General features: G+C 37.5%; 3 protein-coding genes and 2 long non-coding RNA genes across 5 annotated transcripts; 1 reads left to right on the top strand and 4 right to left on the bottom strand.

Annotated features, from left to right (window-relative positions):
• Positions 1–8,998: 8,998 nt before the first annotated feature.
• LOC117314893 lies at positions 8,999–11,671 on the bottom strand. The gene is made up of 2 exons (XR_004529628.1): positions 9,933–11,671; positions 8,999–9,714 (listed from the first exon to the last, which is right to left on the bottom strand). It is a non-coding gene; the product is annotated as an uncharacterized LOC117314893 (long non-coding RNA).
• Positions 11,672–29,678: 18,007 nt separating this feature from the next.
• LOC117315899 lies at positions 29,679–33,058 on the bottom strand. Its single transcript, XR_004529781.1, has 3 exons — positions 32,062–33,058; positions 30,101–30,200; positions 29,679–30,032 (listed from the first exon to the last, which is right to left on the bottom strand). It is a non-coding gene; the product is annotated as an uncharacterized LOC117315899 (long non-coding RNA).
• A 2,233-nt stretch (positions 33,059–35,291) lies between these two features.
• On the bottom strand, positions 35,292–67,414 carry LOC117315755 (thioredoxin domain-containing protein-like). Its single transcript, XM_033870107.1, has 9 exons — positions 67,265–67,414; positions 54,773–54,859; positions 53,272–53,379; positions 52,882–53,035; positions 45,799–45,852; positions 45,106–45,201; positions 39,451–39,585; positions 37,699–37,735; positions 35,292–37,105 (listed from the first exon to the last, which is right to left on the bottom strand). Exons 1-9 carry the CDS (start codon positions 67,371–67,373, stop codon positions 36,974–36,976), a joined length of 912 nt encoding a protein of 303 aa, XP_033725998.1. The 5' UTR covers positions 67,374–67,414; the 3' UTR covers positions 35,292–36,973.
• Positions 67,415–67,659: 245 nt separating this feature from the next.
• LOC117315480 (CDC42 small effector protein 2-like) lies at positions 67,660–138,689 on the top strand. The gene is made up of 5 exons (XM_033869684.1): positions 67,660–68,006; positions 114,415–114,486; positions 129,660–129,773; positions 130,168–130,270; positions 137,601–138,689. The coding sequence occupies exons 2-5, from the start codon at positions 114,433–114,435 to the stop codon at positions 137,618–137,620; spliced, it is 291 nt and encodes a 96-aa protein (XP_033725575.1). The 5' UTR covers positions 67,660–68,006; positions 114,415–114,432; the 3' UTR covers positions 137,621–138,689.
• On the bottom strand, positions 69,139–71,597 carry LOC117315479. The gene is made up of 4 exons (XM_033869683.1): positions 71,385–71,597; positions 70,874–71,100; positions 69,553–70,040; positions 69,139–69,386 (listed from the first exon to the last, which is right to left on the bottom strand). The coding sequence occupies exons 1-4, from the start codon at positions 71,429–71,431 to the stop codon at positions 69,168–69,170; spliced, it is 981 nt and encodes a 326-aa protein (XP_033725574.1). The 5' UTR covers positions 71,432–71,597; the 3' UTR covers positions 69,139–69,167.
• Positions 138,690–144,179: the final 5,490 nt, after the last annotated feature.

Here is a 144,179-nt window from a genome sequence, read left to right as displayed (position 1 = left end):
TTACATCTATTTTCCCATTAGGCCTCGCCCCTTTGGCCCCTTGGGCGTCAGAGTCACCATTTATGCAAAATCTGTTCCCCTTCCCCAAATGATGTTTCAGACCAAATTGGGTTCAAATCCTTTCATAACTTTATGACTAGTAGCGATTTAAAGAAATTACCTCTATTTCCCCTATGGTCCCCGTCCCTTTGGCCCCTCGGGGATCAGAGTAATCATTTATGCAAAATCTGTTCCCCTTCACATAAGAATGTTTCTGACCAAATTAAGTTCAAATCCATTGATAACTTTATGACTAGTAGCGATGTGAAGGAATTACCTCTATTTCCCCATTAGGCCCCGCCCATTTGGCCCCTCGAAGGTCAGAGCCAACATTTATGCAAAATCTGTTCCCCTTCCCCTAAGGATGTTTCTGACCAAATTGGGTTCAAATCCATTCATAACTTTATGACAACTGGCGATTTAAAGGAATTACCTCTATTTCCCCTATTGGGCCCCGCCCCTTTAACCCCTTTGGGGTCAGAGTCACCATTTATGCAAAATCTGTTTCCCTTCTGCCAAAGATATTTCTGGCCAAATTTGGGCAAAATCCAATAAGAAATTTTTGACTAGTAGCGATTTGAAGCAAATGTTGACGGACGGACGGACGGACGCTGCGCCATGACATAAGCTTCGGTCCAGGTGAGCTAAAACTGATTCAAACTGATATAATTTTGTTATCCGTGCTGAAACGCACAAGTTCATTTTTTTTCACCAGCAGTTTTACATTATAACCACCAGCATAACACTATGCCGTTTATCTTTTTAAAAATTATTTCTTGTTTATATTTGTTATCATATAACACAGCATAGATCAGTTACTGCAGAACTATTGTAATATTCTTGTAAAGTTGTATCTGTTTCATGTTTAATTAGAACATGTTTTCTTCATATAGCTATACATATACATGTATTGTTTTTTTTTCCAGATTTGTTTAGATCATCATATACTTACTTTTATATATTATTTTTATAGATCAATTCTGGCGGAACTATCTTCTTGTGTGTATCTGTTTCAGGTTTCTTTAATAGAAATATTTTTTGTTTATCATACAAGGAATGGCGAATGCACATGTCAACGTTAACTTCATCATCAACAGATATTGTCATTATTAATAGTTAACATCTAAAATTAGTGCTTTGAATTTAGAAAACAATTTCTTATTTTATTGATTTTTTATTTGTATATTTATTCTGATATACAATAGCAAAATATATATAGTTAGGCATGGTGCTTTGAAAATTTGACTTGTATTCATTTTATATATATTTATTTATATAATATTATCATTTCATTGTTACTATTAAAATTTTCTATATGATAGTGCTTTGAATTTAGAAAACTATTTCTAATTCATATACCTGAGCTGACTCTATTTATTTTTACCTGATTTGGTATTTCATATTGAAACAGACTAGAACTAAAAATTAAAAAAAAACTTCAAAGACCTTCCTATAGAAACACCTTCCTTTGTCTTTACCAGAGTTGGTGTTCAGGGAATGTTTCCTTGTTAACTACCAAACTCTAGTACGAAGGGTTCTGACTATCACAATGAATGTACATATTTATACATGATGAGGAGAAAACAGCGGAATCAATGGGTTCCTTTAGTGACATTGATGCTACCTAATTATCCTATTCATTTAATATATACAATTACATACTAGTACAAACGAATGTAATTTACCCCATGCTTGTGAGTTTGAATAACGGCTAATGTCATTCATTTGTACAAACTTCGTAGCCCTTCAGCCCAGCATACTACTGGCCCAGCATAATGTTCCTATACAACATTTGATTATAGAGAAGTTGTTTAAAAATAAATGCCGGACGACTGAACAAAAGGCAACAAATGCTGACCACATACAAGGCCAAACAATATTAACCTTCTTATATTAAGTATGACAAAAGACACATGTTTATTACATTTTTACCAGTGAAATATCAAAACAAAAATTATTCATTCTATAAAAGTGATATTTTCACTAGTGACAAATATCATATTTTTCACCAGTGAAAAATATCACTTTTGCTGATTTGACCAATCAAATTAATGATTAGAAAATACCAAAATAATTGACCAATCAGAACGCTCGACATATATGTCAGCACCTGGACAGGGGAAACTACTTTTTTTGTTTACAAATTATCGCTGTTGGCCTAGTTAGCATACGGGGTAGGTTTTTCGTTGATAAAAAATGTAATAAACAGAATATCTAACAGTGTCTTCAGTAATACCAAATATATTTCACTCGTGTGGCTAATATTTTGATATTTTTCACTCGTGCTGCGCACTCGTGAAAAATATCAAAGTATTAGCCCCACTCGTGAAATATACTGGACAAAATAAGTTAAGGATCATGAAATATTATCATATGTTTTGAGATGTTAAGAATATGTTCCCCTTAAGTACACCCGTAGTTTCGCCTATGTATGCCCACGTTGGTTTCAGTGTTGTATGCACGTGCATCATGAGGGTATGCTGTTCTGGTCTGGTGAACAGTGCTGGTGTCTAAAACGAACTGAACAGCCACTACAGGTGAATGTGTTAAGCTTAGTTTGCGATACTTTTTAACTTAAATTGGGGGATATCTTTACGTAATCGATCGAGTTTATACGCATACTTAACTAATCAATCATGCGTAGACATTTAAATGATATGGAAGCCGCGCGAGGAATAGGACTCCTTCAAGCAGGTCAAAATCAGAGAAATGTGGCTGTCCAGCTTAATGTTTTACAAAGTGTGATAAGTAGGCTATGGAATCGGTATCAACAGACCAATAGTGTCCAACAACGACCCAGATCTGGACGGACACGCAGTACAACAGTTCGGCAGGACAGGTTCATCTGCAATATGGCAAGACGTCAGAGGTTCGTGACTGCTCCTGTCTTAAATAGGCAATTTCAAATGGCTACAAACCAGAGGATCTCTTCTCAGACAATAAGAAACAGACTGCATGCCTCTAATTTACGAGCCAGAAGACCCGCCGTGCGACCAATTTTGACACGAGTCCATCGACAAATGAGACATCAATGGGCCTCTCAACATTTGAACTGGCAGTTGCGGCACTGGAGATCTGTTCTTTTCACAGACGAGTCTAGATTTTGTGTAGACTTTCATGACGGCAGGAGGAGGGTATGGAGGTCGCAGGGTGAGCGCTATGCAGACTGCTGCGTTACCCAACATGACCGCTTTGGAGGTGGATCAGTAATGGTTTGGGCTTGAATAAGTATTGACTACCATACCGACCTCTGTGTGGTCGATAATGGATCTTTGACAGCAATTCGTTACAGGGACGCAATTCTACATCCTATAGTAAGACCTATTGCAGGAGTTGTCGGCCATGACTTCATTCTGATGGACGACAATGCTCGTCCTCACCGTGCTCGTGTTGTAAACGACTATCTTCAAAGGGAGACAATTGTTCGCATGGACTGGCCAAGTCGTTCTCCCGACCTGAATCCTATTGAACACTCTTGGGACATCCTGCAACGCCAGCTTTCAGCTCGACCTAATCCGCCACAGAACCGACAAGAGCTCATGACAGCTTTGCAAGAGGAATGGCAACGTATCCCACAGATCAACCATCGACGACTAGTTAGGAGCATGCGCAGACGTTGCAGGGCAGTTATGAATGTCAACGGAGGTCATACTGTCTATTAAGACTTCGATGACAGTTCACGGACTTTTTTTCGATGAAGTGTTTGACATGCTCCATTTGTTCTCACACTTTAATTTAGAGGGTGCTGGTCCTTAGAGTTATCTGTTCTTGACGCTTATGAATAAACACGATTTTTTTTTTGTGTAATCATTGACTCCACTGATTTTTCTGTCTTGATAATACAAAACATTATTAAATTCATTTATATTTCTAAAACTGTGTTGATTGAATTTCATGATCCTTAACTTATTTTGTCCAGTATATATTTGGTATTACTGAAGACACTGTTAGATATCCTCTATATATACCGCATAGCATTTATTATCAAAATGAATTGATCGGAGAATGTATAGATATAAAATTTGTTTACAATTTATCTATACAAATATAGTTTGATACAAATTTGATATACATGTATGCAGCTAGACACATGTTAGGGTACAGACCAGCATCATGCACCATTTATATTGAAAACAAATGCCTTAAAAATCATTTAAGAAACAAGTGAAATGGTTAAAAGTTAAACAACTTGCATTATGAAGATAACATTGTTGAAGTGCATAACATTTTTATAATGTACATATATCAATATAAGAAAAGGTGACCATAACCCTGAAGGAAAGTATTATTAAAATTATCGGGTCATAGTGATAGATAGAAACAATATATTAAGGGCTGTCTTTAAGCAGTTATATGAAAATGTCCAATTTTGCAATGCAAATCCATAAATCCATATAGATAAACGTTACCAGCGAAAATTCGAAAGTTTTGGTAAGGGATAGCATAGGACCTGTTATACATTGATAACCTTATAGAATTTATTTATCAGTTGACAGACAAATTTCTTGTAGGTGAGAACAAGATGTAATCTTGTTAAAACCAGAATGTTGTTTTTATGTCCATGTACACAGATGTATACAAAAGAAAATGAAGCCTGAATGCTACTAAAGAATAAAAATAGATATAAAGTCCTGCACTACAATTATACTGAAGACATATGACATGAAAGTAAATACACGCAAAACCATGAAAACCCACTGATTCTGAGTTAAATGGACCAAATTAACGTGCATAAGACGAGAAAGCTGAAAAAAAGATCTTGTTTGAAATAAAACACAAAATGATTTGTATGACTACAACCGTACTACTTGTTGTAATTTGTTACAATATATGTCTTGAATATGTGCAGCTTTATGTATTACATATCATATACCAGCAACTTTGCACTGTTAGCAACACATGGATTACCTTATTCGTTAAAATATTGGAGATATTATGTTTATTGTTATGATTCAATTAAATGGTTATTAAAAGCTAGTGGTAACAGAAAGTTATAGTAAACAACTTATTGTGCTTAGAAATATCACCAGAATTGATATTGTTAAGAAGATCCTATTGTGATACATATGTTGAGTACATTAACAATTAGAGTGTTAAGAGACACTCTTGGTGTATTGAATAGCATTATTGCAAGAATCATAGAACAAAATTTCTTTACACAGAAACACAAATTCAGAAATGGTAACATTGCATATACAAACGTAGCAAATTCCTGTCTATGATAGGTTTAATTATTAGCAGAAAGATGTTATGCCACTTATTTAAGAGCCATAAAAACTTGTTTTAAAATCGCGGAAATAAACATGCACCCCTGCCTAACACCCATACCAATCTTCAAAATCACCCAAGTGTGACTAGAGACCTATGCACTTCCGGCGCGGTAAAAACATCAAAAACCGTGCCTGTACAAACATATGCGTTCTTTTTTCATTCAAACCAGTATCAATTCATCACTAACATTGAGCCACATCATCGCCAATACTTTTGCAAACAATAATTCCTTTTACAATTATGCCACGGTTATCAAAGGTTGATAGAGGACGTGCTATAGCGATGCTTCTGGCAGGGAACACGCAACTTCACGTCGCTCGACAATTCAGAGTTCACAAATCGACTATTAGTCGATTAGTTTCACGTCTTAACGCAACAGGAAGAGTCGATGACCAGCCGAGATCAGGACGTCCACGCGTAACGTCGCGACGTCAAGACCGGGTTCTTAGGTTGGCACACCTGCGTAACAGGAGATTAACGGCCGCTGAAACGGCAAGGAATACGATTGGTAATCATAACCGTCGAATTCATCCCCAAACAGTGATCAACAGACTGCGTGAGGCTAATTTGCGTGCAAGGCGACAGTACGTTGGTTTACCACTAACACCGCAACGTCGAGCACGTCGTATGCAATGGGCAACGGCACATATGCCCAGACGTTTTCCTATGAGACGTTGGAGGTCTATGCTCTTCACCGATGAATCTCGATTCACGTTATTTCGAGCAGATGGCCGTCAACGTGTGTACCGGCGTCGAGGCGAACGTTTTGCTGACGCCTGTGTTTTGGAACACGACCGATTTGGGGGTGGATCAGTTATGGTTTGGGCGGGAATCTCCCATGGTTTGAAGACGCCTTTGGTGATAGTCAATGGGAATTTAACGGCCGTACGCTATCGGGATGAGATCCTTAGGCCCCATGTTGTGCCGTTTGTTAGGCAGCATCATCTAACCTTTCAGCAAGATAACGCGAGACCACACGTTGCAAGAGTCTGTAGAGACTTTCTTGCGACACAGAACATTGTTCCTATAGATTGGCCTCCATATAGCCCCGACCTGTCCCCAATCGAGCATTTGTGGGATGAATTAGACAGAAGAATTCGAAATCGCCGTAGCCCCCCAAATACCCTCCCTCAGTTAGCAAATGCACTCGTCCAAGAATGGAATAACATTCCAATACGGAAAGTCAATGCCCTGATGAACTCAATGCAACAAAGAATTAGAGATGTGATAACTGTTCGAGGAGGACACACACGATATTAGGGCACGGTTTCAAAACTGCTGCCATTTCAACTTGGATTCACGTAGGGTACTACCAATCATGACCTTCTAGCAAAGTGACCTGTTCTTAAAAATCTCTAAACATTTAAAGGATGTTACATCAATATTCAATATTAACTATTACATATGAAATTTAAACATAATGCTCACAAGTATTATTTTATTAAACCTACAATTTGAAGTTGCGTTTCTTTTTCGTTTCAGTATATTAAGGGCTGTCTTTAAGCAGTTATATGAAAATGTCCAATTTTGCAATGCAAATCCATAAATCCATATAGATAAACGTTACCAGCGAAAATTCGAAAGTTTTGGTAAGGGATAGCATAGGACCTGTTATACATTGATAACCTTATAGAATTTATTTATCAGTTGACAGACAAATTTCTTGTAGGTGAGAACAAGATGTAATCTTGTTAAAACCAGAATGTTGTTTTTATGTCCATGTACACAGATGTATACAAAAGAAAATGAAGCCTGAATGCTACTAAAGAATAAAAATAGATATAAAGTCCTGCACTACAATTATACTGAAGACATATGACATGAAAGTAAATACACGCAAAACCATGAAAACCCACTGATTCTGAGTTAAATGGACCAAATTAACGTGCATAAGACGAGAAAGCTGAAAAAAAGATCTTGTTTGAAATAAAACACAAAATGATTTGTATGACTACAACCGTACTACTTGTTGTAATTTGTTACAATATATGTCTTGAATATGTGCAGCTTTATGTATTACATATCATATACCTAGAATACCTTTGCACTGTTTAAGCAACACAGTGATTAACTTATTCGTTAAAAATATTGGAGATATTATGTTATTTTGTTATGATTCATATAAAATGGTTATTAAAAGCTTCAGTGTTAACAGAAAGTTATAGTAAAACAACTTATTGCTTGCTTAAGAAATTATCACCAGGAAATTGATATTGTTTAACTGATTAGATACCTAGTATTGTATTACTATGATTGATGTACATTTAAACAATTGTAGAGTGTTAAGAGAACACTCATTGGTGTATTGAATAGCATATTATTTGCAAGAAATTCATAAGAACAAAATTACTTTACTACAGAAACATACAAATTTCAGAAATGGTAACATTTGCATATACAAAACGTAGCAAATTTCCCTTGTTCTTATGATAGGTTTTAATTATTACAGAAAGATGTAAATGCACACTTAATTCTAAGAGCCATAAAAACTTGTTTTATGAGGTTTTGTTATAATAGTTGTCAACATGAGTTATTTAATGGGGATAGATAATTTGCATGGAACACATTTACCCATGCCAATACATATAGCTTGTAGTAACTTGGTTGAAATGTCTATTTACTTCATGTCCACATGTTCAAATTTGAAATTCAATTCATAAGTAGAGGGCGAGTTTACGAGCGTTTATAGCTGCGGCAGTGACGTCCCCTCTACATCATACTTACCTCACATTAGCTACGGAATGAAGCTTACATGGATAGCTTGTTGAAATATTGTCAAAGTTAGTACTTTGATAGACAGGTATTATTTCTCTGCTGCTGCTATTTAAATTCAAGCAGCTTTATCATTTGTGACATAGAGACAAAGTGTACTCTGCAATATTTCTGGCATACATTATATTTACAAAATCAATTCCTCCATATTTAACTTTTAGGACTCTTGATATCTTGTGTGCATTGAAAAACTAAATGAAGAAGGATGGATTTCCAAAGATTATAAATATGAGAATATAACAATGAAAATCATATGACTACATTTTGTATGCATTTTTACCAATCACAATAAAAATAGTTTGTATTAACTTATACTATATATATTTTTAAAAACTGCATTTCAGAATAATGAATCAGTATTTAATTCTTCTATGCGATCATCACAGTTAACGAAATTAATTTAAAGTGCATTGCTTTTCAAATCCAAAATGTTAGACATGTTCTTCGAGGGTAAACAAGAGCAATGTATTTTAAAAACTAAATATATATACACGTAACGACATTTTTTTTCTTTTGATCTTGGTTAAATAAGAACCTTTATCCATTCATTTATTCAATTCATCAGAAGAAGGCAAGTTTACAAGTGTTTATAGCTGCAGCAGTGACATTCCCTCTACATCATACTGACCACACATTACTTATGAAATTAACTGCACATGGATAACTTGCTTAATTAGTATTGTAGTTCAAAGTTAGTACTTCAATATGCTGGTATTATTTTCCTGCTGTTGCTTCTAAAATCTAAGCAGCTTAGCATTTGCGACATACAGACAATTAAGACTATAATAAATACATATACATTTGCAAAAATTAATTCATCCATGAATTTGATTACATCAAACCTTTCAGGACTCTTGATGTCTTGTGTGCATTGGAAAAGTAAATGGGGAAAATACATATGACTAGGATTCTATCGAAAACGTTACATTACGTTTAATTACGTTTAGACAAATTCAACATTTCATTGGTTAATAAAAATAGTTATTACACAATGTTAGGTAATTTATCACTGTAAATTCAACTGATCAGTTGACCAGCAATTGTAATATACCGAAATGTTAACATAGGAACGCTAACCAGACCGAAGAAAAAGATACAGATATATACAGAAAGGTAAATTATTATTTGAGGATTAAAAAAAATCACTAGATTTGCAATTGAATAATTAATATATAATATATATACATAAGTATGAATATAGTGTACATGGATTCTCGTTTTTCAATGATATATATATATATACATATTACATAAAGGAGTGTCCCTATATCAACACATCATCACTTTAGTGCTCTTCCCTTGGAATAACATCAAGGATACCTAAAATATACCAGAATAATGAAAAAAAAAAAGGAATTGCTTACCAATTTAATTATCAAAAACCTTTATATAATATTTAAATCCTGATATTATCCTTAAGAGACACATTCCGAAATTAATTCCTTTAAACAAATCGAAACACACATTCAGGTATCCTTGATGTATTTCCAGAAAGAAGCGCACTAAATAAGTTTCTCCACGAAAATTAGTTACTCCATCACATCATTGATGGAGGACTGTATCTCTCTTATCTCCTCCTGGAGCTCCCGAATCCTGTCCATGAGAACCATCCTTTGGTTCAGCCAAACGATTCTGTAATTAAGAAATTTAAAAAAAAATCAATAAAAAGGAAAAAGACTTAAAACAATGTAATACCGCAGAATGTTGTTTTAGTTGCATTATAAAATCAAATATGGTAATTCAATTACATTTTTTAAACATTTGATGCCTAAATAAACAAACACCAGTTAATATGTATTCTAAGTTATAATACATGTTACTGTCCTTAACATGGAACAGGTGATACGTACAAGAAAAGAAGGTTTTTAGTTGTTCAAAGTCACGGTAACGTTTTATTTTCCTGTTGAAAAAAAAGAATATTTATTAATTTGAATACGTTTTATTAAGAATATGTCTTTGAAATATACCATTTAATATTTCATAAATTCCGATTAATCCTGCGAGGATTTTTTTTAATCACTGGATGAAGCCCCACGTCGTTTGAAGACACCGATGTCAAGGACTAAAATTACATATAAAGATATGTTAAAATATAGATATTATATCAATATTACAGAAAAAGAGTTTTATACCCGTTTTTTTTATCTCTATATTTTCCTTCAATCTACTCTTCTGTGAAAACTTTGAGTCACGGATATGGACACTCCTTTATTTAATATATATATTACAAGATATTTCCCTCTTTCATAGTTAGGCGAATGAATCATTCATTTTGTTTTTAAGTAATAACACAGAACAAATGCACTCAAATCTGTTTTCTCTCTGACAGACTATGGCGGAGGCTGGGTTTAGATGCCGATGCTGTAATTTCGTTAGCAATGATTTGGATGACTTGTTTGTGCATGAATCGCTTCACGACGACAGCGACTTCCAGCATCCTCCGATGGACCTATCTCTGAGAAAAAGGCCAAAGAGGGATGTGAATATGAAATGACTTTTTCTGACGAATTCTTGGAGAGTCTTTTGAATTATCAATTACCGAATGACGACATATTAGGAGAAATATCAGACTTTCCCACTCTTTCTTTCGAGGATGTATTTCTTCCGGACTCCGATTTTCTGAATTCTCTGCAAGATGTCAATATCATGTCCGTACCTACAGAGAGGCACGACACTGCGTCCCCCGTACCAGGTCCTAGCAGCGGTTGTTTATATTATAGAAACGATAGTGAAGCTACAAAAAAGACCCCAATGACGCAATCTGGAGGGGTGAATCAGATCGAAGCAATGATACGGGAATTTCAGACACGGATGACCTAGGGTCGCCTACATCTAAACCCTTGGCATATCGCTTAAGCAAGAAGAATGAGAGGGCGTTCCGGAATACAGCCATAGACCGTCATTACGAAGTGACATTGGACGTAAATCCCGACACAGAAGGTCAGGATTTGTCCAAGTTTTATCATGAAATAGAAAACATGTTTGATGACATAATACAAAGAGGTTCAGAGGGCCTGCAAAGTTCTGACCTAGGACGCATCATCATACATCATGGGGATCTCGTAAATCCCATATGTGTCACTCAGACCCTTGAGAGATTTGACCGGAAGATCCGTTACAGATCATTTGCAAAGCGTGTTGAATAGTCACGAACATTTACCGTTAGATCAAAGTTTTCGCATCGATGTCGGTACGATACAGTTACCAAAAGGTGGTACGAGAGCCATATTAATCAATAATTTAGAGGGTTCGGATAACTCTCTTCACAAGAAAATATCTATCATTGAGATAAAGAACAAAGACAAAATGTGTTTAGCACGAGCCATTATCATGGGATTCGTCCGTGCTAATAAAGTTAGTAGAGATACATGGTTGAGACTTACAGAACACGAGACTGCCAGGGACGTCATTGATCTCGTATTGAAATATAGACAATGTCCAGACTAGTTATATAAGAAACTGACAGGAACAAATGAAAAGAGCCTGACGTCATTTGTCAAAGTCCTGTGTGACAGGTCGTGCGTCCCCACGGAAAGAATGTTGACCCTCACAGACATCCGTGCCTTCGAGGATTTTCTAAATGTCGATGTTATTGTAGTCTCGGCGAGAATGGGTAATGGATTTATTAACCCCCCCCCCCCCCCCCCCCCCCCCCCCCCCGGAAGGTAGTAACAGACAGAGACTTGTACTTGGTGGGAGCACACGAGAATGGCCATTTTCACACTATCACAAACATTTGTGGTTTTTTCGGACAGTCTAAATTTTGTCACTTGTTTGAAACCTTACCAAAAAAAACACCAGTGTACAACTTCTTGTTTTTCATGTAAGTCACAGAGCTGTATATTGAAAGACTCTCAGGTTAGCTGTCGAGACTGTCACGTGACGTGTAGATCAGAGGACTGCTTTAGACGTCACAAACTCCCAAGTAGTAGGAAGGATGGCCTAGATCGTTCTGAATGCGAAATTTTCTGGAAATGTACTACATGTAAAGCCGTAATTGACAGGAGAAAGCGCCAACCCGAAGACCACCGGTGTAACGAGTGGCGTTGCAAGTCCTGTGACAAGTATGTAGAGGGTCAACATTTGTACTACGTAAGAGCACTTGATCCAACAAAACCAAAGCAAAATACATTTTCTTTGATTTTGAATGTACTCAGGAAGATTAGATGTTGACATGCAAAGAAGGAAATGTAACGCAGAGAAATTCGAGTTGTCTTTCCTGTCATGAAAGTGACGTTCCGTGCCAAGAATGTTGTCTTTGCATCAACTGTGGTCAGAGTTGGTGCGGTAAGTACAAACATGTCTCTAATTTAGTGATAGCACAAACGGTGTGTGATCATTGTATTGACTCCAAGGAATATACGTGTGGCCATTGCGGACAACGATGTTCAGAGTGTAACAAATACGAAAAGAGTGAGAAAACGTATATAGACCTCCCCTGTGAGGATAATTGTGGAGCTAGGGAAGTCATCTTTAAAGGTTCCGAAACGTCCACAGAATTCGGACGGTGGCTGTTTAATGAAAGACACCAGGATTTCACGCCCATTGCCCACAATATGAAAGGCTACGACGGGTACTTTTTATTGGAATACCTGATAAATCAGTCTATCAAACCTGACCGTATGATCTATGCGGGATCAAAGATTATGCACATGCAGGTAGCGAGAGGTCTCAATATTAGAGTACTCGATTCCTTGAATTTCATGCCAATGAGATTAGCACAATTACCAGAGGCGTTCTGTTTGGAGGAACTGAAAAAGGGATACTTTCCACACTTTTTTTTTAACAAAGCCGAAAATCAAAGCTACGTTGGACCATTTCCGGCACCACATTTTTACGGCTACGATTCCATGACGGTCAAGCAGAGGACGGCGTTTGGAAAATGGCACGAGGATAAAATAAATAACGATGAACTATTTGATTTCGAAAAAGAGATGATAGATTACTGTAGGAGTGACGTAGACATCCTGAAACAGGCGTGTCTCACCTTTCGCAAAATGTTGATGAAAATCACTGGAAAGTTTGATTTAGAATTATACGAAGAAGGACAGATGAATGAAACACTCACCGAGGGTTTGGACCCCTTTAATGACACCACGATTGCAGGTGTGTGTACCAAAGTCTTTAGAACGAAATTTCTCGAATGAACATGGAAAGTAAAACTGCGCCAAGGTGACCAACTCACCGATTGGATAGAGGCATCAAAATTGAATGGTAATCTACGAGTATTCCAAGACGGCGAATGGCAGAGCGGTAAACAATTACAAGAGAGAGACTATGTCATAGAGGAGTCCCGATTCGTCATGTCTAAAATAGCACAGATTCCGTCTAATGGCTACAACTGTGTAGACCAATACAGTAAAATATCGATACAGTGGATGGAATGGCTCATGGAAAAGAAGATACGTCAGGGGGAACATTGTCATATAAGACATGCCCTCAATGGAGGAGAAGTACAACTAAAGGGAACAAAGTATAGGTTGGATGGTTATGAAGCTCCCAGCGAGGCCCATCCTGGAGGGACAGCATACGAATTTTTGGGGTACGCAGGAATGATATAAGATACTAATGCAAAAAGAGGGTTATGAATGATAAATGTTTTTGGGAGATCATTTAATATGTATTTAGTTCAAAGTTAACGTAAAATAATTATGATTGAGTGTTAAAAGCAAAAAAAAAAAGTGTCAATATAACACAAAAGTAGGTAGATTTTGTCTTAAGAATCATATACTGAAACGAAAAAGAAACGCAACATGGAAAATTGTGATTAATTTTGTATTAAATATACATATCTGTATAAAAATCGCGGAAATAAACATGCACCCTGCCTAACACCCATACCAATCTTCAAAATCACCCAAGTGTGACTAGAGACCTATGCACTTCCGGCGCGGTAAAAACATCAAAAACCGTGCCTGTACAAACATATGCGTTCTTTTTTCATTCAAACCAGTATCAATTCATCACTAACATTGAGCCACATCATCGCCAATACTTTTGCAAACAATAATTCCTTTTACAATTATGCCACGGTTATCAAAGGTTGATAGAGGACGTGCTATAGCGATGCTTCTGGCAGGGAACACGCAACTTCACGTCGCTCGACAATTCAGAGTTCACAAATCGACTATTAGTCGATTAGTTTCACGTCTTAACGCAACAGGAAGAGTCGATGACCAGCCGAGATCAGGACGTCCACGCGTAACGTCGCGACGTCAAGACCGGGTTCTTAGGTTGGCACACCTGCGTAACAGGAGATTAACGGCCGCTGAAACGGCAAGGAATACGATTGGTAATCATAACCGTCGAATTCATCCCCAAACAGTGATCAACAGACTGCGTGAGGCTAATTTGCGTGCAAGGCGACAGTACGTTGGTTTACCACTAACACCGCAACGTCGAGCACGTCGTATGCAATGGGCAACGGCACATATGCCCAGACGTTTTCCTATGAGACGTTGGAGGTCTATGCTCTTCACCGATGAATCTCGATTCACGTTATTTCGAGCAGATGGCCGTCAACGTGTGTACCGGCGTCGAGGCGAACGTTTTGCTGACGCCTGTGTTTTGGAACACGACCGATTTGGGGGTGGATCAGTTATGGTTTGGGCGGGAATCTCCCATGGTTTGAAGACGCCTTTGGTGATAGTCAATGGGAATTTAACGGCCGTACGCTATCGGGATGAGATCCTTAGGCCCCATGTTGTGCCGTTTGTTAGGCAGCATCATCTAACCTTTCAGCAAGATAACGCGAGACCACACGTTGCAAGAGTCTGTAGAGACTTTCTTGCGACACAGAACATTGTTCCTATAGATTGGCCTCCATATAGCCCCGACCTGTCCCCAATCGAGCATTTGTGGGATGAATTAGACAGAAGAATTCGAAATCGCCGTAACCCCCCAAATACCCTCCCTCAGTTAGCAAATGCACTCGTCCAAGAATGGAATAACATTCCAATACGGAAAGTCAATGCCCTGATGAACTCAATGCAACAAAGAATTAGAGATGTGATAACTGTTCGAGGAGGACACACACGATATTAGGGCACGGTTTCAAAACTGCTGCCATTTCAACTTGGATTCACGTAGGGTACTACCAATCATGACCTTCTAGCAAAGTGACCTGTTCTTAAAAATCTCTAAACATTTAAAGGATGTTACATCAATATTCAATATTAACTATTACATATGAAATTTAAACATAATGCTCACAAGTATTATTTTATTAAACCTACAATTTGAAGTTGCGTTTCTTTTTCGTTTCAGTATATATGTATCATAAATGCATGTAAATAGGAGAGTTTCGATAGGATACGTAATACAGGAAATAGGAAGAAGTTACTTAATGTTGGCGGTTTTAACATTTACAGATGTTTATGGCACGGGTGTCCACAGTGTTATCCCAATAGGAGTCTACAAATGCCTAGAACTCGACAGTCTGTGAATCAGCTCTACGAACAGACAGCCAAAAAAGAAGGTTTATATGCTCACAAGGAATGAGGTATGTGGCAATCTGGGAACATCAGTTCACAAAGCTACTCAGAGTGAATAGCGAATCCTCTACATTTGTGGAAAACTTGGACATACAGGGAAGATTAGATCATCGTGATGCTTTCTTTGGAGGAAGAACAAATGCAATTAAACTCAAACACTCTGTTGCCCCAGGTGAAAAAATCCATTACGTAGACTTTACGTCATTGTACCCTTTTGTCAACAAGTATACAAAGTACCCCGTCGGTCACCCACGCATCATAACGAACGATTTCAAATACATGACGGAGTATTTTGGAATAGCAAAGGTGAACGTTTTAGCTCCAAGACATTTATTTCACCCTGTGCTTCCTCAGAGAATAGGAGCCAAACTGACACTTACCCTTTGTCGCACATGCGCAGAAACGCAATATCAAAAAACGTTGCCAATGTGACGATAACCGAAGGGCCATCATTGGGACGTGGTTTACTCCGGAACTTATGAAAGCAATCGAACACGGTTATGTGATATTGAAAGTATATGAGGTGTACCACTGGGACGAAAAATCTCAGTACGATCCTAAAACAATGGAGGGAGATAAGATGGTCAAACCTGAGGAAGACATGCAAAGGTATATCGAGGACTACTTTTGCCACGAAGGCATACGATTGGATAGAGATAACATCAAACAAAACAAAGCATTGAGATCACTGGCAAAACTGTTATTGAACTCGTTCTGGGGGAAATTCGGTCAACGGTTAAACATGCCACAGACTTCCTTCTTTCACGATTCTGAGGCAGACAAGTTCTTTCAATGTCTGTCAGACGCTCAGAAGAGCGTGAAAGATTTCCACATAATCAGCGACGACATGATTCAGCTAACTTGGGAAAACGATAACAATATGGTGCCAGAAAATATGCAGACAAACGTGTGTATTGCATGTTTCACAACCTGTAACGCTCGCATGCACTTGTACAACGAATGTCTAGAAAAACTAGAAGAGAGAGTTTTGTATATGGACACTGACAGTGTTATTTATCGACAACAATTCGGGGATTACGAATTACCCCTTGGTGCTTTTCTAGGGGAGCTCACGAATGAGCTTGACGATGACGACTACATAACAGATTTCGTGTCGGGAGGTCCAAAACAGTATGCTTACAAGACATTCAAGGGGAAGAATTCTTGCAAATTTCGTGGATTCACTCTCAACTACACCAACAGCAAGTTAATTAACTTTGATTCTTTAAAGGATCTGTTGGATGCACGGCATGACAAAAGTTCATCTTCGTCAAAAGAGAACACGTGCAACAGAAAAAGGAAATTTGCATCTACCATCCCACTCGTCAATTCTCGAAAAATCTTCAGAGAAAAAACATAGCGGAGCATATATAATAGAGTAGAAGAAAAAAAAGTACCGAATCGTGTACACCAAAAGAGCAATACAAGGAGACACATATGACACGCTTCCTTATGGTTATTAGAAAAGACAGTAGGTAAATGATGAAAATAAGGATAAGTTTCAAATAAACATTTATTAGAAAACAGAATAGATACAATGATACAATAAGTAAAGTATATCAATGAGTTTAAATATTATACTTCCCTTAATCGATGAATTATTCATATACACATTTCAAATAGTTTTTTGTAAGTTAAGCTTTTTTTTTAACATCTTACGATTATTTTAAAACAATTACAGTGCATTTTATACAACGTATTAAAATTGTATCTTTCTTTAGATTAAAATGTGATCCATTTAATGTTCTTGTTCTTTTTTCTTCGTTTATATCCTGGTGGCGCCCCGCTTGTTTTTTGACTCACGGTATATCCTTTACCCACTTAAACGTCTCGAATTAGTAATGAGTTGACATTAGTGACATGTCTACCAGAAGGTAACCATAAGGGACAGACGTTGCCTTATCGTAAGCGTCCTTGAAATAGTTGATCCTTTTGGGAAATACTTGACTTCCAAATGTGATGATTTGTCTGGAATCTCTTACATTTCTGAATAAGACCACGTAATGACAATTTACCGAGATAGTCCTGGCATATTTTCCGGGCATGAATATATTTTGTGTCAATAAAATGACTGTTACAGCTCGATGGTGGGCCGTAACACAGAAAAGAAACAAAGAATCCTCACTTTTTGTTACTTGGGCCATCATATCATCCAGGATGAGTACTGTGTGATCGGAATCATTGGTCCATTCGTTAATCTCCTCTTTTGTAGGTAACCCCTCGTGTAGAATCAAACCCTGAATGTTTTGTTCCATTCCATCGTGAAGAGACTGTGCTTGTCCGTAGGCAAATACAATTTTTATCTGGCCTTTTTTCAAACATGTCACAACTATATTTTAGGACACTGTGTAGTGACGCATGGGCATTTAACCATTTGTCGCCCGACATGTTGTCACATCTGATGTGAATCAACGAATGACCGTCTCAACCGATATTTGTACTTATGAATGAAAAATACAAATAAAAAAACGTCAGTTCTATGATGCTCTTCAACTTTAATGTTTTACACCAACACACGTAAATACAAGTATTAAAACAATCGAAATAACGTTTTACAAAATCATAAACATATGCATCTGGTGATTTACATTGTTTCAATATATCAATTACGCGTTTCATGGATATCTTTTGACATTTTTGTATAAGGTAAAACAGTACATGGTATCCACAACTGTTGGACGTCTTTGCCTGTACAGGTACATTGTTATATTCAAAGAACTGTGGTGTTTTCCAAAATTGTCACAAAGTCCTTGGAGTGGTTATCTGGTAAGAGTCCAAAACTGTCGAAGAATTCTGCCTTTGATGGTGAATGTAACGAAAAGACCACCCAGTGTTTGCCTGGTGAATCCGAGGGATCCGTGTTGCATACGTAAGCCGATGGGTAACTGCTCACATAACGATGAAGTTTATCAGAAGGTATCACTCCTTTTACGAATTGTGACAGGCACTGATCCTCCTTCAGGGCGCAGGACAGTTCCTCACTGTTCATATTTGAGTGTATTTTACGTCTCTGGTCAGATCTATTTCTAACAAGGCTGGAAACTCGCTATATGCAATGCAATTCAGGACTTCAGCTGTATTCGAACCGAACTTAACTTCCAATCTAACACTTCCCTGTCGTACCAGGTTTAAGTACTCCTCTCCAAGGTCGGTAGGTGCAATGTTAAAGGCATAAATGGCAACACCTGTTCCGAAATTGGTTCTATCTATGAAAAGTCCTGCATCTTTGTTCCATTTCTCTGCAGCTTTGAATAAGTTAACAAACGGTGTGACGTAACCTCTATTGTCACCTAAATCAATTTTCATTGGTCGGGCAGGAATACTTTCTCCATTGATGTACAAAGCAACTTCATAAGCCAGATTTACGAAATTGGAAGGGTTTTTGGTGTAATCGCCGTTCACTGCGTTCTGTTTGACGAACACAGCTTTGGTGGGGAGATTATTTGACCACGTTTTGCCAGATAAAACTTCCACTTCCGCTCGGACATGTTGACATCTTAACTTCTGTTCTTGACAAGGGGTACTTTGCAGTCGTGTCTTTCAAAATTTCTGCATGATTGATTAAGATACCACTGTCCACTTTGATCATGCATGTCTTGAATGCAACGTCCAGGAGTTTGAGTTTGTAGTCGGGAGATGCTTCGTCACTCATCAGAACAAATGGATTCCGACTCTTGAACAACTTCAAGTGGATGTCCACACCATTGACAAGATATTTGTCCATTCTAAATATATCTTCATACAGTGGTCATTCTAACTCCAATATCTTGCTTTTTTCGGTGTAAGAATTTCTCATCTTTAGTCCTCCATTTGTTCCGGTCACTGTGGGATCTGCATCATCTAGATCTAAGTCATCTAATTCAAACAATTGCGACTGTAACTGTGAATTTAGCGCATCAGAACCACTCGACAGTAATACTTTTAGGTAGGCTTTCCAGGGATAATAGTTGGTATTGAGTGACACCAATTTTCCGTTCATCGATAGCAATCGATCTGCGACCACATTGACTGTAATGGTAGGTTGACGATCCCTGTCTTTTCATTGGCTGTTAGAGGTGTGTCGTCAGCCTTTGTTATTTTTACTTTGGCATAAAGTCTGCTACGTCGTAAGTCTATGTACTGATTTCCCTGTCCTGGTATACTGATTTCAACAGGTCCATCTTCTTGTTGAAAGGAAGACACAGGTCTGCATTCCGAAAAATAAATCTTCTCGATAGCGACCTGGTTCGGAGGCACCGTAAATAACGATAATTCAGCAGGTATGCCAATGTCTTTAATCTTGTCACTTAAATAAGACATCACTGACGTTTGTTCTTTCTATTGAAAATATTCCGATCTTCAAACGAATTTATTTTATTTGCTGGAGACTTCCCACTGCCTCTCGATCGTTTTTTCTTCTGTGAACGATTCCTAGATTTCGATGCTACACTTATGCGTGTTCCACTGGAACTGATCGATCTTTTTCGTTTTCTTCCTTTTATAGAGACCGGTACATGAGGTGTTTTTTCCTTAAGGGCATCTTTCATTTCGGTCTTTGCCCTGTCCTCTACTGCGGCCACAGGAGTCACGTGATTTCCTACAATAATTTTGGTGCCTTGTTCGTGAGATAAGTGAGTATTAACGGGTATCATGTAAGGTTTTTTCGAGTACCTTCCCGCAATACCTCCACCAGTTTGGTTTCCTCTATATCTTGCAGGATCGAATTTTCTATTTATCATGTTTTCTTATAAAATGAACTCCATACTCCAGAATCTGATACGTATCGTGAACCCATCATGATTATCTAGTGAAATGGTAGCTTCCTCAGTAGTAACGATACCGTCACTTCACCCTTTAAGAATGATGCTGGTTTGTTGTTGGCGTCCCTTATATACACGTGCACATCATGGAATTGCCCAATTCTCAATGGTACTTCGTAAGGCACTTTATAAATAATATTTCCATCTATTTCGTGATACACCCTTCTGAGAAGGGTAATTTCCCTTCCTCCAACAACAGATTCGTCACATAAATCAGAACAAACGTACAGTTCTGTAGGGTTCGTAATTTTACTGTCATGGATCGTTATTTCCATCAGGGACACAACCCAGTAGCCCTGAAGACATAGAGGTATCGGCAGTAATACCCTAAAATCGTAGGTTTTGTTGTCGCCGTGCAATTTGGCCCTGTCACTTGACCTTAGAACCAATCTGACCATCATCTCAAATCAAAGTGAATAGAACCTTACTCAGCATTCCTATTTATACGTCTTGCATGTCTTTTTTCCTTACCCAAGAATTGAATTTCTTGGGCCAGTGTAACCAGGAAACAAAAACTTCCGTTTCACCGTTTCGTTTCCGATCTTTTAGTATCTTGTCAATCTTCCAAGTTGTGTTTTCGTCAGCATTTACCTTCTGTAATTCTTGACTGTAAAATGTGCCAAGTACGCGTTTTCCACTGAAATCCTCTATTCTGTACAGAGGTAAATCCTGTCTCTTAAAACGACTCCTAACGATAAACACCTCGCCCGTCCACTTTTGACTATATTCTCTCTGGAAGACGTGCCTCAAATGAGTTATTCTTACACGATCTCCCACTTTAAACTTAAAAAATGGCTTCGTATACTTCTTCCTTTTGACGCCGACTTCTTTTTTCTTCGGTTGTTTGTTTTCCTTCCCTTTCAATTTTGTTCGAGTTCGTGCTAAATATGAGTTCAAACGTACTTCTTCGTTGTCTTTTTTTCACAGCAGAAGGTGCTATGTTGTCGAGGGGTCTTGAGGGTGTGTCATTGATGCTTTTTGTGAGAGATTTCAACTGTGTCAGATACTCGTAGCTCTGTTTGTCCGAAAACATTCTGTACATCCTGTTCTTTATATTCTGAATTGTTCTAAGTGATTTGGATTATGAAATTAACATCGGCACCAAATGTGAACTACAGGGTTTGTAGTCACTTGTAGAGTTGTTGTTTGTATGTAGATGAATTGATGAATGATGCTGTAGTCTTCTTCTTCGTGTTTATTAAGTACACATTAAATATTTTACGTGTCAGGTATTTTTACAATGTATGTCCAGTGAGAGAGAGTTGTAAGGTGTATCTCCGCCCGGCCTACTGGCCGGGACTGTCCCGAGGACCAGTCGACTATGGTCCTTAGGCTGTCTCTCTCTCTCTTGTCTCACTGCTTCTTTATATGCTAGGGACGATGTTAATTACATAATCCAAATCACTTAATACTTAGGTAAATATACTGAAACGAAAAAGAAACGCAACATGGAAAATTGTGATTAATTTTGTATTAAATATACATATCTGTATAAAAATCGCGGAAATAAACATGCACCCTGCCTAACACCCATACCAATCTTCAAAATCACCCAAGTGTGACTAGAGACCTATGCACTTCCGGCGCGGTAAAAACATCAAAAACCGTGCCTGTACAAACATATGCGTTCTTTTTTCATTCAAACCAGTATCAATTCATCACTAACATTGAGCCACATCATCGCCAATACTTTTGCAAACAATAATTCCTTTTACAATTATGCCACGGTTATCAAAGGTTGATAGAGGACGTGCTATAGCGATGCTTCTGGCAGGGAACACGCAACTTCACGTCGCTCGACAATTCAGAGTTCACAAATCGACTATTAGTCGATTAGTTTCACGTCTTAACGCAACAGGAAGAGTCGATGACCAGCCGAGATCAGGACGTCCACGCGTAACGTCGCGACGTCAAGACCGGGTTCTTAGGTTGGCACACCTGCGTAACAGGAGATTAACGGCCGCTGAAACGGCAAGGAATACGATTGGTAATCATAACCGTCGAATTCATCCCCAAACAGTGATCAACAGACTGCGTGAGGCTAATTTGCGTGCAAGGCGACAGTACGTTGGTTTACCACTAACACCGCAACGTCGAGCACGTCGTATGCAATGGGCAACGGCACATATGCCCAGACGTTTTCCTATGAGACGTTGGAGGTCTATGCTCTTCACCGATGAATCTCGATTCACGTTATTTCGAGCAGATGGACGTCAACGTGTGTACCGGCGTCGAGGCGAACGTTTTGCTGACGCCTGTGTTTTGGAACACGACCGATTTGGGGGTGGATCAGTTATGGTTTGGGCGGGAATCTCCCATGGTTTGAAGACGCCTTTGGTGATAGTCAATGGGAATTTAACGGCCGTACGCTATCGGGATGAGATCCTTAGGCCCCATGTTGTGCCGTTTGTTAGGCAGCATCATCTAACCTTTCAGCAAGATAACGCGAGACCACACGTTGCAAGAGTCTGAAGAGACTTTCTTGCGACACAGAACATTGTTCCTATAGATTGGCCTCCATATAGCCCCGACCTGTCCCCAATCGAGCATTTGTAGGATGAATTAGACAGAAGAATTCGAAATCGCCGTAACCCCCCAAATACCCTCCCTCAGTTAGCAAATGCACTCGTCCAAGAATGGAATAACATTCAAATACGGAAAGTCAATGCCCTGATGAACTCAATGCAACAAAGAATTAGAGATGTGATAACTGTTCGAGGAGGACACACACGATATTAGGGCACGGTTTCAAAACTGCTGCCATTTCAACTTGGATTCACGTAGGGTACTACCAATCATGACCTTCTAGCAAAGTGACCTGTTCTTAAAAATCTCTAAACATTTAAAGGATGTTACATCAATATTCAATATTAACTATTACATATGAAATTTAAACATAATGCTCACAAGTATTATTTTATTAAACCTACAATTTGAAGTTGCGTTTCTTTTTCGTTTCAGTATATATAACGTGTGTCCAAATAGACAGAGTTCTTATGTAAATGGCATTGTCTACCCAGGGGCAGTGTCCGTGTCAACAGGTAGTAGCCACGTCTACACATATACTGCCCTTTGGACATACCGTGCCCTCTGAATATAAATTTCCGTATCATAATTTTGATACATTTTAAAATAAAACATTATACTTCATAACAGCTTAAAAAGTGCTAAAAAATTGCAAAACATTATGATATTTGACCCACAATGACACAATTCTCTACACAATTTTTTTTCTGAAACCTATTTAAAATTAAATATCTCTATCTTGTGGCGACCATCTTCGATTTCTGACTGTCCCGAAAAATAACAACACCTGGTCAGGATCATATCAAGAACATTTCAGGCAAGTTTCAGCTCAACTCCACCAGTGGAACTTGAGAAAAAGTTTAAAATGTGTTTTCAAAATGGCGGTTGTGGTGGCCATCTTGAATTTCACAGTGACCCAAAAGATAACAACACTTGGTCAGGACCATCCCAGGATCACTTCAGGCAAGTTTCTACTCAATCCCATCAGTTGAACTTTAGAAGTTAAAAATGTGTTTTCAAAATGGCGGCTGTTGCGGCCATCTTGAATTTAACAGTGACCCAAAAAATGACAGCACTTTGTCAGGACCATCCCAGCATCACTTCAGGCAAATTTCAGTTGAATCCCATCGGTTGAACTTTAGAAGAAGTTTAAAATATGTTTTTTAAGATGGCGGCTGGGGCGGCCATCTTCGATTTCTGACCGTCCCGAAAAATAACAACACTTGGTCAGGACCATTGCAGGATTATTTCAGGCAAGTTTCAGCTCAATCCTACCAGTGTATCTTGAGAAGAAGTTTCAAATGTGTTTTCAAAATGGCGGTTGTGGTGGCCATCTTGGATTTCAGACTGACCCGAAAAATAACAACACTTGGTCAGGACCATCCCAGCATCACTTCAGGCAAGTTTCAGCTCAATCCCACTGGTGGAACTTGAGAAGAAGTTTGAGGGTCAGATGACCTAATAAAAGACTATATTTACATTCTGTGTTGCATTTGTCTATATGTCGTTAGTAAACCAAATTGTATTCATGAGACTGTATACTACAATTTACAGTGATTCTGTCAGTGTAGGAATACAGCTCCAGGTGCTGTAGGTTAAACAATGGCCGCCAGTTACTTTCGGTCTAGAGAGCTTTGGAATGCTAGCATTTATTTACAGAAGACATAACGAAAAAAAAGCAACGTCACAAGTTATGAGAATATCATTTTATAATCAGAAAAATGTAGTCAACGCGAAATTACTATAACTGCCATTCTTGATCTATACAAAATATGATCAAATGCCAATGTCGTCACACTCATAGTGTATGTGTAGGCCTACTGGGTTTTAGTTTTGTGGTTATTCACTGATGTCAAAGGCCTACCTTACAAAATCGAGCCCCCGTGAAGTTGAAAATCGTCTGCTAAGTTAGCGACACTGAGTTGGCCGGTTAGACTGCAATCTGTTTCGAGCGAAATATCCTTGGAATCGTTCCCCCCTACTGTCAAGACGACTTTCATTTATAATTTAAGAGCTGATATTCTTCTTAAAATAACGTAAATCTAGTCGATAAAAACAAAAGTGTTTCCGAGGAATCGAGTCTGTCCTGGGCAATGCCCGTTCAACGCCGCATCACTTCTAAATGTTAACTGTATATCCTTGCGTAGAAAAACGGTTTCGATTTTAAACAATCAGAAATTGTGCAATTGTGAACAATTTGACGATACCTACAAACGTATATGAAATAAAAAATGAAGCCAAATTTGTACAAAAACGATCATATGTGCTTGCTATTATAGGGAACAACCAACCAATTGAAAACATATATTTTTGAAACAGTCCCTGTGTATAGAACGTTGAGCCAAGGATAAAATGTCTGGTAGCCACTGATTGGCCAGTATGTTATGAAGTGAGAAAATAGATATGTAGCCTGATAGGTAACTATCAATAAGAAATGTTGATATAAATTTCGTAAGTCTGATTGATTTTTTTCCCAAAAGTTCAGGTAATAATAATAAACTTGTAAACATTTAAGATTTTTGAGAATTTTTACTGCGAAATTCACCTATTTTCAAAATGGCTACCCTGGAGAAAATTTGAGCTGAAGGACCCAACTTTTTTTTTTGATTAGGTGTTATATCAGACCCTAAACTTTTGTTATAAACCATAATTGTCATATTGAATTCAAGAATTTGAATGAAATAATCCAAAACGTTAACACTAAGGTCTATGGGAAAACAATTGGTTGGTTGGTCTCTTAATGTATCTCACACTTATTCAAAAGTATGGCACCTTGGAAGTAAATATTGATAAAACCAAGGTGCCCAGTAGTGATTTTCGGTAGAGGGGCAGTTTTTAAGATATACGTTTCACCTATAAAAGTGATAATATGGAAATTGTGAAAAGTTTCTTCGGGTTTAATTCATCCGTTATGGTTTCAAGTAATTATATGAAAAAGGATCTTAAAGCCATGTATGGTGCTATAGTAAAATGTAGAAATCAAAATCTTTCTACTGACTGTAAAAAAGATAAACCTGTCATATTATTATATGCCTGGGATGTTTGGTGTTTTTGTGATACAAAACTTTTAGAACGTCTTTCGTTAGAAAGTTTTGTAAGCTTATTCTAAGTTGAAAACATCCACACTCAACTTTATGGTATATGGGCAACTGGTGAGATTGCCATTGAGTGTAGACATAAAAGTGCATATGATCGGACTCTGGGGGAAATGATATAGAATCAGCTGATAACAAGCTGTATCAGATAACTAGACATTATTATACACTTTGGTCAAACTACATCAAAAGTCTCATAGACGCATGTCATTTATCATATGTTTTTGAAAATCAAGAGTTTTCTAGTATCGATAGTTATACATATATATAACTTAACAACACAAATGACGAAGGAAGACAACTTTTTGACTCGTGCCCTGACCGGGCCTCGAACTCACGATCTACGGCACCCAATCGCCTAGCCAGAAATACCCGCAGCCTATACCATTGCGCCACATCGGCGTTCTTAAAAAAGAACGTTTCAATGGCGCAGTGATGGTCCTTTCCGTATATCATTTTATGATTTGTTAACTAATACTGAATTTAACTCCACTTCACAGATCGTATCAGAGCTATTCCAACCAAATATGGCACATAGTTACATTGTAGAACAAGGATGGATATTTCCAAACTGAATGAATTTTTGTTTTATTTCCTGTGTGTTAACGGTATTAAAATCTCAGGTTTTGATACTGTTTTTGCATGGAATACAAAATAAAGAATTCATTGCACTGTACAGGACTTAAGTTACTTATCATACAACAAAACCATATTTGAATATTAATTTGTATTTGAAAAAAAACATGTCATAAAACTATGGACTGTATATAAAATATCCGTTGTTTTTAGTAACTTATAAGAGTTATTAGTTAATTGAAAATTTGATGATCAAACGGAGTCATGTAGAGATACAGTGAACGTCAAATCTTAAATTCTAATGGTATCTACGAATAGATAGTGAGTATAGCATGTTCCCTACGTCTATCTGACACTGAAACTGAATATCATTTTTTTGCATGATAACAAAAACATTTTGTTACAAAGTTTGCGATACTTTCATTATCCATTCAAAGGTTGTTTTTGTTACATAGAGTTAGCGATACTCTAACTATCTATACCAAGTATGTTTTTTGTAACATAGAGTTAGCGATACTCTAACAACACAAAATATGGTTTGTTACAAATACAGTAAGCGATACATTAACTATCGATATTAAGTATGTTTTTGTTACATTTACAGTTAGCGATACTCTTACTACTCTTACAAAATATGATTTTCCTACAGAAAGCGATACTCTAACTAATAATACATAGATCAAAGAGAGAAAATAATAGTTCATATGCATATATCAAATATGGTTTTATATGATTTAATATAAGAAAAGTTGTAGTGACTATACAAACTTTAAATGTACGGAAAATATTGGATTTACATTGGCTGTATGTTCTTATTGTCTATATTTGATAAATGTGGCCGTAACAAATTAAATATAATGAACTTACCGTCACAGAATCTAAACAAAGATCTATTCTGTTTTTTATCAGGTTCCTTGTTACCGTCCTGTCTGGATAAATACTGCTGTACCGAACAACAGCTGATTGATATGTCAATATCACGTGACTACCTCTATCTAGAATTAATGAGTATTCTCTAGTTTTACGCAATGTTTTGTAAGCAGATGCTAGGGAACACGCAGTTGATCTTACTGATTTGGTTTAGCATGCGTCCGATCATTATATATATCATATCATACTGACAACGGGCAAAACATGTGTCCAATTCCTTAATTAAATGATGAAGCGCGAAGTAGGAGAAGAAAGCTACCATTTTCATAGGGTATGGCTCGGCCAGGGGTCAGAACCAAAACCTTTTCTAACAAGGCTAAGGGAAACAGCATGTACAATAACATCACCCTACTTGGGCACAGCCGGTACAATTCTTACGCCCTACCTGGGAACAGCAGGTAGAATTTTCCCTTCCCACAAGATACAATATACTTTATTTTACGTCAAATACATATATACAAAGAACATTAGTTCATGCGAGCTATTATTGCGACAAACATAAGTATGATAACAAAAATTAGACAAAACAAATATTATATATCATGGTAAATAAACAAAATAATAAAGTTCCTCATAAATGACATGATTTAGAATAAACACGTAAATATATCACAAGTATCATTTCAGACTAAAGTTTATACAGTATAAATAAGAGCATTACCGGTAATATAAAATAATATCATTTTTCCACATAAAAGGCATTAAAAGTTATCATGAGAGTTTTTAAAAGAGTTAATCTCTGATAAATTAAATTGTAAAATTAATAACAAAGACAGCATGTGATTGGGAATCCCCAATCTACCAAACTCACTGGCTTCTACACACTTTAAATCAAAGCTAATTAATAGCTCAGAGAGTAGGTGATTGGGAATCCCCTACCTACTGTACTGTACATGTAGAGAGTAAAAATGTTAAAAAAATAAAATGCCTATAGACATGGCTAGAGGAAACAACCGGAAGACTCAGCATTTGCAAATATTGTACAAACAGATGGGACCATCCCAGGAGTTGACCAGTCTCCTGAATACCCTTAAGTTTTTCATTTGGGGAGACTGTTCCACACCCGAGCGGCCTCAAAAGCAAATGACTTTTGACCATACCTCACAGTGTTTACCCCATACCTCACAGTGTTTACCCCATTCCTCACAGTGTTTACCCATACCTCACAGTGTTTACCGACTTTTGACCATACCTCACAGTGTTTACCCCATACCTCAGTGTTTACCCCATACCCCACAGTGTTTACCCCATACCTCACAGTGTTTACCGACTTTTGACCATACCTCACAGTGTTTACCCCATACCTCACAGTGTTTACCCCATACCTCACAGTGTTTACCCCATACCCCACAGTGTTTACCCTATACCTCACAGTGTTTACCCCATACCTCAGTGTTTACCGACTTTTGACCATACCTCAGTGTTTACCCCATACCTCAGTGTTTACCGACTTTTGGCCATACCTCAGTGTTTACCCCATACCTCAGTGCTTACCGACTTTTGGCCATACCTCAGTGTTTACCCTATACCTCACAGTGTTTACCCCATACCTCACAGTGTTTACCCCATACCTCACAGTGTTTACCCCATACCTCACAGTGTTTACCCCATACCTCACAGTGTTTACCCCATACCTCAGTGTTTACCGACTTTTGGCCATACCTCAGTGTTTACCCCATACCTCACAGTGTTTACCCCATACCCCACAGTGTTTACCCCATACCTCACAGTGTTTACCCCATACCTCACAGTGTTTACCCCATACCTCACAGTGTTTACCCCATACCTCACAGTGTTTACCGACTTTTGACCATACCTCACAGTGTTTACCCCATACCTCAGTGTTTACCGACTTTTGGCCATACCTCAGTGTTTACCCCATACCTCACAGTGTTTACCCCATACCTCACAGTGTTTACCCCATACCTCACAGTGTTTACCCCATACCTCACAGTGTTTACCGACTTTTGACCATACCTCACAGTGTTTACCCCATACCTCCGTGTTTACCGACTTTTGGCCATACCTCAGTGTTTACCCCATACCTCACAGTGTTTACCCCATACCCCAAAGTGTTTACCCCATACCTCACAGTGTTTACCCCATACCTCACAGTGTTTACCGACTTTTGACCATACCTCGCAGTATTTACCCCATACCTCACAGTGTTTACCGACTTTTGACCTACCTCACAGTGTTTACCCCATACCTCAGTGTTTACCGACTTTTGACCATACCTCAGTGTTTACCCCATACCTCACAGTGTTTACCCCATACCTCACAGTGTTTACCCCATACCTCACAGTGTTTACCCCATACCTCACAGTGTTTACCCCATACCTCACAGTGTTTACCGACTTTTGACCATACCTCACAGTGTTTACCCCATACCTCAGTGTTTACCGACTTTTGGCCATACCTCAGTGTTTACCCCATACCTCACAGTGTTTACCCCATACCTCACAGTGTTTACCCCATACCTCACAGTGTTTACCCCATACCTCACAGTGTTTACCGACTTTTGACCATACCTCACAGTGTTTACCCCATACCTCCGTGTTTACCGACTTTTGACCATACCTCAGTGTTTACCCCATACCTCACAGTGTTTACCGACTTTTGGCCATACCTCACAGTGTTTACCCCAGTGTTTACCGACTTTTGACCATACCTCAGTGTTTACCGACTTCTGACCATACCTCAGTGTTTACCGACTTTTGACCATATCTCACAGTGTTTACCCCAAACCTCACAATGTTTACCGACTTTTGACCATACCTCATAGTGTTTACCGACTTTTGACCATACCTCACAGTGTTTACCGACTTTTGACCATACCTCACAATGTTTACCCCATACCTCACAGTGTTTACCGACTTTTGACCATACCTCACAGTGTTTACCCCATACCTCAGTGCTTACCGACTTTTGGCCATACCTCAGTGTTTACCCCATACCTCACAGTGTTTACCCCATACCTCACAGTGTTTACCCCATACCTCACAGTGTTTACCCCATACCTCACAGTGTTTACCCCATACCTCACAGTGTTTACCCCATACCTCAGTGTTTACCGACTTTTGGCCATACCTCAGTGTTTACCCCATACCTCACAGTGTTTACCCCATACCCCACAGTGTTTACCCCATACCTCACAGTGTTTACCCCATACCTCACAGTGTTTACCCCATACCTCACAGTGTTTACCCCATACCTCACAGTGTTTACCCCATACCTCACAGTGTTTACCGACTTTTGACCATACCTCACAGTGTTTACCCCATACCTCAGTGTTTACCGACTTTTGGCCATACCTCAGTGTTTACCCCATACCTCACAGTGTTTACCCCATACCTCACAGTGTTTACCCCATACCTCACAGTGTTTACCCCATACCTCACAGTGTTTACCCCATACCTCACAGTGTTTACCGACTTTTGACCATACCTCACAGTGTTTACCCCATACCTCCGTGTTTACCGACTTTTGGCCATACCTCAGTGTTTACCCCATACCTCACAGTGTTTACCCCATACCCCAAAGTGTTTACCCCATACCTCACAGTGTTTACCCCATACCTCACAGTGTTTACCGACTTTTGACCATACCTCGCAGTGTTTACCCCATACCTCACAGTGTTTACCGACTTTTGACCTACCTCACAGTGTTTACCCCATACCTCAGTGTTTACCGACTTTTGACCATACCTCAGTGTTTACCCCATACCTCACAGTGTTTACCCCATACCTCACAGTGTTTACCCCATACCTCACAGTGTTTACCCCATACCTCACAGTGTTTACCGACTTTTGACCATACCTCACAGTGTTTACCCCATACCTCAGTGTTTACCGACTTTTGGCCATACCTCAGTGTTTACCCCATACCTCACAGTGTTTACCCCATACCTCACAGTGTTTACCCCATACCTCACAGTGTTTACCCCATACCTCACAGTGTTTACCCCATACCTCACAGTGTTTACCGACTTTTGACCATACCTCACAGTGTTTACCCCATACCTCCGTGTTTACCGACTTTTGGCCATACCTCAGTGTTTACCCCATACCTCACAGTGTTTACCCCATACCCCAAAGTGTTTACCCCATACCTCACAGTGTTTACCCCATACCTCACAGTGTTTACCGACTTTTGACCATACCTCGCAGTGTTTACCCCATACCTCACAGTGTTTACCGACTTTTGACCTACCTCACAGTGTTTACCCCATACCTCAGTGTTTACCGACTTTTGACCATACCTCAGTGTTTACCCCATACCTCACAGTGTTTACCGACTTTTGGCCATACCTCACAGTGTTTACCGACTTTTGACCATACCTCACAGTGTTTACCCCATACCTCAGTGTTTACCGACTTTTGACCATACCTCACAGTGTTTACCCCATACCTCACAGTGTTTACCCCATACCTCACAGTGTTTACCGACTTTTGACCATACCTCGCAGTGTTTACCCCATACCTCACAGTGTTTACCGACTTTTGACCTACCTCACAGTGTTTACCCCATACCTCAGTGTTTACCGACTTTTGACCATACCTCAGTGTTTACCCCATACCTCACAGTGTTTACCGACTTTTGGCCATACCTCACAGCGTTTACCGACTTTTGACCATACCTCACAGTGTTTACCCCATACCTCAGTGTTTACCGACTTTTGACCATACCTCAGTGTTTACCCCATACCTCACAGTGTTTACCGACTTTTGGCCATACATCAGTGTTTACCCCAGTGTTTACCGACTTTTGACCATACCTCAGTGTTTACCGACTTCTGACCATACCTCAGTGTTTACCGACTTTTGACCATATCTCACAGTGTTTACCCCAAACCTCACAATGTTTACCGACTTTTGACCATACCTCATAGTGTTTACCGACTTTTGACCATACCTCACAGTGTTTACCGACTTTTGACCATACCTCACAATGTTTACCGACTTTTGACCATACCTCACAATGTTTACCGACTTTTGCCCATACCTCACAGTGTTTACCGACTTTTGACCATACCTCACAATGTTTACCGACTTTTGACCATACCTTACAATGTGTTTACCGACTTTTGACCATACCTCACAATGTTTACCGACTTTTGACCATACCTCCCAATGTTTTCCCTGGGCACCTCAGCCATATACTCATTCCTGAGGTCTTAGTTGGATTTCTTAATGTCAATAAAGTTTTGAATATATACAAGTGATATCTGTTTGACTATTTAAAAAAAAACTTCACAACCCTTATCTTTCAGGCGCCTTACATGCAATTTATCACAATTGGTTAAATAAGTAACAGGCTAAAAGACGAGTTGTGATCATTATGGATAAAACGCTGGGCTCTTTCTTGTATCTTTTGCCGCTTTCTGCTACTTTTCATGGACCAGTAAATTACAAGTCTACCTTGTTAAGTTAAAAAGCTTCAATACATTTCAGTTGTCGTGAGACTTTCCTACAGATTTCAGAAATATGTCTCTCAAAATTAACAAGAGATCCCAGAGGGATCTTGGCCACCACCATTGAATGATCTTTATAGGTTCCATGTCAGATTGATCTTTTCTCTACTTTTCCCTTCCTCCAAGTCTTACTAATCTGTGTAAATTCAGAAACAGCCCTCTAGTACTTTTCAAACAAGGGGAACCTATATATAAAATTTAAGATTTAGCGATAATGGCTGTCTGTTGTTTTCGGATTGGTCCCAAAATGCAACACCAGGGACCAAGGGGAACCGACATATGAAATTTGAGAAAGATCCCTTCAGTACCTTCTATAAAATAGCGATAACAAACTTCAATTGTCAAAATCTAAGATGGCTGCCTATCGGCCATGTTGTTTTCCTATTGGTCCCAAGATGCAATATGCAGAACTACAGACCAAGGGGAACTTACAAAAATGTTTGAGAAAGATCCCTTCAGTACTTTCTTAGAAATAGCGATAACAAACTTCAATTGTCAAAATTCAAGATGGCTGCCTGTCGGCCATATTGTTTTACGATTAGTCTCAAAATGCAATATGCATAACTAGGCACTAAGGGGAGCCTACATATGAAATTTGAGAAAGATCCCTTCAGTACTTTCTCAGAAATAGCGATAACAAACTTCAATTGTCAAAATCCAAGATGGCTGCCTGTCGGCCATGTTGTTTTCCGATTGGTCTCAAAATGCAATATGCATAACTAGGCACCAAGGGGAACCTACATATGAAATTTGAGAAAGATCCCTTTAGTACTTTCTCAGAAATAGCGATAACAAACTTCAATTATCAAAATCCAAGATGGCTGCCTGTCGGCCATGTTGTTTTCCGATTGGTCTCAAAATGCAATATGCATAACTAGGCACCAAGGGGAGCCTACATATGAAATTTGAGAAAGATCCCTTCAGTGCTTTCTCAGAAATAGTGATAACAAACTTCAATTGTCAAAATCCAAGATGGCTGCCTGTCGGCCATGTTGTTTTCCGATTGGTCTCAAAATGCAATATGCATAACTAGGCACCAAGGGAAACCCACATATGAAATTTGAGAAAGATCCCTTCAGTACTTGCTGAGGATTAGCGATAACAAGAATTGTTTACGGACGGACGGACGGACCACGGACCACGGACGCAGGGCGATTTGAATAGCCCACCATCTGATGATGGTGGGCTAAAAAAGAGTCAATATTATCACCAAGGAGATTAACCACACTCTTAGGGGTAATATTTGCCTCGCCAACTTTAAAAGACTCTATAGCATCTACTGTATGATATCATTAGAAGAAACAAAATTCTTAATCAAATAATTAAATGAAACAAGGGGAACCTACATATGAAATTTCAGAAAGATCCCTTCAATACTTTCTCAGAAATAGCGATAACAAACTTCAATTGTCAAAATCCAAGATGGCTGCCTGTCGGCCATGTTGTTTTCCGATTGGTCTCAAAAAGCAATATGCATAACTAGGCACCAAGGGGAACCTACATATGAAATTTAAGAAAGATCCCTTCAGTACTTTCTCAGAAATAGCGATAACAAACTTCAATTGTCAAAATCCAAGATGGCTGCCTGTCGGCCATGTTGTTTTCAGATAGGTCTCAAAAAGCAATATGCATAACTAGGCACCAAGGGGAACCTACATATGAAATTTCAGAAAGATCCCTTCAGTACTTTCTCAGAAATAGCGATAACAAACTTCAAATGTCAAAATCCAAGATGGCTGCCTGTCGGCCATGTTGTTTTCCGATTGGTCTCAAAATGCAATATGCATAACTAGGCACCAAGGGGAACCTATATATGAAATTGCAGAAAGATCCCTTCAGTACTTTCTCAGAAATAGTGATAACAAACTTCAATTGTCAAAATCCAAGATGGCTGCCTGTTGGCCATGTTGTTTTCCGATTGGTCTCAAAACACAATATGCATAACTAGGCACCAAGGGGAACCTACATATGAAATTTGAGAAAGATCCCTTCAGTACTTTCTCAGAAATAGCGATAACAAACTTCAATTGTCAAAATCCAAGATGGCTGCCTGTCGGCCATGTTGTTTTCCGATTGGTCTCAAAATGCAATATGCATAACTAGGCACCAAGGGGAACCTACATATGAAATTGGAGAAAGATCCCTTAGGTACTTTTTGAGGATTAGCGATAACAAGAATTGTTTACGGACGGAGGGACGGACGGAGGGACGGACGGACGGACGGACGACGGACCACGGACGCAGGGCGATTTGAATAGCCCACCATCTGATGATGGTGGGCTAAAAAGAAAAAGAAAAGATTCTTGACAAAATGAGGTGGACTTTTTTCTTTGTTTATTCCCGTCTTTGATTGTCAGAACACCTCCAGCATTTTGATTTGAATAAGGTCCACTGTCAGTGAAACTGTGGGACTAAAGGTCTCTCTCCGTCCGTCTTGTACGTAACCCCAAAGTTTGTCAGTGCTCTAGCGGCTTCATTCTTGGAGGGATTTTGATCAAACTTTGCAATGGCTTGTATTGTGCAAAGATATTCTAGTTGTTTGTTGAGCCTTTGTAGCTACCGGGATTTGAAACCTGCCAGATTATTATTTATTTAAAGAGTTTTTTTACGTCCACTATTACGGCCTCCTGGCCGTTCGGCTGACGAGCACATTTCGTAGCTGGCTATTTATGTGTCGGGCTATTCGGCGAGCCAGTAGTACCATTCATTTGCATATTGCACATTTTGCTCTATCTAAAACCGTATATCATCTTTATATATAGAAATATATTTATATGGTATATTATCTTTCTTATCAATAAAGATATATCTAGGAATCATTTTCAATTGAGAAAATTCGACCATTAATTAGTAATCGTCTGATAATCAATAAGATAAAACAGCACTTAACAATTGTATGTAAAAGGGAGATAACTCCAACAGAAAACCAATTTTCCTTACATCACCCCATCCTTAAGGTCATGTGCCCCTCATGATATAATCTACTATTACTATTTAACATAAGGCTTCTCAATCGCTCCCTGTATCCAGAGAGGCATCTAGTCGTTTTCTCTACAACTTTGTTTCTGTTTCAATGGCTTGTACTGTGCAAAGATATCCTAGTTATTTGTTGAGCCTTTGTAGCTACCGGGATTTATTGAAACCTGCCAGTTTCAGTCAGAATCACGCCCATTTTTCAGCAGGACAATCTGCCTCAAGCATATTATTTATTTATGTAAAGAGTTTTTTTTACGTCCACTATTACGGCCTCCCGGCCATTCGGCTGACGAGCACATTTCGTAGCTGGCTATTTATGTGTCGGGCTATTCGGCGCCAGTAGTACCATTCACATGCATATTGCACATTTTGCTCTATCTAAAACCGTGTATCATCTTTATATAGGAATATATTTATATGGTATATTATCTTTCTTATCAATAAAGATATATCTAGGAATCATTTTCAATTGATACCATCCGACCATTAATTAGTAATCGTCTGATAATCAATAAGATAAAACAACACTTAACAATTGTATGTAAAAGGGAGATAACTTCAACAGAAAACCAATTGTCAATTGATACAATCCGACCATTTATCCAAGCATGCTACTGGCCTAATATCAGTACCCTGGGATTTCTGGTTACTGAGAAGAAGTTGTTTGAATGAAAAGTTTATGCACGATGCCAGATGAAGCATGATGACTATAGGTCATCCAAGCATGCTACAATATTATGACCCTGGACCTCTTTGTTACTGAGAAGTATGTCAAGGTTATGCGTTTGAACAAACTTGCAAGTATAGCCCTTCACACCAACAGGCTACCATCCCAATACCATAATTCTGGACCTATTTGTTCATACACGACAACAGATGACTGCCATGGGCGAAAAACATTCAGTGACTGAAGATATATTTTGGTCTGTCTAGTGAAAATTTGTTCAGCCATTTCACAGAAGTTGAAAAAACAGGATTCAATCACAGATGTTTCAATTAAATAATAATTTAGAAATCAATTTATTATTCTAATTTAACTTCCTTCCTCCGACAGGGACATGTGGCCGCAACAATAGCTAAGACAAGGGAGACAATCCCCAGAATGAAGCCAAGTCCTAGCAGAAACTTTCCCCTGTTTGGACCATGCATCAAGTCCTGAAACAGTCGATCAGTAAGTTTTTAATTCATAAACACAATAATTCTCTAATCAGTATCTTATTTTTAGAGGTGGATTCAATTTTCAATAACCTTACACTGAAGGTTTCATTTTGAACATTAGCTCCAGTATTGTAGGATATAATGGATAATGACCTGGAGATTTAACATGAGCTGATAATATTGTAGGTTAAGATATCTGGGTCGTTATCTGTTATACAAGTACACTATAAATAAAATTGCTGTAACAGTAATGCTCATTAAAATATTTGAGAATACCAACTTAAGATAAATCTGAAACTGTAACTTAAAATGAACAAAATGTGGGCAAAATACAAACAAAATAATAAAGGTTTTACTTGGAGACGCTTCAAAACATGAAAGAAGAATAAGAGCATGTACTCCAGTAGAAGTATCTCAGATTCATCAACGACACCGACATGGTCAAATCCTTATTCATTATAATCAAGGGACAAGAAAACTCCCAAAATTTCATGTGAATCCGTTACATATCACTAATTAATCTACACATAAAATTAAAGTTACTTAGAATTCATTGAGAAAATTGATAGAGGCGAAAGAAGTTCACTCACCTTTAAATAATCAGCTATACCTTCTGTAAGTGCATCACTACAACAAACAGTAAAGGGAATAACACTGATTATAAAATACCATGTTACCATAGAAATACTGTATGTTACCATAAACTACATTTTACCATAGAAATACTGTATGTTGCCATATACTGCATGTTGTCGTAGAAATACTGTATGTTACCATATACTGCATGTTACCGTAGAAATACTGTATGTTACCATATACTGCATGTTGTCGTAGAAATACTGTATGTTACCATATACTGCATGTTGTCGTAGAAATACTGTATGTTACCATATACTGCATGTTGTGTAGAAATACTGTATGTTACCATATACTGCATGTTGTCGTAAGATACTGTATGTTACCATATACTGCATGTTACCGTAGAAATACTGTATGTTACCATATACTGCATGTTGTCGTAGAAATACTGTATGTTACCATATACTGCATGCTACCGTTGAAATACTGTATGTTACCATATACTTCATGTTTCCATAGAACTACTGTATGTTACCATATAATACATGTTACCATAGAAATACTGTATGTTACCATATACTGCATGTTACCATATTACTGCATGTTACCATATACTGCATGTTACCATAGAAATACTGTATGTTACCATATACTGCATGTTACCATAGAAATACTGCAAATGACCATTGAAAAAATATGTTTAATTACCAAAGAAATATTGTATTACCAAAAACCTACTGTATATTACCATGCAAAAACTGAATGTACTGTAACCATAGAAATACTGTATGTTACCATAGAAATACTACATGTTACCATAGAAATACTACATGTCACCAGAGATACTGTTTGTTACCATAGAAATACTGTATATTATAAAAAATACTGTACGCTACTACAGAGATACTGTACGTGTTACCATAGAAAAACTGTATGCCATAGAAATACTGTGTGTTATAGAAAAACTGTATGTTTATCAAAACAGAAAAGGTTTATGTTACCAAGAAAATCTGTATGCTACCAACGATTTACTGTATACTACAAGAACAGATGCAAGAGGGATCTAATTGGCGCCCACCATTGAATAGTCCATATCAGTCACATGAAAGACTGATCTTTTCTCTTCTTTCAAAACATTGAATAACTTATAATGAAGACTATTTAGTGGAAGCAACCTGCAATTGCCAAAATCCTGCAATTGTCAAAATCCTGCAATTGTCAAAATCCTGCAATTGTCAAAATCCAAGATAGCTATACCCTTTGTCGTACATTTAGTTCTTTCAATCAGATTTGCATGCACAACTTGAGACAAATGGGAATCTCTACATTCAAATTTGAGAAAGACCCATAATAGCGATTTAGTATTTTAAGAAACGAAGATTCAATTGTCAAGATCCAAGATGGCTGCCTGTTGGCCATGTTGTCTTCTGATCAGTCTCATTATGCACTATGTATAACTAAAGACCAAGTGGAACTTGCCTATGAAATATGAGAAAGATCCCTTAAGTACTTTTTGAGAAATAATGATAACAAACTTCAAATGTCAAAAAAATTGTCAGATGGTGACCTGTGCGCCATGTTGTTTTTCAATTGGTCCCAAAATGCAACATGCATAACAAAGGACCAAGGGGAACTTACATTGGAAATTTGAAAAAGATCCCTTTAGCACTTTCTTGGTAATGAAATTTGTTATATCAGTTCCGTGTATACAACATTTTTACTTACAAAGCTGTCGGCTCTATGTTGACAACATTTTTACTTACAAAGCTGTCGGCTCTATAGGTACACTCTCTGCCTTGACATTTTTGTACCAGGTAGAAACAAAACTAATGAGTTGGTGCACACGATACTGATCGGGATCCTCTGAGAAATAGTGGTACATGCGTCCAAGTCGGAAACTGGAAACAGAGTGATGATAATAAATAATTGTTAATACAAGAGGCCCATGGGCCTTAACGGTCACCTGATTTTTGAAATATTGCAGTAAATTTGATTGACACTTTTTGGCCTGACCCATCAGTCTAAGGGATCAGTCAGGGCTGACATGTGTATACCATTAAGCAGTCATCCCATGCTGATAATGTTAACAGATTTAGAATGAATTTCAAAACAAATAAACAAATGATAGTCAAAAATGTGATTTCCCTATAACTATAGTAAAGTTTATCCCCTCCCATGGGGCAAACGTGAGACACCAGGGCTAGGAAATTCACAATTATGGTAAAGCACATTAAGATCCTTCCATCTGTGAAGAGTATTTAATTCTACCTTATTTAGGTTGTAAGAAGAAGATTTTTAAAATTTCAGTTAATTTGACTCATTTTGGCCTCGCCCATCAGCCTCTGTGGGTCAATCAGGGCCAACATGTACATACCATCAAACTGTTATCCCAAGCTGATAATTTGAACCAAGTTAGAATGAATTCCAATAGAAATCCAACAAATAATAGTCAAAAATGTGATTTCCCTATATAAACTATAGTAAAGTTTACCCCCTCCCCAGGGGGAAACATGAGACCCCAGGGTCATGAAATGCACAATTTTGGTAAAGCACCTTAAGACCTAGCTGCGATAACGTAGCTCTGGACGACGGACGGACAATTTCTGACAGATGGTCGTCGTCAGAGCTACGATTCCCTCCCATTGCTCGTAATGTAGCAAAACAGTGAACCTCGAAAATGCTTCAAATAGCGGATATCGTTTAACTTTGGAGTAATAGTTCGTATAATTAAACATTTCTAATACAATTTTGCAATGTATTAGCCTACCGTCTAATCTAGAAATCTTTAATTCGCATATTCTGATATCATACTGCTCGGAGTTGTCTCTGTGATCCGCCATGATACTTCTCGAAGAACTCTCGCGAGGATTCTAACCCAAATATGGAACCCGTGATCCATATATGGATGAAGCTACTACGATAAATAAATACATGATCAGAGATATTTAACCACTCTTTTGTAACTCTTGTGAAGAAAGCGAATCTTACTTTGCGTAATTAAATAATTTCAGAATGAATTGACCTTCCTTACCGAGATATATTACTCCGAATCTGTTTTTCTGTTGAAATCTCGCGGGAAACCTCATTAGCATCAATTTATTTTGATTTCCTTATAAGGAAATTGACCTTTACACTTGTATCAAAGATGGCGGTATGTTTGAACCGATATCTCCGTGTGTCTTGCTCGTTTTGGATTTTACTATTTATTGTCAAACATTTGAAGTAATGTGCAGGTTTGTTGCTTGAATATTCATAATAGATACCAGAATCATCAATTTACATGTGTATTTTTATCCGAGAAAATTTTTACCACTGCTAATACTGCCCGATGTGAATCACATCGGGGCTTGCTACACTATCGGCAATGGGAGGGACTTCATACCCTGCCGGAGAGCAGTGTAGGCAGGGTATGAATATTCGTTCTACTTAAGACCCATCTATGAAGAGAATTTGATTCTACCATATCTGAGAGTAGAGAAGACGATTTTTGAAATTTCAGTCAATTTGACCCTTTTTGACCCTGCCCACCAGCCCCTGGGTGTCAACCAGGGCCAACATGTACATACCATCAAACTGCCATCCCATGCTGATAATGTTAACATATTTAGAATGAATTTCAAAACAAATAAAACAAATGATAGTCAAAAATGTGATTTCCCTATAACTATAGTAAAGTTTATCCCCTCCCATGGGGCAAATGTGAGACGCCAGGGCTAGGAAATTCACATTTTTGGTAAAGCACATTAAGACCCTTCCATCTATGAAGACTATTTAATTCTACCATATTATCTGAGAGAAGAAAAGAAGATTTTTGAAATTTCAGTTAATTTGGCCTATTTTGGCCCCGCCCCTCAGCCCTTGGGGGTCAACCTGGGCCAAAATATACATACCATCAAACTGTCATCCCATGCTGATAATTTGAACCAAGTTAGAATGAATTCCAATACAATTTACAAATCCAACAATTAATAGTCAAAAATGTGATTTCCCTATATAAACTATAGTAAAGTTTACCCCCTCCCAAGGGGCAAACGTGAGACCCCAGGGTCATGAAATTCACAATTTTGGTAAAGCACCTTAAGACCCTTTCATCTATGAAGAGTGTTTGATTCCACCTTATCTGAGAGTAGGAAGAAGATTTTTGAAGTTTTAGTCAATTTGACCCTTTTTGGCCCTGCCCCTCAGGCCCCTGGGGATGGGGACCATATAATTCACAATTTTAGTTGACCTCTAGCCATAGAGGCTCCCTGCCAAATTTCACTGAATTTGGTTCAGTGGTTTTGGAGAAGAAGTTGAAAATGTAAATTGTTTACGGATGGACGAAGGCGATTAGAATAGGTCACTTGAGACTTTGTCTCAGGTGACCTAATAATCTAAGATACCTCTACTATTTACTCTATTTATTGGTAACTGATTTTTGTTCCTTGACTTTGCTTAGCTGTGTTTTAGCCCTGTATGTGTTAGTCCGAGAATTAAGCACTATGCTGAACTAAAACACACCTGCCAATCAAGCTAGAGTAAGGTGGAGCTTATTTCAGAACACACCGTCAGTTGCCAAGTGATACAAGAGGTGGACAGATCTTGTTACGAAACTTGCAGTCAACTGCCAAATGAAGTGGGAGGTGGATAGAGCTTGTATAGAAGGCACCTTCTTTGTACTGATGACAGCTTTACTGTTTTAGATAAAGGTGGTCAAAACAACTTTGAACAAAATTTAAGTTAAAATTCAGAATGAAGAAGGATATGGTTAACAAAAACATTCTATTCAGACAAGAAACCAGGGTACCCCAAGAGAAAAATCATTTGCCAAGTCAAATTCGAGCCCATTTAGTTTGTCACCATTTTTAACAAACTTGGTCAACATAGCCTGTACGTTTCAATTGGCACTCTCAGATATGACTCCATTGTCATCATATTGACAGAACACAGCTATACCGCCTTTCTTTTACAAGTTGTTTTTTAGAGTTGAATGATCTCCCCAGTCTATCTTGGTATGATAAAACAGTTACAGTATGGGGTTGAGGGATATGCAGTAAGTTTCTGATTTCTCTAGACCATACCTATTTACCATGGCTTTGCTTCACTTGCTATATTCCTCAATCCCATTTTTAACTGTGAAGTAAATAACATAAGATGTTTGAACAGAAAGGGGGGGGGGGGGGGGATAATTCTTAATTTGAAGGGAGATAATCATTCAATCATAAGCATGTTGTAGGACATTCCTTAAAGTGTACCCGGAACAAAAAAAGTATTCAAATATGTTATTATTCTATGTAAACACAAAAGAAGAATGACACAAACCGCATCCAAATCTGTTGGCCGAGTGCCAAGATAATCGCACATCGAACTACGCATTTTGAACCGGTCGGTCAACTGCTAATCAGCATATAGGTCAGTCACGCTGATCTAGAACTCTTCAGTCTATGACGTCACAGGTTTTACGGAGTAACTGAAATGGTGGTCAGCAGTATAGACGACAGTGTGAACAGACATGTCTGAATACGATCTGGACGTGAGATTTGAGGTTGATGACTTTGGTGAATATTGCCGACAAGAAGTCGGATTCCAACGATATAAGTTTGAAATTTTGAGAAAATTAAATTCTAGTGAAAATGTCCGCTTGGATAACAGTCAGACTGATGTGTTATACAAGAGACATACAGATGGATGCTATACATGATCCAATAATCAGTCACCAATTAATGTATATTAGTTATGTGTTTACCATTTCTTATTCATTACTACAAGAGGCCCAATGGGCCTGTATCGCTCACCTGGCTCTACAGCAACTTTGAAGTTGATTGAGGTCATTTCTGAAGATACTATGTTGATTACCTCTTTATTCAAATATCATTGTAAGCTAGTTTTATTCATATTGAAAATTTTCTAGTCCTTCATTCCAGCATTCTATTGGCCTAATATCAGGTCTTGGAGGCTCTTGGCTAACGCAAAAAATATTGTTTACAGATTTAAGCCGATTTCACCCCTGTGACCTTGAATGTAGGTCAAGGTCATTTATTGAACAAAATTGGTAGCCCTTCACCCCAGCATGCTACATGCCCAATATCAAGTCACTGGGCCTCTTGGTTAATGAGAAGAAGTTGTTTAAAGATTTTAGCCTTTTTGACCCCTGTGACCTTGAATGAAGGTCAAGGTCATTTATTTGAACAAACTTTGTAGCCTTTCACCCCAGCATGCTACAGGCTTAATATCAAGTCCCTGGGCCTCTTGGTTATTGAGAAGAAGTCGTTTGAAGATTATAGCCTATTTGACTCATATGACCTTGAATGAAGGTCAAGGTCATTTATTTGAACAAACTTTGTTGCCCTTCACCCCAGCATGCTACAGGCCAAATATCAAGTCCCTGGGCCTCTTGGTTATTGAGAAGAGGTCGTTTGAAGATTATAGCCTATTTGACCCATGTGACCTTGAATGAAGGTCAAGGTCATTTATTTGAACAAACTTGGTAGCCCTTCACCCCAGCATGCTACAGGCCCAATATCAAGTCACTCGGCCTCTTGGTTATTGAGAAGAAGTCGTTTGAAGATTATAGCCTATTTGACCCATGTGACCTTGAATGAAGGTCAAGGTCATTTATTTGAACAAACTTTGTAGCCCTTCACCCCAGCATGCTACAGGCCCAATATCAAGTCCCTGGGCCTCTTGGTTATTGAGAAGTCGTTTGAAGATTATAGCCTATTTGACCCATGTGACCTTGAATGAAGGTCAAGTCATTTTGTTTAACAATCTTGATAGCCCTTCTACCCAGCATGCTACAGGCCCAATATCAAGTCCCTGGGCCTCTTGGTTATTGAGAAGTTGTTTGAAGATTATAGCATATTTGACCCATGTGACCTTGGATGAAGGTCGAGGTCATTTATTTGAACAAACTTGGTAGCCCATCACCCCAGCATGCTACAGGCCCAATATCAAGTCCCTGGGCCTCTTGGTTATTGAGAAGAAGTCGTTTGAAGATTATAGCTCACGTTAGTTTCTATATATTTCCTATATGGTGGCTCTGACCCGTTAAACCTGTGACGTCACAGGTCAGAGGTCATCGAAACGAGGTCAACGGCTTTGGGCTTCAGGTGTGTTTTCGAGAAAAATCGCAATTACTCTAAAACAAATATAGCAAATCTTTCCAGGTACACTTTAAATGCATAATAGCCCTTGATTTAAATAGGAAATAATGCTTAAATTAGAAGTACATTGTTGGACAGCCCATAATTTTGAAGAGGAGATAATCCTTTATTTATAAGTATGTTGTAGGACAATCCTTGATATTGAAAGAGAGATCACCCTTTAACCGTAAGGGCATTGTAGGACATTCCTTAATTTTGAAGGGGAGATAATCCTTGAACTACAAGAACATTCTTGGACACTCCTTAATTTTGAAGGGGAAATAATTCTTTACTTACAAATACGTTGTAGGACAGTCCTTAATTTTGAAACGTTTTTCGAGACGAGGACTCCCATCAAGATTTATTTTTGCAACATTCATTTTGTGTCTCAACCTGAAACAGATCAAGGTAATTCAATTTTCACCTGATTTTATTGAAATGCAGACATTTTTCAAAATGTGTTAGTTTTTGCTGTCTGCATTCAAACAGTAAAATCACATCTAAGAGGAATGAATAATTACATTGTATTTCTATTCAATTTAGATAAATATACTTCTTCAATATGGATAGTGTTTATGTTATTTAAAAGTTTGGGCATCAAACTTGGATTTTATGTTTCAAATAGGTAACTTTCCCGAAGGTTTTTCATAATTTCAGTAACATTGATGTTAGATTGAGATTGAAAGGCCATAGCGCCCTTAGATCAAAGTTTAAACACTTAATTATCATTCTACTGAGAAATGTATAACTACACAAACTGTCATATATCCGTCAAGTGTTCAAAGTAATAAGTCCCTGAGATGAAATCAAAGTTAACAATGAATTGATGGACAATGTGATAATATTTTCTGTCAAAATTTTAAGAGTGTATAACAGTGAATAGAGGAACCAGAGATAATCAAACATATTTAATGTTATAAACAAACATTTTTAGCTGAACAACCTCAATTGTCAATCTAATAGTATACATTTATTTTGAAATATACTTACTTAATGCCTGCCCCTTCAACTGCAGAAAGATGGCTATCACAAGATGGTCGGTAACTAAAAAGACAAAAGTGTAAAAAAAAAAAACATCTCTTATTCAATCTTTTTTTTTTAAATGGTAATACTGTGTAGAAAGATTTTATGAATGATATCCTAGTAAAATAATTGAGATGATCACCTCAGTATCTAACCAAAATATGTCCTGTAATTCTATGTACAGCACCTGATACAGATGGAATGTCCCTAGTACTTGGATATACTGCCCTTTGGGATAATCACTTCCCTACAACGCCTTGGTATTAAAGCTGTTATACAGCTTCTAAACATACATTAAAAGTACATTTCCCTAGATACATCACAGTTCAGACTTAAGAAGTTATTGCTTTAAAGCATTTTTATGAGAAACCAAGTATTTTCCATTGGACTTTGGTCAGGACTCTCTGTGCTGGCCATTGTAACACAGCTGGTAGACTGTTATCAGTCCTCCAGGTTTCAATCAATTGTGATTTGTGACAGGGAGCATTGTCACTGAAATTTTTCACAATCACATTCCATAAATTATTTTCAAGAACCTCAATGTACTTCTCAAAGTTTATGTTTCCATCGACAAATTCGAGTGTTCCCACCCCACCATGGGTATTACGGCCCCAGACCATTACTGACCGGGCCCTCTGTGGACCAACACCATTGTGGTCTCCATTTTTCGGCGCCTTTTCTTCACACCTTAATTTTTTAAGTTTCGAAATCACGACCATTTCAACAGGAAAGATCATTCTTTTCCAATAGTCATCCACAGTTTTGATGCAAAGAGCCAAACACTGCGCAAGAATTCATTTAAATTTATCTGAACTGTTCCCCTGGATACTTTTTGGGGAGCATGATTATTAAACTTTTTTTGTGATATTGTCCAAAAGCGACTGTCTATCATTCTTCATTAACCTTTAAAGCTTTTTTTGGTTGCGATCATCAAACATTTCTTCTGAAACATTGTAAACGGCACCCACCCCCCCCATGTTGTCTAATCATATCTTTACAATTTCTGATTGATACAAGAGGCCCAATGGACCTGTATCGCTCACCTGGCTCTACAGCAACAAGTTAATTTAGGTTGTTTAAAAGAAATAAAATTGATAAAGGGGATGATGCTGCGAGATGTCTTTTGTATGCATAGGCTGGTTCACAGAAGTTATTTTGGGTATTCGGAATTCAGAGGGATCAGAAGTTTTTTGTTACTACAGTGGAACCTCTATAAACCAAACATGCATGGGACATGGATATTTGTTCGGTTTACAGAGGGTTCGGTTGGAGAAGTTTTATCGAAAAATGACTGGTCGAATTCGGGATATAATAGGTTGGAACAATGTTTTGTTAGAAAGTACCCGATTACAAACCTGCACGTACGTACGTAGACAATTGGTTTGTCTGAATAATATCATATAATAATCATATAAGAAAAACAAATAACTATAATTGTAGTTTTAAACAGTATTTTTACATGTACAACTGCACTTTATGATCGACCTACATTTTGTTACATCCGGTGAAGCTTCGTCATGTGGATGTGGCCTATACAGAATATTTTACACATCAAATAATATGAAAGGGCGTGAAGAGTTTTTGTTTCAATATTGATTATCATTGATCAGTTGATATTGGTCATATTTCCGACATCGGTATTGTCTAAAAAACATCAAGGGCTTCATTTAGGACCATGCAAAAATCAAAGGGCCAAAGGCCCTGAGAAACGTCAGGGTCCGAGATAATACAAGAGACACAATGGGCCTGTATCGCTCACCTGGCTCTACAGCAAATTTGCAGTTGATTGAGGTCATTTTTATAGATACTATGCTGATAACCACTTTATTCAAATATCAGAGTAAGCTAGGTTTATTCATGTCAATATATTTTCTAGTCCTTTATTCCAGCATACTATTGGCCTAAGATCGGGTCTTGTTGACTCTTGGCTCTTAGCATGCTACAGGCCCAATATCAAGTCCTTGGGCCTCTTGGTGTTTGAGAAGAAGTCTTTTAAAGATTTTAGCCATTTGACCCATGTGACCTTGAATGTAGGTCAAGGTCATATATTTGAACAAACTTGGTAGCCCTTCACCCCAGCATGCTACAGGCCCAATATCAAGTCCCTGGGCCTTTTGGTTATTGAGAAGAAGTCGTTTGAAGATTATAGCCTATTTGACCCATGTGACCTTGAATGAAGGTCAAGTCATTTTGTTTAACAATCTTGATAGCCCTTCTACCCAGCATGCTACAGGCCCAATATCAAGTCCCTGGGCCTCTTGGTTATTGAGAAGTTGTTTGAAGATTATAGCATATTTGACCCATGTGACCTTGGATGAAGGTTGAGGTCATTTATTTGAACAAACTTGGTAGCCCATCACCCCAGCATGCTACAGGCCCAACATCAAGTCCCTGGGCCTTTTGGTTATAGAGAAGAAGTTGTGTGAAGATTATAGCCTATTTGACCAATGTGACCTTGGATGAAGGTCAAGGTTATTTATTTGAACAAACTTGGTAGCCCTTCACCCCAGCATGATACAGGCCCAATATTAAGTCCCTGTGCCTCTTGGTTATTGAGAAGAAGTCGTCTGAAGTTAATAGCCTATTTGACCCATGTGACCTTGAATGAAGGTCAAGGTCATTTATTTGCAAAAAACTTGGTTGCCCTTCACCTTGGCATGCTACAGGCCCAATATCAAGTTGCTGGGCCTCTTGGTTATTGAGAAGAAGTCATTTGAATATTATAGCCTATTTGACCCATGTGACCTTGAATGAAGGTCAAGGTCATTTATTTGAACAAACTTGGTAGCCCTTCACCCCAGCATGCGACAGGCCCAATATCAAGTCCCTGGGCCTCTTGGTTATTGAAAAGAAGTCGTTTGAAGATTATAGCCTATTTGACCCATGTGACCTTGAATGAAGGTCAAGGACATTTATTTGAACAAACTTTGTAGCCCTTCACTCCAGCATGCTACAGACCCAATACCAAGTCCCTATGCTTCTTGGTTATTGAGAAGAAGCCGTTTGAATATTATAGCCTATTTGACCCATGTGACCTTGGATGAAGATCGAGGTCATTTATTTGAACAAACTTTGTAGCCCTTCACTCCAGCATGCTACAGACCCAATACCAAGTCCCTATGCTTCTTGGTTATTGAGAAGAAGCCGTTTGAATATTATAGCCTATTTGACCCATGTGACCTTGGATGAAGATCGAGGTCATTTATTTGAACAAACTTGGTAGCGCTTCTCCCCAGCATGCTACAGGCCCAATATCAAGACTCTGGGCCTCTTGGTTATTGAGAAGATGTCGTTTGAAGATTATAGCCTATTTGACCCATGTGACCTTGAATGAAGGCCAAGGTCATTTATTTCACCAAAATTGGTAGCCCTTCACCCCAGCATGCTACAGGCCCTATATCAAGTCCCTGGGCCTTTTGGTTATTGAGAAGAAGTCGTTTGAAGATTATAGCCTATTTGACCCATGTGACCTTGAATGAAGGTCAAGGTCATTTATTTGAACAAACTTAGTAGCCCTTCACCCCAGCATGATACAGGCCCAATATCAAGTCCCTGGGCCTCTTGGTTATTAAGAAGAAGTTGTTTAAATGAAAAAGTTGACGCCAGACGGCCGCACCTGGCATAAGCTCACTTGCCCTTCGGGCAGGTGAGCTAAAAATAAGGAAATTTTACAGTCAGACAGCTACATTTGTATCAAATGAAATGTCTTAATCTGCTTATTCCTATTCTATATATATATTCAAGAAAACATGTATAACATTTATCTGCTGAAAACTTTCCAAAAGCTGAGTATAGTTCTTTCCCTGACCATTTTCTTTAACGTTTGTGGAAGATTATTGATATACTTCGATTTAATTCTGAATCAGTAAAGCTGCTTGCAAACTTTGAAAAAAAATCAACTTAAGGACAAATCGGTCTATTTACAACATGCTGAGATAAAATCCAAGATGTACATAGCATAAGGTTTTTAAAATTTATATTATAAGATGTTAATTAGGCCTAGCAAACATCTATTTTATGACCCCTAGTAACATCAAAAATGCAAATATTTTACATCCGATAGAAAACTGGTCACGCTGTCCGACGAGACATATATAAGCCTACAGTTTTGACAAACAAGACGCCAGTGCATCAGTCACGGAACATAATCGTTATATTCTTTTCAAACAAGAGGCCCAGAGGGCCTGTATCGCTCACCTGGTTTCATGAGAAATGAAACAAGAATGATGCTGAAGTATATTTGTCGCTGGTATTGCTATGTCAATATATATCATAAGCATTTTATATGGGTACATGTACATTGGTTTTATTTCAATACTGAAAATTCGAAAAAGTGCATTAATCCGCGACCTCAGAGGGATGCTACCAAACAAATGTGAGTGATATCCATTGGTTAGTTTCAGAGAAGAACTTGTTTAGACCAATTGACCCCTTTTGACCCTGACCTCTACCCCCTTGGGGGTCAGCTCCTTCCTTTATGCAATTTTGAATCCCTACCCTAATAGGATGCTACCAGTCAAACCATTGCTTAGTTTCAGAGAATAAGTTGTTTAAATCAATTTAGCCAAATTGACCCCTTTTGGCCCCATCCCTAAGCCCCCTGGCAGCCCACCATTTGTACAATTTTGAATCCCCATCCCATAGGGATGCTACCCGGGTAATATGAGCAAAATCCATTGCTCAGTTTCAGAGCAGAACTCGTTTATTTCAATTTTGTAAAACTGACCCCTTTTGGCCCCGCACCTCAGCCCACAGGGGGGTCAGCCACATCATTCGTACAATTTCAAATTCCTACCCCATAATGATGCTACCAGGCAAATACGAGCGATAGCCATTGCTCAGTTTCAGAGAAGAAGTCGTTTATATCAATATAGCCGGATTTACCACATTTGGCCCCGCCCCTCAGGCCCCTGGGGGGTCAGCCCCATCAATTGTACAATTTTGAATCCCCACCCCATAATGATGCTACCGGGCAAATATGAGCAATAGCCATTGCTTGGTTTCAGAGAAGAAGTTGTTTATATCAATATAGCCAAATTGACCACATTCGGCCCCGCCCCTCAGGCCCCTGGGGGGTCAGCCCCATCATTTGTACAATTTTGAATCCCCATCCCATAATGATACTACCAGGCAAATACTAGCGATAGCCATTGCTTGGGTTCAGAGAAGAAGTCCTTTTTATCAATAGAGCCGGATTTACCAACTGTCCCGCCCCTCAGGCCCCTGGAGGGTCAGCCCCTTCATTTGTACAATTTTGAATCCCCACCCCATAGTGATGCTACCTGGCAAATATGAGCGATAGCCATTGCTTTGTTTCAGAGAAGAAGTCGTTTATATCAATATAGTCGAATTGACCCCTTTTGGCCCCGCCCCAGAGGCCCCCAGGGGGTCAGCTCCATCATTTGTACAATTTTGAGTCCCCTACCCATAGGGATGCTTCTGACCAAATTTGTTCAAATTCTGATCAGCGGTTATGAAGAAGAAGTCAAATAAGTCAATTGTTGACGAACGGACGGACGACGGACGCCACGGTATGGCATAAGCTCACCTTGGTCCTTTGGACCAGGTGAGCTAATAAACAAATAATAATCTTATTTAATACTACGTAAACACGGTTGGTTTTAGCGCATGTTAATTTCCACGACGATCAAACTGATTTTTTTTACTTTCGTTTTCAAGGCAGGATTGAGACAGAACTACGTAATCCTACGCCAACAAAACTCCATATACTGATGAAGAAAATGTCTATATTTAAAATCTATAATAGTATAGAACACCAAACATTCATACTCTATTTTTAATAATTGCAGTAAACACGGGAACCATCGTGTCAATAATTGCTGTTAAATTGGAACTATATTAGGCTGCGGATGTATATCATTTGTATTACAGAAAAGAGAAGTTGTTAGCCGGAAACAAAAGTGTCACTAACAAAATTTACCCACCACGACTAAAACGGCAGGTGCCAAAGGCATCCTGACGTTAATAACCCCCTTGGGCCTCATTTAAATTAGATGCGAAACTCGTGATTGGGCTTCTAGTTCTACTTCCATTGAGAAGATAAACAAACCTACGTGCTTCAATGAAGTGTGGCATTGTTTCATAATTGTCGTGTTGATTATACACTAGGCCTACAATCATAATGCCCCATTGGGGTATATATTGGATACCTGTACAAATCACCTACATGTATACGTAGGTCCCCGAGACAATTAGGCTTCACACAATACCCGTCTCAGGTATTGTTTCACGGTTGACTGACCTGACCTCGTGTCATAATCGCTCAGGTAAGGCCGGTTTTCAGAAGTAATTTTTGGCATATTTTAACAGGATCAGTCCGGTGTTCGGAATTCAGAAGAATCAGTATTTGGAAGTTTTTTAATACTATAATAAAGAAGGACCAATTCCGCACAATGACAATTCGTTCGGTATTCAGAGGTGTTTGGTTTTTTGAAGATTCGGTTTTAGGAAGTTGCACTGTATAATAAAGAAGGATTGATTCCGTACTTTACCATTTCTATTGGTATCAAGAGGTGATTTTGAAAAGGATCTATTGGTGTCCCCCATTGCATGATCAGCCAGTTCCCCGTGGTGTCCCCCATTACGTACAATATGATCAGCCAGTTCCCTGTGGTGTCCCCCATTACGTACAATATGATCAGCCAGTTCCCTGTGGTGTCCCCCATTACATGATCAGCCAGTCCCCTGTGGTGTTCACCATTACATGATCAGCCAGTTCCCCGTGGTGTCCCCCATTACATGATCAGCCAGTTTCCTGTGGTGTCCCCCATTACATGATCAGCCAATTCCCTGTGGTGTCCCCCATTACATGATCAGCCAGTTCCCTGTGGTGTCCCCCATTACGTACAATATGATCAGCCAGTTCCCCGTGGTGTCCCCCATTACATGATCAGCCAGTTTCCTGTGGTGTCCCCCATTACATGATCAGCCAGTTTCCTGTGGTGTCCCCCATTACATGATCAGCCAGTTCCCTGTGGTGTCCCCCATTACATGATCAGCCAGTTCCCTGTGGTGTCCCCCATTACATACAATATGATCAGCCAGTCCCCTGTGGTTGCCCCTGTTGCGGCCTGTGTCAGGTGCTCAAAGCTGTCATCATCGAGTGTCTTTATTGCTACCTGCTGAGCCTCCTCCACAAAAATCTCCACATCCATTGTCCGGATCTCTCGAGCATTTTGAGGAACTGTAAATAAGGTAATTATTGTTGTAACAGGTAAAAGATAGAAAGAATTAACATGCAATTGCCTGAAAGTATATCCATTTTTACTGTTGTTTTTCATTTCCTTTTACAAAAAATTTAAAGATAAATATATGTTTGCAGATATATAATATTTCAACCAAAGTTTGTTTCAATACAATTTGACAACACACTGTAACCAGACTGAAAAGGGTACAATCGTATAACCCCTGTAATGTTACCCTCAAAAAGAGCTGGCACCCCGTCTCTGAAGTAGACCACCTGAGGTACTGTTGTTACGCCATATTTTACAGCTGTCCCTGGATCCTCACACTTGATGATCAGAATAGCTACAGAACAGAAAAATACTATGGTCAGTATCAAGGCTACAGAACAGAAAAATACTATGGTCAGTATCAAGGCTACAGAACAGAAAAATACTATGGTCAGTATCAAGGCTACAGAACAGAAAAATACTATGGTCAGTATCAAGGCTACAGAACAGAAAAATACTATGGTCAGTATAAAGGCTACAGAACAGAAAAATACTATGGTCAGTATCAAGGCTACAGAACAGAAAAATACTATGGTCAGTATAAAGGCTACAGAACAGAAAAATACTATGGTCAGTATCAAGGCTACAGAACAGAAAAATACTATGGTCAGTATCAAGGCTACAGAACAGAAAAATACTGTGGTCAGTATCAAGGCTACAGTACACGAGTGGTCAGTATGAAGGGGATGCAGGCAGTCAAATATGAGAGATATTGATTGCTTAGTTTCAGAGAAGAAGTTGTTTACATGTATATTAATTCTGCCAAACTGACCCCTTCTGGCTCTGCCCCTCTTTGTACAATTTTGAATCCCTACCCCAAGGAGGTACTTACCAGGAAAATATGAGCGATATCCATTGCTAAGTTTCAGAGAAGAAGTTGTTTATTTTAAGCCAAATTGACCTCTTTTGGCCCCACCCATCAGCATACCGGGGGGCTATTTTGAATCCTAACCACTGTCATTTGTACAATTTTGAATCCCTGCCCCAAAGGGATGCTACCAGGCATATATGAGCGATATCCATTGCTTTGTTTCAGAGAAGAAGTTATTTATATCAATTTAGACAAATTGACCCCTTTTGGCCCCACCCACCAGCCCCCCGGGGGGTTAGCCCCACAATTTGTACAATTTTGAATCCCGACCCCAAAGGGATGCTCACAGTCAAATATGAGCTATATCCAATGCTTAGTTTCATAGGAGAATTTGTTTTATATCATTTAGCCAAATTGACCCCTTTTGACCCCGCCCCTCAGCCCCCAGGAAGATCAGCCTCGTCATTTGTACAATTTTGAATCCCAAACCCAAGGGGATGCTACCAGGCGAATATGAGCGATATCCATTACTTAGTTTCAGAGAAGAAGTCGTTTATATCAATTTAGCCAAATTGACCCCTTTTGGCACTGCCCCTAAGACCCCCGGGGGGTCAGCCCCACCATTTGTACAATTTTGAGTCCTCACCCCATAGGGATGCTTTTGACCAAATTTGGTCAAATTCCGATCGGTGGTTATGAAGAAGAAGTCAATTGTTAATGGATGGAATGTATGTAATGTATTTTGAAAAAGATATCAGTTATTTAAGGATCAAGACTTCATATATGATAAAAATTAAAGTTAACAGCAAGAGAATTCCATTAAACCACAAACACAATTAAAAAAAGATTTGTTCAAGGGGAGGTAATTAAGTCATACCATGGTCATATAGATCTGGCATAGTGTTCACCTTAAGAAGTTCCTTCTCTGCTGCTACACACCATGGGCATGTCTCCATGTCATAAACTGGAACAGAAAGATATTTAATACAGTTGTATTTACTGGGTTACTTAAATCAGAGACATATATAGATCAAAGTACTGTAAATGAACACTCTTGTTTACTGCGAAAAAGTAACTTTTAAGTTTAAAGTTGATTACTTGGTTTATACATGAATATAGATTTAGGAATTAACTGCAAATAATGTGAAAAGTTAGGAGCGGTTTTGAAATGATTGTATAAATTGTTTCTGTAAGATCCTAAATGAAATTGGAAATAAGCTGATCTACATGTATCTTGGATGCTATTACAGGATGAAAATAAAATTTGTAAGGTTTCAGTCAGATCTAATCAGTTATAATACAGTCGGGACTCTGTGACATTATTGATGCCAACTCTCCAATATACACTAAATGTAGGCTAGTTCAGCTACATGCTGAAAATTGGTACATTCACATTAATAAAAAAATATTGAATACCAAAACTACATTTAGGCAGGGTTACGAATGCAGTTTGAGTGTAAGCTAACCTTTACACCTAGTGCACTATGTTTAAACTAGTAGTGCACTACACCCTAAGAGGTATGAACAGCAAAACCCCCATACAGGTAATGGGCAGTACCCAAGGCTACCTGTGATTTTTACCTGTACTGTATATATTAGGCTATATCAAGCAGTTATGGTAAACCTCCGGTTAGTTCGAACAAAATTAAATAAATAGTGACGAACCAGTTCGAATTATTCGAAATTATGCTTCAGAAAATAAGCGTGAGTTCGAACTATTCGAGTCAAAATTGGCGAAAATCTCGACAGAGTATTAAAATCATTAGACACAAACACATCCATCGTAAATCTGATACGTAATAACGGCAGTCTGAACAATGGCACATTTGTAAGGAAAGTAAAATGACAGTATTTTATTTAATTCAATGTTAATTGTTTGTTAAAACATTCTTCATTTCGCAATAATTATTATGGTTAATGTGTAGCTACAGTGGGCCCCAAAACAGTACAGTACACGTTTCATTTGTGACACAAAAGTTAAACATTTGTACAGTATAATCTTTGCATGGTTATATTTTTTATCTGAATCAGAAACCATCGCTATATTATTGTAATAAATGGTCTCTTTAATACATCGAAAGCAGTCTACATAACCTGTTGCGTTTACGAAAGCACTACTGTAAAAATATGCGATATATGTTGGTAAAATTAGGTCAGAACATCAACATGTCTGCTTTGAAATATGCCCAGTCGTATTATCTACCAAACATAGTTGATACCTGCAAACTTATCCATCACTAATTGGGACACCTGTGAATTGTTTTGACTGGATATGAATGCTCTTCACGTCACTCGGCACGATCGGGCAGCCGATCCTTTCAACTTTACCGCAAGCGACACCTCGCATGGCCTGCTTACCTAGCGTGAGATCGCAGGTTTTCAGGTAATACCTTGATTGGCAATACTTAAGAGATGTCCAGTCACAATTAAATAATCATAATGCTAAGTTAACACTAGTTATATGTGAAAATACACGGACGATTTCTTAGTTTGCCATACAGCGTGAATACAAATATCGCATGTTATTTATACATTGTCGGGGCCTAAATTTGCAACCAGTTGTCTTGTGCGTGGTGTATTTTGGAATGTAAAAAAAAATTAATTAACGCTAAAATATGTGGCATATATTAAATCACAGACGCATTCTAATGATCATGCATACAATCTAATAACCTAGCGCTAAACGTGCTTGCTGATCAAATTTAAATCTTGGCATTTTTTTCTGGGCCGGTCATCGGGGCCGAGTCGTCGCGAGCTTTCAATGGAGTTTACGGGGGAAAAAAATCTTACTTTACGTTCTTCATTTGACAAGTTCGAACTATCCGAAATGGTGTCAGTTATAAACAGCCAGAGTTTGAACTATTACTAGCTAAACAAGAGGCCCAGAGGGCCTGTATCGCTCACCTGGTTTCATGAGATATGAAACAAGAATGATGCTTAAGTATATTTGTCGCTGGTATTGCTATGTCAATATATATCATAAGCATTTTATATGGGTACATGTACATTGGTTTTATTTTAATACTAAAAATGCCAAAAGGTGCATTAATCCATGAAATGAAATTGACTTTTGGCGCGACCCCATAGGGATGCTACCACACAAATGTGAATGATATCCATTGCTTAGTTTCAGAGAAGATCTTGTTTAGACCAATTGACCCCTTTTGACCCTGCCCTCTGCCCCCTGGGGGGTCAGCTCCTTCCTTTATACAATTTTGAATCCCTACCCCAATAGGATGCTAATAGTCAAATATGAGCTGTTTCAGAGAAGTTGTTCATATCAATTTAGCCAAATTGACCCCTTTTGGCCCAGCCCCTCAGCCTCCAAGGGGTCAGCCCCATCATTTGTACAATTTTGAATCCTTAACCCAAGGGAATGCTACCAGTCACATATTAAAGATATCCATTGCTAAGTTTCAGAGAAAAAGTTGTTTATATCAATTCTGCCAAAATAACCCCTTTTGGCCCCGCCTCTTAGGTCCCCTGGGGTCAGCCCTGTCATTTGTACAATTTTGAATCCCTACCCTAGGGGGTTGCTACCAGGCAAATATGAGTGATATCCATTGCTTAGTTTCAGAGGAGAAGTTGTTCATATCCCAAATTGACCCCTCTTGGCCCCGCTCCTCAGGCCCCCCAGAGGTCAGCCACACCATTTGTACAATTTTGAATCCCCACCCCATATTCTTGCTACCAGGCAAATATGAGCAATATCCTTTGCTCGGTTTCAGAGAAGAAGTTGTTTATATCAATATAGCCCAATTGAACACATTTGGCCCCGCCCCTCAGGCCCCTAGGGGGTCAGTCCCATCATTTGTACAATTTTGAATCCCCACCCCAAAGTGATGCTACCAGGCAAATATGAGTGATATCCATTGCTCGGTTCCAGAGAAGAAGTTGTTAATATCAATATAGCTATATTGACCCATTTTGGCCCCGCCCCTCAGGCCCCCTAGGGGGTCAGCACCACCATTGTACAATTTTGAATCCCCACCTCATAGTGATGCTTCCAGGCAAATAGGAGCAATATCCTTTGCTCGGTTTCAGAGAAGAAGTTGTTTATATCAATATAGCCCAATTGAACACATTTGGCCCCGCCCCTCAGGCCCCTAGGGGTCAGTCCTATCATTTGTACAATTTTGAATCCCCACCCCAAAGTGATGCTACCAGGCAAATATGAGTGATAACCATTGCTCGGTTCCAGAGAAGAAGTCGTTAATATCAATATAGCTATATTGACCCATTTTGGCCCCGCCCCTCAGGCCCCTAGGGGGTCAGCACCACCGCACCATTTGTACAATTTTGAATCCCCACCTCATAGTAATGCTTCCAGGCAAATAGGAGCAATATCCTTTGCTCGGTTTCAGAGAAGAAGTTGTTAATATCAACATAGCCCAATTGAACACATTTGGCCCCGCCCTTCAGGCCCCTGGGGGTCAGTCCCATCATTTGTACAATTTTGAATCCCCACCCCAAAGTGATGCTACCAGGCAAATATGAGTGATATCCATTGCTCGGTTCCAGAGAAGAAGTCGTTAATATCAATATAGCTATATTGACCCATTTTGGCCCCGCCCCTCAGGCCCCTAGGGGGTCAGCACCACCATTTGTACAATTTTGAATCCCCACCTCATAGTGATGCTTCCAGGCAAATAGGAGCAATATCCTTTGCTCGGTTTCAGAGAAGAAGTTGTTTATATCAATATAGCCAAATAGACCCCTTTTGGCCCCACCCTTCAGGCCCCTGGGGGGTCAGCCCCATCATTTGTACAATTTTGAGTCCCCTACCCATAGGGATGCTTCTGACCAAATTTGGTCAAATTCTGATAAGTGGTTATGAAGAAGAAGTCAATTGTTGACGGACAGACGGATGACGGACGACGGACGGACGACAGACGACGGACGCCACGGTATGGCATAAGCTCACCTTGGTCCTTCGGACCAGGTGAGCTAAAAATTATTGTTTTTCTTGAAAAAAATGTGTGTTCGAACTATCCGCGTGTTCGAATTAATCGGAGGTTTACCGTATATTCAAAGAGTTATTATAAAGGTTTTGTAAGCTTAGTTTGATGTTATATTTCAACCTTTCTATTCTTGTTAATTATACACTGTAACTAAGTTAAGAGAAATTTACTTTATAAATCCTTTAACTAAATTAAATTGTTCAAGCCAAGTTTCATTTATCTTTTGGTACTTTATATTTTGTATTGATTAATCAGTTATATATTTCACATAATTCTGTTTTCATCGCATAAAAGTATATAAAAAAACATTTGAAAACAATTATCGTTACTTGAACATTTTCAATTTGATACATTTAATTTAATATTAATTTATATGGTAGTTTAATTTCAGATTAAATTAAGCAGCATATATTTTCATAATTCCATTTTTGATGTGATATTATGCTTATCAAAACCTTATTCAGCCAATAATATATGTTGTACATTCTATGTGTATACATCCGATGCTTAAAGTCAGAAACCTGCACACATAAAGAAATTAATGAAACATTGATTTAACATATAAAGAAAGAGATTCTTTGAATGAACTGGTAATTAAGTGATCATAACAGTTCTACATTTCAAAAGTTTAAGTTTATAAAAGGTAAATGTTACTTGTAATACACCTTCCATCTTCCTTTACTGAAATAGTTGAAATTTCTGTACATGTACCCGTGTGCAGGAATCTAATACTTTGAAGATCTAACATATTGGATCTGATTCCAGGTACATGTATCAGTGATCGGTTTAATCCTGTTTCTCCCAAAACTGAAAATCTAGGTAAAAACTTTTTGGGAGAAACAGGATTTGTTAACACAGGGGTCTAATTATTCAGTAAACACAGAAGGTAATTATCTCTCTCAATTTCAATTATTTTATTCCGTATGGAAATAGCATATAGGATCACAATATATACATACATATGACAACATTTTACATTTGTGCAAGACAGCGGAGAACACAGCCAATGTAACACAAAGTATTATACATTTCAATAATATGTTTTGCCATCACAAAAAAGTGTATATCATATAATTACAATATTACAATTGCAATTTTAAACTACACGAATTTTTAAGACATAAAAATACAATCACATACTTTAAATTATATTCCTAGACATATTTTCTCTAGAAGGTTCTGATAAAGAAACAAGAGGCCCAATGGGCCTGTATCGCTCACCTGGCTCTACAGCAACTTTGAAGTTGATGAGGTCATTTCTAAAGATACTATGTTGATTACCTCTTTATTCAAATATCATTGTAAGCTAGTTTTATTCATATTAGAAATTTTCTAGTCCTTCATTCCAGCATTCTATTGGCCTAATATCAGGTCTTGCAGGCTCTTGGCTATCGCAAATTTCACCCCTGTGACCTTGAATGTAGGTCAAGGTCATTTATTTAAACAAATTTTGTAGCCCTTCATCCCAGCATGCTACAGGCCCAATATCAAGTCCCTGGGCCTCTTGGTTATTGAGAAGAAGTTGTTTGAAGATTATAGCCTATTTGACCCATGTGACCTTGAATGAAGGTCAAGGTCATTTATTTGAACAAACTTTGTAGCCCTTCACCCCAGCATGCTACAGGCCCAATATCAAGTCCCTGGGCCTCTTGGTTATTGAGAAGAAGTCGTTTGAAGATTATAGCCTATTTGACCCCTGTGACCTTGAATGTAGGTCAAGGTCATTTATTTGAACAAACTTTGTAGCCCTTCATCCCAGCATGCTACAGGCCTAATATCAAGTCGCTTGGCCTCTTGGTTATTGAGAAGAAGTCGCTTGAAGATTATAGCCTATTTGACCCATGTGACCTTGAATGAAGGTGAAAGTCATTTATTTGAACAAACTTTGTAGCCCTTCACAACAGCAAGCTACAGGCCCAATATCAAGTCCCTGGGGCTTTTGGTTATTGAGAAGAAGTCGTTTGAAGATTATAGCCTATTTGACCCATGTGACCTTGAATGAAGGTCAAGGTCATTTATTTGAACAAACTTTGTAGCCCTTCACCCCAGCATGCCACAGGCCCAATATCAAGTCCCTGGGCCTCTTGGTTATTGAGAAGAAGTCGTTTGAAGATTATAGCCTATTTGACCCATGTGACCTTGAATGAAGGTCAAGGTCATTTATTTGAACAAACTATGTAGCCCTTCACCCCAGCAAGCTACAGGCCCAATATCAAGTCCCTGGGCCTCTTGGTTATTGAGAAGAAGTTGTTTGAAGATTATAGCCTATTTGACCCATGTGACCTTGAATGAAGGTCAAGGTCATTTATTTGAACAAACTTTGTAGCCCTTCACCCCAGCATGCTACAGGCCCAATATCAAGTCCCTGGGTCTCTTGGTTATTGAGAAGAAGTTGTTTAAATGAAAAAGTTGACGCCAGACGGCCGGACGGCCGGACGGCCGGACGGACGGCGGACGCCGCACCACGGCATAAGCTCACTTGCCCTTCGGGCAGGTGAGCTAAAAACTGTTGTGCAATTACTAATTAATTAACTATTAATTAAATATATAAATACTTATCAACTAATTAACAGTGACTTCCTTTTATCCGTTGCCTGAATTAAATATTACATTGGTACTACAGAAGAATTCAGTCATTTTGAAAACAGATGGACGGCGATATATGATGCACTTAGAAGAACTTTCTAAGCTAGCTCTCATTTCTTGGATAAAAATATCTTGTAAACGTTGCTTATTTGGTACGTTCTGTGCATACCATAACATCGCCAAAACCAAGTGAACATAAGTCATTTTTCAAATGATGAACCCAATTTGCTTTGCTATTAGGCTTTTTAATGTTAAGTTCAAATAATTCATTATAGCAAGCCCTCAATATACAGTTTTTAGTCTTCAATAGTTGTAGCCAATATTTAACAATAAAAATCTTTCTCGTTATATAAAAAGGAAAACGTCCTAGTTCAAAATAAACCATAGAATTGTTAACAGATCTTTTTACGCCCAAAATCGACTTAAAAACCATCAAGTGTAGTTTTTCAACCTGTGGCGCAGTGTTATAGCCCCAAACCTCACAAGCGTAATTCAAAATACATGATACGTATGTATCAAACAATGACAGTTTTGTATTTTCATTTAATATAAACTTTTTCATTTTACGATTAAGAAGATAATATGAGTTTCTGCCTTGTATAGCAATATTATTTTGTGCTATTGTAAACTTACCATTGTAATTAAAAATGTTCTTATTAAATTCCATGTTTATTTTTAAATTCAAACCATCTATGAATATATGGATAAATCTAAAAGAAGTCAATTAGAATCACTTCTATAAATTTATCATAAATATACATGTATACATACATAACTTTTTATTTTTATCTATTTATTTCTTATTAAATTACACGTTTTGTTTTTAAATTCAAACCATCTGTGAATATATGGATAAATCTATTATCTTATTTATTTGTCAACTGATACATTCAGCAATAGACACCTTAATTTACCTGTACAGGTAACAGGAATGTTGATTTACCTGTACAGGTAGCAGTTACCTTAAATGTTAAAACAACACTCTCCCTATATTGTGTACATAAGTTTTTGGGAGAAACAGGATATATGTTTTTCAGTTCTGGGAGAAACAGGATGACACCGTATCAGTTACAGGTAACACAGAATGAGATAATGGCCTAAGGGAACAATTAATGTCATTTTTGTTATGAAATACATATACCTGTACTGGCAAACATGGGGAGGGGAAGGGCAACAGTTCTAAGCTTATATAACACACATACATGTTCATGTATCTGGAGCTGTACTTGTCATACATTAACACTACACACTATACAACACTTTGCTTGTATTTGTAATTTCATAATTTTCTTCTATAAAGTTACCTGCTAACAAATATATTAAATACACATGTGGATCATGAGGATCTTAAGCCAAAGTTATTTTGGTGTTTTTTTTTACAGTTCACGCTAACATGTTTTTTGCAATATTGTTTAAAAACAAAATTTTGGGATACATTTTGATCAGCGCATTTAAGTGTTTCCCTATTGCATTAAGAAAATGATAAATTGTTCTTTGACATAAAATGTATAACTGATGGGGATTTTACCACTTCTTGTAATTAAAGAAAATCAGCATATAAATTATATTTATTGAATATCTTTATTGTGAAGAAAAATGTATATAAAAATTAATTATTTTTTTTATGTTTCACAAAAAAACCCAAACCCTATACAATTCTGAAAAACATCCACAGGTAGATATTATAGCACGCCAATTGTAGTCTGTTCTGGGAATGTGCATATATACAGGTAGATATTTACCTGTATTATCACATTATCAAGTCATACTACATGTACTTTATAGATCACAATATATCCGTTTATTATATCAAAGGCGGCTATCAATGTTTCGGTATTGTGTAAAAACTTTATTTTATTTTTTTTATTAAAAACTTTTATTTTTATTATTTCTATTTATTTATTTATTTATTTATTTATTTATTTTTGTATAATGATATTTTCAAGATTCCACTATTCAAGTTTAATTTCAGAGCATAATACAAAATACAAAAATTCTGAAGCATGTGGCAATTGATATAAGGAGTAAGAAAGATAGTATAATTCAATACTTGGATGTATACAGAGAATACACTAGTACAGAACATGTACATCATTGTACGTGATATGTGCCTGAAGTGAGAATGCTTAAGTAAAAAGCAAACTTAGAATATCTAGCACTAGACATTGGCTGATTAAAAATTAAATGAAACACACAATTATCTAATAGTAATTAGCAGTTAATAGTAATTGTTTACATGTATACGAGGAATACTTGGCATATGCACTCAGCACTGGACAACTGATGATAGATTATTCATAAAATTTCAATATGCATACACAACTAGTAATACTTGGCACTTGACGATGGGTACATGTAATTAAATAATAATAATAAAAATTAAACATGCATACACATCTAATAAAAAAGCCCTAGTTATTTTGTCCTGGGGTCCTGTATGTATCCATTATAGGTGATGTTCTTGTACCGAAGAAATTTCATCCAAATCTGCATTTGCCTTATTATTGGTAGACAGGGAATAGTGATAGACATAGCCATCCTTATGAATGTATACTTACAAATCAGACAGCTCAAACACTGATCTCAATAGTTTAATCCAACAATAATATTTATCAAATGTAAGGAAGGAGTATGATATTAATGAAAACCTAGATATTCTTTTATGGGGTGATCAATCACTAAACACAAAGGAAAATGAAGAAATATTCATTTCTGTTCTGAATTTGTTTTGTAACAGTTAAATTTTAAAATAATGTCTACATCTTGATTAGTTTTCAAACATCACTGAGGTTACATCAAATTTTCCAGAATTTAAATCAAATATGTAATCAACTGAAGTATTTTGTTGATAACTTAATTTGCCCATCTCATTATTGTGTGTTAATGTCCATGATTTAACGCTGTAATCGTATTTTAGGAATGGAATTAGTATAAGTTTTTAGCTTGTTTTCCAATTGTATATATATATATTATTTGTAATCAGTTAAGTTAATTAGTACCAAGAAAAATATCAGCGATACTTAGCCACGTTGATAAGGGTTATCAGACAGTAGTAAATGGCCTGATGTGAATTTGTTTTACATTTTTAATCATTTAGATATGTTGTTGTACTATAGATGTCTACTGCAAATCTATAGCTAGTTGATGAAAATGGTATATGGTATGTAAAAATTGATTAAATAGTAACGAAATGAGATGAATTTAAAGTTTGTGTAAAATAGAGGTAAAAACCATGCAATGTGGGAGAATACAGGTAAAATCCCGGTAATGTGTGAGAACACAGGTAAAATCCACGTAATGTGGGAGAATACAGGTAAAATCCAGGTAATGTGGGAGAACACCGGTAAAATCCAGGTAAGGTATATATGGAGCAGACTATAATGACTGTCAAAACATACCTGCCCCTATGTTATTTTTAAAAAGTGGGAGAAAGGAGAACACACCATATCATATATGGGTAGTGTTAGATGCTAATTACAGGTAGGTAAGGCAGAGGGGGGGTTGTGTGTAATTGGGGACTTGACAAAACTATAGCCAGGTGTTAAAACGGGGCACACCTTAAGACAGATCCTCATCTGATACATATATATTGTTAAGGTGTTATGGAGGTCCATAAGGTGGTGGTAAGGTGGGTTGTGGGGCCTAGGTGCATGGCCATGACAAAAGGCGTGTCCTGAGAGTACCAATTATACATACAGTACATACAGTACATACAGTACATACAGGTACATGTACATACACGTAACTTAAATTGTTGTGTAGATATTATATGTCTCTACAGAACGTACATAAATGAGAATATACAAAACTTCTGATTCTTGATAATGTACTATGAAATTATTTCATGGTTGAATTAACAGATATTATTGAAGTAACAATACATTGAATTTAAAAATATTTTTGTCTGATAAAATAATAAATATTAAAATATATGTACATATATAGCGTATTTGAGAAAAAAATCTACAAACAGTAAAAAAATAAAATGAAAAGCATCCACATTTTGAAATCAGGAAGATAAACCTTAAATTTACACTATAATGAAATCTTTTTAAAAAAAATTAATGATAAAAAACCTACTACAAATCCAATTGATAGAGTTTTAATTCCTCTTGTGCAATATATCATATAAGAACCGCAGCCAATTTTATTTTGAGTAATATCCTAACAAATCCTAGCTACAATAATGTAGCTCTGGACGATGGACAGACAATTTCTGACAGGTGCCGAAGAGTAATTCAATTAAAACTTTATCTATAGTCTGTACATATTATAACAAGTCAACATTAGTTCTAATGAGCTCATAAAGTAAAGGACATGCACAAATACAAAATAAATAAAACATAGCAAGCATAAGTGTATTTACCAGATTGTGAGTTCATCAAAAAATAATATTTTGGAACTTATAACTTTGTAATAACAAATAATTGCAGAAAATAATTGCTTGGAAGTAATTTTTTTTAGAGTTACCTCTTTAGATATAGCAGTACCACTTTACAATATGGATAGTAAACATTAAGTTTATTTAGACTCTAGAAAAAAAAAAAAAAAGAAACCAAGAGATCCTTGAGGGATCTTAATTGGTGCCCACCACTAAATAATCTCTTTCAGACTTATCTTTTCTCTTCTTTTCACCGCTTTCATTCTTCTTTCAAAACATTTAATAACTTGATATGGTACAATATAGCAGGAGCAACCTGCAATTGCCAAAATCCAAGATTTAGCTGCCTGTCAGCCATGTTGTTTTCCGATTGGTCCCAAAATGTAATATGCATGACTAGGGACCAAGGGAAAGCTACTTCAGTACTTCCATAGAAATAGCGATAACAAACTTCAATTATCAAAATCAAAGATGGCTGCCTGTCGGCCATGTTGTTTTCCGATTGATCTGAAAATGCATCTGATGATGGTGGGCTAAAAAAAATCCTGCTTGTCTGATAATATGTGTATAATGTCTATATGTTTTGTTTGCATGTGCTGCATTTGCATTTGTTGCTCATACCAGTTATTTGTCAGTGATTTGAATTGTGTGAGTGATGTTGTTATTCTGAATTGGTCTGATAACTAGGGCATTCCAGATTTTTGTTGCTTATGACCGAAAAGAGTGCTTGCCATATTTTGTTGTCCTAATTATAACATGTGGTATATCTGCAGTGTTGTGATATCTGAATGTGTTGCGTTTTCCGTGATATTGATTTAAGTCATGTAAGTATGTTGGTGCTTGTTTGTTTGTGATTTTCAAGACTTCTATTGCAGAATTTCTGAGTCTCCTTATTCTGGGTGATGGTAATTTTGAACGGGCTAGCATTTACGTAAGTATCTTTCTATGTGTCGTATGTTAGCATAGTTAGCAATATGGTGCCGAGTCAAGTATGAAATTTTGACTAGCTTAAAGCGATGGTCTATACAGACGGAATAAAACACCTAGATCCTATGTAGATGGGACTAAATGGGTGTTCTGGGGGAAATAAATATCTCATTTATCCATATATGTAAGGTAGGCGTTATGTCACACCCAATCTTATTGTACTTGCACTAAAGTTTTAGCGACACCAAACGGTGTCGGATAATTCCACGTTTTCACATAGTAGTGCGCTCTGGCCCAGACATGGTGACAGGGCCAGAGGAAACTTGGGCCAAGTGAATCCCTGCTTCACGACCGGTAAAACATTTGGAGCCAGCAATATTCTAATCAGTTTTAGCAGCCTAAGCATTGTACCGTGTTGCATATGGTCACTGCCACTGGCACGTTCACGTTGCAGACGTGTGCATCTGCAAAAAAGATTCTGTCAAGAGTTTTTTGAGAAATTCACAACACTTACAAAATAAAACTAGGACATATTTCGTGTCCTTGATGATTTCCTGGACAGCATCCTTTGACACAACTTCAAGTTGTTGTGATCTGCATGTGGAGACGCCAACTAGCAGCATAAACAAACATTTTGTTATGATCTGTTTGACGCACGTGTCTCCCATATTTAGTTTTGGAAAGATATAAGCGACACTTTAATGTTTTCAATTATATAAGCGGCAAAAATAAAACTTGAAACACGCTGATTTGCGTTTGATTTCTTAATTTTTCAGCTTAAGCAAGTATGTTTTACTCTTTTATGTACATCTTAATTCTATTCTCCTACGTCGATAAAAATGTCATTTTAGTTTTTACTTTTTAAAAATATTTGTCACTGTAAAACTTTTCTATTCACTTCCGGGTTAGGTCAACAAGGAGGAAACTGTGAAGGACCCTTTTCCTGGACAAGTTATGCTACACTTTCCTGGCCATGTCTTACTTTGTGTATGATTTTGTGTCAGAGCTAGGGAGGTTCCAGATTAAGAGTTTCCTGTGGTGAACCTATGCATCCGGACAAGGCTTAAACCCGAGACACCGGTAGAATTTAGAGTGTCGATAAATAACCGAGTCGCCATTTTGTTGTGAAGTGATGGTGTATTACTCATAGAAGGTTATCAACTGAGTCGGGCGACGAAAGGAACATATTTGGGCGTTGGTTTTGCCCTCCTCGAGAAGTGAATTATATAACTACATCAGTAAAGTTCAAACGCCAGGTAAGCGACAGAATTGACATAACTTGAACCGGTCTCTTCGCCGTTTTTTTTTTGACATCTGTTCCACCTTCCTAAGGCTTATCACAGTTTTATCTTTTTTTTAAGATATATATTCTTGTTTTTATCAAATATTTTTTGTAAGTGATTGAATAATTTCGGCTAGTTTGGGAAAAAATCCCAATTTACATGTATATAATTATATTGTTTAAGTTTCTGTTTTCTTATACATGTACATGTATCTGCTTCCTTATAATTATAATTGCCATAATATTCTGATGACCCATGTCTATTATAGACTAGTTTTAAGCTCTTAAGCTCTTTGATTGTTCTGAAATTGTGTATCTAGGCTAAGTGTTTGACACAAAGTGCTGTATTTAAAATATTGTTTAATGTTAATTGGTACAAGAATTTGATGGGAGCTAGCAGAAATGAAAGAGCTCAAGGTGAATGTGAAGAGTAATTCAACTGAATTGAGAACAACAGTGCTGGATGAAACCTCTATACCTTATAGCTCAGTAACTGCTATTAATTAGGGTGAGTTCACCATGCATCGGACACCTCTCTCGGAAGTTGCACGTTCGTTCCTTCGCTGGTACGTTATACCCCATTCCAATACAACACAATAAAGGCGAATGTGTTCCGAATGACTTTTCTACTACATAGAAGCCGAATGAGACAAGAGTGTGTACGAAAGACGTCTTATTTCTAATATACGCTAGGTATACCATGGATCGGACGGTCTCATACCATACATCGGACAGTCCGATACCATACACCGGACACACGATTATTTCTTTGAATACATTCAATTTAACACCTCAACAATGGTATTATAACACACTAAAACATTTATGAACTTCTGTAAGCTCAAACTAGGGACGTAAATTTGTATATACTGAAACACAGCAGAACGAAAATCGGCAACCATTGCTCATTCTACAAACACAAAGAATACTTGAATGAAGTTACCTTACCTTAAAGTTAAGTTGTCATAATCACATGATTAAATTTTGGATGCATATCCGATTTAAAAAAAAATAATTGGAAGTTTCAAATTAATTTTACCGTTTGTATTATAATGTAAAAAGACAGGGTGTCATCAATATATAGGTTTCATAAAAAATAGATTAGACATATTTAATCCGGTTCCAATTTCATAATTTATTTTGCTGTTGTCGATTTCTTTGCCGCAAGCCGTTTGGCAGCGCGCGCTTTTTTTTCCTCTAGTTTTATCAACTTGTTGTTTTCCGCGATTTTTTTCTCTTCAAATGCCTTGTCGCATGATATTACAAAGTAACCGCCTTTTGTTGTGGTTGTTGGTTTCTTATGTAGCGGTACAGATGGCACCTCCAGGAGCCACGAATCTGAAGACTGTGTGATCTAAACGAAAAGGAAAGATATAGTTGAATTAGTCAATTATTACACAATACATTGATTACATACACATACTAATACAGGTACTTATCAATTCCATCACACGTATCTCATAATATAAATGTCATTACATTATATTATATCTTTATTTAACTGTAACCGTGACGAATACCTGTGGACACATTTTAACTTTATACGTCTTCCAAGCCTGGAACGTACGGTCACCAGCCACATCAATACCAGCAGAGAGAGCTTTTTCATACTGGGCTTTTTTTGCCTGACTTATACTGCATTCAATGGCAGCTAATGCCAGCTCCGGGGGACACGTGTCGGATGAGGACGCGTTTAGCAAGGGATCCGGTGGTGACGCCCCGATATTGTCCGCAATATCTGCCATGTCCCTGTCGAGACTGCCGTCTAATGGCACTGATGACACCACTACCCCACTGTCTGTTATGGAGATCCCCAAATCGACAAGGGTACCCTCTGTCCTTTCATCATAATGCAGCTGTGGCAGTTCCTGTAACGTTAACGACACGGTGTTGTCGGACACGCGTACGTCACTGAATGGCTCTGTATGAGTGCATGGCTCAGGTGTACATGGCTTGGGAGTGCATGGCTCGGGTGTGCATGGCTTGGGTGTCTGGTTCTCCATTTCATCTATCGGGTAAACACAATAAAGAGAATAAGAAAGGAAGAAGGAAAAGAAAACAAGAGGCCCAGGGGCCTTAACGGTCATCTGACTCTAAATTAAAAACCTTATATAATTGTAGTATGTATTCTCTGTAGCAAGTATATAGTGGCACCGTTTGCCATGGTGGCCATCTTGGATTTCTGACCGACCCAATAAATAACAACACTTGGTTAGGGCCATCTCAGGATCATTTCTGGTAAGTTAGAGCTGAATCCCATTGGGGGAATTTGAGAAGAAGTTTAAAATAGGCATTGTTCAGGATAACCATGATTGCACAATCATGTTACAAATGGCCGCCATGGCTGCCAAGTCAATGATTTTATTTCAGGCAAATTTCAGCCCAATAGCACTGGTGGAAGATGAGAAGAAGTTTAAAATGTGTTTTCAAAATAGCGGCTATGGCGGCCATCTTGGATTTCGGACCGACCCGAAAAATAACAACACTTAGTCAGGGCCATCTCAGGATCATTTCAGGCAAGTTTCAGTTTAATAGCACTGGTGGAACTGGAGAAGAAGTTTGAAATGTGAAAAGTTTACGCACGGCGCACGGCGGACGGCGCACGACGACGGACGAAACATGATGACTATAGGTCATCCTGACCCTTCCGGTCAGATGACCTAAAAACCCCGCATGTAACAGACAAGAATTAACAAAGGGACTTAGATACCGTTTTGAAGAAACGTACGGAAAAGTTACACAGGGACTTGTTCTAAGGTCGCATCGGGTCATATATGTGCAGTATTGTGCACAAAGGATAGCTGATGGTAAAATAGCCAAAGAAAACATAAAATGACACACCTGCATACACTGATGATGGAAGAAATGCCTCTTTAGGGATAACGGTTCCATCACAGGGGTAAATCCCGGTTGCCCGAAAACCGTTCACCAAGTATTCTGGTTTAAGCTGATTCCAGGCTTTCGTTACAAGCCGAAAAAAGTTGGCATGGGTGACAGGGCATGCTGTCTGAGCCAGGAATGAGGTGGTGGTCTCTTTCCAAGATTTTTTGAAAGGCCCAAATACAGTTCTGAATAGTTTGAAAATACAAAAAGAAATACCAAAAAAGAGATTCATTTTGTAAGTAACGTTAAAAAATCTGGATATGTAACAATATTGGATATGCATGTATAGACACTAAAAAAACAATTTAATTATTTGACTGTGACGTCATGCTGCTTAACTGGACAGTCACCTTTCACCGCCGTGATTTATAATTTAGATATTAGATAATTAATTAACAAACGATAAATGTATAGTTCACAAACAATTGGTTGGATAAAAATTGAACCGCTTATTTGATATTGATTCTACCTGTCTAAGGGTTGGAGCCAGTGAGAACAGTGTGACGGCATCTCCATCAAAACTATATTGTTTTCACGAGCCGATTCAATAAGCTCGATGTGGTGGTGCGAATCGTGGCCATCAAAAATTAAAATCTGAGGACGATGTGGTCCGATGTTCTTCAAGAAGACCTCCAAAAACCACAACGATGAGAGTCCCTATAAATGCGAATAAATTGAATAGTTAGAGTACCGTATTTGACCCAATAACCGCCCGAGCGCTTAAAAAATCTTAAGAAAATGGAGGGGCACTTATCAGGACAAAATTTAGACTATGTCAGAAAAATTGACCATATTCATAAATCACGTTAACTTCCAAGACTCCATGCAACATATTTGTCTGTCTTTGTGAATTGAAATTATACTTATTTTACGTTTTTTATGGTGAACTTTTCCTCATCGACGTATACTAAAACAAAACATTACGTAACAAGTGAAATGAACATCGGAGGGGGAGGGGGATTATTAGGTCGAATACGGTACTTCAAATACGTAGCTGAAGAAATTGCGTTAAGGGAAATTCAGAGATACTTTTAGTTAGTTACCTTTTATAAACGATTATCAATGCTATGTTTGCATCATTTGAATTGAGACTATAGTGCAATATCTTTTGCAGGGAGGCAACATTTTCTCGTGCAAAGTTATACCGAAAATTAGAACATTTCCTTTACTTTGTACCTGTTTTATCCAACCAGAATCGGACACGCTGATGAACGATCCCTTCGGGGCCATATCCGTGTCCCAGGACTTTAATGCCTGTTTCGTTTTCCCCTTCACAATGAAGTGGGGAGCCAGCATCCTCCCTGCGGCATTCCCGCAGGCAATCATGGTAATATTTTCGCGGTTCCCACACTTTGTTTGTATGTTTTTCGAACCTTTCCTGAAGTGAGTAAAAGTAATGTTCAGATTGTAAACACACATGCACATAAAATAAATATGAAATTTTACTGAATTGTTTTCGTCTGCCGTTTATATATGTGTGTTGGTGTTGTTTACTTTTATTCATACTTCATTACATTTACACTCTCTGACTCTGTACATGCCCTATTTTTAGCCCACCATCATCAGATGGTGGGCTATTCAAATCGCCCTGCGTCCGTGGTCCGTGGTCCGTCCGTCCCTCCCTCCCTCCCTCCCTCCGTCCGTCCGTCCGTCCGTCCGTAAACAATTCTTGTTATCGCTAATCCTCAGAAAGTACTGAAGGGATCTTTCTCAAATTTCATATGTAGGTTCCCCTTGGTGCCTAGTTATGCATATTGCATTTTGGGACCGATCGGAAAACAACATGGCCGACAGGCAGCCATCTTGGATTTTGACAATTGAAGTTTGTTATCGCTATTTCTAAGAAAGTACTGAAGGGATCTTTCTCAAATTTGATATGGGGGTTTCCCTTGGTGGCTAGTTATGCATATTGCATTTTGGGACCGATCGGAAAACAACATGGCCGACGGGCAGCCATCTTGGATTTTGACCATTGAAGTTTGTTATCGCTATTTCTGAGAAAGTACTGAAGGGATCTTTCTCAAATTTTATATGTAGGTTTCCCTTGGTGCCTAGTAATGCATATTGCATTTTGGGACCGATCGGAAAACAACATGGCCGACGGGCAGCCATCTTGGATTTTGACCGTTGAAGTTTGTTATCGCTATTTCTAAGAAAGTACTGAAGGGATCTTTCTCAAATTTCATATGTAGGTTCCCCTTGGTGCCTAGTTATGCATATTGCATTTTGAAACCAATCAGAAAACAACATGGCCGACAGGCAGCCATCTTAGATTTTGACAATTGAAGATTGTTATCGCTATTTCTCAAAAAGCACTGAAGGGATCTTTCTCAAATTTCATATGTAGGTTCCCCTTAGTGCCTAGTTATGCATATTGCATTTTGAGACCGATCTAAAAACAACATGGCCGACAGGCAGCCATCTTGGATTTTGACAATTGAAGTTTGTTATCGCTCTGTGAAAGTACTAAAGGGATCTTTTTCATATTTGTTATGTATGTTCCCCTTGGTGCTTAGTTATGCATATAGCATTTTGAGACCAATCGGAAAACAACATGGCTGACAGGCAGCCATCTTGGATTTTGACCATTAAAGTTTGTTATTGCCATTTCTGAGAAAGTACTGAAGGGATCTTTCTCAAATTTCATATGTAGGTTCCCCTTGGTGCCTAGTTATGCATATTGCATTTTGAGACCAATCAGAAAACAACATGGCCGACAGGCAGCCATCTTGGATTTCGAAAATTGAAACTGGTTATCACTATTACTAAGAAACTAATGAAGGGATCTTCCTGAAATTTCATATGTAGGTTCCCCCAGGTGCCTAGTTATGCATATTGCATTTTGAGACCAATCGGAAAACAACATGGCCGACAAGCAGCCATCTTGGATTTTGACAATTGAAGTTTGTTATCACTATTTCTCAGAAAGCACTGAAGGAATCTTTCTCAAATTCCATATATATAGGTTCCCCTTGGTGCCTAAATCTTAAATTTTATATATAGGTTTCCCTTGTTTGAAAAGTACTAGAGGTTTCTTCTGAGTTTACACAGATTAGTAAGACTTAGAAGAAGAGAAAAGTAGAGAAAAGATCAATCTGACATGGAACCTATGAAGAACATTCAATGGTGGGCGCCAAGATCCCTCTGGTTATATTTTTCTCTGTACTAGTCTAACCGGTTCACGTGTCGTGTATATTAGTTTTCTTGATTTGTTATGTATAATTATTGTATTGCCACGTGATTGCATGTTCTTACCTGTACCTGTGTATTTCACTGGTCACTCTTACACTGGACGGCAAACATTACAGACATGCTATTTTAGCAATGACATTTTGGACTATACAATGAACATTTTAAGAACCATACATTGCGTAGTTGCCACCTTGTACAGTAAGACCTGTATGACATTAAATGTAGTTGTTGGTAAATATTAATTGCAACCGTTACGGAAATATATAGGCCTCCATGTTCATGTTGGTTTTATAATCATATGTCCATCAGTGTGTGAGAAAGTAAATTGTTTTATGTCTCGTAGTGTTCTTTTCCTACGTTTCATTTATTTGTATGCTACGTGGTTTTTAGCAGTCTTTTATTTTGATGGAACAGAATCAATTATTAATTATTGTAAAATTGAAATAACAGTGATTCAAATAACGCCATTGTACCTTGAAACAACTTTAACCGGGTCCGAAGATAAGTTGATTGCAGTCTCATCCATATTCCAGATAAACTGGGGACTGCCAGACAAGTTGTTACTAGAAAGTTCGTTCTGTAGAACGGTAAAATATGACTTAACCCGTTCTGGCCGCATCATCCGGTGTCGGACACCTGCCGTACCCTCAGGCTGTCGAAGGGACACCTCCCCGTGGCGACGTTTGAACAGTGTCCACCATTTTTCCGATGGCACTGTAGCCTTAAATGACAAGCCCCTTTTCTGGGCAAGAGCCGCTGCCGCTCTCTTGAAATTTAGCTTGCTAAAGCCAATCCCCATTTGGGATCGCTTTGTTGCTGTATTAATTAAAAAGTGTTCATCTTCCTTTGGAAGCATAGGCGCTTTGCCATTTACGGCACCTTCATCAATGCGCCCACTTACCCTGTCCCCAAGACTAGATTTGGGGACATTATATTTGGCCGCAGCCCGCCTTACACTACTCCCGCCAAACTTCACCTCGTGAACGGCGGCACTCATGGCTTCCGCCGTCCAATGGTTCTTTTTGGGTCCCATTCTATCAAATTAAAACAAAACACAGTATTTATACTTAAATTAAATTATACTATTTAATACAAATTTAATTAATCAAGATTTCAATCGGCTGACATTTACAAATTGATTTAACATGTTCAACGTCTTTGTCCTCTGCCTTAAACCCAATGTTACACCTCTGCATTGGACCACTATACTTCTTGAATTTGGAAGGCTTGTCTTTTGCTTTTAAATACACTAATCCACAGGGTATTTCTTGTTTCAAAATATCTGATATGAATTTGGCATCATTCCTTTGCAGATAAGCTGCATTCTTGCGCCTCTCTTTGTCATAACATATAGCAACCGCATTCTCATCGTAAGGGTTTTCAGGTTCATGTTTAAGATATAAGACCTGGTCGATTTCCAGATGTCTTGGTCCCCAATGATGCATTCCAACAGCATAAACCCCTCTAATTATCACATTCTTCATTTTTCCTGAAAATAAGATATTTTATTTTACAATACATAATTTATCATAGACACAAGCTTTTCCCCCATAAGCCCCCATGCTACAAGTGTAAAATTTAACTATCATACCATGCTTCGGACACTGTCCGATGCATGGTGAATTTGTGTCCGATGCATGGTGAATTGGGTTTGGCAGAAAAACGTCAAAAAAGTCTGATACAACTAAGATTTCAAATGGTTTTTTGAATACAATAATGTTTTAAAGTATATCAGCATGTAGAAAAAATGGGTTACAAAACGGCTTATTCACATTACTAAGTGGAAGGGAGATAATCCCTACACTGTAAAACACAATTAAATCCAAAACGCACTAACCTGACCTTGGATTACCGGCATTCAGTGGTTCGTAGATTGGCGGGCTACAAAGTCACGTGACCTGCTTTGTCGGTATCAGCGCAGCGTTTGATAAGTATAGTACTCGTATATTGAAAAATCAACACGGTAAAGCGTTTCAGTGTATGTTTAATGATCAAGCAAAACTGTCCGAACCATGGTATGTGTCCGATGCATGGTGAACTCACCCTACATAAATTGGCAATCAAAAATACAGTTGAATCAGCATTTCATATTGTTACATAATATTTGTTTTACTTTTATAATTATTTATTTATGGTATATCCTTAAAAAATTTTTCTGCATAAAGAACTGCAGAGATGTATCACAATTTAGGATATCACTGTGTAACAAATTAATGTCATGACATGTATCATATCACAAGACTTCTGCCTCTAGTAAACAACTGTTGCTTGATCCTATAGCTAGCTGACTGTATATAACTGATCATGATCACTACCTATATATCGTCAGTAAACATCTGTATCACTTATGATTACATCTGGGAGTGATTCAGGAAGATCCATTCCAAGCCTGGTGAAGGCCATACCCCAGGAGGCAGCCTGACTATATATACAAAAATGTATATATAATTCACTCCAGAATAGCAGATGTTATGTCATTACAGAATTAGTTTATTATATTATTTGTTAAATGAGAAAATGGCTTGGACCAGTAATTGGAGTAAATCATGCCTGTCAGATGTGTTATCCATATAGATATGAATCAGATCATCATCATAATCATCTTAGAGCCATATATAGCTATATATTGTCATTTTTATGGTACATATATATTTCCAATTGAAATTAAAGAAGTTAATGAGAATACATGGCCGATTTTCAATGGGGAATGGGGCTGGGTCACACATTTAATCCAGATTCATCTTCATTATACACAAGTCCAAAAGTTGATTGGTTAAGTTGAAGTCATGACCACCTCCTACATTTCATTGTACAAATGATGTATATTACTGGTAATAGTTATTTCTTGCTGTATCCTTCGACCCTCTTATCTTCTAACACGTATACAGGACAGCATGACTATATTCAGTCTAGCCTGTGCCTTGTGTATAGCTATAGTTTTAGAAACAAAAAACCAGTAGTGTGAGCTTACAATTCGAGTCCACAGTCTTATCAGATTTTTATAGCATGAAGTGTGGGGAAGGTGTGAGGATAGGGTCAGTTACAACTGAAAGTCAGCGTGTGTGTGTAGGAACTTGTTGTTTAAAAGTATAGTTAGCTTAAAATTTATCAATTTTGTTAGATTGATAAACCTAATGTGATGAATTGAAAATGTATGATCTGACTTACAATTGTCAAACTGGTATATATAAAATGATCATAAATTTGAAGGTCGATCAATATATCAATCATAAAGTCTTCCATAAGTGAATGTTTGGATAACAATCTTCAGACTAACAAGCAAGGCTAATGTATATACTGCTTGGTAAATTAACTAAAGGTCTATAAACATCAAAGAAGACCAGTGATCAGACAGTTTTAAGGAAATTGCATTGCTACACTTGAATGTTGCGACATACTTGTATAGTTTGTAAATTTTGATTTAGAATATTTTCATCTGTTAGAGCTGATCATGAGAGCATGATAAATTAAGTTTATTTTAACGCCTCTGCAAAGAATCAAACCTTGTACCTGGCCATGGATCACTAGTTGTCTATACATATAGCTGCTTTTACTCGCAACTGACCGTAAAGAAGTTCTGTCCCACCTGGCGGTATAGTATTTGCTAGAGTTGGGATTTAAAACAAGATGCCAACAGATCTAGATTAAAGGTCAAGGTCACTCCAGTTTCCTTCCATAGGGTAGACCCAATGTACACTCCCATCTGGGCATATTGTTGACCCCCACATAGCTCTTTAATTTTACTCATTTTATCCTTGGAAGCACTGGCTTGAAATGAAACCTTTAGTTTCACATGAATATCCATATTTCTATTGACCATTAATCTAAATGCTTCCTATTAATGTAGTTTTTGTTTAGAAATGCTATACCAATTAAGATATATATAGCTACACCCGAGTGTAGCTTGATTTGGTATCTGAGCTGCCATCTTGCCAAACAAACCAAAGAATATATATAAATCAATGTTTAAGATTTTCTGAAACCATTTTCTTTTTTTCATCCGAACCAAGCGCCTGCAAGTTCATGTTGATAAACTTGTAACTTGTTATCAATTGTTGTAAAATGAATAAGTTTATAACATATACTGTGTTAGTTGAATGGGTGTAGCAGCTGTAGGCTCCCCATACTAGTATCTAGCTGGATGTCAGACAATGGTTGTACTCACTCTCTATCCCGGATCAAAAACATGCACAGCAGTTATGTTCTGTTAAAAACAGGAAAAAATCCTGAAAAGTTGACGCTGTTAGGATCAGAAAAATGCTAAAGAAGATTAAGCAAGTAACGGAGACATGTAGATTTAGATATGTTGATGTATAATCTGTACAATAAAAAGTATTGCCAAGGCTAGGTCCCATTATAGGGATTGTGATGAGTAAGTGGCAATTTACCACTGCTTTACAAATAGTTACGGTCCATTTGTTCTTCCTTTATATCCTTGCAATTGATACAGTAAGAATTGTTTGTTTTTCCGGGATATCATTTTGTTTTTGAACATTACCTTTCCTCTATAAACACCAATAGGGATATGTCAGTCATGATTGTAAGATTTACCTTTTAAGCTTAAAGAATTAAATTCAAAACGGATGCATGTAAAAAAAAAAAAGAAAAAAAAATCACAATGAGGAACCTCAGTATGTTATTGATGTATAAATCATTGTACAATGGCCCATAATTAATGCTGATCGGATATAAAACCTCATCAACCACACATCTGTCAAGTATTTTTTAAGTTTAGTTTAAATTGTTCTTGGTAAAACAGCATCCATTTCAAAGGATCTTAATCTGGAGATTTTTGAAAGTAAATTTGATCATCTGATGGACTTTAACCTTAATGACAGCTGGGTCATACACATGTAGATTGAACACTAATTCTAGGTTTGAAATCTTTATAAACTGGATGTACGTACCATTTCTCTTATTGACAGATGTATGAGTCTTCATTATAGTACCAATAGATTATTCAGGAAGTATTGAACAGATCTGCATTCATTTTAATGAAATCAAGACCTACCTTACCTATACCCATACAATATCATTAAAAGTGATCAAAAGGAGACTAGAGATATTTGAAATTATGCGGCTGCACATGTATGTGGTACCGGTAAAATTAATGCTAATTGTGTGGGAGGATAATATTACATGTATCACTGTAGAAACTGTGTTTCGGTTCGCACTATTAAGTTTTCTTTGACCACAACTCTCTGAAAAAAGATGACTATAGGATATGTTCGTGATTCAGTCTACTGTAATATCTCAAACTGGTGGCACCCTGAAAAAAAGAAGGCATTGATGATCAATTCAGGGATATGGAATGAACTTGAATTTACATTATATATTTACCAGGGTTATTAGTAGTACAAAAGTACTGTTTCTAGCACAGTTTTCCTCCTATGTAATCCTTACCACTACCTAAAACCACCCCGAACCACCGGAAGGTACCGGAAGGTGGTGCTATAAACGTATAAGGATTTTCCCATGACTGCATCTGTTCATAGCAGTCTGATTTCATCATCAAACCGGCTTATAAGAGGGGAGAGAGAAACGTTGCATGAATATATAAAATGAGAAGGAGAGGAGAGCAGTCAATTGTCTATCCCCTGCCACCACAATAATTTTGTCAGTGACAGCAGCAGGACTGTTTCCAAACACCCATTCACAGGTATTATGTTGGGACCCACGTCCTGTCGGAAGACTTATTTCGTACAGCTACTGTTACGAAACTGCTTGAGAAACGATGTTACTGCGCTGCTTTTACTTACAAACATTATTGCGCTTCTGCGGCGGAGGCAGATACCCATGACTGCTTTTATCTGTTGCAATGTTTTATTGGGGCCAATTGATCATGATCTACCATCACTACTGCATACCCAAGCCCTTAAAACGGCCATTAAAAACCCCGTTAAAATTTCCCATCATAAAACCATCAATCATGCTATTAATTTTGTACCTTTAATTGCTCTTAATTGAAAAATTTTAATACAAGTTTGATAGTCTTTAAATGTGACAGTTTTCAATTTTAATGATCATCAAAGGGTTGAAACAAATCAATTAGTTCATGGTACTTAATTAATACATTTTAATGGCTATTAAAAAAACATTTATAATGATCATTAATTATTTTAATAATGGCTTTTAATTTAACATTAATGACTATTAAAGGTACAAAATTAATGGGTCTGAAAAAAAACCAATAAAATTTAAATGCATTTTAAGGATTTTAATGGTTTGACAAAAACATTTATAGTCATTAACTCTTATCACTACTGTCAAATTGTCCATTACAAACCCATTAAAGTTTTCACTAAGTAATTGCCATTACAATGTAATAGGGCCATCAATAATTAGTTTTCAATGGAATGGGCATCAAACCTTATGGTGTAATGGGCATTAAACATTTTGGTGTAATGTAATGGCCATTAGGTTTGGAGCAAAACCATTTTTGTAATGCCCATTAAAAGTGATCCATCATTTGTTTCAAATTGATAACTGCTTCAAAAATGGATATTCACAGTACACAATCATGTGGACCCAAAATCCTTTTAATATTCTTCAGATACATGTAAGAGTGATTTATGTTCATTATTGCATTAATTCTCAATGTACATATGATGTGTGTTTGTACAATTTGGTTGAATAGGCAATACAATTTAAGAAATGCCAAAGCTGTTTGAATATAATGTACACTATGTAAATTTAGGTCACATGCATGGTGATTGGTTTTAAGTTAATTCTTACCTATAAACAGGTTGACATACTTCCAGAGTTGAATATTTCATTTCCTGTTAGTCTTGTATTAATCATGAACCAGGTATTAAAGATAAATACTTCCCTTCATTTGTAAAATAACATGTTGTTCATATGTGTGAGAAAAGCCTCATGGCTGCCATGTATTGGAACTCTCCTGCTTGAAGTTATTGGGCGGGAAAAATTTGGCGGGAAAATTTGGCGGGAAATTTGAAGTTTTTTTTATTGTGAAGGGGTTTAGTAAGCCTGTACAGTTTCCTTATTCTTCTTTAAGCCAACAACAAAATTGTAATATAGACATGGAATTCAACAATAACAATATAATGAAAAATAAGATACTGAAATAATACATTGATTTAAGGTCAACAATTCATGGTAGTATATTAAACATTGTCATGTATATTACAATATGATGTGATGATATTTGTAATATTTGTAATGGCCATTACAAGAAAAAAAATGTTACTTATGAGGAATTGCACATCGGAATAACAAATGTAATGGCATTACATAACGGTACCATTAAGTAATGGCTATTGCATTATGACCATATTTTGTTATGGTCATTAAATGGAAAATGTAATGGGCATTACATGAAGGTACCAATAAGTAATGGGCATTGCATTATGATCATAATTTGTTATGGCCATTAAATGGAAAATGTAATGGGCATTACATGAAGTTACCAATAAATAATTGCCATTACATTGTGATCATAATTTGTTGTGGCCATTAAATGGAAAATGTTATGGGAGTACATAAAATCCACAGTTAGTAATGGCCATAACATTATGATGACTCCACTCTAATGGCCATTACAAACAGAATAAAGGCCATTAAGAAAAATACAAAACATGAAGTAATGGCCATTATTTTGTTAATGACCATTACAAAGAAAATTTTAATAGGAAAGTAATTGAAATTTAGAAAAATAATGCCCATTACATTACTTAACTCCAGGTTTGTCCCAAAAATGGAAACGAGAAATAATGGCCAATTTTAATGGAATCAGTGTTTTTAATGGTTTTGTAATGGGTTTGTAATAGATTTGTAATGACTTTGCTGGGCAGTAGTGCATACTGATACAATTGATATACCATACTAATTATTTATATATACCATGATAGTGATAATTGATATACCGTACTGATAATTGATATACCGTACTGATAATTGATATACCATATTGATAATTTATAAACCATACTGGTAATTGATATACCATATTGATAATTTATATAAACCATATTGATAATTTATAAACCATACTGGTAATTGATATACCATATTGATAATTTATATAAACCATGTTGATAATATATAAACCATACTGGTAATTGATATACCATATTGATAATTTATAAACCATACTGGTAATTGATATACCATATTGATAATTTATATAAACCATGTTGATAATTTATAAACCATACTGGTAATTGATATACCATATTGATAATTTATATAAACCACATTCATAATTTATATAAACGATATTGATAATTTATATAAACCATAATACTGATAATTTATATAAACCATAATACTGATAATTGATATACCATATTGATAATTTATATAAACCATATTGATAATTTATATAAACCATATTGATAATTTATATAAACCATAATACTGATAATTGATATATATACCATACTTGTAATTGATAAACCATATTGATAATTTATATAGTGTACTGATAGCTGCTTTCAGTATAACTTACTTCAAAACATACAAATGTCTGTATACATGTATAAGTTACAATTGGAGTTGACATGAAAACATTTTTTTACTGAATCATAATATTGAGTACTTTTTTCAGTACCCTTAAACATATATCTTGAGACCTGACAGACAATGAAGTTTGTTTTGACAGGTAAAGTTCAGGCATTAATGCATGTGACCATTACCTTAGAACTGTCTGATGCTGGGATGGGGTGATCTGTATCTTAGAACTGTCTTGATGCTGGGATGGGGTGATCTGTATCTTAGAACTGTCTGATGCTGGGATGGGGTGATCTGTATCTTAGAACTGTATGATGCTGGGATGGGGTGATCTGTATCCTTAGAACTGTATGATGCTGGGATGGGGTGATCTGTATCTTCGAACTGTACTGATGCTGGGATGGGGTGATCTGTATCTTAGAACTGTTTGATACTGGGATGGGGTGATCTGTATCTTAGAACATGTTATGATGCTGGGATGGGGGTGATCTGTATCTTAGAACTGGTTGATGCTGGGATGGGGTGATCTGTATCTTAGAACTGTCTTGATGCTGGGATGGGGTGATCTGTATCTTAGAACTGTATGATGCTGGGATGGGGTGATCTGTATCTTAGAACTGTCTGATGCTGGGATGGGGTGATCTGTATCTTAGAACTGTCTGATGCTGGGGATGGGGTGATCTGTATCTTAGAAACTGTATGATGCTGGGATGGGGTGATCTGTATCTTAGAACTGTCTGATGCTGGGATGGGGTGTCTGTATCTTAGAAACTGTATGATGCTGGGATGGGGTGATTCTACTCCTTAGAAACTTGATGATGCTGGGGATTGGGGATGATCTGTATCGTATAACTGTTTGATGCTGGGATTGGGGTGATCTTGTATCTTAGAAATGTATATGACTGGGACGGGGTGTGATCTGTATCTTAGAACTGTTTGATGCTGGGATGGGGTGATCTGTATCTTAGAACTGTTTAATGCTGGGATGGGGTGATCTGTATCTTAGAACAGTCTTGAGGCTGGGATGGGGTGATCTGTATCTTAGAACTGTCTGATGCTGGGACGGGGTGATCTGTATCTTAGAACTGTTTGATGCTGGGATGGGGTGATCTGTATCTTAGAACTGTCTGATGCTGGGATGGGGTGATCTGTACCTTAGAACTGTATGATGCTGGGATGGGGTGATCTGTATCTTAGAACTGTATGATGCTGGGAGGGGTGATCTGTATCTTAGAGCTGTATGATGCTGGGATGGGGTGATCTGTATCTTAGAACTGTCTGATGCTGGGATGGGGTGATCTGTATCTTAGAACTGTATGATGCTGGGATGGGGTGATCTGTATCTTAGAACAGTATGATACTGGGATGGGGTGATCTGTATCTTAGAACTGTATGATGCTGGGATGGGGTGATCTGTATCTTAGAACTGTATGATGCTGGGATGGGGTGATCTGTATCTTAGAAATGTATGATGCTGGGATGGGGTGATCTGTATCTTAGAACTGTATGATGCTGGGATGGGGTGATCTGTATCTTAGAACTGTCTTGATGCTGGGATGGGGTGATCTGTATCTTAGAACTGTATGATGCTGGGATGGGGTGATCTAGATCTGTATCTTAGAACTGTCTGATGCTGGGATGGGGTGATCTGTATCTTAGAACTGTTTGATGCTGGGATGGGGTGATCTGTAACTTAGAACTGTCTGATGCTGGGATGGGGTGATCTGTATCTTAGAACTGTATGATGCTGGGATGGGGTGATCTGTATCTTAGAACTGTATGATGCTGGGATGGGGTGATCTGTATCTTAGAACTGTCTTGAGGCTGGGATGGGGTGATCTGTATCTTAGAACTGTCTGATGCTGGGATGGGGTGATCTGTATCTTAGAACTGTATGATGCTGGGATGGGGTGATCTGTACCTTAGAACTGTATAATGCTGGGATGGGGTGATCTGTATCTTAGAACTGTCTGATGCTGGGATGGGGTGATCTGTATCTTAGAACTGTATGATGCTGGGATGGGGTGATCTGTATCTTAGAACTGTCTGATGCTGGGATGGGGTGATCTGTATCTTAGAACTGTCTGATGCTGGGATGGGGTGATCTGTATCTTAGAACTGTCTGATGCTGGGATGGGGTGATCTGTATCTTAGAACTGTATGATGCTGGGATGGGGTGATCTGTATCTTAGAACTGTCTGATGCTGGGATGGGGTGATCTGTATCTTAGAACTGTATGATGCTGGGATGGGGTGATCTGTATCTTAGAACTGTCTGATGCTGGGATGGGGTGATCTATTCCTTAGAACTGTATGATGCTGGGATGGGGTGATCTGTATCTTAGAACTGTATGATGCTGGGATGGGGTGATCTGTATCTTAGAACTGTCTGATGCTGGGATGGGGTGATCTGTATCTTAGAACTGTATGATGCTGGGATGGGGTGATCTGTATCTTAGAACTGTCTGATGCTGGGATGGGGTGATCTGTATCTTAGAACTGTCTGATGCTGGGATGGGGTGATCTGTATCTTAGAACTGTCTGATGCTGGGATGGGGTGATCTGTATCTTAGAACTGTATGATGCTGGGATGGGGTGATCTGTATCTTAGAACTGTCTGATGCTGGGATGGGGTGATCTGTATCTTAGAACTGTCTTGATGCTGGGATGGGGTGATCTGTATCTTAGAACTGTCTGATTGCTGGGATGGGGTGATCTGTATCTTAGAACTGTATGATGCTGGGATGGGGTGATCTGTATCTTAGAACTGTCTGATGCTGGGATGGGGGTGATCTGTATCTTAGAACTGTCTGATGCTGGGATGGGGTGATCTGTATCTTAGAACTGTCTGATGCTGGGATGGGGTGATCTGTATCTTAGAACTGTCTGATGCTGGGATGGGGTGATCTGTATCTTAGAACTGTTTGATGCTGGGATGGGGTGATCTGTATCTTAGAACTGTCTGATGCTGGGATGGGGTGATCTGTATCTTAGAACTGTATGATGCTGGGATGGGGTGATCTGTATCTTAGAACTGTATGATGCTGGGAGGGGGTGATCTGTATCTTAGAACTGTATGATGCTGGGATGGGGTGATCTGTATCTTAGAACTGTCTGATGCTGGGATGGGGTGATCTGTATCTTAGAACTGTATGATGCTGGGATGGGGTGATCTGTATCTTAGAACTGTATAATTATGCTGGGATGGGGTGATCTGTATCTTAGAACTGTATGATGCTGGGATGGGGTGATCTGTATCTTAGAACTGTATGATGCTGGGATGGGGTGATCTGTATCTTAGAACTGTATGATGCTGGGATGGGTGATCTGTATCTTAGAACTGTATGATGCTGGGATGGGGTGATCTGTATCTTAGAATGTCATGATGCTGGGATGGGGGTGATCTGTATCTTAGAACTGTCTGATGCTGGGATGGGGGTGATCTGTATCTTAGAACTGTCTGATGCTGGGATGGGGTGATCTGTATCTTAGAACTGTATGATGCTGGGATGGGGTGATCTGTATCTTAGAACTGTATGATGCTGGGATGGGGTGATCTGTATCTTAGAACTGTATGATGCTGGGATGGGGTGATCTGTATCTTAGAACTGTATGATGCTGGGATGGGGTGATCTGTATCTTAGAACTGTATGATGCTGGGATGGGGTGATCTGTATCTTAGAACTGTATGATGCTGGGATGGGGTGATCTGTATCTTAGAACTGTATGATGCTGGGATGGGGTGATCTGTATCTTAGAACTGTATGATGCTGGGATGGGGTGATCTGTATCTTAGAACTGTATGATGCTGGGATGGGGTGATCTGTATCTTAGAACTGTATGATGCTGGGATGGGGTGATCTGTATCTTAGAACTGTATGATGCTGGGATGGGGTGATCTGTATCTTAGAACTGTATGATGCTGGGAGGGGGTGATCTGTATCTTAGAACTGTGCTTGGATGAGTAGTGTATAAGACTGTATATAATATGTACCTGATTGTCTGGAGGTGTACAGAAGTAATTGGTGATAGATCACCTTGTAACTGCCCAATAATTATCACCTGGACTGGTCAGGTTATTTAGACTATTGTCTACACAGACATGTACAATAAGTATATATATACATATATCAAGTGTGAGTTGTAAAACACTATATTACACTGATATCAGTTCTGTCAATGGTCCTTCTTCTGTCCTACCTCTCTCTGTCTGCATTGTTATATAAACTGTTATAATAAAACCACACCACAAACTACTACATATGCTGGGGCGGAACTAATTCGTCATGGTCCCCTTTTAACGACAACAATATGTCTGTCTCCGTCATATGATCAGTATGTTAGACATCGCGATCCAAGTTCACAAACTCACGCACAGTTAGTCGCATATCTGGATCCAAATCCAGGTCATCCTGAACACGAGCGATAACTCCGTCAAGACCCCCAATATCACATGGAACAGCTGATTGGTCCGTGTCATCACATGGCACGAGACCACTGTGACGCCAACAGTTTACAATGGTTGACCCTGCAACCCTGTCCCACGCTAATTTGACAAAGCGCACAGCCTCATTTAACAGGACACGGGGTTCCTGTTTGTCGTTGATGCAGTCAACCAAGTGATTTAGTTGTAGCTTACGATACTGGCTTTTAAATGCTTGGATTATGCCAGCATCCAGGGGTTGTTGTCGGGGGGAGAAAATGTACGGAGACATTTGACAAGTTTGGAATGGCGTGGGAGGGGTCATTGTCCATAATTAGTTTCTGTCCCAAGCTGAGTAGGGTGTGTGTTTTCTTTGGTTTGTCCATTTCAATAATGAAAAGCAAACTGGACAAACAACCACAAAACACATTCAAATATTTCAGGTGAGTAGTATTTACTTTGTACCCGAGGAAACCTGTGTACACCTGTATGTGTGGATTATACACGCATGACAGACGACTCGACGTGAGTGACAGCAAAAACGTAAACAATGGCGATAATTTCGGGGGATATGGCAGTTTGATATATGAAATTAGTTGGCGGATGGCGATATGCGGGGGGTGGCGATATTAACGGGGTTTTATATAGCAGGGAAATCCGTTCCTAACAAAATTGTGGCGGTATGCGGGGTGGCATTTGAAACGGGGGGCGGTATACCGGGGGACAACTGTACATATTATAATGTTATAATAAAACCACACCCCAAACTACTACATATTATACTGTTATAATAAAACCACACCCCAAACTACTACATATTATAATGTTATAATAAAACCACACCCCAAACTACTACATACTGTTATAATAAAGCCACACCACAAACTACTACATATTATACTGTTATAATAAAACCACACCACAAACTACTACATATCATACTGTTATAATAAAACCACACCCCAAACTACCACATACTGTTATAATAAAACCACACCACAAACTACTACATATCATACTGTTATAATAAAACCACACCACAAACTACTACATATTATACTGTTATAATAAAAGCCACACCACAAACTACTACATATTATACTGTTATAATAAAACCACACCCCAAACTACCACATACTGTTATAATAAAACCACACCCCAAACTACCACATACTGTTATAATAAAACCACACCACAAACTACTACATATCATACTGTTATAATAAAACCCACACCCCAAACTACTACCTATTCATACTGTTATAATAAACCACACCCCCAACTAACTACATATCTGTTATAATAAAACCACACCACAAACACCACATATGATACTGTTATATAAAACCACCCCCGCCAAGCTACCCATACTGTTTATAATAAACCACACCACAAACTACTACATATTATACTGTTTAAATAAGGCCACACCCCAAACGACCCACATATCAACTGTTATAATAACACCACACCCCAAACTCCACATACGTTATATTATAAAAAACCACACCACAAACTACCAACGATATATAAACACACCCAAACACCACAAATATAAATAGTAAAACAACCACAACCCCAAATACTATAATATACTATAAAAACCCACCCCAAACTTATATAACTGTTATAATAAAACCACACCCCAAAACACACATACTGTTAACCAACCACCAAACACTAATATTATAATAAAACCACACCCAAAACTACCACATACTGTTATAATAAACACACCACAAACTACTACTATATACTGTTTATAATAAACCACACCCAAACTACAATACTGTTTAATAAAACCACACCACAAAACACCACAATTTTTAAAAATAATAAAACCTACCAAAAACACCACATATTATAGTTATAATAAACCACACCCCAAACTACCACATATACTTATAATAAAACCACCCCAAACATACCAATTATACTGTTATAATAAACCACACCAAAACTACATACTATAGAAACCACACAACAAACCACACCACCTAAATACACCACACTAACTCAACATACTATAATAAACCCACCACAAATACCACATACTTTATAAAAACCACACCACCAAACTAACCACATACTTTATAATAAAAACCACCTCAAACTACTACATTATTACTGTTATAATAAAACCCACCCAAACTAACATATATATGTTATATAAGAAAACCACCACAAATAACAACCACTACTTTAAATAAAACACACTAAACTACACACAACTTTAAATAAACCACACCACAAATACACATATATACGTTAATAAAACCACACCCCAAACTACTACCTATATACTGTTATAATAAAACCACACCCCAAACTACTACATATTATACTGTTATAATAAACCACACCACAAACTACTAATTATTATAATGTTATAATAAAACCACACCACAAACTATACTATATACTGTTATAATAAAACAACACCCCAAACTACTTACTTATTATACTGTTATAAGAAAACCACCCACAAACTACCCATACTTTATAATAAACCAACACCCACAAACTACTACAATTATACTGTTATAATAAAACCACACCCCAAAAAAATACTTACATATATACTTTATAATTAAAACCAACCACCCCAAAATACACTTATTATACGTATAATAAAACCACACCCCACACAACTACCCAGACTTTTATAAATAAAACCACACCACAAACTACTACATATATACATGTTAGAATAAACCAACACCCAAACTACTACCTTATTATACTGTTAAATAAGCCACACCCAAACTAACCACATTACTGTTATTAATAAAGCCACACCCAAAATACTAAATATACCAAAAAACCACCCCAATACTACACTTTAATAAAAACCACACCCCAAAATACTATTATACTGTTAAATAAAACCACACCAAAAACACACACCAAACAACCACAATTTTACTGTTATAATAAAACCACACCACAAACTACTACATATACTGTTATAATAAAACCACACCACAAACTACCACATATTATACTGATAATAACCACACCCCAAACTAAATACCAAAAACCTCAAATAATACATACTTAATACAACACACCAAACAAAAAACCACTAACACACCATATATACTTTATAATAAACCACCACCAAACTACCACAATTAACTGTTATAATAAAATACACCCCAACACTACTATCATACTGTTATAAAAACCACAACTCCCAACAAAATAAAACAATTCAACTGTTATAAAAACCAAACCCAAACTACAATACTTACTTTATAATAAAGCCCACCCCAAACACACATACTTTTATAATAACCACACCCAACTACTACATATTATACTAAAAAACCACACCCCAACACTACTATATACTGTTATAAAAAACCACACCCCAAACAACCACATATTATATGTTATAATAAAACACCACACCCAAACTACTACTATTATACGTTATAATAAACCACACCCCAAACTACCAATTATGTTATAATAAAACCACACCCAAACTACACTATTGTAGTTAAATAAAACCACACCCCAAAACACACTATTTACTTTATAAAAACCACACACCCAAACTCAATATAATGTTATAAAACCCCCCAAACACAATTTACATAAACAAACCCCAAATACTAATACTGTTAAATAAAGCCACACCCCAAACTACTACAATTATATGTTTAATAAACCACACCCAAACTACACATTTAACTGTTATAATAAAGCCACACCCAAACTACACTATTATACTGTTATAATAAACCCACACCCCAAACTACACTTATTATACGTTATAATAAAACACACCCCAAAACTACTATTATACTGTTATAAAAAACAACCACACCCCAAACCAATTACTTTATAATAAACCAAACACAAACCACACCCGTTAAAAAACACACCCAAACTACTACTTATTAATTAAAAAAACCACACCCCAACTATACTATACTTAAAAAAACCACCCCCAAACTACTATTATACTGTTATAAAAACCACACCCCAAACACCAATTACTGTATATAATAAAACCACACCACAAACTCACATAACTGTTATAATAAAACCAACCCAAACACAATACCGTAATTACCATATAAGAAAGGCACCCCAAATACTAAATACACTGTACACCAACAAACTATATCTAATTTTAAAAAACTAACCTTACTACAAATACCAATGGTTATGAACCACGACTAAAATATTACTGTTAAATAAATCCAACCACAAAACTACCAATACTGTTATATATAACCTAACCCAACTTAATATTTACTGTTATAATAACCACACCCCAACTACTTTACGAAACTTGTTCACCATTACCCAAACTCCACACTACTTTCTGTTATAATAAAAAAACATGATTCACATGTTATAAAAACCACCACACTTTACATAAACAACCTCTACTATTTTGAACCAAAAGTATTTATCAACGAATAACCAAACTTACTGTTAAATAAAACCAACTACTATTGTATTGTGTTATTAAGGCCAACCTACACTACATTCATATACCTGTAAGAAAAACAAAACTACGTAAAAAAGGCCACACCAAATACTACATTTATCTTTATAAATAAACACAAACCCAAACTATCCACATGATTATACTGTTATAAAAACCAACCCAAACACTCACATTTATTACCAAACACGAGGGCCCCTTATTAGGGTAGACGCACCAACCCCAAAACGTAATTATACTGTTATAATAAACCACACCCCAAAACTCTACAATAACTAAATAAAACGTATAAAAAACCCACCCACAAAACTACACATATATACTGTTATAATAAAACCACACCCCAAACTAACCACATATTATAACTGTATAATAAAAGCCACCACCCAAACTACTACTATATATACGTTATAATAAGCCACACCACAAAACTACCCCTACAACTACATACTGTTATAATAAAACCACCCCAAACTACCACATACTCTATAAAACCACACCCAAACACACTTATATACGTATATATAAACACCCAAACTCCCAATACTGTTATAAAAACAAAACTAAACTACCCATATTATACGGTTATAATAAACCACCCCCAACACACAATACTGTATAATAAAGCCACCACCCCAAACTACCAACATACTGTTAATAAAACCACACCCCAAACTACACTATTAACTGTTATAATAAAACCACACCCCAAACTACCCATACTGTTATAATAAAACCACACCAAACTACCACATACGTGTTATAATAAAACACACACCCCAAACTACCACATACTTATAATAGATAACATAACAATCTAAAAACCACACCCCAAACTACTACTTATTATACTGTTATAAAAACCACACCCCAAACTACCACATACTGTTATAATAAAACCACACCACAAACTACCATATATGTTATAATAAAACCACACCCAAACTACTACTATTATACTGTTTATAATAAAACCACACCCCAAACTACCACTATACTGTTATAATAAACCACACCAAAACTACCACATAACTGTTATAATAAACCACACCCCAAACTACTACTTATTATACTGTTATAATAAAACCACACCCCAAACTACCACATCTGTATAATAAAACCACACCAAACTACCACATACTGTTATAATAAAACCCACCCAAACTACTACTTATACTGTTATAATAAAACACCCACCCCAAACTACTACTTATTATACTGTTATAATAAAACACACCCCAAACTACCAATCTGTATAAAAAACCCCACCACCAACTACAACTGATTTACTGAAATAAAACCACACCCCAAACTACCACATACTGTTAAATAAAACCACACCCCAAACTACCACATACTGTTATAATAAAACCACACCCCCAAACTTACCACATACTGTTATAATAAAACCACACCCAAACTACTACTTATTATACTGTTATAATAAAACCACACCCCAAACTACCACATACTGTTATAATAAAACCACACCACAAACTACCACATACTGTTATAATAAAACCACACCACAAACTACCACATACTGTTATAATAAAACCACACCACAAACTACCACATATTATACTGTTATAATAAAACCACACCCCAAACTACTACTTATTATACTGTTATAATAAAACCACACCCCAAACTACTACATATTATACTGTTATAATAAAACCACACCCCAAACTACTACTTATTATACTGTTATAATAAAACCACACCCCAAACTACTACATATTATACTGTTATAATAAAACCACACCCCAAACTACTACATATTATACTGTTATAATAAAACCACACCCCAAACTACTACATATTATACTGTTATAATAAAACCACACCCCAAACTACCACATACTGTTATAATAAAACCACACCCCAAACTACTACTTATTATACTGTTATAATAAAACCACACCCCAAACTACCACATACTGTTATAATAAAACCACACCCCAAACTACTACATATTATACTGTTATAATAAAACCACACCCCAAACTACCACATATTATACTGTTATAATAAAGCCACACCCCAAACTACTACATACTGTTATAATAAAGCCACACCCCAAACTACCACATACTGTTATAATAAAACCACACCTCAAACTACTACATATCATACTGTTATAATAAAACCACACCCCAAACTACTACATACTGTTATAATAAAGCCACACCCCAAACTACTACTTATTATACTGTTATAATAAAGCCACACCCCAAACTACCACATACTGTTATAATAAAGCCACATCCCAAACTACTACTTATTATACTGTTATAATAAAACCACACCCCAAACTACTACATATTATACTGTTATAATAAAGCCACACCCCAAACTACCACATATTATACTGTTATAATACAACCACACCCCAAACTACCACATAATGTTATAATAAAACCACACCCCAAACTACTACTTATTATACTGTTATAATACAACCACACCCCAAACTACCACATACTGTTATAATAAAACCACACCCCAAACTACTACATATTATACTGTTATAATAAAACCACACCCCAAACTACCACATATTATACTGTTATAATAAAGCCACACCCCAAACTACTACATACTGTTATAATAAAGCCACACCCCAAACTACCACATACTGTTATAATAAAACCACACCTCAAACTACTACATATCATACTGTTATAATAAAACCCACACCCCAAACTACTACATACTGTTATAATAAAGCCACACCCCAAACTACTACATATTATACTGTTATAATAAAACCACACCCCAAACTACCACATACTGTTATAATAAAACCACACCACAAACTACTACATACTGTTATAATAAAGCCACACCCCAAACTACTACATATCATACTGTTATAATAAAACCACACCCCAAACTACCACATATTATACTGTTATAATAAAACCACACCACAAACTACTACATACTGTTATAATAAAACCACACCCCAAACTACCACATACTGTTATAATAAAACCACACCCCAAACTACTACATATTATACTGTTATAATAAAGCCACACCCCAAACTACTACTTATTATACTGTTATAATAAAGCCACACCCCAAACTACTACATATTATACTGTTATAATAAAACCACACCCCAAACTACTACATATTATACTGTTATAATAAAGCCACACCCCAAACTACCACATACTGTTATAATAAAACCACACCACAAACTACTTCATATCATACTGTTATAATAAAACCACACCACAAACTACCACATATTATACTGTTATAATAAAACCACACCCCAAACTACCACATACTGTTATAATAAAACCACACCACAAACTACTTCATATCATACTGTTATAATAAAACCACACCCCAAATTACTACATATCACACTGTTATAATAAAACCACACCCCAAACTACCACATATTATACTGTTATAATAAAACCACACCCCAAACTACCACATATTATACTGTTATAATAAAATCACACCCCAAACTACTACTTACTGTTATAATAAAACCACACCCCAAACTACCACATACTGTTATAATAAAACCACACCCCAAACTACTACTTATTATACTGTTATAATAAAACCACACCCCAAACTACTACATGTTATACTGTTATAACAAAGCCACACCCCAAACTACTACATATTATACTGTTATAATAAAACCACACCCCAAACTACTACATATCATACTGTTATGATAAAGCCACACCCCAAACTACTACTTATTATACTTTTATAATAAAGCCACACCCCAAACTACCACATATTATACTGTTATAATAAAACCACACCCCAAACTACTACATACTGTTATAATAAAACCACACCCCAAACTACTACATATTATACTGTTATAATAAAGCCACACCCCAAACTACTACATATCATACTGTTATAATAAAGCCACACCCCAAACTACCACATACTGTTATAATAAAGCCACACCACAAACTACCACATACTGTTATAATAAAGCCACACCTCAAACTACTACATATTATACTGTTATAATAAAACCACACCCCAAACTACCACATACTGTTATAATAAAGCCACACCTCAAACTACTACATACTGTTATAATAAAGCCACACCACAAACTACCACATATTATACTGTTATAATAAAGCCACACCCCAAACTACCACATACTGTTATAATAAAACCACACCTCAAACTACTACATATTATACTGTTATAATAAAACCACACCCCAAACTACCACATACTGTTATAATAAAGCCACACCTCAAACTACTACATATTATACTGTTATAATAAAACCACACCCCAAACTACCACATACTGTTATAATAAAGCCACACCTCAAACTACTACATACTGTTATAATAAAGCCACACCACAAACTACCACATATTATACTGTTATAATAAAGCCACACCCCAAACTACCACATACTGTTATAATAAAACCACACCTCAAACTACTACATATTATACTGTTATAATAAAACCACACCCCAAACTACCACATATTATAATGTTATAATAAAACCACACCCCAAACTACCACATACTGTTATAATAAAACCACACCTCAAACTACTACATATCATACTGTTATAATAAAACCACACCCCAAACTACCACATACTGTTATAATAAAACCACACCCCAAACTACCACATATTATACTGTTATAATAAAGCCACACCCCAAACTACCACATACTGTTATAATAAAACCACACCTCAAACTACTACATATCATACTGTTATAATAAAACCACACCCCAAACTACCACATACTGTTATAATAAAACCACACCCCAAACTACTACATATTATACTGTTATAATAAAGCCACACTCCAAACTACCACATATCATACTGTTATAATAAAGCCACACCACAAACTACTACATATTATACTGTTATAATAAAGCCACACCCCAAACTACTACTTATTATACTGTTATAATAAAACCACACCCCAAACTACTACATATTATACTGTTATAATAAAACCACACCCCAAACTACCACATATTATACTGTTATAATAAAACCACACCCCAAACTACCACATATTATACTGTTATAATAAAACCACACCCCAAACTACCACATATTATAATGTTATAATAAAACCACACCCCAAACTACTACATATCATACTGTTATAATAAAACCACACCCCAAACTACTACTTATTATACTGTTATAATAAAACCACACCCCAAACTACTACATATTATACTGTTATAATAAAACCACACCCCAAACTACTACATACTGTTATAATAAAACCACACCCCAAACTACTACTTATTATACTGTTATAATAAAACCACACCCCAAACTACCACATACTGTTATAATAAAACCACACCCCAAACTACTACATATTATACTGTTATAATAAAACCACACCCCAAACTACTACATACTGTTATAATAAAACCACACCCCAAACTACCACATACTGTTATAATAAAACCACACCCCAAACTACCACATACTGTTATAATAAAACCACACCTCAAACTACTACATATTATACTGTTATAATAAAACCACACCCCAAACTACTACATATCATACTGTTATAATAAAGCCACACCCCAAACTACCACATATTATACTGTTATAATAAAACCACACCCCAAACTACTACATACTGTTATAATAAAACCACACCACAAACTACTACATATCATACTGTTATAATAAAACCACACCCCAAACTACCACATACTGTTATAATAAAACCACACCCCAAACTACCACATACTGTTATAATAAAGCCACACCCCAAACTACCACATACTGTTATAATAAAACCACACCTCAAACTACTACATATTATACTGTTATAATAAAACCACACCCCAAACTACTACATATCATACTGTTATAATAAAGCCACACCCCAAACTACCACATATTATACTGTTATAATAAAACCACACCCCAAACTACTACATACTGTTATAATAAAGCCACACCCCAAACTACCACATACTGTTATAATAAAACCACACCTCAAACTACTACATATTATACTGTTATAATAAAACCACACCCCAAACTACTACATATCATACTGTTATAATAAAGCCACACCCCAAACTACCACATATTATACTGTTATAATAAAACCACACCCCAAACTACTACATACTGTTATAATAAAGCCACACCCCAAACTACCACATACTGTTATAATAAAGCCACACCCCAAACTACCACATACTGTTATAATAAAACCACACCCCAAACTACCACATACTGTTATAATAAAGCCACACCCCAAACTACCACATACTGTTATAATAAAACCACACCTCAAACTACTACATATCATACTGTTATAATAAAGCCACACCCCAAACTACCACATATTATACTGTTATAATAAAACCACACCCCAAACTACCACATACTGTTATAATAAAGCCACACCCCAAACTACCACATACTGTTATAATAAAACCACACCTCAAACTACTACATATTATACTGTTATAATAAAACCACACCCCAAACTACTACATATCATACTGTTATAATAAAACCACACCCCAAACTACTACTTATTATACTGTTATAATAAAGCCACACCCCAAACTACTACATATTATACTGTTATAATAAAACCACACCCCAAACTACTACATACTGTTATAATAAAACCACACCACAAACTACTACATATCATACTGTTATAATAAAACCACACCCCAAACTACCACATACTGTTATAATAAAACCACACCACAAACTACTACATATCATACTGTTATAATAAAACCACACCCCAAACTACCACATACTGTTATAATAAAACCACACCACAAACTACTACATATTATACTGTTATAATAAAACCACACCACAAACTACCACATACTGTTATAATAAAACCACACCCCAAACTACTACATATTATACTGTTATAATAAAGCCACACCCCAAACTACCACATACTGTTATAATAAAACCACACCCCAAACTACTACATACTGTTATAATAAAGCCACACCACAAACTACTACATATTATACTGTTATAATAAAACCACACCCCAAACTACCACATATTATACTGTTATAATAAAACCACACCCCAAACTACTACATGTTATACTGTTATAACAAATTCACACCCCAAACTACCACATACTGTTATAATAAAACCACACCCCAAACTACTACATATTATACTGTTATAATAAAGCCACACCCCAAACTACCACATACTGTTATAATAAAACCACACCCCAAACTACCACATACTGTTATAATAAAGCCACACCCCAAACTACCACATATTATACTGTTATAATAAAACCACACCCCAAACTACCACATATTATACTGTTATAATAAAGCCACACCCCAAACTACCACATACTGTTATAATAAAACCACACCCCAAACTACCACATACTGTTATAATAAAGCCACACCCCAAACTACTACATATTATACTGTTATAATAAAACCACACCTCAAACTACTACATATTATACTGTTATAATAAAACCACACCCCAAACTACCACATACTGTTATAATAAAACCACACCTCAAACTACTACATATTATACTGTTATAATAAAACCACACCCCAAACTACTACATATTATACTGTTATAATAAAGCCACACCCCAAACTACTACTTATTATACTGTTATAATAAAGCCACACCCCAAACTACCACATACTGTTATAATAAAACCACACCCCAAACTACTACATATTATACTGTTATAATAAAGCCACACTCCAAACTACCACATATCATACTGTTATAATAAAGCCACACCACAAACTACTACATATTATACTGTTATAATAAAGCCACACCCCAAACTACTACTTATTATACTGTTATAATAAAACCACACCCCAAACTACCACATATTATACTGTTATAATAAAACCACACCCCAAACTACCACATATTATAATGTTATAATAAAACCACACCCCAAACTACTACATATCATACTGTTATAATAAAACCACACCCCAAACTACTACTTATTATACTGTTATAATAAAACCACACCCCAAACTACTACATATTATACTGTTATAATAAAACCACACCCCAAACTACTACATACTGTTATAATAAAACCACACCCCAAACTACTACTTATTATACTGTTATAATAAAACCACACCCCAAACTACCACATACTGTTATAATAAACCACACCCCAAACTACTACATATTATACTGTTATAATAAAACCACACCCCAAACTACTACATACTGTTATAATAAAGCCACACCACAAACTACTACATATTATACTGTTATAATAAAACCACACCCCAAACTACTACATATTATACTGTTATAATAAAACCACACCCCAAACTACTACATACTGTTATAATAAAACCACACCCCAAACTACCACATACTGTTATAATAAAACCACACCCCAAACTACCACATACTGTTATAATAAAACCACACCTCAAACTACTACATATTATACTGTTATAATAAAACCACACCCCAAACTACTACATATCATACTGTTATAATAAAGCCACACCCCAAACTACCACATATTATACTGTTATAATAAAACCACACCCCAAACTACTACATACTGTTATAATAAAACCACACCACAAACTACTACATATCATACTGTTATAATAAAACCACACCACAAACTACTACATATTATACTGTTATAATAAAACCACACCACAAACTACCACATACTGTTATAATAAAACCACACCCCAAACTACTACATATTATACTGTTATAATAAAGCCACACCCCAAACTACCACATACTGTTATAATAAAACCACACCCCAAACTACTACATACTGTTATAATAAAGCCACACCACAAACTACTACATATTATACTGTTATAATAAAACCACACCCCAAACTACCACATATTATACTGTTATAATAAAACCACACCCCAAACTACTACATGTTATACTGTTATAACAAATTCACACCCCAAACTACCACATACTGTTATAATAAAACCACACCCCAAACTACTACATATTATACTGTTATAATAAAGCCACACCCCAAACTACCACATACTGTTATAATAAAACCACACCCCAAACTACCACATACTGTTATAATAAAGCCACACCCCAAACTACCACATATTATACTGTTATAATAAAACCACACCCCAAACTACCACATATTATACTGTTATAATAAAGCCACACCCCAAACTACTACATATTATACTGTTATAATAAAACCACACCTCAAACTACTACATATTATACTGTTATAATAAAACCACACCCCAAACTACTACATATTATACTGTTATAATAAAACCACACCACAAACTACCACATATTATACTGTTATAATAAAACCACACCCCAAACTACCACATACTGTTATAATAAAACCACACCTCAAACTACTACATATTATACTGTTATAATAAAACCACACCCCAAACTACTACATATTATACTGTTATAATAAAGCCACACCCCAAACTACCACATACTGTTATAATAAAACCACACCCCAAACTACCACATACTGTTATAATAAAACCACACCTCAAACTACTACATATTATACTGTTATAATAAAACCACACCCCAAACTACTACATATTATAATGTTATAATAAAACCACACCCCAAACTACTACATATTATACTGTTATAATAAAACCACACCCCAAACTACTACTTATTATACTGTTATAATAAAGCCACACCCCAAACTACCACATACTGTTATAATAAAACCACACCTCAAACTACTTCATATCATACTGTTATAATAAAACCACACCTCAAACTACTACATATTATACTGTTATAATAAAACCACACCCCAAACTACCACATACTGTTATAATAAAGCCACACCCCAAACTACTACATACTGTTATAATAAAACCACACCCCAAACTACCACATACTGTTATAATAAAACCACACCCCAAACTACCACATACTGTTATAATAAAACCACACCTCAAACTACTACATATCATACTGTTATAACAAAGCCACACCCCTAGTACTTTACACTTATAATAATTAAGGTCAAAGTAGGACTGGGCTTATATTACAGCTTAATAGAATCACATTCTAATCATATTTACTGAACTGCAATAGACATATTGTTGTTATATGTGAATTATGACTATATAAGAAATGTCATTTAAAGGACTGTAAATGACAGCCATCATTTTCCCGATATCACATCATAATTTGTAGCCAGCAGGGGGAGGTTGACATCACAGTCAAAATATATGTTCTATGCATACAGTATGTATAATTTTGACTTGTTGACATTGTTTGTTTGCTGGCCATAGATTTATAATTATATAGCCCCATGATCATAAACATCCTTCACATCCGGGGTCATTTTCCCAAAATATTCCAAAAATGCATCAGAAGTTTTTTATAGCTTAACCTTATACTCCTTGAATTTTCCTGACAAAAATTGTGTTGTTCTGTGGAAGTATGCTCTCAATTTTAGAATTTAACAAAAAAATTTAGGATTTTCAGGTCATCACTAACCATATTGACTATTGATAGACATAAAAAAGTATTATTATAATTAACAAAGTAATACAATACATTTTATTATTGTAGATAATCATACTGCTTAATTGATCCAAACTGTTGTAGTTGTTATGGCCCTGGAAATGTTACTCTAGTAATCCTGTGGTCAGTACTTCACTTTCCTCCCACATTAACATCATTCACCCACATTTGTCAGAGGTGTGACAAGCTTTATTAATCAAGGTTATTTTATAACTCAGATAAAAATTGTTTCAAAGATATGATATTAAAGATGAAGGCATTTATCGGCCCACTACGGTACATACCAGTGACGTTGGTAACTTACACAATGGTTAGTATCAGAAGAACTTCAATCAACACACTGGGAGTCAGATTCTGCTATAAACATTTCTCTGTGTGACATAGAGTCCATACATTCAGCTAAAGTCTGCTGTGATATGGCTATAATATGTATACCTATAGTAATTCCAGGGCTTTGAGTCTTGAATAAAAGATAACAAAATAAACTACAATGTATATTAGTCAAAACTTATTTTCATGTATGTGATTGTTATAGACTCAGGTGTTCCCTGATTCAGTTGGTGGCGGGCAAGCTAAAAAATATAACAGGACATTGAAATAGCTATTTCATATTTATTTCAAAATAGACATGGACTATATATACTTACTTAGTGTTACCTAGCATTAAGTTTTCTGAGTCAGGCTCCCTTGATCCTCTACATCAGATTTTAAGACTTGACTGTGACTACAAATATAGCTGGGTAAATTATTGATTAATTATCAACTGATTAATGACGAGCTGATACTAACTAAATACCGAAGATTTGATGACAACCAGGTCTGATGAACCAGGTCTGATGATAAGGTAGCTTAAATAATTTCTTATACAGACCTGAAGTGGTTATAGGTCTGATTGGTGCAGTATATATATAGGTCTAACTGTATTCTATCATGGTCTCTATTTATAATACTCAGACTATTCAGCCTTCAACCTCTTGTAACTAGTATATACCGTATTTCAGAAAACAGGTGATTATCAATACAAGCCCTAGGAGCCTTTTGTAAAGGATTATGGAGATAAGGTTGTAGGTACTGTGCTTCTATAGATCAGTAGAACATGTATTTTGTATGATGTCATAATGTATCTCATAAGTGACTGCCTGCAGACATATGCGAATTCCTCTACAGCTGATAGAAATCTACACCTAAACCTACTGACCCACAGCTGGTGGTTATACCAGTGGAGGAGGAAAGGGGCTCTACACCCTAAACCCACTGACCCACAGGCTAGCTGCTGGTTATACCATGGCCAGTGAAGGAGGAAAGGGGCTCTACACCTGACCTGGTGGTTATAATACCAGTGGAGGAGGAAAGGGGCTCTACACCTGACCTGGTGGTTATAATACCAGTGGAGGAGGAAAGGGGCTCTACACCTGACCTGGTGGTTATACCAGTGGAGGAGGAAAGGGGCTCTACACCTGACCTGGTGGTTATACCAGTGGAGGAGGAAAGGGGCTCTACACCTGACCTGGTGGTTATACCAGTGGAGGAGGAAAGGGGTTCTACACCTGACCTGGTGGTTATACCAGTGGAGGAGGAAAGAGGCTCTACACCTGACCTGGTGGTTATACCAGTGGAGGAGGAAAGGGGCTCTACACCTGACCTGGTGGTTATACCAGTGGAGGAGGAAAGAGGCTCTACACCTGACCTGGTGGTTATACCAGTGGAGGAGGAAAGGGGCTCTACACCTGACCTGCTGGTTATAATACCAGTGGAGGAGGAAAGGGGCTCTACACCTGACCTAGTGGTTATAATACCAGTGGAGGAGGAAAGGGGCTCTACACCTGACCTGCTGGTTATAATACCAGTGGAGGAGGAAAGGGGCTCTACACCTGACCTGGTGGTTATACCAGTGGAGGAGGAAAGGGGCTCTACACCTGACCTGGTGGTTATACCAGTGGAGGAGGAAAGGGGCTCTACACCTGACCTGGTGGTTATACCAGTGGAAGCTTGGGCTGGTGGAGCAGTTCAGTGTGGGCAGGAATCATAGGAGGAGGGATAAAGAGTGATGGTATAGATGTATAGATAGGAAGAAGTGTGGAGTATTGAAGTAGAAGGAAAGAGGAAAGAAGATATAAGAAGGAAGACATTAAGATGTTCATAGGAATGTGAGGGAGGAGGGAGACGGATAACAGAGTATGGATGTAAGTGTATGGTACTGATTATGATCTTATATATTGGGTATCTCTGTAAATGAAACTTACATACTGGTGAAATCATCATATACAGCCAGTACCTAGACTTTAGATATAACCACATTGGTGAGTACGGCCTATAAAATCTAACTCATCAACGGAATAACTGAAATTCATTTGAATACCTGACATATTTCTGTGTAGAACCTTACATTTTGTATATACCAGTTTATAATTATCTAGAGATATAAATTAGTACTGGGTGAACTTATACCAGTATATACTGATCTAGGGTATTATAGTACTGAGTGAACTTATACCAGTACATAATGATTTAGAGATGTAAATTAGTACTGAGTGAACTTATACCAGTATATAATGATCTAGAGATGTGTATTAGTACTGAGTGAACTTATACCAGTACATAATGATTTAGAGATGTAAATTAGTACTGAGTGAACTTATACCAGTACATAATGATTTAGAGATGTGTATTCATAGTGATCTAGAGATGTGTATATGTAATTATATAAGTACTGAGTGAATTAAGGCTTTTATGATGCTTTACAAATTTAATTAGAGTTTCATGACCCTGAAGTTTCATGTTTTCCCCTAATGAGAGGATAAATAGTTTATAGAGAAATCACATTTCTAAGCATCATTTGTTGAAATGCCATTGTAAATAATACAATCCTGGTTAAACTGATCAGTATATGGGATGGCAGTTTGACACATATTTGATCTGAGTGACCCTCAGGGGCTGATGGAAGTCACCATATATATTGATCCTGCAACTGTCACACACACTGGCCAATAACTACTGACGGAGAAACGTATGCTTTATCTGTCAATACAATAGCTTTATCTGTCAATACAATAGCTTTATCTGTCAATACAATAGCTTTATCTGTCAATACAATGACTTTATACATTAATACAATGGCTTTATCTGTCAATACAATGGCTTTATCTGTCAATACAATAGCTTTATCCGCCAATACAATGGCTTTATCCGCCAATACAATGGCTTTATCCGCCAATACAATGGCTTTATCTGTCAATACAATAGCTTTATCTGTCAATACAATGACTTTATACATTAATACAATTGCTTTATCTGTCAATACAATGGCTTTATCTGTCAATACAATGGCTTTATCTGTCAATACAATGGCTTTATCCGTCGATACAATAGCTTTATCTGCCAATACAATGGCTTTATCCGCCAATACAATGGCTTTATCTGTCAATACAATGGCTTTATCTGTCAATACAATGGCTTTATCTGTCAATACAATGGCTTTATCTGTCAATACAATGGCTTTATTCGTCAATACAATAGCTTTATCCGCCAATACAATGGCTTTATCTGTCAATACAATGGCTTTATCTGTCAATACAATGGCTTTAACCATCAATACAATGGCTTTATCCGTCAATACAATGGCTTTATCTGTCAATACAATAGCTTTATCCGCCAATACAATAGCTTTATTCGTCAATACAATAGCTTTATCCGCCATACTGTAGCTTTATCTGTCAATACAATGGCTTTATCTGTCAATACAATAGCTTTATCTGTCAATACAATAGCTTTATCTGTCAATACAATAGCTTTATCTGTCAATACAATGGCTTTATCTGTCAATACAATTGCTTTATCCGTCAATACAATAGCTTTATCCGTCAATACGATTGCTTTATCTGTCAATACAATTGCTTTATCCGTCAATAGCTTTATCCGCCAATACAATAGCTTTATTCGTCAATACAATAGCTTTATCTGTCACTACAATAGCTTTATCTCCTAATACAATAGCTTTATCTGCCAATACAATGACTTTATTTGGCAATAGAATGACTTTATCTGTCAATACAATGGCTTTATCCATCAATACAATGGCTTTATCCGTCAATACAATGGCTTTATCTGTCAATACAATAGCATTATCCGCCAATACAATAGCTTTATTCGTCAATACAATAGCTTTATCCGCCATACAATAGCTTTATTTGTCAGTACAATTGCTTTATCCGCCATAAAAAAGCTTTATCTGTCAATACAATAGCTTGATCTGTCAATACAATAGCTTTATCTGCCAATACAATAGCTTTATCTGTCAATGCAATGACTTTATCTGTCAATACAATGACTTTATCTGTCAATACAATGGCTTAATTTATCTGTCAATACAATTGCTTTATCCGTCAATACAATAGCTTTATCCGCCAATACAATAACTTTATCTGTCAATACAATAGCTTTATCTGTCAATACAATAGCTTTATCTGCCAATACAATAGCTTTATCTGTCAATACAATGGCTTTATCCATCAATACAATGGCTTTATCCGTGAATACAATAGCTTTATCTGTCAATACAATGGCTTTATCTGTCAATACAATTGCTTTATCCGTCAATACAATAGCTTTATTTGTCAGTACAATTGCTTTATCCGCCATAAAAAAGCTTTATCTGTCAATACAATAGCTTGATCTGTCAATACAATAGCTTTATCTGCCAATACAATGGCTTAATTTATTTGTCAATACAATTGCTTTATCCGTCAATACAATAGCTTTATCCGCCAATACAATAGCTTTATTCGTCAATACAATAGCTTTATCTGTCAATACAATAGCTTTATCTGCCAATACAATAGCTTTATCTGTCAATACAATGGCTTTATCCATCAATACAATGGCTTTATCCGTGAATACAATGGCTTTATCTGTCAATACAATAGCTTTATCTGTCATTACAATTGCTTTATCCGTCAATACAATAGCTTTATCTGTCAATATAATAGCTTTATCTGTCAATACAATAGCTTTATCTGTCAATACAATAGCTTTATCCGCCATACAATAGCTTTATCAATCAGTACAATTGCTTAATTATCCGTCAATACTGTTGCTTAATAGATCTATACGATTCACATGAATTTGTTCCACATGTGAGGGGACTAATTTTAACTAGACTTCAAGTTTGACCTGAATTTGTAATGTTAACATAAAGAAACGCAAGTAAATGCTATTTTGTTTAGTGAAAAAGTTCATGATCATTGATGTGAGTAAATACCGAATTCTCAAATATGTATGATGTTCATTTTCAACAATCTTATTCATTTCCGATATCGTCTGCTTCTCGTTGGCTGGCGGCAAAAAATGTCACAACATTCTATTCAAATATATGTTGACAACTAACCTTCAATCTGAATCAGAAAATCCATCCATGCCCAGTGTCACAAACACACGTGCTACAGGCCTACTGTTTAACAACAACTCGAGCGTGGTGACACAGGCAAATTCCCAGCATAATTCAATGTTTTATACAAGCCGAAAAAATAATTCAATGTAGTATACTTTCATGTAGATAATTATATCCTTGACTTTCAGATGTGGCCGGGTTCCAACACCAAACAAGTTGTCATAATCTCGAGGGGTTGTTAAAGCCTATTGCGCCTTACACACAGTGAGACAAGTTTGTGTCAAATGTCTGCCAATTCTAAATCGTTTTGTTGATTGTTGTTTTTAACATATTGTAAATTAAATTGGTCTTTGTCAAGAATAATTACCTGGTAGTATTTGTGTGATATTTCCATACATGTTTAACTGAAAATGAACTCTTATTTACATAAAAAGTGTGAAGCTATTTTTCAATGGCTTATTGATGGTTTCATGATAATAAATACACACATTGGTATCAATGAATGGATATTTTCCTGCGCGATGTAGCTGTTCATGTCATTCGGGTCACTGGTACGCAAGAAAGGTAAACAAAGCAGTAATTTGCTTGTTAGCTCACCGGTTACGCGTAACCGAGAGCTAATTCTGTCACCCCCGCGTCCGCGTCCCACCCCAAAACTTTAAAGTTTTTGAGGTAAGTTTTTGGAAAGCTTGTAAGTCCAAAAGTGTACACCTCTTGCCCTTCTAATTTGGTTTATACATTTATTAGAGGTCTAGGAGTGATGTTATGGCAGAATCATGCAGAAACAAATTGTGGTTTTTTCGCATTTTACCATTTTGTGGACTTAACTTTTTTGGCACCAAAACCCACTTTTAAGATTTTTGGGGTCAGTTTTTGGAAAGTTTGTAAGTCCAAAAGTATACACCTCATGCCCTTCTAAATTGGTTTATACATTCATTAGAGGTCTAGGAGTGATGTTATGGCAAAATCATGCAGAAAAAAATTGTGTGATTTTTTTCACATATTGCCATTCAGTGGACTTACTTTTTTGGACACAAAATCCCACTTTAAAGATTTTGGGGGTTAGTTTTGGAAAGCTTGTGAGTCCACACCCTTCTTATTTGGTTTATACATCCATTAGAGGTCTAGGGGCGATATTATGTGACATACAATTTCAAAATGACATGCTTATACATACATAAAAAATGAATGCATAGTGTGATTGCTGCCGCCGGTGAGCTTTTGCAATCATTGATTGCACTTGTTTTGAATGTTGTCAACTCTTAGAAAATTGTTGCAGGATAAAGAGAAATCATGGTTTATAGTATCTTACAATCTACATCTTTGGCTCAGAACAGAAAGACGAGTCTTCACTAACCCTCGTCAAAGGCTTGTCATCTCGTCTTCACTAACCCTCGTCAAAGGCTTGTCATCTCGTCTTCACTAACCCTCGTCAAAGGCTTGTCATCTCGTCTTCACTAACCCTCGTCAAAGGCTTGCCATCTCGTCTTTACTAATCATCGTCAAAAATAAACCTTGTATTGTAAGATACTAACCATGTATTATATACATTTTTTTGTATATATTAGTCAGATTGACTGATATAAAGCAGAACTCAGGTGACTATTATATATATAAGGCCCACAGTCCCAATGTTCATAATTCTACTATCAATACAAAAGAATACATTTATGCAATTATAACTCTGATAAACAGTTAATACACCCTGTTGATTTTAAGCTGAGAAAAAGTTTCTGAAAGTAATAATATGAATCAGATGTCTTATTCCGATAATGGTATATATTTTTTTTATTGAATTCAGAGAGAAACCATACACTTAAATATTATTGGCTGACAATTGTCATCTGCATGGAAACAAAAATTAAGAAGATGAAGTTGTTATGAATCTTGCTTAGGTACAAATCTCAAGTACACTGACAAGTATGGTATTTAACGGCCACTTAATTAGACCAGTACTACTTTGTACGACAGATTATTGTGGTTATTTTAATAGAATTTAGGACCGTAGGTGATTTATTTTTATAATGTTATCTGTTATGACAGAAAACCATATGATGCTTGTTTATGATGAGTGTACTGTGAATTAAGAGGTTAGTGTGAGGGTTCGGGGACAGCTAGTGGTGACTCAGACAGAACACCTAAGTTTTGTACTTAATTACACACAAGAGAAACACAATATGTTAATCATATGCATTTACAAATGTATTTCAGAATTGATTAATAATTTTATGAATAATGTGACCATACAGTTTTAAATTTCTAAATTGTAGATCAGGATTTATAGTGATGTAAATTTTATTGAGTTTTTACAGATATTTTAATTGAATTAAATACATGTATGTATTAATTGCTCTTACCAAATTATTAAGGTCCCAACATCAAACAAGAAATATCTCAAAACAAAATATCTGTCAAAGTTGACATTTAATTAATAGTGTACATATTAATAGTGTACATTTTGAGTCATCATGTTTCGTCTGTCGTCGTGCGCCGTCCGCTGTGCGCCATCCGCCGTGCGTAAACTTTTCACATTTCAAACTTCTTCTCAAGTTCCACCAGTGGGATTGAGCTGAAACTTGCCTGAAATGATGCTGGGATGGTCTGACCAAGTGTTGTTATTTTTCAGGTCAGTCTGAAATCCAAGATGGCCGCCATGGCCGCCATTTTGAAAACACATTTGAAACTTCTTCTCAAGTTCCACTGGTGAGATTGAGCTGAAACTTGCCTGAAATGATCCTGGGATGGTCCTGACCAAGTGTTGTTATTTTTCAGGTCGGTCAGAAATCCAAGATGGCCGCCATGGCAACCATCTTGACAAACACATTTTAAACTTCTTCTCCAGTTCCACTGGTGCCATTGAGCTGGAAATTGGTGAGGATGTTAAGGAAGGAGAGCCTATAAAGTGTTGTTATTTTTCGGCCTCGTAAAAACTTTGACATGGCAGCCACGGCAGCCATCTTGTAACATGATTGCGCAATCATGGTTTTCCTGAACAACACATATTTCAAACTTCTCAAATTCCACCAGTGGGATTCAGCTGTAACTTACCAGAAATGATCCTGAGATGGTCTTGACCAAGTGTTGATATTTTTCAAGTCGGTCAGAAATCCAAGATGGCCACCATGGCAACCATCTTGACAAACACATTTTAAACTTCTTCTCCAGTTCCACTGGTGCCATTGAGCTGGAAATTGGTGAGGATGTTAAGGAAGGAGAGCCTATAAAGTGTTGTTATTTTTCGGCCTCGTAAAAACTTTGACATGGCAGCCACGGCAGCCATCTTGTAACATGATTGCGCAATCATGGTTTTCCTGAACAACACATATTTCAAACTTCTCAAATTCCACCAGTGGGATTCAGCTGTAACTTACCAGAAATGATCCTGAGATGGTCTTGACCAAGTGTTGTTATTTTTCAAGTCGGTCAGAAATCCAAGATGGCCACCATGGCAACCATCTTGACAAACACATTTTAAACTTCTTCTCCAGTTCCACTGGTGCCATTGAGCTGGAAATTGGTGAGAATGTTAAGGAAGGAGAGGCAACAAAGTGTTGTTATTTTTCGGCCTCGTAAAAACTTTGACATGGCAGCCACGGCGGCCATTTTGTAACATGATTGCTCAATCATGGTTTTCCTGAACAACACCTATTTCAAACTTCTTCTCAAATTCCACCAATGGGATTCAGCTCTAACTTGCCAGAAATGATCCTGAGATGGTTCTGGCCAAGTGTTGTTATTTATTGGGTCAGTCAAAAATCCAACATGGCCACCATGGCCAACAGTGCCACTAAACCTGCTACAGAGAATGCATACTACAATAGTATAAGGGTCTTTAATTTAGAGTCAGATGACCGTTAAGGCCCCTTGGACTCTTGTGAGCTCATCTTACCCAAAAGACCGGTGAACTCAATTATGCTATAATGCAGCATCCGTGGTCTGTCCGTCACCTGTCCATCTGTTATCCATCAACATTTGCTTCAAATTAAATCCCTACTAATAAAAAAGTTACGATTGGATTTTAACCAAATTTGGTCAGAAATATTCTTAGGGGAAGGGGAAAAGATTTTGCATAATTGGTGGTTGTGACCCTACTGGGGCCTGAAGAGTGGGGCCCGATTAGGGGAAATAGAGGTAATTTCTATAAATCGCTACTTTTCAAAAAGTCCTGAACTAATTTGAACCAAATTTGGTAAAAATCATCCTTGGAGGAAGGGAACAAACTTTGTATAAAAGGATGCTTTGACCCTCTGGGGCCTAAGGGGCAGGGCAAAATATAAAGGGGAAATAGAGGTATTTCCTTTAAATTGCTACTTGTAAAAAAAGTCCTCAATGGATTTGAACCAAATTTAGCCAGAAACATCTTTGGGGGAAGGGAACAGATTTTGCATAAATGGTGACTCGATATCTGACCCATCTAGGCCTGAGAGGTGGGACCCAATAGGGGAAATGGAATCAATTCCTTTAAATTACTACTTGTCATAATGTACTGAATGGACTTCGACAAATTTTAATCAGAAACATAATTGGGGGAAGGGGCAGAGATTTAGCATGAATGATGTTTCTGACCCCCAAGGGCCAGAGGGGCCTAGCCCAATAGAAGTAAGTCCTTTTAATCGCTACTTGTATTTTTGAAATTGTTGACATCCCCACCCCATAATCATATAAAGCATCGTTTGGCACCCAGAGGTAAACACAATCCTGTTGTAAATTTTGGCCCTTGGGTCTTTCCCCACCCCTAGGTACTTAGTTTCTTTGATATATCCCTTGCAGATTAGCAGCATACCAGCAGCATCTTTGAAACTATTTAGATCCGGCTAATCCCCACCCAGTAATTAACCATTTATAGCATTGTACAGCATAAAAACTTTAAAAACAACCCTGTTGTAAATATAGACCCTGAGGTCTTACTCTACATATGAATTATAGTCTCAAGTGAGTTTCCTTGAGTTTCCTATGCGCTTCAAACATGAAATGCGACTATTTTTAGGTCACCTGAGACAAAGTCTAATCCCCTTTTGTCCGTCGTCGTGCGTCCGTAAACAATTTACACTTTTGACTTCTTCTCCAAAACCCCTAAACCAAATTCAATGAAATTTGGCTGGAAGCTTCTATGGCTAAAGGTCAACCAAAATTGTAAATTATATGGTCCCCACCCCCCAGGGGCCTGAGGGGCAGGGCTAAAATGGGTCAAATTGACTAAAACTTCAAAAATCTTCTTCTCTATTCTCAGATATGGTGGAATCAAATACTCTTCTTAAATGGAAGGGTCTTAAGGTACTTTACCAAAATTGTGAATTTTATGACCCTTGGGTCTCACGTTTGTCCCTGGGGAGGGGGTAAAATTTACTATAGTTTATATAGGGAAATCACATTTTTGACTATAATTTGTTTGATTGCGATTGGAATTCATTCTAACTTGGTTAACATTATCAGCATTGGATGACAGCTTAATGGTATACAGCTGTTGGCCCTGACTGACCCCTAGGGGCTGATGGGTTGGGCCAAAAAGGGTCAATTAAATTAACTGAAATATTTCAAATTTCTGGTGACCGTTAAGGCCCATAGGCCTCTTGTTCTTTTTACAATGTAACGGATAAAATCAATACCTGATTAGTTCTGTCATATATTAACATGTAAAATACAACTTTTATAATTGTTCATGAAGATTCCTCGTCTCGCTTTTAACAAACCGTGCATTGGTATGACAAATGAAGCATCACAGTTCCACCATCTTGAATCCTATTAGTACGTCTCAGGAAACGAACCATGTGGACCGGTTCGGTTCTACTAGTATGCCGTGTCCCATTACGAGTACAGCAGATTCGTACCGGTACAACTGGTTTGAACCCGATAAAGGAATGCACGGAATGGCATGTTCTATCACTGAGTATTCCGAACTATTTTCTGTGCAAATTATTATGCTTGCTTCCTGGTTTGTGAGGGTAACTCTTATACGCATTATACACACTCTTGATGCGACATTGGAAAGTCTCCTTTAGCTCTTGGGCTGATAAAAATTCCTCTAGGCCATCAAATACTGTTCTTAGTCTCGGATTTTCCAGTTTGAAATCAATAAGTGAAATCTCCGATTGTTTTTAGATTTGCTACTTGAAATGAAAGAGGAATACTTCTGATTGGTTTGTCATTTTTGAGAAATAGGCCACAAAAATGGCCGTGCTGGTTGAGTTGGTTGAAGTGATTATGAGGCGAAACAGAATGTTAGCATGTTTCCGCAACAAAGATACGATAGCAATAAAGAGGTTGCATGTGTTAAATCAGTCGATAGTGAAATGCTTGCACAAAGTATATATATAACATGAACTTGCAATTCAACAAGTCACCGAAACAGATAAGGGAGGCCAATTCATCGGGTACAATGAAGGTTCCGAGAGGAGTTTCTTCTAACGAAAGTTGTCAGATCTCTAATTAGGATACAGATCAGATAGTTATTACACAGGGAGAAAAAAAGGGATTAAATTGAGTACAATTTAAAAACCAAAATAAACTGGGAGAGTAATTCACAGGAATGTATACGCGATGTGGTTAATCAAGAAACACGACGGACATCATGGATTAATCGTTCTAATAATTAAACTTAATCATAGTATGCCAGTTCAAGTGAGGTTTAAAAACGTTATTCTTCATGATCACAACTTTAACGTAAACACAGCTTTTATATTAAATAAAATTCTTTAAAGACTGATAAAACAATCATGAAGGTACTTAAAAACAATAAAAATGTCTTCTTATTACATGCCATTTTATATTTATATAATATTTGCTTTTTTCCTGTATTTCAATCCCTCATGCACAGCACCTATGAGTGGCCTCGACAGAACTTTGATCCTGTTAAATGTATTTTATATAAAGTTTTGATATATTGAATAGGGTTTTATACACATCCTGTTGTTTAAACATCCTTAATTGTTTTCAGATAAATTATCTTCTGAAGATATGTTTATATTTATCTTTTTGTGTTGTCTTTTCAGGTTGTTGGGCTGGCTGAAATGGGCGACACTCTATTTTGTTTTACATGCTGTATTGCAGAACAACCACAACCAGTAAGTTATGTACAACACATCTCCAGTTTACACCCACTCAGTTACAACACATCTCCAGTTTACACCCAGTCAGTTACAACACATCTCCAGTTTACACCCAGTCAGTTACAACACATCTCCAGTTTACACACAGTCAGTTACAACACATCTCCAGTTTACACCCACTCAGTTACAACACATCTCCAGTTTACACCCAGTCAGTTACAACACATCTCCAGTTTACACCCACTCAGTTACAACACATCTCCAGTTTACACCCAGTCGGTTACAACACATCTCCAGTTTACACCCACTCAGTTACAACACATCTCCAGTTTACACCCAGTCAGTTACAACACATCTCCAGTTTACACCCAGTCAGTTACAACACATCTCCAGTTTACACCCAAGTCAGTTACAACACATCTCCAGTTTACACCCAGTCAGTTACAACACATCTCCAGTTTACACCCACTCAGTTACAACACATCTCCAGTTTACACCCAGTCAGTTACAACACATCTCCAGTTTACACCCAGTCAGTTACAACACATCTCCAGTTTACACCCAGTCAGTTACAACACATCTCCAGTTTACACACAGTCAGTTACAACACATCTCCAGTTTACACCCAGTCAGTTACAACACATCTCCAGTTTACACCCACTCAGTTACAACACATCTCCAGTTTACACCCAGTCAGTTACAACACATCTCCAGTTTACACCCAGTCAGTTACAACACATCTCCAGTTTACACCCAGTCAGTTACAACACATCTCCAGTTTACACCCAGTCAGTTACAACACATCTCCAGTTTACACCCAGTCAGTTACAACACATCTCCAGTTTACACCCACTCAGTTACAACACATCTCCAGTTTACACCCAGTCAGTTACAACACATCTCCAGTTTACACCCAGTCAGTTACAACACATCTCCAGTTTACACCCAGTCAGTTACAACACATCTCCAGTTTACACCCAGTCAGTTACAACACATCTCCAGTTTACACCCAGTCAGTTACAACACATCTCCAGTTTACACCCAGTCAGTTACAACACATCTCCAGTTTACACCCAGTCAGTTACAACACATCTCCAGTTTACACCCAGTCAGTTACAACACATCTCCAGTTTACACCCAGTCAGTTACAACACATCTCCAGTTTACACCCAGTCAGTTACAACACATCTCCAGTTTACACCCAGTCAGTTACAACACATCTCCAGTTTACACCCAGTCAGTTACAACACATCTCCAGTTTACACCCAGTCAGTTACAACACATCTCCAGTTTACACCCAGTCAGTTACAACACATCTCCAGTTTACACCCAGTCAGTTACAACACATCTCCAGTTTACACCCAGTCAGTTACAACACATCTCCAGTTTACACCCAGTCAGTTACAACACATCTCCAGTTGACACCCACTCAGTTACAACACATCTCCAGTTTACACCCAGTCAGTTACAACACATCTCCAGTTTACACCCACTCAGTTACAACACATCTCCAGTTTACACCCAGTCAGTTACAACACATCTCCAGTTTACACCCACTCAGTTACAACACATCTCCAGTTTACACCCAGTCAGTTACAACACATCTCCAGTTTACACCCACTCAGTTACAACACATCTCCAGTTTACACCCAGTCAGTTACAACACATCTCTAGTTTACACCCAGTCAGTTACAACACATCTCCAGTTTACACCCAGTCAGTTACAACACATCTCCAGTTTACACCCAGTCAGTTACAACACATCTCCAGTTTACACAGTCAGTTACAACACATCTCCAGTTTACACCCACTCAGTTACAACACATCTCCAGTTGACACCCACTCAGTTACAACACATCTCCAGTTTACACCCAGTCAGTTACAACACATCTCCAGTTTACACACAGTCAGTTACAACACATCTCCAGTTTACACCCAGTCAGTTACAACACATCTCCAGTTTACACACAGTCAGTTACAACACATCTCCAGTTTACACACAGTCAGTTACAACACATCTCCAGTTTACACCCAGTCAGTTACAACACATCTCCAGTTTACACACAGTCAGTTACAACACATCTCCAGTTTACACCCAGTCAGTTACAACACATCTCCAGTTTACACACAGTCAGTTACAACACATCTCCAGTTTACACCCAGTCAGTTACAACACATCTCCAGTTTACACCCACGTCAGTTACAACACATCTCCAGTTTACACCCAGTCAGTTACAACACATCTCCAGTTTACACCCACTCAGTTACAACACATCTCCAGTTTACACCCAGTCAGTTACAACACATCTCCAGTTTACACCCAGTCAGTTACAACACATCTCCAGTTTACACCCAGTCAGTTACAACATATCTCCAGTTTACACACAGTCAGTTACAACACATCTCCAGTTTACACCCAGTCAGTTACAATCACATCTCCAGTTTACACCCACTCAGTTACAACACATCTCCAGTTTACACCCAGTCAGTTACAACACATCTCCAGTTTACACCCACTCAGTTACAACACATCTCCAGTTGACACCCACTCAGTTACAACACATCTCCAGTTTACACCCACTCAGTTACAACACATCTCCAGTTTACACCCAGTCAGTTACAACACATCTCCAGTTTACACCCAGTCAGTTACAACACATCTCCAGTTTACACCCAGTCAGTTACAACACATCTCCAGTTTACACCCAGTCAGTTACAACACATCTCCAGTTTACACCCAGTCAGTTACAACACATCTCCAGTTTACACCCACTCAGTTACAACACATCTCCAGTTGACACCCACTCAGTTACAACACATTTCCAGTTTACACCCAGTCAGTTACAACACATCTCCAGTTTACACCCAGTCAGTTACAACACATCTCCAGTTTACACCTACTCAGTTACAACACATCTCCAGTTTACACCCACTCAGTTACAACACATCTCCATTTTACACCCAGTCAGTTACAACACATCTCCAGTTTACACCCACTCAGTTACAACACATCTCCAGTTTACACCCAGTCAGTTACAACACATCTCCAGTTTACACCCAGTCAGTTACAACACATCTCCAGTTTACACAGTCAGTTACAACACATCTCCAGTTTACACAGTCAGTTACAACACATCTCCAGTTTACACCCACTCAGTTACAACACATCTCCAGTTGACACCCACTCAGTTACAACACATTTCCAGTTTACACCCAGTCAGTTACAACACATCTCCAATTTACACCCAGTCAGTTACAACACATCTCCAGTTTACACCTACTCAGTTACAACACATCTCCAGTTTACACCCACTCAGTTACAACACATCTCCATTTTACACCCAGTCAGTTACAACACATCTCCAGTTTACACCCACTCAGTTACAACACATCTCCAGTTTACACACAGTCAGTTACAACACATCTCCAGTTTACACCCAGTCAGTTACAACACATCTCTAGTTTACACCCACTCAGTTACAACACATCTCCAGTTTACACCCAGTCAGTTACAACACATCTCCAGTCAGTTACAACACATCTCCAGTTTACACACAGTCAGTTACAACACATCTCCAGTTTACACCCAGTCAGTTACAACACATCTCCAGTTTACACACAGTCAGTTACAACACATCTCCAGTTTACACCCAGTCAGTTACATCACATCTCCAGTTGACACCCACTCAGTTACAACACATCTCCAGTTTACACCCAGTCAGTTACAACACATCTCCAGTTTACACCCACTCAGTTACAACACATCTCCAGTTGACACCCACTCAGTTACAACACATTTCCAGTTTACACCCAGTCAGTTACAACACATCTCCAGTTGACACCCACTCAGTTACAACACATTTCCAGTTTACACCCAGTCAGTTACAACACATCTCCAGTTTACACCCAGTCAGTTATAACACATCTCCAGTTTACACCCAGTCAGTTACAACACATCTCCAGTTTACACCCAGTCAGTTACAACACATCTCCAGTTTACACACAGTCAGTTACAACACATCTCCAGTTTACACCCAGTCAGTTACAACACATCTCCAGTTTACACCCAGTCAGTTACAACACATCTCCAGTTTACACTCAATAAGTTACAACACATCTCCAATTTACACCCAGTCAGTTACAACACATCTCCAGTTTACACCCACTCAGTTACAACACATCTCCAGTTTACACCCAGTCAGTTACAACACATCTCCAGTTTACACCCAGTCAGTTACAACATATCTCCAGTTTACACACAGTCGGTTACAACACATCTCCAGTTTACACCCACTCGGTTACAACACATCTCCAGTTTACACACAGTCAGTTAAAACACATCTCCAGTTTACACCCAGTCGGTTACAACACATCTCCAGTTTACACCCACTCAGTTACAACACATCTCCAGTTTACACACAGTCAGTTACAACACATCTCCAGTTTACACCCACTCGGTTACAACACATCTCCAGTTTACACCCAGTCAGTTACAACACATCTCCAGTTTACACCCAGTCAGTTACAACACATCTCCAGTTTACACCCAGTCAGTTACAACACATCTCCAGTTTACACCCACTCGGTTACAACACATCTCCAGTTTACACCCACTCGGTTACAACACATCTCCAGTTTACACACAGTCAGTTAAAACACATCTCCAGTTTACACCCAGTCGGTTACAACACATCTCCAGTTTACACCCACTCAGTTACAACACATCTCCAGTTTACACACAGTCAGTTACAACACATCTCCAGTTTACACACAGTCAGTTACAACACATCTCCAGTTTACACCCAGTCAGTTACAACACATCTCCAGTTTACACCCACTCAGTTACAACACATCTCCAGTTTACATCCAATAAGTTACAACACATCTCCAGTTTACACCCACTCGGTTACAACACATCTCCAGTTTACACCCACTCAGTTACAACACATCTCCAGTTTACACACAGTCAGTTACAACACATCTCCAGTTTACATCCAATAAGTTACAACACATCTCCAGTTTACATCCAATAAGTTACAACACATCTCCAGTTTACACACAGTCAGTTACAACACATCTCCAGTTTACATCCACTCAGTTACAACACATCTCCAGTTTACATCCAATGAGTTACAACACATCTCTAGTCAGTGTTTTTGTTCCCATTATTTTTCAGCCTCCCGTGGCTTTTGAGTTGGGAAAATTCATTGACATTTTTAGAAATTTGGGAAAATACCAAATTGCAAAAAAAAAACCAGTACTGATTTTGTCAAATGAATTTATTAATATATAGTTCACCATGTTTTCAGCACTATTAAAGTAAACATCACTTGCTACAAAAAGAACACATTATAAGTGGTTTAAAATCATCATGTGCCCATAATATGCCAGCATGGTGAGATATGACTTGTTGCTAGTAAAGTTCTGAATTTGTTGTTTTAATCCTTTTAAAAGATCAACAAGTTCCTCTTAATCAGTCAACAAAAGCTCCTTGTTCAAGTGGCAAATCCCAGTAAGAATGAGTATTCATACCATGCATTGATCACTGCACTCTGACAGGGTATAAGAAATCCCTCCTACTCAGTTTACAGCCGATAATGTAGCAAGCCCCGCACAAGGTGGTTGTATGTACACATATTTTTGAGTAGAATACATATCAATATATAATTTGGATAATTACTATCAGTATCCTTATTAATGTGTCACTAATTCTAACAAGAACTTCATGTTTTTTTTAGTCGGTCATTTGTGTAGTACAGTCGAATCTGTATTAAGCGACCACTCAAGGGTATTTGGTTTTACTATGTCTGCATCATCTGAGCGCTTGAAATCACTGACATCTTATTACAAAGCGTTTTAAAGATCAAGATCTAAAACAACAAAGATTGCACGCCTCTAGGCCTACGGGATGATGTTACATGTATGAAGTGATAATGTTCATATTAGTTAGGTTTGGAAAATACTTTATGGCTTCGGAAGTCGCGATGTTATCAATAACACAATGTCAGAATAGGTAAAAGAAACATTTAAAAAAAAAATTTTCAACTTTAATAATTGGGAAACTCCATTGAAATTTTGGGAAAATACAGCATTTTTGGCCTTGGGGAAACAGCCGATATTCGGCGGTAAAACAGGCCAAACAAAAACACTGCTAGTTTACACCCAGTCAGTTACAACACATCTCCAGTTTACACACAGTCAGTTACAACACATCTCCAGTTTACACCCAGTCAGTTACAACACATCTCTAGTTTACACCCACTCAGTTACAACACATCTCCAGTTTACACCCAGTCAGTTACAACACATCTCCAGTTTACACCCACTCAGTTACAACACATCTCCAGTTTACACACAGTCGGTTACAACACATCTCTAGTTTACACCCACTCAGTTACAACACATCTCCAGTTTACACCCAGTCAGTTACAACACATCTCCAGTTTACACCCAGTCAGTTACAATACATCTCCAGTTTACACCCAGTCAGTTACAACACATCTCTAGTTTACACCCACTCAGTTACAACACATCTCTAGTTTACACCCAGTCAGTTACAACACATCTCCAGTTTACATCCAATAAGTTACAACACATCTCCAGTTTACATCCTCTCAGTTACAACACATCTCTAGTCAGTGTTTTTGTTCCCATTATTTTTCAGCCTCCCGTGGCTTTTGAGTTGGGAAAATTCATTGACATTTTTAGAAATTTGGGAAAATACCAAATTGCAAAAAAAAAACCAGTACTGATTTTGTCAAATGAATTTATTAATATATAGTTCACCATGTTTTCAGCACTATTAAAGTAAACATCACTTGCTACAAAAAGAACACATTATAAGTGGTTTAAAATCATCATGTGCCCATAATATGCCAGCATGGTGAGATATGACTTGTTGCTAGTAAAGTTCTGAATTTGTTGTTTTAATCCTTTTAAAAGATCAACAATTTCCTCTTAATCAGTCAACAAAAGCTCCTTGTTCAAGTGGCAAATCCCAATAAGAATGAGTATTCATACCATGCATTGATCACTGCACTCTGACAGGGTATAAGAAATCCCTCCTACTCAGTTTACAGCCGATAATGTAGCAAGCCCCGCACAAGGTGGTTGTATGTACACATATTTTTGAGTAGAATACATATCAATATATAATTTGGATAATTACTATCAGTATCCTTATTAATGTGTCACTAATTCTAACAAGAACTTCATGTTTTTTTTAGTCGGTCATTTGTGTAGTACAGTCGAATCTGTATTAAGCGACCACTCAAGGGTATTTGGTTTTACTATGTCTGCATCATCTGAGCGCTTGAAATCACTGACATCTTATTACAAAGCGTTTTAAAGATCAAGATCTAAAACAACAAAGATTGCACGCCTCTAGGCCTACGGGATGATGTTACATGTATGAAGTGATAACGTTCATATTAGTTAGGTTTGGAAAATACTTTATGGCTTCGGAAGTCGCGATGTTATCAATAACACAATGTCAGAATAGGTAAAAGAAACATTTTTAAAAAAAATTTTCAACTTTAATAATTGGGAAACTCCATTGAAATTTTGGGAAAATACAGCATTTTTGGCCTTGGGGAAACAGCCGATATTCGGCGGTAAAACAGGCCAAACAAAAACACTGCTAGTTTACACCCAGTCAGTTACAACACATCTCCAGTTTACACACAGTCAGTTACAACACATCTCCAGTTTACACCCAGTCAGTTACAACACATCTCCAGTTTACACAGTCAGTTACAACACATCTCCAGTTTACACACACTCAGTTACAACACATCTCCAGTTTACACCCAGTCAGTTACAACACATCTCCAGTTTACACCCAGTCAGTTACAACACATCTCCAGTTTACACCCACTCAGTTACAACACATCTCCAGTTTACACACAGTCAGTTACAACACATCTCCAGTTTACACCCAGTCGGTTACAACACATCTCTAGTTTACACCCACTCAGTTACAACACATCTCCAGTTTACACCCAGTCAGTTACAACACATCTCCAGTTTACACCCAGTCAGTTACAATACATCTCCAGTTTACACCCAGTCAGTTACAACACATCTCTAGTTTACACCCACTCAGTTACAACACATCTCTAGTTTACACCCAGTCAGTTACAACACATCTCCAGTTTACATCCAATAAGTTACAACACATCTCCAGTTTACATCCTCTCAGTTACAACACATCTCTAGTCAGTGTTTTTGTTCCCATTATTTTTCAGCCTCCCGTGGCTTTTGAGTTGGGAAAATTCATTGACATTTTTAGAAATTTGGGAAAATACCAAATTGCAAAAAAAAAACCAGTACTGATTTTGTCAAATGAATTTATTAATATATAGTTCACCATGTTTTCAGCACTATTAAAGTAAACATCACTTGCTACAAAAAGAACACATTATAAGTGGTTTAAAATCATCATGTGCCCATAATATGCCAGCATGGTGAGATATGACTTGTTGCTAGTAAAGTTCTGAATTTGTTGTTTTAATCCTTTTAAAAGATCAACAATTTCCTCTTAATCAGTCAACAAAAGCTCCTTGTTCAAGTGGCAAATCCCAGTAAGAATGAGTATTCATACCATGCATTGATCACTGCACTCTGACAGGGTATAAGAAATCCCTCCTACTCAGTTTACAGCCGATAATGTAGCAAGCCCCGCACAAGGTGGTTGTATGTACACATATTTTTGAGTAGAATACATATCAATATATAATTTGGATAATTACTATCAGTATCCTTATTAATGTGTCACTAATTCTAACAAGAACTTCATGTTTTTTTTAGTCGGTCATTTGTGTAGTACAGTCGAATCTGTATTAAGCGACCACTCAAGGGTATTTGGTTTTACTATGTCTGCATCATCTGAGCGCTTGAAATCACTGACATCTTATTACAAAGCGTTTTAAAGATCAAGATCTAAAACAACAAAGATTGCACGCCTCTAGGCCTACGGGATGATGTTACATGTATGAAGTGATAACGTTCATATTAGTTAGGTTTGGAAAATACTTTATGGCTTCGGAAGTCGCGATGTTATCAATAACACAATGTCAGAATAGGTAAAAGAAACATTTTCAAAAAATTTTTTCAACTTTAATAATTGGGAAACTCCATTGAAATTTTGGGAAAATACAGCATTTTTGGCCTTGGGGAAACAGCCGATATTCGGCGGTAAAACAGGCCAAACAAAAACACTGCTAGTTTACACCCAGTCAGTTACAACACATCTCCAGTTTACACACAGTCAGTTACAACACATCTCCAGTTTACACACAGTCAGTTACAACACATCTCCAGTTTACACCCACTCAGTTACAACACATCTCCAGTTTACACCCAGTCAGTTACAACACATCTCCAGTTGACACCCACTCAGTTACAACACATCTCCAGTTTACACCCAGTCAGTTACAACACATCTCTAGTTTACACCCAGTCAGTTACAACACATCTCCAGTTTACACCCAGTCAGTTACAACATATCTCCAATTTACAACCAATAATTATAAGTTACAACACTTATAAAATTTACTGTTAATTAGACTTTGTTTATTGATTGTGCTATGTACAAATCAGAGTTTGATTTCTCTCCAAGTAATCATGTTCACCTAGGAAGCCCTACACACATTTTAGATTTTGAATTTCACATACAGTTACAGCTGTTTTTAGCTCACCTGGACCGAAGGTCCAGTGAGCTTATGTCATGGTGCGTCGTCTGTCTGTCCGTCCGTCAACATTTGCTTCAAATCACTACTAGTCAAAAAGTCCTTATTGGATTTTAACCAAATTTAGTAAGAAACATCCTTGGCAGAAGGGAATAAGATTTTGCATAAATGGTGACTCCCAAGGGCTGGAGGGGCGGGGCTCAATAGGGGAAATAGAGGTAATTCCTTCAAATCGCTACTAGTAATAAAGTTATGAATGGATTTGAACCCAATTTGGTCAGAAACATCCTTGGGGGAAGGGGAACAGATTTTGCATAAATGGTGACTCTGACCCCCGAAGGAGCGGGGCCCCATAGGGGAAATAGAGGTAATTCCTTCAAATCGCTACTAGTCATAAAGTTATGAATGGATTTAAACCCAATTTGGTCAGAAACGTCATCGGGGGAAGGGGAACAGATTTTGCATAAATGGTGACTCTAACCCCTGAGGGGCCAAAGGGGCGGGGCCCAATAGGGGAAATAGAGGTAATTCCTTTCAATTGCTACTAGTCATAAAGTTATGAATGGATTTGAACCCAATTTGGTCAGAAACATCCTTGGGGGAAGGGGAACAGATTTTTCATAAATGGTGACTCTGACCCCCGAGGGGCCAAATGGACGGGGCCCAATAGGGGAAATAGAGGTAATTCCTTTAAATCGCTACTAGTCATAAAGTTATGAATGGATTTGAACCCAATTTGATCAGAAACATCCTTGGGGGAAGGGGAACAGATTTTGCATAAATGGTGACTCTGACCCCCGAAGGGGCAAAGGGCGGGGCCCCATAGGGGAAATAGAGGTAATTCCTTCAAATCGCTACTAGTCATAAAGTTATGAATGGATTTGAACCCAATTTGATCAGAAACATCCTTGGGGGAAGGGGAACAGATTTTGCATAAATGGTCTCTCTGACCCCCCAGGGGCCAAATGGGCAGGGCCCAATAGGGGAAATAGAAGTAATTCCTTTCAATTGCTACTAGTCATAAATTGATGAATGGATTTGAACCCAATTTGGTTAAAAACATCCTTGGGGGAAGGGGAACAGATTTTGCATAAATGGTGACTCTGACCAACGAGGGGCCAAATGGGCGGGGCCCCATAGAGCAAATAGAGGTAATTCCTTCAAATCACTACTAGTCATAAAGTTATGAATGGATTTGAACCCAATTTAGTCAGAAACATCCTTGAGGAACGGGGAACAGATTTTGCATAGTCGTAAAGTAATGAATGCATGTTCTAAAAACAATTCCTAAGGTCTGTCAGACCCTTAGAGAGTCTGGACTTTGTTATTTCTTTAAAGCAGTTGGGATCCCCACACTATAACCATATTATTCTCTTTTATTTCTTCCAAAATGAAGATTTTATAAACAGAATAAATACATAAGTGTATATACGAATACATTTGAATGACATGCATGTAGGAATAATTAAATGTGCATAATTTTTTACAAATGGAATTAATAATAGACTGGTGCATTATAGACGATTAGTGGTACTATGTACATAATCTACGATAATATGTCTCTAAAAACAGACATTACATTTAAGGTGCATTCGCATGTCACTTTCTAGACATATATATTTCACATACTCATATATTATATTACTATAATTAATAGATTACACTTTAAATCATACATGCAAACTGTAATACAGGCTCCATGGGCCTCTTGTTTAATTGAACAATCAGCTTTAGAAAAAATCAGGTAATTACAACAATAAATTTGACATGTTGAATTAATGTTAATAATACGGGACACCTGAGACACATAATTACATGAAATTTGTGTTCCCAGTTTTTAGTATGTGTATAGCTTGTATAATGGACCAGGATAATAACACAACTGTAATGTACCACTTACGGTATAAGTGGGGATAACGTAAGGAATGACAATATATATCCAGAACTATGCATATTTAATGTTGGTTTATTCAACAAAGAAATACAAATGACTCTTTTGAAATTTTGATTCTGGATGACAATTTTACAAATGCAAATAAAGTTATTATTGGTTTGGACACCTGTCAATTTAAACAATGTTTTTGATTATTGGTAGACACATTTATTGGTAGACACATTCATACTTGCCAACTTTCCCGATTTAGTCGGGAATTTCCCGATTCCAGACTCCCTGATCCGTTTCCCGATTGTATAGATAAAACATAGGGTATTCTCCCGATTTTTGAGAATATGTCTTGATAACCCCATATGGAGCCCCTATTCATCTTGTTAGTTTCACTTAGGCCTATGGCAGGTAACGCTTGCTGGCTGGTGAAAGACAAATGTGTGGGGCATTGGTCAGATACTGACCTGCTCACAGACCGTAACGAAATTCTGACACTTCACTGACTGCAAGAGTGACAATACCACGATAGATAAACAATTAATTAAAACCAATTAAGCTGAGGACGCCTGGTGATTGTTTTGTAGCAGATCAATCATGGTTGATTAAACGCTTGCAAATGGCTTCGTATACTGCCTTTGATGTCAAGCGCATAAATGACCTCTACTTGACAGTAAACAGACACCGTAATATCTCAGACAGAAAAAGTGAAAATAACACTGGCAATGTTATCAACGGAGTATTGAATGTGACAGATTACTTATTGAAATGTTAACTACATTTAAACATTGGCTGATCTTTACATAATTAGTACATACAGCCACTCACCACCCCAGGGGGAGTAAATACAGCCACTCACCACCCCAGGGGGAGTACATACAGCCACTCACCACCCCAGGGTGAGTACATACAGCCACTCACTACCCCAGGGGGAGTACATACACTGATACAGCCACTCACCACCCCAGGGGGTGTACATACAGCCCCTCACCACCCCAGAGGGAGTAAATACAGCCCCTCACCACCTCAGGAGGAGTAAATACAGCCACTCACCACCCCAGGGTGAGTACATACAGCCACTCACCACCCCAGGGTGAGTACATACAGCCACTCACCACCCCAGGGGGAGTACATACAGCCACTCACCACCTCAGGGGGAGTACATACAGCCCCTCACCACCCCAGGGGGAGTAAATACAGCCACTCACCACCCCAGGGTGAGTACATACAGCCACTCACCACCCCAGGGTGAGTACATACAGCCACTCACCACCTCAGGGGGAGTAAATACAGCCACTCACCACCCCAGGGTGAGTACATACAGCCACTCACCACCCCAGGGTGAGTACATACAGCCACTCACCACCCCAGGGGGAATACCAACAGCCACTCACCACCCCAGAGGGAGTAAATAAAGCCCCTCACCACCTCAGGGGGAGTAAATACAGCCACTCACCACCCCAGGGTGAGTACATACAGCCACTCACCACCTCAGGGTGAGTAAATACAGCCACTCACCACCCCAGGGTGAGTACATACAGCCACTCACCACCCCAGGGGGAATACCAACAGCCACTCACCACCCCAGAGGGAGTAAATAAAGCCCCTCACCACCTCAGGGGGAGTAAATACAGCCACTCACCACCCCAGGGTGAGTACATACAGCCACTCACCACCTCAGGGTGAGTAAATACAGCCACTCACCACCCCAGGGTGAGTACATACAGCCACTCACCACCCCAGGGTGAGTACATACAGCCACTCACCACCCCAGGGGGAGTACATACAGCCACTCACCACCTCAGGGGGAGTACATACAGCCACTCACCACCAAGAGGGAGTACATACAGCCACTCACCACCCCAGGGTGAGTACATACAGCCACTCACTACCCCAGGGGGAGTACATACCACCACTCACCACCCCAGGGGGAATACATACAGCCCCTCACTACCCCAGGGTGAGTACATACCGCCACTCACCACCCCTAGGGTGGTGAGTGGCTGCATGTATACCCCCTGGGGTGGTGAGTGGCTGCATGTACACTCCCTGGGGTGGTGAGTGGCTGTATTTACTCCCCCTGGGGTGGTGAGGGGCTGTATGTACACCCCCTGGGGTGATGAGTGGCGGTATGTACTCCCCCTGGGGTAGTGAGTGGCTGTATGTACTCCCCCTGGGGTGGTGAGTGGCTGTATTTACTCCCCCAGGGGTGGTGAGTGGCAGTATTTACTCCCCCAGGGGTGGTGAGTGGCTGTATGTATTCCCCCTGGGATGGTGAGTCGCTCTATTTACTCCCCCAAAATATATAAAACAACTGCAAAATATGAACACAATAAGGATGTACAGTTGTGGGTATCTTGATGGTATACAAGGAAAATAAGGACGTACAGTTGTGGGTATCTTGATGGTATACAAGGAAAATAAGGATGTACAGTTGTAGGTATCTTGATGGTATACAAGGAAAATAAGGACGTACAGTTGTGGGTATCTTGATGGTATACAAGGAAAATAAGGATGTACAATTGTGGGTATCTTGATGGTATACAAGGAAAATAAGGATGTACAGTTGTGGGTATCTTGATGGTATACAAGGAAAATAAGAATGTACAGTTGTGGGTATCTTGATGGTATACAAGGAAAATAAGGACGTACAGTTGTGGGTATCTTGATGGTATACAAGGAAAATAAGGATGTACAGTTGTGGGTATCTTGATGGTATACAAGGAAAATAAGAACGTACAGTTGTGGGTATCTTGATGGTATACAAGGAAAATAAGGACGTACAATTGTGGGTTTCTTGATGGTATACAAGGAAAATAAGGATGTACAGTTGTGGGTATCTTGATGGTATACAAGGAAAATAAGGACGTACAGTTGTGGGTATCTTGATGGTATACAAGGAAAATAAGGATGTACAGTTGTGGGTATCTTGATGGTATACAAGGAAAATAAAACCAGGTGTTCTGGAATGTTACGATTCTGGGAAATAGAAACCTATAAATAGAAACTTGTAAATGAAATTTGATTTACTTGGTATAGCCCTGAAAATGCAATTTCATTTCTATCTATATACACTTGCATGTGTTAAGGTAAAGACTAGAGGTAGTGAACATTGAATGTGAATCTTGTCATATATAACAAATGTTATTTAATTGTTGTTCACTACTTCTGTAAAAATATAAAGTACATCTGTACGACAAACTTTTAAATCAGCCTTGTTACTGTGGAAATGTTGTTACGACCTCATATCTTTGGCCTCGGTATAGTGACTTATAATTCAGCCTTAGCTATGGAAATGTTGTTACGACCTCATATCTTTGGCCTCGGTATAGTGACTTATAATTCAGCCTTAGCTATGGAAATGTTGTTACGACCTCATATCTTTGGCCTCGGTATAGTGACTTATAATTCAGCCTTAGCTATGGAAATGTTGTTACGACCTCATATCTTTGGCCTCAGTATATATAGTGACAATTTTCACTCGCTAAGGTTCTTGAGAAAAATATTTTCTAAATCGAACACTTACATTACCGGTATGTTAGAAAATATTAAATATATTCAAATATCATGTCAACACAAATGTTTGATGACTTAAAACATTTTTTTGATATTTGCAGAAGCGACGACGGCGAATAGACCCCAGTATGATTGGTCAGCCAACAGATTTCCGTCACACCGGACACATCGGGTCACGAGACATAGGAAATGGTGTATCATCCTCCAACAGCACGGTAAAGTTTTATACCATGGAAAACTATATATATATATGGTATATATAAAGTTTTCAAACTATATGGTTACCTCAACGATTATTATTTTACGTTGTCAATTTATGAAAATGTAGAAATAGATTGTAAATGAGTAAATTGTCAAATTTCCCTCACATTTATCCAAATATCTGTTCCCTCAGTTCCGTATTTATCTGACAATAAGCCCATGTATAAAATAATCCAAGTAATGATGCTACTAAATGGATTTTCATTGTCCAATATTCAGCTTACTTTCTTGAGTTAAAAGTGTTCTGTCCCCAGGTCTCTCTACAGAATAGATACAGTTAAAGTTTGTGTTTATTCTGAACATTGGCCTCTGTGTATTATCCTAACCTGTATCTATATTTATGTTCAGATGAGTGAAGTGCAATCACAGATGTCCTCTAAAGGTGGATATGACCATGTTTCACCAGTGAATGTACATCTTAATGTGATAGACCTGCCCCACAAACACAATGGTAAGGTATTGGTCCCCTACAAACACAATGGTAAGGTATTGGTACCCTACAAACACAATGGTAAGGTATTGGTCCCCCACAAACACAATGGTAAGGTATTGGTCCCCCACAAACACAATGGTAAGGTATTGGTCCCCCACAAACACAATGGTAAGGTATTAGTCCCCCACAAACACAATGGTAAGGTATTGGTCCCCTACAAACACAATGGTAAGGTATTGGTCCCCTACAAACACAATGGTAAGGTATTGGTACCCTACAAACACAATGGTAAGGTATTGGTACCCTACAAACACAATGGTAAGGTATTGGTCCCCTACAAACACAATGGTAAGGTATTGGTCCCCTACAAACACAATGGTAAGGTATTGGTCCCCCACAAACACAATGGTAAGGTATTGGTCCCCTACAAACACAATGGTAAGGTATTGGTACCCTACAAACACAATGGTAAGGTATTGGTCCCCATAAACACAATGGTAAGGTATTGGTCCCCTACAAACACAATGGTAAGGTATTGGTCCCCTACAAACACAATGGTAAGGTATTGGTCCCCCACAAACACAATGGTAAGGTATTGGTCCCCTAAAAACATAATGGTAAGGTATTGGTCACCACAAACACAATGGTAAGGTATTGGTCCCCCACAAACACAATGATAAAGTATTAGTCCCCCACAAACACAATGGTAAGGTATTGGTCCCCCACAGACACAATGGTAAGGTATTGGCCTCCACAAACACAATGGTAAGGTATTGGTCCCCCACAAACACAATGGTAAGGTATTAGCCCCCCACAAACACAATGGTAAGGTATTGGTCCCCCACAAACACGATGGTAAGGTATTGGTCCCCAACAAACACAATGGTAAGGTATTGGTCCCCATAAACACAATGGTAAGGTATTGGTCTCCACAAACACAATGGTAAGGTATTAGTCCCCCACAAACACAATGGTAAGGTATTGGTCCCCCACAAACACAGTGGTAAGGTATTGGTCACCCTACAAACACAATGGTAAGGTATTGGTCCCCACAAACACAATGGTAAGGTATTAGCCCCCCACAAACACAATGGTAAGGTATTGGTCTCCCACAAACACGATGGTAAGGTATTGGTCCCCAACAAACACAATGGTAAGGTATTGGTCCCCACAAACACAATGGTAAGGTATTAGTCCCCCACAAACACAATGGTAAGGTATTGGTCCCCATAAACACAATGGTAAGGTATTGGTCCCCCACAAACACAATGGTAAGGTATTGGTCCCCAACAAACACAATGGTAAGGTATTGGTCCCCATAAACACAATGGTAAGGTATTGGTCCCCCACAAACACAATGGTAAGGTATTGGTCCCCAACAAACACAATGGTAAGGTATTGGTCCCCACAAACACAATGGTAAGGTATTGGTCCCCTACAAACACAATGGTAAGGTATTGGTCCCCTACAAACACAATGGTAAGGTATTGGTACCCTACAAACACAATGGTAAGGTATTGGTACCCTACAAACACAATGGTAAGGTATTGGTCCCCTACAAACACAATGGTAAGGTATTGGTCCCCCACAAACACAATGGTAAGGTATTGGTCCCCATAAACACAATGGTAAGGTATTGGTCCCCCACAAACACAATGGTAAGGTGTTGGTCCCCAACAAACACAATGGTAAGGTATTGGTCCCCCACAAACACAATGGTAAGGTATTGGTCCCCCACAAACACAATGGTAAGGTATTGGTCCCCCACAAACACAATGGTAAGGTATTGGTCCCCACAAACACAATGGTAAAGTATTGGTCCCCACAAACACAATGGTAAGGTATTGGTCCCCATAAACACAATGGTAAGGTATTAGTCCCCTACAAACACAATGGTAAGGTATTGGTCCCCCACAGACACAATGGTAAGGTATTGGTCCCCACAAACACAATGGTAAGGTATTGGTCCCCACAAACACAATGGTAAGGTATTAGTCCCCCACAAACACAATGGTAAGGTATTGGTCCCCACAGACACAATGGTAAGGTATTGGTCCCCACAAACACAATGGTAAGGTATTGGTCCCCACAAACACAATGATAAGGTATTAGTCCCCCACAAACACAATGGTAGGGTATTGGTCCCCCACAAACACAATGGTAAGGTATTAGTCCCCCACAAACACAATGTTAACGTATTGGTCCCCATAAACACAATGGTAAGGTATTGGTCCCCCACAAACACAATGGTAAGGTATTGGTCCCCCACAAACACAATAGGCCTCTCTCAAATTATATGCATGCCTAGCATTCCTATCTCAGAACGAGGCTAAGTGAGTACAGCCACCGTAGCAACGCATACACAATGGCTTCCAGTCAAGCTACATGTAGCAAAAACAAACAACATTATTGTGCACAAAATTGTGTATCCAATGGAACTTATGGTGATTCTATTCATTTTCACCATATTCCAAAAGATGAGGATATCAAAAAGCAGTGGATTATAAAAATAAGAAGAGATGAAGGGCAATTATTCAAGGTAGGTTAGCCTTCACCTAATACATGTAAACGCATACTATGGTCAATCATTTTTCCTTTCTTGTTATTTTTTTCTGCAAGTGAACAGTACATGTCAAGACATATATAAAATAACAATTGCAAGCAGTTCAAGTATTTCATAAAATAAGTGTTCAGTTTAATACCGTAAATATCATAGTAAATGTGCAGGTTGCTATTTATATTACAGATATGAATTTTGATACAAAAACATTATTTAATATAGTAAATATGGATATGCATTTAAATTGCACCTGATTATAACACAGTTATTACATACATATACCTTTAATATGCATGTAGTGTATACACGTTCTTTATGTTACAGTGATGAGACAATGTGTATTGAGACACAAGTGACAGAATAGTTTAGTAAAGATAACACAGAATCAGAAGAAAGCAGCACAAAAAGGAGAAAAATAGAGACAGTGTTGGAAACAGCCAAAAACAACATTAAAAATCCTGAAGAACAACTGTCTGAAAAGGAGAAAGAGTTGACATGCTTAACATCAGCAGTTAAGCATGGAAAACATTTGTGTAAATAGATTTTCAACAGATGATTCTCTAATTTCATTCTACATAGGGTTTCAAACATGTTTACATTTTCTTACCTTTTTATGTATACTGCTAAAAACATGCAGAGTGCATATTACAAAAGTAGTGAAACTTTTAGTCTTAGTGGTAGAAAGCGTTCTATGTTGCTCATTGACGAGCTTTTCTTATTTTTTTTTTCGCCTTTGTGCAGGATTATTAAAACAAGATCTGAGTGTTTGATTTTCATCAAATATATTTAAAACATACTCCTTTTCTAATTTTTGCTGAACACTCAAAAGAGAGCCTTGTGGTATATTACCAAATTTTGATTCTACCGCTAGTACGTTCATTTGTGTTAAAGAAGAGAGAATCAATACATCAAGTGGTACTGGAGATAGACTTCTATACTTTGTGTCCCATTTAACATTTTCTCCACGAATGGGGTTGAATGGGGTTGAATGGGGTTGTTTTCAGATTTTGGTTAGTCGTAGACAAGTTCAGTGCGGATTTCTGTGATGAATACCCGCTTATCTTTAAATCCTGGACAGCCTTTCCTTGGATTTTCTCCCCTCTTGGGACTTGCCAAGTTTGTGGCCGGGATGTCTTTGCAATTTTAACTGGGATAGCTCTTTGACTTATAATCTTGAATTTCGCAAGCTGGTACAGCCTTACTCACTTCAAGAGTGTTGATATCACCTAAACTCACCTGTAATGTAGTTATGATATCCATATAAATAATTCATTATGTTTACATAATGACAAACGTTTTATGTCTTGGTTATCTATCAAAAGTGAACGACACAAAATAAATGCATTGATATGTTTTCATTGATTTGATGTGACGAGTCATTTTTTTTCTCTGGAAACGGTAGCATTTCCCTGTTACTTCACAACCTTTTCCGACTGGTTTTACTATAAAATGAGTTTAAAAGTCATGAGTTCCATAATATATACATGTAGAATAATCTGTTTTCCATTTCTGGTCATGTACAAGTCTAGTATACTGGGTACTTAATTGAGTAAATAAGGTTTCCATTTTCTATTTAGAGGACTGACCCTAAAGGCCTGTAAGGACTAGGTGCAGTTTGAGATAAGACTTTTTGCTTGTATAAATTCTTATCTATAATTACAATGAAATTAATGACAAGGTGGGATCAGTGAGGGGCTGCTGTGATATGTTAACAGACTGGACCCAAGTACAGTCCCTAAGGCAACAAGGGGAGAGCAATTCGAGATGCTGATAATGAGGTTTAGGAATGGCATCCCCCTGTAATTATTTGTTTCTTGTCCTCAGACATTCTGACACCCTATATATATTACATGTGGCAGTGTTAGTAAAGGGATGAGTACCAACATTTTAATGTTGCTTGGCCTTGACAAATAAAAGAGGACAGACCAGGCACTGAATTTCGACAACCACTACACATGAACATAGGAATATGTATACTGTATATTTCCTTCGCTAAAACACTTCAGTCCTTTATTCATGCTCTTCTGTTCAGAGGATGTTTGGTTTTTTGTTTTGTTTTTGTGTTTGGATATAGTTTTCAATAAATGAAAAGGTAAGTGAAGTAATTAAATCTAAATCTCTATCACTGTATGATGTAGCCATAGCTGCACATTACTAGGGACGCTTCCTCACTTAGCCTCGTTCTGGTTTAAACATGAATATTCATGAGGCAATATTAAGAAGGGTCTATGATAAGGTATTGGTCCCCACAAACACAATGGTAAGGTATTGGTCCCCTACAAACACAATGGTAAGGTATTGGTCCCCCACAAACACAATGGTAAGGTATTGGTCCCCACAAACACAATGGTAAGGTATTGGTCCCCACAAACACAATGGTAAGGTATTGGTCCCCACAAACACAATGGTAAGGTATTAGTCCCCCACAAACACAATGGTAAGGTATTGGTCCCCACAGACACAATGGTAAGGTATTGGTCCCCATAAACACAATGGTAAGGTATTGGTCCCCACAAACACAATGATAAGGTATTAGTCCCCCACAAAAACAATGGTAGGGTATTGGTCCCCCACAAACACAATGGTAAGGTATTGGTCCCCACAAACACAATGGTAAGGTATTGGTCTCCACAAACACAATGGTAAGGTATTGGTCCCCCACAGACACAATGGTAAGGTATTGGTCCCCATAAACACAATAGTAAGGTATTGGTCCCCCACAAACACAATGGTAAGGTATTGGTCCCCACAAACACAATGGTAAGGTATTGGTCCCCCACAGACACAATGGTAAGGTATTGGTCCCCACAAACACAATGGTAAGGTATTGGTCCCCATAAACATAATGGTAAGGTATTGGTCCCCCACAAACACAATGATAAGGTATTGGTCCCCCACAAACACAATGTTAACGTATTGGTCCCCATAAACACAATGGTAAGGTATTGGTCCCCAACAAACACAATGGTAAGGTATTGGTCCCCCACAAACACAATGGTAAGGTATTGGTCCCCCACAAACACAATGGTAAGGTATTGGTCCCCCACAAACACAATGGTAAGGTATTGGTCCCCATAAACACAATGGTAAGGTATTGGTCCCCACAAACACAATGATAAGGTATTGGTCCCCACAAACACAATGGTAAGGTATTGGTCCCCTACAAACACAATGGTAAGGTATTGGTCCCCCACAAACACAATGATAAGGTATTGGTCCCCACAAACACAATGGTAAGGTATTGGCCTCCACAAACACAATGGTAACGTATTGGTCCCCTACAAACACAATGGTAAGGTATTGGTCCCCCACAAACACAATGGTAAGGTATATATACGCGTATTGGTCCTCCACAAACACAATGGTAAGGTATAGGTCCCCACAAACACAATGGTCAGGTATTGGTCCCCACAAATTCACTGTTAAGACATTGGGTCACTACAAACACAATGGTAAGGTATATATACGCGTATTGGTCCTCCACAAACACAATGGTAAGGTATAGGTCCCCACAAACACAATGGTAAGGTATTGGTCCCCACAAATTCACTGTTAAGACATTGGGTCACTACAAACACAATGGTAGGCAATGAGGCCCCTGCAAACAATGTTAAACCTCATCACACAACACACAACGAGATAACGCGTCCTGAAAAATTTACACTGTGCCACGGAAAACGAGTATGGACCTGTCAATTTAACTGTCCTTGTTGACAGTAGATATCACACATTGGTACACTTTAAACCAGCAAAGGCTTCAGAATTGATGATTCTGATTGACCTCTCAAATAAGCACAAGTTAACGTGAAAATATGTGTTAACAAGTTTGTACACACCTGTTTGTGATAAATGTTCCTGTAAATATACAAATGACTTGGTATATCAATCTAATCAATGAAAGTCACAAACATGGGAATAACTATGTGGTAAACAATCAAAGATTGTACACAATTCACTCAGAAAGTATATTTGGTCAATCATGCATATCCTCAATTTTAATCAGTACCATCAGTTAGTTACCATGTAAGTTATAAATACATGTAGCACAGTGAGGGTTAAGGTACCAACACAACCACAATTCTAAGGTACACCTCATTATAAATCCTAGTAAGGCTTTGAATCAAACCCCTTTTTTTTATCTGTTTGACAGTCCATTGTCCTTCCCTCTGTCACATTAACAATTTAGTAACCAATACATCTGAAGAACTACTGAAGATATAATCCAATGGACTTGTTCAGTATTAACACCAAGTTTGGCCTTCCAGCCACCATTGTTATTTTTTTGTGATTTTGTAAATATATCTGATTGATTGATAAAATATTCAAGATGGCCAAAAGCAGCTATTTTTCTCAAGAAATATGGAAGTGATATACATGTATTTTCTTAAAGCTGAAGTGTCCTAGCTCTGCCTTCCACACCATAAGCCTTGTTGAACATTGAAACGGATAGCCATTTTGAATTTTGAAATATCTTTTTTGACACTTATTTAGTCAATGGACACCTTGAAGGGATATTTCTAAACAGCAGACTGAAACTAAGACCATGAAACTAGTAAAAAACATATCAAAATTACATAAAACCAATAATGATCATCCATGGAGGGTGCCAAGGTCCCTCTGGGATCTTTTATGTATAGAATTAGCAGTCTCATTCATTAATGTAAAGAGAACTACATGTATTTAATCTTTCCTCCGAGGTTTAAGTATCGGTTTATTAAGAAAATTTCATTGCAACTATTACTATGATCTTTGTTAGTTGACTTTTAGTTCTTCTTTGTTTCTTTGCAGGCACAGAGCTTCTGAGTTAGTGACAAAGAAAGAGACAGTGTAAATAATACAGGACGTCTTTGTGTGTAAATAATACAGGACGTCTTTGTGTAAATAATACAGGACGTCTTTGTGTGTAAATAATACAGGACGTCTTTGTGTAAATAATACAGGATGTCTTTGTGTAAATAATACAGGACGTCTTTGTGTAAATAATACAGGACGTCTTTGTGTAAATAATACAGGACGTCTTTGTGTAAATAATCATTGATAGGTCGAGATGGAATGCGAGAGGCAACGTTCAGAACAATGAGAGGAACAGCGAATGGAATGTTGAATGTTTAGGTAGATCAGAAAACTTTGGGAAGGACTTTTGATATGTAGGACATCTCTGAGGGTTTGGATGCAGGAAGTTTTCTTAAGGTACATGGTGGATATAGGAAGTTTTCTGTGAAGAGTGATTGAAAAGTCATGGAAACCGTCTTCAACATCTAACATTTTAAAGATGACCCATACAGGAAATCTTAAATATTGTAGGATCTAAAATGGATTTTACCAGATCACATCTCAACATTTTCTACCATATTTCTCCATCAATAAGTTATAACATTGACTTGAAGTGAGGAGTATCATTATAGAGGACACTTATCAATTCTAATTATAATCTCATTAAACAGCAGTAGATTGGGATTAGTTGATTGGCTCATTGATATAAAGGATATAAAGTCAGAAAACATTGTGTGAAGTATAAAAACGGTATGTGAAGCCCAGAAGGGAATTCTTGATATCAAGGTTGAACCTGCTGTGAAAGGAAGCAATAAAATATAGCAGTGACCACAAGATACATGGATTGATGAGGCTCCTCGTCTTCCCTGAAGTATTCGTCAATACTAATCCTCAGAGAAGCCTGTCTACTGTATGTGTTGTTACATGTAAGGTTAAAGACAAGACACCTGTCGTTTTGACCATAGTCACACTGAAGTAAATAGTTGTACTTTTAGTTTCCTAAGGTTTACAGATGTCCAAAAAGCCTGGTGCTTGTAAAAAAAATCTAAATTGATCATGTTTTGGATTATTTTATTGTTTTCATTATTAAAAAATGACTATTGAGATTGGTATTTTCCCAGTTCATCTTTTAGACTCTTCCTAGAGATTATGTCCCTCCATCATTCCTGAACAAATCTATCTACCTACATTTGTATGTTGAGAAGTTTTCTATTTTTGTGGATGCTTTGAAGTATTTATTGCAAGATTTTTAGACGAGAGATCATTTTTATGGAAAAGGTGAGAGAGAATTATATAGATACATATATACAATGTTGATGACTAGATTTTTAAAGTGTTCATTTAGATTTAATATATTTGTAGATTTTATCATATGGAAAAGTATACTAGTTCAATGATAAAGAACAATAATGTTGGATATTGAAGCCATATTTCGTTCTTCAATGTTTTTTTTATTCTGACTAGAATTCAGAAATATGGCGTTATGACGGATGCCATTTTGTTGGCGTTAACATTTTGCCAATTTTGGTAAATCATTTTTCTTTCCTTATTGTTTTTTTTTTTTTTTTTTGCGTCAAAATATCAAACTTTGTTGTCAAACAATTTCATATATTACGTGAGATAAACTTGAACTGTAAAATTCATGAATCCTCTATAAAACATAAAGACATGAAAATATTGTGAAAATAAATTTGTGTGGGTCAGTCTTGAAGTTTGAAATTCTTGCAGGTCTTTTGATTTTGACCCATAATGATATCTTTTCTTCCTCAGAATTACCATTAGCAATATTCTCCGTCTTTCTTAATTAATAATAACATTATCAATATCCTGTCTTCCTCAATAGATTGTTATTTCCTCTAGTCTATGATGAAGTTTATGCAACGTTACTATATTTGTATATAATAAAGATGATATTCAGTTGTTATGGGGAGATAACATTTATTTTAGGAGCAGCCAGAGTTTCCCCCCTCACCCAATGTTAGACATTTTGACTACACCAGACATCTGCCTGTTAAAATGTCGTAATGTCTACTGTAGGTGCGAGGAAACCTGGCTATGTTGACCACATATACTAGAAGATTTCTGATATAGCTACTGAGAAAACAAACTGGGCTTCTTAATTGAATGTTATTTTTAATTAACGTCAGGGTGCCTTTGGCACCTGCCGTTATAGGCGTGGTGGGGAAATGTTGTTACTGACAGATCTCTTCCGGCTAACTATTCCTCTTTTCTGTCATACAAATGATATACATCCGCAGCCTAATATAGTTCCTATTTTGATGCAATTATTGACACAATTTAACTGATGTAAACCGTGTTTACTGCAATTATTTAAAATGAAATGTTAATGTTTGGTGTTCTAGACTATTTTAGAGTATAATTATTAAACCTTTTCCTCGTCAGTATATGCAATTTTGTTGGCGTAGGATTACGTAGTTCTGTCTCGATACTGCCTTGAAAACGAAAGTAGAAAAATCAGTTTGATCGTCGTGGAAATTTACATGCATTCACAGAGAAATTATTCACATCTGTTCATCCTGAGTTCATATGCAGGAACATTTGATAGCTTAAAACCAATCCTATTTACGTAGTCAAATGCACCCGAGCATTCCACGAGATAACTTCAGCTGTCACGTGACTCTTCACTAGTCAGCCAAAATGGCGGTTATGTCTACTGTAACTAAACCACCGACCGTTCGCAGTTTCATATTCATTTGTAAGTCGCTAGAATACGCAAGAAATATGACCAGGAGTTGAGGACAAGTTTTAACAAACTACATTGCCGTTTTTCATGCGGATTTTATTAAATAAGGTTATTATTTGTTGTTTGAAAAGAATCTAATGATTATGATCTATGACTGATGTACTAGCGGTGTCAAAACTAGATATGTCTCGTCGGACAACGAGACCGCAATTTTCTATCAGAGTTAAAATGTGTTACTTAAGGGGTCATAAAATAGATGTTCGATAGGCCTTATTAATAACTTATAGTATAAATAAAATTAAAAAAACTTCGGCTGTGTACATCTTGGATTTTATCTTTAGTTGTAGTTACAACATGTTCTGTTAATAGACCGATTTGTCGCTCAGTTGATTCTTTTTTCAAAGTTTACAAGCAGCTTTACTGATTCAGGAGTATATCAATAATCTTCCACAAGCATTAAAGAAATGGGGAAAGAACTATACTTAGCTATTGTAAAGTTGTCAGCTGATATATATATATGTTATACATGTTTTCTTGAATATATATAGAATAGAAATACCAGGGCCAGATGAAGACATTTCATCTGATACAAATGTAACTGTCTGACTATAAAATCCAATTTTAAATTTCTTATATGACCTCATACCCTGACGTTTCTCAGGGCCTTTGGCCCTTTGATTAATTATAACATTGATATTGAATTTTGCAGCTAGTTGTTGTATGAAGTTTACCATTTGAATGGTGATTAGTCTCCCTTGGGACAAGCTCTTCATCACGTGTGTGGTGTACATAGAAGCTACTAACACAGTTAGTATTTGTAGATATTGTACAAAGCTTTTTATAGATAAAAACAAGTGCTTTCAGGATATATATATATATACAGTATATGTTTACAGACAACTGCATGCTAATTTTTTTAAGTCAGTGACATTCTGTATCACCCTTGTATAAAAATGGGCTGTTCCAATGTTTTGTTTTGGACAAGTTCATTATATATAGTGGGGAACTCATCTTTAGTCAGTGTCTATATGTCTCTACAAATATCTTGCTTTACTTGTTCATTTATATTTATAGTAAAACAGTATCTTAATCATTAAGTTAAACAGTCAGTATCTTAATCATTTTCAGTGAATTCATCTGTTGAGCTTATGTAATGTTAGCATGGGCTGATCATCTTACTAATGCTAACCAATTTTAAGCTCTCTGGATATTATGTGATAGTTGTGTTGACAATTTAAGCAGCTACTAGATAGGTTTTCTGAAAGCTTCTGATACAATTCACTATTTCATGTCAAATCTGTAGCTACATCCAGTCAGATCTAGGTAATTTTTACTTGGGTAGGGAATTTCATTTCTTAGATTGAATCTGTCCCTTTGCAATATTTCAGGCATGCTGTCAGAAATATTAAACTTCAAATTTTTCTGACCAAATTCTGGAGTCACTCAGAAAATTTTAATATTAATTTTTATTTTCATCAAATTCTCAAGTCAATCAGAAAGATGAGTTTAACTTCAAATTATTCTAATCAAATTCTGAAGTCACTTTTATTTTCTTTGCAGGTTTTTTCCCCCCATTCTTTTTTCAACATTAAAATTCAGGTGCTATGTTCTTATGAGGGATTGATTTGTCTCGAAGCATACAATGTGTGTTCTAACTTTTGATGTATAAGACTGTTATATGTTTCCATGACTGTAAATGGTATATACTTGACTTTGTATTTGTTACCTAACTGAAAAGTAGAAATGATACATGATAAAAGGAAAGTAAGTAAAGATTAATTGTCAAAGAATACCTCTCCCCCCTCCCCTCCCCTCCCTCCATGCCTCTCAAATGAAATAACAACTTCTTCTATGTACATTAAATTTACATATAGAAGTGACTTATTTTTGTATGTATTTCTAAATGTAACATTTTGAGATGTTTAAATTTCTTTTATTTCTATTCTTAATATCTTATTTTCTATGCTTTGATAATTTGACGTTGTGAATACATTAAATTCAAGAATATTTGGTTAATTTATGGCTAATTTTGATAGAAATGAATAATCATAATTACAAATTACATTGATTAATGTAACACAAGGATGACACCCTCCATAGGGGACATGACACCCTCCATAGGGAACATGACACCCTCCATAGGGGACATGACACCCTCCATAGGGGACGACACCCTCCATAGGGGACATGACACCCTCCATAGGATTTATCTATGTTTGGATGTTGACCCTTGTTAGTCATTTCACTGTTAAACAATTGTTAAACAAACTGTTAATATTCATTATTGTTACAGTACAGGCTGCTATAGTGTTGGGTACCTTTCTATTAACATTTTATTATAGCTAGGTTAGAATGATATTGTTAGACCGAAGGCTGGTATCGCCAGGATAAATGTTTCATCACCAGAGCGAATGTATCGTCAGGTGAAATGTTGAAATTGTCAGGTTAAATGAAGAAATTGCCAGGTTAAATGTCAAAATTGCCATGTTAAATGTTGAAATTGCCAGACTAACTGTTGTTCCCCCAGGCTAAATTGGTTGAAAGGTTGATATCGCCAGGCTAAATGTTGAAGTTGCTGGTGTGAAGGTTGATATCGCCAGGCTAAATGTTGAAGTTGCTGGTTTGAAGGATGGTATTGCCAGGCTAAATGTTGAAGTTGCTAGTTTGAAGGATGGTATTGCTAGATTGAATTTTGAAATCTCCAGGTTAAATTTTGACGAAATTAGGCTGAAGGTTGGATTTGTTACAATGAATGTTGATTTAGATAGACAGAAAATTGAAATTGCTTTACAGAAGGATGATAGTGATGGACAGAAAGTCGAGCAGTGTTATGAATTCAATTGGTTACAAAGAGGAATTTTACAGTCCTGAAATGAGGAATTATATTGTTGTAGGAGGAACAATATATATTGAAGCAGTTCAGTAGACAGGTGTTATATTACAGTTCAGTAGACAGGTGTTATATCACAGTTCAGTAGACAGGTGTTATATTACAGTTCAGTAGACAGGTGTTGTATTACAGTTCAGTAGACAGGTGTTATATTACAGTTCAGTAGACAGGTGTTGTATTACAGTTCAGTAGACAGGTGTTGTATTACAGTTCAGTAGACAGGTGTTATATTACAGTTCAGTAGACAGGTGTTGTATTACAGTTCAGTAGACAGGTGTTGTATTACAGTTCAGTAGACAGGTGTTATATTACAGTTGAAGCAGTTCAGTAGACAGGTGTTATATTACAGTTGAATCAGTTCAGTAGACAGGTGTTATATTACAGTTGAAGCAGTTCAGTAGACAGGTGTTATATTACAGTTGAAGCAGTTCAGTAGACAGGTGTTATATTACAGTTGAAGCAGTTCAGTAGACAGGTGTTATATTACAGTTGAAGCAGTTCAGTAGACAGGTGTTATATTACAGTTGAAGCAGTTCAGTAGACAGGTGTTATATTACAGTTGTAGCAGTTCAGTAGACAGGTGTTATATTACAGTTGAAGCAGTTCAGTAGACAGGTGTTGTATTACAGTTCAGTAGACAGGTGTTATATTATAGTTCAGTAGACAGGTGTTATATTACAGTTGAAGCAGGTCTCCATGTGATCTTAAACATTGTACATTATAGTGTTACTATAAACTCTTGTTAATATCAGTTTTTACGGAATTCTCTCCGTCCTACAAACCATTTATGTCTTTCTTGAAGTTTGTTAATGCTTGAAACAATATCTTGTTACGATCTGTGTTAGAATTTTATAATTGTTGCATATACACTATTATGATTTTAGGAATTGTCTTGAAATACTGTAAATACACAGATGTTGATGTGGTATGATCCTAGGGAGGTATCCTACAGATGTTGATGTGATATGATCCTAGGGAGGTATCCTACAGATGTTGATGT

The sequence above is a fragment of the Pecten maximus genome, chromosome 17, assembly GCF_902652985.1.
Source record: "Pecten maximus chromosome 17, xPecMax1.1, whole genome shotgun sequence".
NCBI classification, from domain to species: Eukaryota; Metazoa; Mollusca; class Bivalvia; order Pectinida; family Pectinidae; genus Pecten; species Pecten maximus.
Note: the sequence above shows the minus strand (reverse complement) of the source record. Positions and strands in the feature narration are given on the sequence as shown.

Excerpts from the sequence above, each read along its gene's own strand:
- LOC117315755 (XM_033870107.1), bottom strand. The coding sequence starts at position 67,373 with ATGCTGCTAGTTGGCGTCTCCACATGCAGATCACAACAACTTGAAGTT. Across the intron at positions 53,380-54,772 it reads GCCAGATCTATATGACCATG|CTATTCTGATCATCAAGTGT; the intron begins GTATGACTTAAT and ends TCTGTTCTGTAG. Across the intron at positions 45,202-45,798 it reads GTTGAAGGGGCAGGCATTAA|GTTGAGACACAAAATGAATG; the intron begins GTAAGTATATTT and ends GATCTGTTTCAG.
- LOC117315479 (XM_033869683.1), bottom strand. The coding sequence starts at position 71,431 with ATGGAGATGCCGTCACACTGTTCTCACTGGCTCCAACCCTTAGACAG. Across the intron at positions 71,101-71,384 it reads TGGCTCCAACCCTTAGACAG|AACTGTATTTGGGCCTTTCA; the intron begins GTAGAATCAATA and ends CAAACTATTCAG. Across the intron at positions 69,387-69,552 it reads AAGTTAAAATGTGTCCACAG|ATCACACAGTCTTCAGATTC; the intron begins GTATTCGTCACG and ends CTTTTCGTTTAG.
- LOC117315480 (XM_033869684.1), top strand. The coding sequence starts at position 114,433 with ATGGGCGACACTCTATTTTGTTTTACATGCTGTATTGCAGAACAACCA. Across the intron at positions 114,487-129,659 it reads TTGCAGAACAACCACAACCA|AAGCGACGACGGCGAATAGA; the intron begins GTAAGTTATGTA and ends TGATATTTGCAG. Across the intron at positions 130,271-137,600 it reads CCTGCCCCACAAACACAATG|GCACAGAGCTTCTGAGTTAG; the intron begins GTAAGGTATTGG and ends GTTTCTTTGCAG.